The 143,078-nt window shown below is 45.8% G+C and overlaps 3 protein-coding genes across 5 annotated transcripts in view; 2 read left to right on the top strand and 1 right to left on the bottom strand.

The window, feature by feature from the left end:
- Positions 1-820, top strand: part of LOC119694955 (UDP-N-acetylglucosamine transferase subunit ALG13 homolog) — a 2,527-nt gene extending 1,707 nt beyond the window's left edge. For both annotated transcript variants that reach the window (XM_038122655.1, XM_038122656.1), the window contains one exon: positions 676-820. In XM_038122655.1, coding sequence (XP_037978583.1) covers positions 676-787 — 112 coding nt within the window. In that variant the 3' untranslated portion in view covers positions 788-820. The remainder of the gene's footprint in view (positions 1-675) is intronic.
- A 1,673-nt stretch (positions 821-2,493) lies between these two features.
- LOC119694954 (putative bifunctional UDP-N-acetylglucosamine transferase and deubiquitinase ALG13) lies at positions 2,494-23,518 on the top strand. The gene is made up of 22 exons (XM_038122653.1): positions 2,494-2,634; positions 2,964-3,047; positions 3,793-3,843; positions 4,543-4,589; positions 5,520-5,592; positions 6,934-7,015; positions 7,360-7,540; positions 8,241-8,316; positions 9,018-9,126; positions 10,324-10,388; positions 11,266-11,366; positions 11,957-12,084; positions 12,762-12,996; positions 13,860-14,031; positions 15,952-16,084; positions 16,322-16,357; positions 16,492-16,547; positions 17,579-17,750; positions 18,955-19,077; positions 22,068-22,108; positions 22,964-23,147; positions 23,253-23,518. The coding sequence occupies exons 1-22, from the start codon at positions 2,494-2,496 to the stop codon at positions 23,516-23,518; spliced, it is 2,556 nt and encodes an 851-aa protein (XP_037978581.1).
- A 7,436-nt stretch (positions 23,519-30,954) lies between these two features.
- TRPC5 (transient receptor potential cation channel subfamily C member 5) lies at positions 30,955-128,739 on the bottom strand. 2 transcript variants are annotated; one of them, XM_038122967.1, is made up of 12 exons: positions 128,251-128,739; positions 126,838-126,888; positions 99,204-99,602; positions 83,436-83,957; positions 69,353-69,689; positions 66,086-66,225; positions 61,252-61,574; positions 56,341-56,536; positions 40,495-40,701; positions 39,587-39,628; positions 37,819-37,908; positions 30,955-37,130 (listed from the first exon to the last, which is right to left on the bottom strand). In XM_038122967.1, the coding sequence occupies exons 3-12, from the start codon at positions 99,579-99,581 to the stop codon at positions 36,396-36,398; spliced, it is 2,970 nt and encodes a 989-aa protein (XP_037978895.1). In that variant the 5' UTR covers positions 99,582-99,602; positions 126,838-126,888; positions 128,251-128,739; the 3' UTR covers positions 30,955-36,395. The 2 variants fall into 2 exon arrangements, with proteins under 2 accessions (XP_037978895.1, XP_037978894.1); XM_038122966.1 differs by lacking the exon at positions 126,838-126,888.
- Positions 128,740-143,078: the final 14,339 nt, after the last annotated feature.

Raw genomic sequence — 143,078 nt, 5'->3', positions numbered from 1 at the left:
TGATTGACCCCACTCTAAAAATAAAAGATTACTTTTAAACTGAAGGCAGAAAAAATGCAACTCCCATTACTTAGTCTGTATCTTGTTCCTTTGCCTTGCATGCAGAGTTTCATATGTTTCACAAGAGCTTTCTGAACAGACTAGGCCTGGCATTCATTTAAATTGAGCAAGTTTCTTAAACTCATAATCTCATTATTGGTGCTTCTGTCAGCTTTAGAATTATTTCTTTGTGTTGGGCAGTGCCAAGCATTTGAGCCTTATTTGCAGCCTGATAATAGCAAGTAACAGATTGATGTAGCTGTTCTTTCTGGCTCTGTGATCAGGGGAGAACTCTGCCATGTGTTCAAATAGGATGGATTTCCTCCTGTGGTTTATGGAGCAGAGCCTCAGATCTTGTTCAGTCTCCCAGCATTGCAGCCACAGAAGATTAAAAAGTTTAAAAGTTGAGTTTGTCCCTGAAAGCTGACCAAAGTGTGTTCTCAGCAATGCTGCCTACGAGCCAGTGCTGGCTGGGGCCTGCTGCCCTGTGCATCCTCTTCCTTTCCATACACATCCTTATTTAATATTTCCATGCTAAAGAATTACACACGGATGCATAGAAAGAAAACTGTATAAAAAATTTCCTATGGGGTGGCTCTTTCTTCTTTAATTTTTGCTTTTGGTCTGTTTTTACAGCACTCTTGTGGAGACATTGCAGTCGATGGACTTGTCAGCTTTGAAACCTTTTCCTCCCGGACAGCCAGAAAAGTTTGCTTCGTTTTTGGATAAAGTTTTTGGGTTACAATAAACAAAACAGAGAAATAAAAAAGTTGGAGTAAAATGTCTCATCTCCTCCACTTAAGATCTGCAACTGGGCCAAACACTCAAAGAAAATATAATTTAATATTAACTGATATTAAACGGCTTCCAATTTAGTGTCAAACTCATTCAGCTTTACACTTAAAAGAGTACAATGCCGATAAGGAGGGAGTATGAACTGTCTAGTGGCATGGACAGACATATTTCTATCACAAAAGCTGCACTGGGATGTAATTCCACTGATGAGGACAAGCTAAACTGCTTCTTTACAGGCATGGCATATGCATCGTGGTCTCCTGACCTTTTTTGCCAAGTACAGGTGGAAATGAATTGCCTTTGTTGATGTTCCTGTGATGTTCTGCAGATGCCTTCAGCTCTTGGTTCATGTGTTTACAAAAGCACTGAAAAGAGAGCTTAAAAGTGAGCTATTTAAGCCTCAAAAGGGAAAAGTGCATGTGGTGCATCCGGGTGAAAAAAGTCATGAGCTGCAAACCTGCTGCCAAATTGCTCCTTTTGTTTGGGTGATTTACCCACAAAACATAGGACAGGAATGGGCTTGGCAATATAATCGCTCCTTTTGCGTGGTGTTACCCCATCATAACCAGTCACTTAGGACTTCTGCACACCAAATGTTTCCTATTTAGACTACATGTAAGGAGAAATTCTCCCATGTGAGGGTGGTGAGACCCTGGCACAGGTGCCCAGAGAAGCTGTGGCTGCCCCTTGATCCCTGGAAGTGTCCAGGCCAGGTTGGATGGGGTTTGGAGCAACCTGGAATGTTCTAAGGTGTCCCTGCCCATGGCAGAGGGGTTGAAACCGGATGAACTTTAGGGTCCCTGCCAACCCAAGCCATTCCGGGAGTCTTTGATGCTGATCAGAGCTCCCCATTTAGAGTATCGAAGTTGACAATGATTTTACATCGATTTCTTCAAGTAAATATTTTGAAAACCAAAGGGGGTTTAAACTTTAAAATGCTCATGCATGTTCTTAGGCTTCTAATGCTCTAGAACTTGAGAAGTGCATGATTGGTGCTACTTGCCTTTCCCTCAAGGTCATTATGGGGGGGGGGGGGGTGTTGCTTTTGTTGTTTAAAACAAGAAAATTAAACTCCTGAATTGGCCTATCTGATGTCTAAGTACAATTTTCGTGAGGAAGTTAAATGTACATAGAAGCATTCAAATCAAGCACAAAGGTGGAATAAATCAGGCCGCAAGGCTCAGTTTTGCCAATCCCCCAAAGTTTGCCCCAAATACTCGATTAGGAGCCACTAAGATTCTTCACTCCCTTAACGATTTCTATGGAGTTCCTTCAGACCCACTGCTAGCAACTCGCCTGCAGCCCGGGAGCGCAGAGGGAATTCGGGATAACCATGGGAGCGACGTTCGCGCTGGTTCTCCGCAGCCGATGGATGAAGCTGAAGGAGCGAGCTGAGCCAAGGCAGGTGCGGGAGGAGCCGCTTCCCGCGGCTCGGGATGCGCACCCGCGCCGGGCGCTCTAAAACCTGCCCTAAAACAACCTAAAATGGCCCCGGCGGGGCAGCCCCGCGGGATCCGGGGCCGGGCCGGGCCGGGCTGTCCCGTCCCGCAGGTGGGCGCGGTGCCTCATTAGCGGCGCCTCATTAGCGCCGGCCGCGCGCCCGGCGCCTCGCGCCTCGCCCGCGTCTCCGCGCCCGCCTCAGCCGCCCCGGCCGGGAAGATGCACAAAGGCTCCAAGAAGTACTTCGGGCAGAAGTCCTTCAGCGAGGTGGCCATGGACGAGTACCTGGGCAGCCTGGGGCTGTACCGCAAGATGACGGCCAAGGACGCCTCCTGCCTCTTCCGAGCCGTCTCCGAGCAGGTGCGCAGCCGGCCGGGCTGGGGGCAGCCGGGGCGCCTCAGGCCCGGGGCGGGCCGGGGGCGCCCCCAGAGAGCTCCTGGGGACCCGGCCGGGTGCCCAGAGCGAGCAGGCGGCAGCGGGGATGGGTGAGGATGGCTGGGAATGTGTGTGGGGATGGGTGCCACCGGCTCCGGGCGCTTGGGCTCCCCTCAGCTTCAGGTGTCCCCAGGTGCCGCCCAGCCTCTGCACCGCCTCCTGCTGTGGTGGCGTATGTCTGGAGAATTCACGCCTAACGCCAGGCGTAAGTTAAACTCTTGACGTTTTCTCCTTTGTTACCGTTATTTTTCCAGCTGTTTTCATCTCAAATTCATCACGCAGAAGTTAGGAAAGCTTGCGTCTCGTTTATGAGGCAGCACCAGTCGAGGTTTGAATCCGTAAGTACCGTGTGTTCTGCATCTGAGCTGGGTGCGTGCGGCTGGGAAGCGCTGTGGGAGGAGGCCAGTGGTTTAGCACTGGGAACACGATGGTTTGTCACGCTTGATGCTTGAAAGTCAGGAGAAATTACTGCTTCCTTATGTTGAGTTGCAGTTGCACAAGTTTTCTTTGACTTTGGTTCTGAAGTTCCTGTAAACAAGTTACTAAAACCTGAGCAGTGAGTGGGGCAAGTTGTTTGTGTAGTATATTCTCTGTGGAGTGACCACTGTAGAATTTAGTAGGTGGGAGATGTTTAGATTTTTGGAGCAAGAAATAAATATCGAAAGAAGCTGGGAAATTCGGGAATAATTACAAAAAGTCATGGAGTTTAGAGGTGTGCTTTTTTTGTTGGTTTTGTCTGTGGCAATTTGTGTGTGTGCAGTGAGGGCTTGTAGGCCACTGATGTGTTTTTGGGGGGTTGTGTTTTGGGGTTTTTCTGTTTCCCCTGTAATCGCATTTAAGCCCTTCATCTCCTTCATCTAATCTAGGAGGAACTTGAATATTACTTAGACTCATATCCTTAATATTTTTTAGGATCTCTTGGTATTCTCACATTGATACTCCAAATCATTCCTATGTTCTACATGCCTTCCCCCCTCCAAATCAACAGCTGGTAGCTGTTAAGTAGTCTTTAGGTTTAATTTTAACTTTGCTTTCTAACTGCCTACATTTTTATATTTGTTTTCTTCTTTGTTTTGTTAAAAGTATGTGGAAGGCTCGTTTGAGAAATACCTAGAACGACTAGGAGATCCAAAGGTAAGCCTGATTTGAGATTTATTAAGAGATTTATCTTTGAAGCGACTAGAACAGGAAGGCGTTTAGGTGGTTATTTAAAATGTGGTTATTTGAGTTTGTGGGGTTTTTTTAGATAGACCCAAATCTTGGGGAATCAATTACATAAGTAATACTAATGGTTTGTACTGATAAATGTGAATAAAGTGTAAATGTATAAACAATATCAGTTTTAGTAGGGAATTTGTATGGGTACAAAGGAGCAGTCTCTGCAGTCTGGACAGTAAAAGCTTATTCATAACTGTAGCTCTTTAAGAAGAAAAAAGGAAAATATGTGGAGTATACCTTATATAAAATGTCTTGTCAGGCTTTACAATCCCCTGCTTCTTCCTTTACTGTTCAAACTTCTGTTTCTTTATTCTTTAACCAGTAACCTTGGTGAGTGCAGCAGTTTCTGAAACAAATGTAGGTTTAAAAAAAAAGATACCTAAAGTGATTTTGGAGCAGCTCAGTCTTACAAATTGTGGTAATTGTGGCCACCCCATGTAGCAGACTCCTTTTACCTCGCTGTCCCTCAAATCCTTGTATCTCAACTTTCAGAGCATTATTGCTGTAACAAACTGATGATTTTGAACAGGTATTTTAATACTACAGAAATGTAGAATGTAGTTGTTGATGTTTAGATTCTTCTGTTATCTCACATAATCTCCTCATATGGCACAGGAAAGTGCTGGCCAGTTGGAAATAAGTGCTTTATCAATGATGTACAAGTAAGTACCTCTTTCTAAGGTTTGCTTCTTTGCACTTGGTGTGGGGGTTCTGGGCCCAGAACTTTGTGTGTTTGCCACTGAGAAGTGAATGTGTGAAACAGGATGAGAAATGCTTCCCTAAAAAAACTTACTTAACTGCCATGTAAATGGTGCCATCACAGCCCCTGTTCTAATGGGGATTAAGGGCAGGGTCAGTTTCCAGGGATGCTTGTTTGTTATCTTTTTGCTGATATTAAACTTGAATGTCAAGTGTTTGCTTCTAGTGGCTGAAGACTGGAAAGTGGGGAAAACTGAGGAGCTGTGTGCAGTCAAACACTGTGTGGTAGTTACAAGCATGGCTAAAACTCATGTAGTTGTTCTTGAAAGCTCCAGGAGTGAGGAGTACCTGCCCTACCTGGTGTGTGAGCACTGCTATTTATTTCAGAGGTAACACAGAACTGTGCTGGTGCTGCTGTCTTGCTGAAATAAGCTAATTAAGTGATGCCATCTATAAAAAGCAGTCTGGCTCTCTAGTGGTAGGAGATAGAAGCCTCCTTTTGCAGGCTCACTCTGTCCCAGTACTAAAGGATCAACTGAAGTTTGGCAGGAATTACTAGCTCCCAGCACTGAGGTTCTAGTCCTTTTACAGGGTGCCTAAATCACTTAGACTGAATAGTCTCAGAGTCTGAGCACCCTTCTGTAAGTATAAGTACTTGACTTAATCTGTGAGTAAACATCATGGTCTTTCACAGATAATTTTTGTTTTCCCCTCAAGATAGGTTTGCTCATCTGTCTGTTCCTTTATGGTAGCATTCATTTATCAGGGAAAGTGCTTTGCTTGATTTTTTTTCTGTAAACCAACAGCTCTAAACTGCTCCCTGGAAACTTCTTCATGAGATGGTTTACTGAAAGTGTGCTCTTGCAAGTTTTGTTTTCCCTCTGCTTACCTAGGCGAGACTTCATTGTGTACCGGTACCCTGGGAAGTCACCCACACGTGCTACAGACAATGGCTTTGAAGGCAAGGTCAGTAGAAGTGAGGGCAATTTCCTTCTGTTCCCCTGCCAGTCTGTTTCCTTACTTTTCCTGAAGCTGGATGTGTTGTGCAATTTTTTCCCTGAAAAGGGGAAGTTAATGGGAAGGGATGACTGTAACAAATGGATTGATTTTTGTGACCTACAAACTGATCCCAGTTCAGATTGGGAGTTACTGGAGCAGCTTATCTACATCAGAACTCCTGCTGGGAGCAAAAGGAAGGAGCATAAAGGACAAATACTGTGTACTACCTTGCATCTGACCCCTCTGGTGCTTTCTGGAGCTGTGTGGGTGTGGGTGCACAAACGTGTGGCTACTTCAGGCAGGATGCCAGTGAAGCTGCTGCGGTGTGGATTTCAGTGTGGGCTGCTGGATTTGCCAAGGTGGCCAGTCTGCTCTGAACCTGTGCTGCTGCAGCTGTTACTGATCTGTTGATGAGCATTTCTGTCTTCATTACATGTGCTTCATTCTTCATCTACCCAGTTTCCTCTGTAGCTTAATTTAATTCTAAAATGAGCTGAGTTTAAAAATCAAACAGCATGGTCTAAGTGCTCAAGGCTTTCCCACCAGAACTCTCATTAAGTGTTGGCAGCTGTCTGGCATTACTGTTGAGTTTGGGCAGCAGCTCCTTCTGGTGTTGCTGCTCCTCACCGCAAGAGGAGAGCTTGTGTTGGCAGAATCCACAGAGCACCCAGAATTAAGAGTCCTGGCATCTGGGCTCCTTCTGGGAGCTGGTTTTCTGGGAAGCATCCTCGCTGGCAGTGTGCTGACAGCTGCCTCAGGGCTTCTGCCCGTTGCAGTTGGCTGTGGTTGTGTGCCAAGAAGTTTGGTGGCACGTGTTTACATGATGTGTCAATGCATGTGATGCAGAAAGCATCTCTTCTGCTTCTCAAAAGCAAGTTGTTAAGGGCTAGAGAAGTAAATACTCTTCTAATCTTGCAGGCAGAGAAGGATGAAATGTGCCTTTGACACTTGGGATAGGGTGTCTCAGAGTGCTGCATTCAGTGGGTTGTATTTATTTTACCTCCTGAGCAAATGGTGGTCTTGGAAACAAACTCCTGTTTCATGTTCAATACAGCAGGATGTACAGATGGGGTTTTTTCTTTGTATGATACAAAGTTACTTAGAGACTTAACTGAAATTTAGGTATTGAGCTGATGTACAGCTCAAAAAAAGCTCAGCTTTTTCATGTTTCTATTGAGAATATTTACTGTTTTCTTGGTGAGTTGGTGTCAACTGTAGAATGAAAGGATATCATAATTAACTGAATTCATTGTAATTGATGGGATTGCATCATTCCAGCCTTAAAACTTTTTTTTTTTATTTTCCCAGATTTTACTGTGTTGTTCCAGTAATGGCCATTATGACTCTGTGTATACAAAACAATTTCAGGAAAATGCTGCCATTTGCCAGGGTAAACTTGAAATCATTTTTCTGTGGAAGAGAATTGTGCGTTTTCATATGTTTAGAGTCAGGGCTTGTTTCAGTTTTCAGGGGTGGGGAGAAGAGAGATGGAAGCTCACTTCCTGTATATTTTTATGCATAGACTAATTTTTTTAACCTGTTAAGTGGGTTTTGGACTAAATGACTTCCAGAGGTCCCTTATTCCCAACTGAGTTATTTTATGATGCTGTCCTTAACTGAATTTGATGTCACTGCAGCCTTGTAACAGTAGATAATATCTGAAGATCTGCCTGCCTTAAACTGCAGGAGTTCTTATGGATCTCATATTATTGAGCTTTGTGTTGGTTTGTTCAGCTGTATTATATGAGATCCTCTACAAAGATGTGTTTGGCATGGATGAGGAAGAATTAAGGTCTGCAGTTGAGGTGTTTCGAAGTGGATCCAAGAAGAACAGAAACAGTGCTCCTGTAGGAAGTGAGGATGCAAACTTTGGTTGCCTCCATGAAAAAGTGCCCCGAAATCCATCAGAAAAGAGGTAGTATGTTGGGAAGGGGATCTGGTAAGAGGAAAGAAAAAAAAAAACACCTTAAAAACCTTGCAGAGGACAACTTTTCCAAGTTTCTATGAATTTTTATGGAATGTTAACTCTTCTTATGACACAAACACAAAGCTCAAGTGTATTGTGGAAGAGAGTGTGCTTTTCTTGGAGCTGGGAAATGCCACATGATTGACTGTCGTCTGCTGCAGGCTGTGTTATAGTTGTGTGTTACTCTGTAAAATGACAGCTTACTTGTAAGTAAAATTGCTCCTTATTCATTAGAGCTTTCTTCTTATTTTTTTAATGAGAGACTTATTACTCTTCTAAGCCTCCATAGCTCTGAAAGGCTTGAGAACTGCCTCTGGATGCTTGCAGACAGCATTGGTTTGATGGTACCTGGCACAGAGTGTCCTTTTTACTTGAAAGTGCAAGAATTCAGTCAGTGGGATCACCTTCATCCTTTCCTAAAGCAAGCAGTAGCCTTCATTAGGGGTGGGTATTGGAACAAGCAAAGGTCAAGTTCTTAAAGCTTGGAAAAGGCTGGTCCTGCACTGCATTGCACCTTGCTGGTGTTTAAGGCAAATTGTGCCACTTGATGGCACCATGGTGCTTTTTCAGGTTGTCTGAACAGTTGGTGGTGTTAATCCTGGCTAGAGATTGTGTTGTGGCTTTTGTAATCTTATTTTCAATTTTCTAGACTGGACGACTGGGAAGGCAATGATGCTGACAATCCACAGGAAACCAAGTTCAAACAAAGCATTGAAGAACAAAAGGTTTGGCAGTTCGGGGGAAAATCCTTATGGTTTGCTTTTGGGGTTTTTTTCCTGTTGTATGATGTTACCCTTGTTAGGGCTAAATCCTCTTTACCACTTTCTAAAAATGTATTTCTGGTTAGTAGGTGGCCTGTTTCTTCCATCTACTTTTCTTTTGGTTCTGCTCTTGAGTTTCTCTGAAACTGGAAATGGCTCTTACTTTCTGAAATTCTCTACTCCTTCTCTACCTGATTTTTTATTTCCCCCAAAAGATGGAGCTTAGCAGACATTTCCTGATTTGTTTTTCCCAGAATGTGGTTTAAATTAGTTCACTTTTGTCTTGACCATACTATAAATTGCTTCAGAATACTTCTAGAAATTGTACAGAGTTCTCAGATACAAAAACTGAAATGCTCGCTTACTTTTGAAGCTGTGGTTTCATTGCTCTGGTTGGCTTCCTTTGATTCATTCTGAGTACAGAACAATGCCAAGTGTTACTCTTGAGCCTCTTCTGCTTTCCAGAGTCAGTTTGCTCAGCACCTGACTGCCTAGATCTACTTTCACTCTTGAGTTTTAGTTTTTAGGGAAATACAGTGGAAGTGAAAATTTTGGAAAATAGCATCTGTACTTTTTTTAAATGGTGCACAGATGCTGGCAGAATAGAGATTGTGCTGAACACATGAAATGCACTTGTTAATGCTCCATTCCAATTCTGTTTTTAGCCTCCAGAAAATCCTCCAAAGATGCCTGTTCCATATAAAGTGCTAAAGGCACTGGACTCTACCATCTATCGAAATGTGGAGTTTGATGTTTGGCTGGACAGTAGAAAAGGTATCTTTGGAAAGAGAAAAGACAAAAAGCTCTTCCTGTAGTAGGGTTAGCATTAAATTTATGAATCTTGAGTCCTGTCACCTGTTTCTTCACAGCTGAAATGTGAAAGGCACAGGTGAACTTGGCAGAGAGCTGTAGGTAGGACATGTTCTTGGTTTCCTGTCTGGCATTCAAAGTACAAAATACCCTGCTTTTGATACTGTATAATGGTACAAGGTTGCTAAAAATCTGATCTCTGCTACTCATTGACTGTACACAGGAAATGGGAGGATTCAAAGCGGAGCACAGAACTCTATTGCCATTCTGTTGTATTGGAAAGCATTCAAATGTGAGAGTTTTTTGTTACAGCATGTGTGCAAAGACTTCTTTTTAGAGCACGATTTTGGCCTCAGAATTGTATAATAATGAAGATCTCAAATTTAGCATTGAGATCTGTCAGATGAGTTTTTCTCCTGCCTCCCAGCCCTCCTGGGCTTGAACATTCTGCAGAGATTTTGTGGTTCTGGTGGCTTGGGAAAGGTTGGCTGCCTTTTGGCGTTCTCTGTGCCTGATCTGTAAAGCAAGAAGTTACCAAGAAAGAGGAGTTTTAAAGTGATACTTGATGTCTGACCCAAAGTGTTTTGCATGCTGAAGAACTCCAGCATTTCACCATGGCGTAATCAGTAATGAGGATCATTAAAATTCTTGGAACAGAGTGTGGTAACCAATTATCTGTGTAGAATACTGACATGCAGAAAAGCCAGGCAAGGAACAGAGGTAAAAAAAGCTGAAATCTAACAACAAGGAGACTTTAGGCAATGTTAGCTTTTCCTGGATGACATTTCATGTTTGCCAAGTGCCACTGGGACTCTGGCAAGATAAGAGATGTCCAACATTTTTAATTCCAGGATTTATCTTAAATGCAGGATTAGCTCTGTGCCACCACAGAAGCTGCAGTGTTGTAGTGCTGCTTGCTGCATTATCTGGCTGTTGCTGGTCTCATGTGACTTAGCCTGGTTATGGTCTATTGTAAGAACACCTAGAGTTACTCTGCTGTTACTATGGGGAATATTCAGGTATGCACAGGAAGTATTTTACTCAATTGGCCTATAAATTGTAGTTGGCTGCTGTCATGAAGTACTTGTAGGATATGTGAAGAAAGAACAGTTGCTTAAAGGCTTTTCCCCCCCATTTATTTATTTATTCATTTCTTTTTAGAGCTTCAAAAAACTGACTACATGGTGTTTGCTGGGAGACAGTACTATTTAGGAGATAAGTGTCAGGTTAGTACTCAAAGGAGACTCAGTTCTGATAAACTGTTAAAACCACTTTAAATGGACTATGATAAACCATGAAGTCATTTGACTTCATAAAATTTTCTAACGCTTTTCTCATTTTCTTCCCTGTAATGTTCTTTGAAATGTAATTTCTTTCTAAAATCTACCTTTAAACTTGGTAGTCTCATAGGAAAGCAGTTTGGGGATTCAATGTAAACCAGTCATCTGCATTCTCTGAGTGTGGAAGTTTGAGGCAGAGCTCAAAATGCACAGGGGGTGCTTTTGATGTAGTTGTCTTTGGATTTTTGCTTGGCTTAAGCAACAATTGTGGATAGTCTTATCTTTCTCAACAGTGAAGTAGCAAAATATTTTCATAAAATAAAAAGGGAAAAGCTAAAAAGGGAGGAGTAGAATGATGTGGACAGGAGATGCTGAAAGGAAGGTCAATTTTCTTTGTATTCTGATGTCATATGTAGTGAGGGCACATTTTTTTAATCAATCTTTAAGGTAGCTCTAATGATTCACTCAGTGATTTGTTTGTTACTGAGCAGAGCTTTCCTTTTCCTACTTTATCTTCTGTTTTCCTCAAGTTCTTAAGCAGCAGCCTTCCTTGGCACTTATCTGCTGGGCACAGGGGATAAAAATAAGTTAGGGAGCTGGTATCTTGCCTCTCAGTTGCTCACAAGAATGATTTTTTTTTTTTTTAATCCTCCCTGGAGTTAGTACAGCGCTCTTTATTTTGGTTGCTGTTTTGAAGAAGTATTTGAGACTCCTGGGCCAGCGCACTAACATGGGACTGGATGGGAGCAGTCTGTGCTGTGGTTTGTGGACAATATTCTGATGCAGTTTAAGTTTTTTAGAGCTTCACTTGTTCTCTCTCCAGGTGCGTCTGGAACCAGGAGAAAAGTATTACAATGCTCACATCCAGGAAGTTGGACAGGATAGCAACACATTGACTGTATTTGTTGAGGAGCTGGCAGAAAAGTAAGCAGTCTGGTGATGACTTCAAGTTTAAACTCTTTCTGGTTGAGGGCTTTATTTTTTTTTCTAATGACCGAAATCATTATTGTAATGCTTTCTGTGAAATCTTGCTGCTCTTCCGTCACTGGAATGTAAAAGTGATTTTTACAGTTTGGGCTTAATTCACAGAGGGCAAATTGCCCTCTGCTGTTGGGTTTCTCTGGAGTTTTTGTTGTGCCCAAACAACAAAATAATTGGCACTTCTGGTGAATCTAATCAGTTTCTCCCCCTTGCTGTTCAATCATTCACCCTCCTCCAAAGTGGAGGTTGACGACATCCTGCAAAAATTCTTTGTCCCCTGCTTTTAGATGTACCTCTGGAGGCACACTAATGCAGGCAGGAGAGAGAGACTTGACCCAGGAAATAATAGTGTTTAAACTAAAGCTAGCTTGTCATTTCTTATTAAACAAGTAGCAGTAATGTGTGCTTGGTGCCAGAGAAACAGATTATTTATTTTCACAAGCTATTTTCCTCTGTCTTGGTGTTGCTTCAGCTTATGTTGTTGTGCAGAGTGTATCCCTGGGGCACTGCTAACATGGGTGTCCTTCCTGCAGGCACACAGTTCCTTTGGCAAACTTAAAGCCAGTGTCACAAGTGGCTCCTGTCCTTGCTTGGAATATGGCTCACAGCAGAAGAGGAGGAGCTTATCAGAAAGTAACAGGCGGACACTTCTCAGGAATAGGTTTGTACAAGGCATCCAGAAGCATTTCTTCCCTGGGGAAGTAGGGGACTTGCTCATGAGAGTTGTAACTGTACCAGTCTTTGGATATTGGATGTTCTCAATTCACCCTGTGATGTAAAACTTGGCTGCTGTGGGGGTTTGATGGAAAGTTATCTTTCAGACAGGGATGAATTTGACTTTGCAAAAAAGTAAATCTATTGAAATATAGAGCAAATCTGGTATTGCTCAAAGTTGCCCAGAACAAGTTTGCCACTTGAGAACCATCTAAAAGACATATCAGTGAATCAGAGCTTTTCTGACCAGTCATTAGCAGGTCAGATGTGTGGATGGACCAGGGTCCCACTTAAATATGGGTTCAATTTAATTTGGAGGAGGAGTTGTGAGGTTTTTTTACTTTTATAAATAAACACACCCTGCATAGAGAGGTTTTAACACTGAATACTCATTGGATCAGCTGAAGCTGGGAAGGTAGTCCCATGTCAGATGCTTGTATCATGTAGAATTCCGCTTGATTCTTTTAAAGAAGGGTCTGCAGTGTTCATATTTACAGTGCACTTTTTCTGGAATAGGCCACTGGCTTTCTTCTCTATGGGTTCAAATATTAATTCTTTATCATTTGAGGCCATGGCTCAGGTTTAAGGCGTAAATCTCTTTTCTGTCCTCAATGGAAACTGCAGAAATGGATATGAAAACACGGAAGAGGATGCTCAAGAAGGTCCGTGGGAAGGAAGTGTTCATGGCTGTGGCTTACAGCAGGGGCCAGCCAGTGCTGCCCCCCCGGCTGCAGCACAGTGCTCCCTCAGGGCGCTTCCCTCCCATCCACTGCTCCCAGGGCGGTGCAGGCATGGCACCCTACAAACCCTATCACCAGCAGAATCCCCCCAGACAGCACCGAGACTCTGGGATGCCGAGGTAGGAAGCTTTGAAAACATGAGTTGGCCACTTGTTTGCTTGCTGCATACTGGGTAGGAGAGAGTTTGTGCTGTTCAGGTAAAACTACAGCTGAGAGGCACTTCTGTGTGCTATTTTCAGGGTTCCCCAGCCAGAGGAGGAATTGAGAAATCTGGCTCCATGTTCTTAGAAGGCTAACTTACTATTTTATGATATTATATTAAACAATACTATACTAAACTATACTAAAGAGTAGAGAGGATACAGACAGAAGGCTACAAAGAATGATAATGAAAACTTGTGACACTCTCCAGAGTCCTGACACAGCCTGACTGTGATTGGTCACTAAGTTAAAACAATTCACGTGAAACCAATCAAACAGCCACCTGCTGGATAAACAATCCCCAAACACATTCCAAAGCAGCAAAACACTGGAGAAGCAAATGAGATAATTATTGTTCTAATTTTTCTCTGAGGCTTCTCAGCTTCCCGGAAGAAATCCTGACGAAGGGATTTTTTCAGAAAATATGACAGTGACACTTCTGGTAGTTGCATCTTTTCCCCTTTAAACTCAGGGGATCTGCCTGTTTTATAGACATGCTTAGCCCTCAGCTAGCATTCTACCCCAGCCCAGGGAAGGGAGGCTGTCAGAGTTATGACAACTTGTCCTGGTGAGTGACAACAAACCTCTTCCACCAAAAGTTGCTCTACCAGGAATTGGGTACAATGCTATGAATTGCCTGTTTGCAGCAGAGTTGAAAAAGCAGTGAAAAAAAAGCAGTGTGAAAAAGGCTCTGCATAAAGAGCTGAGTTGAAACTGAGCGGCCAAAGGCAGGTGGAAGTGCAGGTGGTGGTGACTGCTCACCTCCTCTCTTGCTCCCCAGCTCGTACAGCCGCAGCCGCCGCCCGCTGCCCTGTGTGAACAAGGAGTGCCAGTACGGCTTTGTGCCAGGGGCTGCCGAGGAGCCCCAGGGGCCAGAGGAAACTGTAACTTTCTGTGAAATTGAAGGAGATGACACTGCTTTTCCTGCTCTGCCTGTGAGTTATGAACAAAGGGTAAGCTGAAGTCGCTCAGAGAGAGAGGAGGAGGGGGAAACTACATGCACGGTGATTCTTTACCTAAATATACAGCAGGTTTTTTTGGTTTTCTTGGAGTAAGATTTAGCAGTGAATGTATTTTTGACAATGGAAGACTGAAATTAGTCTAGTTCCTGTAAAACCTGCTTGAAACCTCAGTTTTTCTAGATACTCCCTTCTTGGTATCCTCAGTAGCAACACTTGTTTTCTTTTAAGCATATTTTCATAAACATAATCAGGTTTCTCCTTTCTATTGCAGTTTGAAAACAAAATCTTTTCCTCCTGTGCATGTCTGTCTAGCTCTAAATATTGTGGGAGAAAGCTTTTCACTTGTTTGCCACACTATAATTTATCATTTGGGGAGCAAGATTCAGAAACTGGATAGTGATAGACTGGGTTTTTTCCTTACGAATTTGTAGTTGTGATGTTTTGGATTAACATGTTGTTCCTGACACAGTTTCTTCTGCTCCTGAAACAGGAAAAAAATTGCAAACCTAGACTTTTCTTGAAGGAGTCTTTTGGTTGAGTTGTAGATAAAGTGGCAAAGTGTATTCTTAAACTTTTTTTTTCTTTATTTGTAGTCTAAACCTAGTCCAAAGTTGGGAGTGCTAAAAAAAAAAATTATACTTAGGTATCTGAATAGGAAACCAGATTCAAAAAAACCACAACCAACCTGGTATGTCTGAATTTTTTTGCTGTGTTGAAGCAGTGAACTATTGTTAGACTCATATTTAAATGAGGGAGAGAGAATATGCTTAGGGCTGTTTCAGCACCAGTCATTTTTTCTTTGCTCTGATGTACTAGATCTGTAATCTTTGCTCTGATTTTTCCTCCAAGAGTGCCAAGGAATAAGGACACATTATCCTGCAATTTCTTTTTTCCAACATGAAATCAATACAGCTCAGTGGCTTTTTCTCCCCCCTTGCTAGACTTGCCTGCAGCTCCTAATGAATAGGTTTTCATGTTCATTCAGTGACTTTGTTATTGTCAATGCCAAAGCTTTTTCTCTGTCTCTTCCTTGTCTTGTTTAGTAAAGGAATGTGACATTTCCTGGGGAAAGATGCATCTCACAGAGGACTCTGCCATGCTGCCAGAGGCCTGGTGGGAGAATCTTCTGACTTACCACCTCTGCTTCAACCTTGGAAATCTTTCAAGCCTCTCTGAGCACTTTATCGATCTCGTAGTCACCAGTGGCTTCTGAGGAGAGCTTTGAGTGTCACCTTAGCCACCACAAGAGTGAATCAACTTCTTCTACTTAAGCATCTCAACCTCATTCCTCCTTCAGAGAACTGATCTTTTAAACTGGGGTGCAGCTAAAGATTGATTTCAGTGCAGCAGCAAAGGGCATGTAAAAAGCTGAAGGAGTGCTGTGGTCACTTGGGGTGTGCTGCTCACTGAAATAGTCAGGGTTGCAAATGTGGATCAGCCTAGTGCAGACACTGCTGTCTATGCCAGCAGCCACCTTCTGGTTCCACTAGTTGTGACTGAAGGTGACTTTTCTCCATGGTGATCGGTGTTTGGATGAGCTGATTTGCTGCTGGTGTGGGGGGAATGCTCTAGAATGAGGAATGCGCTAATGCAGCCTTGGCTGGGATCTGCTCCCTCCTTTGCAGCTTTGTTAGAGCTTGGGATAAAGCTGGCTGAGTTCTGGGAGGGAGCAGCTTGATTGCCTGGCATAGGACAATGGTAAAGCTTCTGAATTGCCTTAAGTATGCAAGGCAGAGCAGAAGGAGAAGGAAAGAAATGTTTGTTGCATTGGAATGGACACAGAGATGATGCTTCTAGTCAGCTTTGGTTGCAGCAAGCTGGGTCTGCCAGCCTGGTTCTGTGTGTCTGTCTATAGAGCGTGGAAAGGTCCTAAATTAGTTCTAAATGTGTGCTTCTGACTTTGCTTTTTAGAGCCACAGTAGCCGTGCTCCCATTGTCCATGGTCCAGGGGCATTTTGGGTAGCAAGGAGAGGTCCAAACTCTGTTCCATCCAACAAGCAGACCCTGAGTGCCTTAGAGGAGGAGGAAGAAGCAAGTGAAAATGGTGAATTCTTAAAGCATTAGTAGGCAAAAAATATTTAAGAGATTGTCAATGTGTTTTTCATTGTCAAAAGTAGGTTCCTTACATCTCCTAAAGGACACAAAGTGAGATGATACTGAAAGCAGGTTATTAATAGATGCACTGAAGTATAATTGCAGTAACTCCAGGTTTAAACTTTTTTGCCTTCCCTTTTTTTTTCCCCCCCCCGAATCAAAACTTCCTGTTCTCTTCCCCTTGTAGGGAAATTTCATGAAGAATATATCTATGTATCTCCAGGTAAGTAAAAGTTTAGTTTTTACTGATAGAACATTTGGTGAATGCAATAACACTCAATTATGAGCTTTTTATATGTTTCTGAAGGATTAAATTTAGTGCAGCTCTTTTCAATTAATTTTGCCTATGTCCTCCAGATCCCAACTGTGAAACTGCAACAGTGTTTAGTTCAGCAGAACCTACAGCAAACTTGGTAAGTTTTACTGACAGACTGTTCAGATTTGAGATCATTGAGGTGTGTGGCATTCATGGAAACTGTCCTTGGATGCATAGTAGGTTAGAGACTTAATAAAAGAAATAAAATCAGCATTCCTTTATATATCCTTTTCCTCCCTGAATGGTGAGGTTTTTATCTGAGTCTGCAAGTACAGTCTGAATTGCACAGGATACCTCAGTGATTTTCCACCTTTCTCTCTGCAAAGAGAGAATGTGTATTTGAGTGCTGTTTACTTTTTCTTCTCTGCTCCAGACAGCACTTGCTTTTATCAGGCCACCCTTTAGGTTATATTCCAGTTAATCTTAGCCCTCCTCTGTGGGACTGGAGAGATCTCATCTGTGATAGAGCTTACCTTGGAATTTAATTTTTTTTTGTTTGAAACTAAATCTTTAGTTACCTGTTGCTCCACAGTGGGTGTGAAAGCAGTCCTGAGCATGCCAGAATAAAACTGTGTTTAATTGAGCAACAAAAGACAACTCTGAGTGTATAGTCCATACATTTAAAAATAAAAAATAGGGGTGTGGTGTGTGTGCCTTGTGGCTTCTTTGCCACTGAAATGGACCATGCTTTGCTTTGGAATCCCTTCAGGAAGAAGGGCCAGTCTCGGTGTCACCTCAAGATGAAGTGGCTTCCTACAGCTATCCCCAGAAGGTAGTGTCTGGTACTCTGAACTGTATCTCACACTTCATTGTGGTGACCCTGCAGAGAGGTAACCACTCTGCCTGGACTGTGACAGTTTCTGGGGACCCCTCACAGCCTCTGGCAGCAGAGAATGCAATTCCCTGCAAATACAAGCGAAACAGAAGATGCCTTGCAGGTGTCTGCAACTCTAAACTGATATTTTCAAGCCAATTTTTACAGAGTTTGGATAGTTAGTGCCTTTACAGCTAGGATTTACAAGATGGATTTATGTGAAGTGAGAATTTTTCAAGTGTGTGGTATCTTTATAGTCTTTGTCAAAGCCAGTTGCAGAGGCAGACTGTTGAATACTCTTGACTCTTTTCCAGGTGTTGGTGAACTCTGCAACAGTTTCCACCTCCACAGATGTTTATACTGCTCCAGCTACAGGTCTCTCTTCAAATTCTGCTGCCTCTACTCCAGCCACTGTCATAACAGCAGCTCCCCCACAAACAGCAGTGCAGCCTGTCATAGTATCTCCCTTTTCTGTGGGGAGGCCAGGTAGAGTGTACAGACTGCAGCTGTGGACTTGGCTTTCCAAGTTTTCAGTTACATTTTCCCCTCCCTTCCTCCCCCCCATCCAAAACAAGTGTTAAAAGGCTTTAAAAAAAGTGTCACTTGCTTTGGTTTAAAATTACATAGCTGTGACTTGGCTGCTGGCTTCTCATTTTGAAGGGGCTGTTGCCCCTGAATTTTTGTGGGAATTGGAGGTCTCTGCTTTGGGTTCCCCCCTTGCCACCTTTAACCATTAATGCCAAGTTGCTAGAAAATTCTTTTCAGAAGGCAGAAGTTGAATGTGACTGCTTTCATCTCCCCTTTCCTACAGCTAATTTTCCTCTTGAGTTGAGGTAGCAAGCCTCTAGAACACTATCACTTCCAGGACAGTCACTGGCTGGAGTGTTCCAGTTTATTTTTGTGGCCCTTAGTTTCCTCTGTGCAAGGAGATCAGGTCTGTGGTAGTCACAGGGTGCACTCTCCACCTTAGGTGCTCTATCTGCTTTGCTCTTAGAAAATGGCACTTATGAAAAAATTGTTTTCCTTCTTACAAAGAGCATTTCTCCTGTCTTCTATAACTTTTCATTTAGCATCTAGAAAATCTCTACCTTCCATTCTGCTCAGTTCTGTCTCACTTTTCTCTTTTCTTATCTTTTTTTTTATTCCTACTCTGCATGAGAGTTTAGTCAGCATGGTTCTCAAAGCTGTCTGCTCTCTGGTGCCAACCTGCTGCTGTGTTAGAGGTGTGGGCTCCCTAAAAGGATATTTAACAGTTGTCTCTCCAGAAGATTTTTGTCCTGATATGTCTCAGACTTTCCCTTGTTTTTGTGGGCTGTCACACTTTTGAGGATTTAAAGTGATTAGTCTGTTCTCTGTTGTTCTCTTACATAACTGTCTGCCCTAGAAGTCCGGCCTGCCTTCTAATATGAAGAAATTATTGAAAAATACTTTTTTTCCTTTAACTGGGATATACAGCTTGCAGATAGAAGTGCAGTTAAGGCTTGAGAGATGGAAACCTTCCTATCTAGTTTTAAAATTTCTTCCGTACACCTTTCAAAGTGATTGCTGAACAGAATTTTGTTAGAGCCTGTATTTAGGGGCACCAAGGTGTCCAAGTGCATGTTGAATTGCATAACTTAACAACTTACTCGTTTGACATACCATGGCAAAGTTGACTTTTTGGGTGACATTTGTTTCCTTCCAATTGTAGCAGTTTCTTCAGTGCCATTCCCAATTTATTCAGCTCCTCTTCCCCCAGTGAGTGAGGTGGGAGAAGCCAGTGCTGTTCTTCCAGCTTACTCTTGTGATCCCAGCGGCAGTGATTTGCCTCGAGGTAATGATGGTGTTTTGTATCTTTACTCTTGCTGCTCTCCAGCACACTTCTGACTTGTGCTCTCCATGGAAGCTTAGCAGAACACCAAGTGAGAATACATAGTGAGAAGAAATGGCTCTCTGCAACTCGCAGGGCATGAGAAATAATATAGATATTTATGCTAAAACATTTTCATTCCCAGTTTGGAACAGAAAGTTTGTATCTGACTCAAATATGCAATTATTGCAGCTCTAGACAGCACCTTAAATAAATGAAAGCCCAGGGAGAGGATGCTTGGCCTGTATCATACTTGTTTGTTGCCAAGTAATCGCTTTTCTGATAACTGATTAAAATAAGGACTGTGTATTTATAAGTTGTGCTGTTGCACAGTTCAGTGGGGTATTTTGTTGTTTTCCTTAATGGCTCCAAGCTGTAATTCTGTGGTATTACAAACCAGGGCTGAAGTGTAGGCTCAGTTTGTTCCTTGGGTGTGTAGCTTTGTCACACACTGCCATCAGCTGGGACAGTGTCTAAGGTCCACGTTGAGCAGTGCAGAGACCAAGCCTGCTGCTTTCACAGTGCTGCTGCTGTGCTCTGCAGTTGCTCTGCTGGCTCTCCTGTGCCCTCAAATCCAAGATTTGTTCATCTTGGCTGTTCTGGTTCCCTTCCCTGCTGTGGTAGCATCGCTCTGATCCCATGCACACATCAGAGCTCCTGCTTTCCAGCTTTAGTTGAATGCCCTTAACTGAGGCTTTCCCCACTTGGGAGAATGGGGTGTGAAGTGTGCTGACAAGAATCTGGAGTGGATGTGGACTAATAACCTCTCCAGACCCTGCCTGGAGCTCTTCAGCTGAGTCAGTCCACATCATATTGGTCTCGTCCTTGGCACAGGCTGTAGGAGTTTTAAAGGTTGCTAGTTAACAATACTGTATGTAGCATTTTTGTTACACTGCTGGAGTATAATCTAGATGGCCTTTAAGTTAAGAACCTCAGCAGGTTTGGAGTAGGGTAGGGTGAAGTATGTGTGTTTGATCTGGAGTTGTGTGCTTTGCTAAAGATACTAAGCCTGGTATAGATGGGGAGCAGGACTTGTCAACAGACTGAAGTCCTGGACCTGGGAGGAAATCCTGCTGTGGGCTCTAGCATTACTTGTATCTGCATTTATTCCAGTTTTCATAGCATCTTGTATCTTGTTTTAATGGCATTTAGGATTTGTCAAGTGTGTTTATTAACACAGTGACCTCAGAAACAGTGTATTCAGTACTGGCCAGAGCTTCCCAACAGCACAGTGAAAACTCTGTCAACAAGATGAGATTTTTATCAGGCATCAATGTGGTCTTTGTTTTCATATCAGAATGGATAACTTTTTATGGCTTAGCTGTTGCTTCATAAGCAGCATGTTTTACTGAAGATGGACTTGATTTCCAGACATCTAAAAGAGGAATCTAAACAAAAACTGGTCTCCTACTGTACTGATGTCTTCTCCATCATTCCACCAATGTTGGTATTTCCAGCGTCAGTTTGTCACTTCAGACTCCCAGCAGTTCCTTTGTACTGTTATTGCTGCTATGGAAGCAGCTGTTTCATTCAGCTCTTATGCTTGCTTTGCATAGATTTGCATAAACAATTGAAGAACAAAATTGGGTTTTTAAAAAGACATCCAACTTCTTCCAGATGTAGATGGAATTTCAGCTAGATACTAAAAGGTTCGCACTTGTGTAAGCCTTTGGGTTATTTTTACTATATCACTGTGGTCAGTGTTTCAGCCAGACCACCAATACCTCCAGGACTAAGTAAGGAAGGATCTGTGAGCGTTTCCTAAAACAGCTGCATGGATTGTTGCCCTGGTAAATGGGCTGAGCAGTAAAAGAATTGAGAATTGGCAGCAGCAACAGAGGAATAAATCCACATGCATTTTAAAATTGTGGTTTGCTTTGCTGATAATTTTGCCTTCCTGCAGCAAACCACAACACGAAGTGCCACAGAGAGCATGGCTGGGGAAATGTGGGAGATGGGTGGGCAAGGAAGCACTGTGGAGCCTGGTCTGGGGCAGGGTGGGTGTTTGTGAAGATGGAATACGGTAGCTCTGGAGGTGTTGTTGAGTTGAACCCCTTAGTGGCTCCTTTTGAGTTGTCTCCCTGCTTTCCCTTGGCTTTAGTACAGCTGGGAGCTCAAAGGCTGTGCTGTGGAATAGGTCACTTGCTCTTCAAAGCAAATCTGTGTTGAAATCCAAGAAATCAGTTTTTCTCATGCACAGTTCCAGAACTCCATCATGGGATTAAACACACACCATCTTTCCATCTTTTTTTTTTTTTTTTTGTCCTTTCAGTAGGTCAGCTTTAAAGGTTTAAAGTTGCTTCACAGCTTTTGGACAGTTGGAAATGTGTTTGTAAGTTCAAAACCCTGTTGCTTTTGGAGAGAGGTTTCAAAGTCCCTTCACACACCTGGGACTGTTTCTCAGCATATCACTTACTTGGCTGGGGACAAATTATTCAGTACAGGAAAGACAGAAGTAAAAGACTCTGCAAGAAGGAAGGGAACTGAGTACCCTTGTGAGGAAGGAATTTATTCCTTATTCCTGCCTCCACTGAGCTTAATATAACAATTGGGGGGCCCCAAAATTTGGTGAGAGCTCTGTGTAAAGTCCTAGTTGCTTAGACAACTTTTTTGATTATTTTGTAAAAAAACTGAGTTATCACTTGAGTAATCAAGATGAATAAACCAAAACTAAAGCTAATGTAGTAATTGAATTAAATAATTAATTGGCCAGACAAATACTCTGCCATTGCACAAACATCTAACTGGATTTAGTTTAAAAGATAAAACTAGTTTAACAACTATTTATATTCAAGATACATTCCTTACCCTTGAAATTTTAAAGAAAAGGTAGTGCTGAAATACTGCTATTTATTAGGTAAGAATAACTTCAAATAAAATGTTCTTAATGTAAGTTGCTTTTGCTTCTTGGTTCATATTCCTTTGCTCTTTAATGTCCTATCCTTTAATTTCAGATACAAAGGTCTTGCGGTATTATTTTAATATGGGATTGCAAGTAAGTGCTTTTAAAATGAGTATAGCAATTGCCTGTAAAAACTGCTGGGTTTCCTGACAAATGTACTGGTGTATTCAAAACTTCTAGTGTCCTAAATGTGCATTTTGTGCACTAGACTATTAATATGGATGGACTTTCTTTGTGGAGATTAAAGCCTGGCTAAGGAAGTGAAGTTCTACCTCAAAATGTGAAGTACACCATATTAATTGTTTTACTGTGGGTTGTGGTGGTTTTTCAGTTTTACTTCTAGTATTTTGGTTTTTGTTTGTTTTTTGGTTTTGTTTTTTGTTTTTTTTTTTTATTTTGATGGTGGATAAATGTTCTTTCTATGAAGAGAAGGGAAGAACCTGAGCCATTCTTAAGAGAATTTGTGTACTTAGATAAGTCATCAAAGACCACTTAGAGATGTGTGGATGGAGTCTCCTAGGGCTTGTGCAGCTGAACTCAGACTGGTTAGCACATTTCTCTGTGTTCTGGAAATCTGCTCTGCTGAAGCATTCTCTGTAGCAGTAGTTAGTGCAGTGTCAGTGCTGCTGCTGAGGGAAGTAAAAAGAGCATCGTGAGCCCCTTCAACTGAAGAAACAGGAAAAATCTCCGAATATGACAAAGTTAATAAGTGGGGATCTTCTTTGTCTGTAAAGACTTAAGACACAACAGCAGTGTGGCTGTTGCTGCAGGTATCTTTCCTGGTAGGCTGTGTTGGTTTGATGGGCTTTTTGTTTGTTTATATGTCATAAAGGGCTAGGGAGGGAAAAAAAAATCACTTTTTCCTAACTTTAGCTCTGAAAGTAGCAGCGATTTGGAGGAGGGCTGGAGAGTGTGTGGCTGTGACCATGTTTTTCCTTTTCCTGCAAGTATTGCCATCAAAGCTGCTGGCCTTCCATGATGTACGTGCAGCCAGTGCTGCCTCCCTCTCCAGTGGAAGTTTACCCAGCGTATGCTGAGCCAGCTCCTGTCCTGGATCAGTCAGTGCCCCAGCTCTTCCCTGATGCTGGGCAAGCTGAGGTCCACCAGGTTCCCTTGGAGGCATCAGCAAATGGTTTGTACTTGAGCAATGCTGCCTTCATACTCATGAAAGCCTGCCTAAGAAGGCCATCAGTGTGGCTGAAGTGTGTGAATGTGCTTTTTGTTCTGTTTTTTTAAGGTAACTTCCAAAACACAGAGCCTCCACCCCTGTCCTATGGGCCGGTGTATTACCCAGTGGTGTCAGACCCCTTCAGCCAGCAGCCTCTGCCTGGCTTTGACTCTGTGGTTCCTGCCTACCGCTACATTGGCACCTGGCATCCAGTCAATCCTCCCCATGGCAATTCCCCACCTGTGCCTAAGGCTGGGAGCTCAGGAGCACCTCCCCAGGTTGGCTACATGGCCTCCCCCAACCCTGCACCTCCTGATGCACCTCAGGGAATGTAAACCTGGGAGCTGGAGGCTCCTCCTTGGCTTCTCGTTTCTTGTTTGCCAGCTCTTGTTAATATTGTTTTGTAAGTGTTATCCTCTCTTAGAGAGTTGAGTCAGTTGCTCAAACTGTGTTCAAATTTCATGTTTCTCTTTAGGTTTATGCTACTGGTAGGGGACAAGATGTTGCTTTAGTTGATTAGGAAAGCATAGGAGAAAAGTACTGTAGTGCAGGGAACAGCTTGGATGTGGGTAGAGGAAGTATGTGAAGAAGCGTGCTGTGGCTAAAGACGTGTATCTCTGAGGGCTTGCACTGAACACTTAAACACCTGGTTCTTGCTGAAGCACTGAACCACTGCCATCACAACTCAGGTAAACACTGGGCACAGGGTCATTAGAGAGGGATAATAATGTTTAAAATAAGTTGACTTTCTCAGATTTTGCAAAACAAAGCTGCTTTGCCTCTAGTGGTCACGTATTTGTAATAGCTGTATTTCTTCTGTCTGACTTCATGGTGCATAGGTTTCATGGCTTTGGAAACTGTAAGAATGTTTTGATCTGTTGTATATTGTTGTATATTTGTAAGATTTGTTTTGTGAAAGCTGTTGCACATACGGTGGTGGCCGTGGTGGTTAAGTTGCACTGACAGCACAAAATAAAAGCATTGAACACCTGAAAATGAGTGGTCATTTATCACTGGCAGGTAATGTTCCTGACAATTAGCTGTCCCACAGCCTGGACTGAAGAAGTGCACTTGTGTGGGACAAGGCTGTTCTAACCTTCTGTGAGAAAGCAGCAAAAGCTTTCAGCATGGAAGTGGAGGCAGAATAATTCCTGGTAATTGCACCTTTTCCCCTCTAAACTCAGGCACAACATGCTTTGCCCTCAAATAGCCTTCTACACAAAATTTAAATCAGCTCTATTGCCCCATTCTACTGTTTGGTGAATTTTTAGAAATAATTTTTCCTTTCTGTATAACCAGGTGGTGGTGAAAAGCGGATTAAGTGCAGAACTGGGAGAGGAAAAAAAAAATTTATTTCCTTTGGTATCCCTTTTTAGTAACCCTGGAAGCAAAACCATAGTAGGAAAAAGTGACTTACTACATTTTTGTCTTAAATGCAGCACTGTTGGTGTTGATAATGTAACTCTGTAGGGGGACAGCTGCAAGCTCAGCTTTTAGTTTGTCTACTGCAATTTCTAATTGCTGTACATTTAATTTGGCAATTTTAATAATGAGTTTTCAAGATGGAGCAGCCAGGTAAAAAGTCAAAGCGAGATGAAAATGACCCCTGAATAGCTAATTTGATTTTGAACTGCTGTGCTGTTTTTAAAACAAAACATTTACACAAAATTGTTTGTGAAATAATGGGTGGCCTTTGTGTTTCTGCCTCTGGAGGAGCACTTGACCTGCACAGATGTTTTTTGGAGAAAATACCATGAGGGTTTTTTTCTCTGAAATAGCTTTCACTAGCCTAACCTCTTAAAGGAACGGGTAAAGCCTGTGATTTATTTTAAGGAATTTAAAGTGGCACTTACCTAAGCACAGTCTCTGTGCTGGAGTCATGGAGTGTGTTTCCAGCTGTCATATCCCAGGCAGTTTCTGTCAAGCACTGAAGAGAATGGAATACCTTCCCCTTTCAGGCTTTAGCTGTGAATTCTGCCTCCTTTCTTCCTCTCACTGAGACAGCCTTTCTGTTTCTGTACACATGGTTATCACAGCACACTGTTGGTATTTTATCTGCTGGTATTAGTCTGTCCCTGGAAGTCAATTTTTTTTTTTCCAATTGGATAAGCTGATAATTCTGCTAGAGTTCTCTCCTGGATTTTTGGTTTTGCTGACCCATCTAGGACCTGGATTATTCACCATTAGCCATGGCTATTTTGGCCTTACTGGCCATTTTGATATACCTGAAAATTACTTTAATTGATATAACAACATGTCGTATGTGGCCAGTTAACTCATTTATGGATTTGATATACAGAGGTACCTCTGACTCATTTCATGTATATTTTGCAGGGCTTTTAAGCCTCAAAATCAGCTTTTTGAACTAGCAGGCAGGGGTTGTGAGGAGCAGGTAGCAGTGTGTGTGTCCTGTCCATGGATAGGAAATGCCAGCTCTTTATTAACAGCAAAAGAGCTCAGAATGGCACAGAAATTTAAGTGATTGCTGGAGTCTTTTATTTCAATTCTGTTTCCCTGAATTGTGTTGCAGTACAACAGCTCTGCAGCACTTTTCTGAAACAGGAAAACAGCTGCCAAAAAAGCCACAGCTCTGCCCAAACAGCAGCTGACCTGCTTTGTGCTTCAGCCCTGTCTTCAGCTGGGGCTTGCCAGCTCTGGCTGCAGCATCCCTGGACTAACAGCATCTCTGGGGCTGGGGCTAATCAGCCTTTTCAGGGGCTGATAATTCACATCAAAATTACACCGAGGGCTGGGGCTTGGTTTGAGAGGGTTGGGATTTTTTTGTTGGGGTTTATGCGTGTTCCAGGATGTGGGCTCAGGGTTTTTTCTTTGGTGGGGAGCCCAGTGTCAGCCTGGTGCTTTTCCAGGCCTCTCTGGCACATGTTTTAGTGTGATTATTTTAGTTTGAGGATTGCTGTTACAGTTTGGTACCAGAACAATGCTGTGGGTTTTTTATGCCCAGCAGAATTGCTGTGAATGGGGATATTGGGATATAGTTTGAAGCCATAACCATATTTTGTCTTTAGTTAGAAGAATGAAAAAATCCATGAGTATTGATTTCTATCTGGAATTATTTTTTTTTCTGCAGATCAATGTTTTTAAATTTTTTTTGCTTTTATTTGACTTCTTGAATTATGTTGCCTAATAGTAATATTTTAAAGTAAAGATTTGATCCTGGAATGTGGGGGTGTTGGGGATTTTTTTTGTTGTTGTTGTTTTTGTTTTGTTTATTTTTTTGTGGATGGCTTTTTAGCCTTGAAAAGGGAGAACATAAGAGTTCAGGCAAATTCTCACTAGTCATGCTTGCCACCTCCTTTCCTTCAGTGTATTTTACAGATGAAAGGCTGAGTCTCAAATTAACACCTAAGGGCTGTGCAGGCTTTGTGAAGTGGCAGCACCATGGAGTGCTGTCCCTCCATGTGAGCCCCAGAGCCAAGCCTCTCGCTGCTGACAGAGGACAGGGCTCCAGCTGTGCCAGGGGAGGCTCAGGCTGCACACCAGGGAGAATTTCTCATGGAAAATGTTCGTTGTTGTTCATTGGAAGGGGCTGCCCAGGGTGGTGTAGAGTCCCCATCCCTGGAGGTGTCCAGAACACCTGGATGTGGCATTCGGTGCTCTGGGCTGGGTGACAAAGTGGGGATCACTCACAGGCTGGGCTCAGTCTTGGAGATCTTTTCCATCCTGAACGGTTCTGTGATTCTTCTGAACCTGCAGGATGGACAAAGCAGTGACCAAGCCCAGGTCCGGTGCTTTGGGGTGTGGCTTCTCTCGTGATGCAGTGTTTGAGTCTGAGGAGCAGGCTCCAGCTGTGTGAGCTGCCGGCCTCCAAAGTGCTGGCTCTGTTATCTCAGCACCCCTCACTGCACAGCCAGCCCCACTCTGGTGCTTGCAGAGGTGTCACCTGTGTCACCCCCAGGGCTGTGCTCAGCCTGTGCCCCAGGGCAGCACCAGTCCTGCACTGCCAGCCACTGCATCTCTCTGATGGGACTGCAATTGCATCTGTGACTGAAGAAATGAGAAATACTGCACAGTGCTGGCTCTGCCTCCAGCAGCACTGGCCACTGGGCTGTCCCCTGCTAATGCTCCTGGTTTCCCCTTGCTCATATAACCAAACCAATCCCTACAGAAAGTTTGTTTTTCTGGCTCAGTTGTTGTTGGATTTTTTTATTTTATTTTATTTCACTCTTAGGTTTCATTTCTCTCAGCAGTACTGCTGGGATACCTTTTCTTATATAAAATTGTACCATCAAAGGCTGCATTATATGTGGAAGATACTCAACATATAAATCCAGACCCAGAATTCCAAGTAACTGCTTTTTTTCATAAGGGAGGAAGATAAAACCCTTGAACCAGGACTTTATAGCTTTGAAATAAGATCAGAAATTAAATTTTGCAGGGCAGGCCTGTATCTAGAAGCTCCTAGTCACTGCAGCTTACCAGATTTCACAGTCAGCTGGGCTGCAGCACATAGGAAACAGCTCAGCCACAGGCTCAGAGCACGTTCCAGGCACTGACTGCAGCCCAGTCCTCCCTCCAGTGGGGTCATCTGCAGCCCCAGAACAGGTGCCTGAGCCCTGACAGGTTGTTTTTATCTCTTAGGCTCTGTTTATGGCAATACTTTTATTACAGATGCTAAATCTTGCCTTCCCTGGAGCAGCTGAGCATTTTGCCACAAGCTTTGGGGTGCCTGTGACCCAAGGTAAGGGTCAGTCTGTGCTGACAGCTGTCATGAGGGTTAGGGAAAATGGACTTTTAAGAGAAAGTGGAATATCCCCTAATGATAAAATTGATGGACCATCCACCTCCCTCTATAATTTCCTTTATGTACTTTTTTTCTATTCCCTACTCTCCCTGTTTTCATTTTCCAATCAATTGCAGACACGTGGCTTCTTACTCTGTTTAAACCAGTACTTTCAAAATATGTCATAGTTGAAAGCAAAATATGTTTTATTCTGATGCTTGGTGATTATGTGAATGTGTGATTTGTATAAATTTTCAGGAAGTGCAAGTAAGAAGAGTGTGCTGAGTCACTCCCTGGCTTTGCAGGGACAAGGAGGGGATGGAAATCCCTGCCAGGTGAAGTTCAGTCCCTGTTTCTGGAATAAGGAGCACAACTGGAGATTCACAGTGCCTTAATTTTCAACTTTTAGCTTTCTGACGTGAATGGGAATGTGCATATCTAACTGCAAAAACTCCTTGTCTATTAAAAAAAAAATGTAGCCTTTTGTTTTTATATGAATATTTAAATTTCTGGAACTGTGGTCCCCTGGATTTTGTACAGCTCTTGCCATGGTCATGTTAGTTTGTGTGTCCATGTTGCCTCCCTTGTGCAGGAATCTTCTGCATTCCAAGGGAAGGGAATTGCTGTGGTTTAATTTGTGGAAACTCTTGTTTCACTGGAAGCTTGACCAAAAGCCTCTGGTCAGAGATGGAAACCTCCTGAAATGTATCTCCAGGACTTTAATGAGATTTGCTGGAGGACAGCCTTCCAGAAGCAAATTATGTTAATGCAGTTATAAGTTGTTGCTTAATGACTCCCTTACACTATTAGCTATATTGCTAATTGTGTGGCCAATGCACTTGTGCTGGTCTGAGGATATCTTTGGGGAGTAAATTAAAATGAAATTACACTTACTTAGACTTTTCTGTGCAGGAGTAATTGCATTCATGTGGTGAATTTTATTTACCAACACTTCTAGTGGGTTGCTATTTTCTGTTGTAGCTAAGATTTAATGAATATTTTTGGGGCTGTTTTGTTGTTTGGTTTTTTTTCCCCAGCCAGGTGTTGTTCAGCTCTTGCTCAAATTTGGGTGATCAGTTTCACTGGAGGTAAGCAGGACTGTGAGATGTAATTTTAAATTGAAATACCAATAAAGTCTCCATAGAATCAGAGCCCTTAAGTGTTCCTCTGACCACTGACAGCCCTTGAGAAGTCTGTGCTGAACTTGTTTTTTAAAAACTCTAAAATGTCCAATCTGTTGCTGTTCATAAATGTTTATTATCAATAGGCAGCTGGAAATGTTACATCTGAAAAGGTAGAAACACCTTGATTTTTCAATAGGCTTACATTTTTGGGAAAAAAATTAAATGCTTTTTATTTTTTTTTTCAGTTTACAGTTAAGCTAAAAATACACATAAAATAAATAATTTCATTTGTTATGTACATAGTTTCATTTTGTACAGGTTATACGAGGGTCTGACATGGAGTCTGCACTATGGGTGGAAGAGATGCAAGTAGAAAAGTACATAAAACTAAGCATCTGTTTTTGCTTTTTGCTCTTGCCCTTGTCTCCAGGGGTGGCTATTACCACTCAACTGGCAGATTCTGAGGTCCCCATTCTGTCTTTGCATACACAAAATTCTTACAACATGTAAAAACCTCTTTTGCCTGGAAAAGGCCTTGGAGTTTTTGAGCAAAACTAAAATAAAGAAGATGGGGAAAAAAGCCTCACTTCTTTTTTTTTTTTTTTTTTTTTTATTCCATGAAATAAAACGGCATTTTAAAATATGCTTGGGTGTGAAGGCTGTTTCTGTGGTTGCTTTTTTTATTAATGAAGATTTAATTTGACAATAAAACTTGATTGCTAAAAAGAACTTTAGAATCAGCCCAGGTCTCCCATATAGAAAATAGAATACTCAAGCATCTGCTATTGTCTTTTGCTTCTCAAAATGCTTAGCCCTGTAGCTCCCAGACCTGCCTTATAAACACCTTCAGTAGTTTTTAAATAACTGTACAATAGCCAGGAAAATAGCTAAGACCCAAAAGTGCCCCCTAGCTGGAAAACAGCTATTTATAGTCAAAAGGCCTCTCGCTCTGCTGGCTAAAGGTTTCACAGTGTTCTGTCAGCTCCTCCTGGGGCACCTCTGAGCCCTGGGCGCAGCATCTCTGCTGCCTCAGGGGTGCTGCTGATGTGGGAATGCTTCCAACGGGATGGAAAAGAAAAGTAATCCCCCAAACGATCCCCAAAACAGGCTGTGCTGAGCGGGGATGGGGACAGGCCACACTGGTGGCCCCAGTGGGTGGGAGTGATGGAGAAGGGCTGTCAGGAGACCCCCTTGGGCAGAGGGTGGGACTGGATCTCCAGGGGTCTCTTCCAGCCCAAAGCAGGATTTTGTATGGGAGGATGAACCAGATCTAAAACTGTGGGTGGTTTGAGCTCTATTGCTGTTCTGCTTGGGGCTTTCGTTTTGCTTTGCACACCTTAAAAAAAAACAGAGCAGGTCAAAGTGTTTCCCTGAAGCACAAAATGCTATCAAAGGTTTGGAAGATGAGGATCAAACACTTTTGCTTTTAAAGTGTACTTGGTTAGATGAAAGGTGTTTTCTTTTTAGAACAATGGTTCTTGGTCATGCATTGCCTCCAGAGCAGTAGTTGGTCTGGGTGGAGGCAGTTACATGAATAGTATAGAAATTACTCTTTTGTAAAAAGGGCCTGAAATGGGGAAAGAAGTGTGAAAATGTAATTTAATCAAATTATAAATGTTTAGGAAATAAGCTGATGTGACTAGCCCAGAGTCTTCTCTATCTTCTCAAAAAAAATCCAGTGAGGAAGTGACTTTATAGCTGTTTCAAGTCACACATTCACTGAAAACTGCAGATTCTGTTGGGGGACAGTTTATTTTAATGCTACTCCAGAGAGTGGATTCATTATCCACCACAGTCTCACTGATTCCAATTAATTTCACCGTGACAATAATGAGAGTGCCTGATGCTTCCAGCACGCCTGGGAAGGTGTGACCAGCCCTGGCCCCTCCCTCAGCTGGGGCTGCTGTGCCAGGGGCCTGGAGGTGCCCCCATCCCAAGAACACCTCCTGGAGGTCTCAGTTAACACCCAACTCTCATAAACTCGAGGCAGCCCTGGTGGCTGGGATGGTTTTGATGGATTTTTGCCATTCTGTGTGTGGAATCGCAGCAGAGGTGGGAGGGGGTTCCTGATCCTTTGGGAATCAGCCTCGGAGGCTGCACAGAACTTTGCCTGCCTGTGGGACAGGGTTGGGCACTGCAGGAGGAGCTGACTGGTTAAAAGAGAGCTGAACCATCACTGAACTCCTCCTGGTTAACTGAAACATGCTTTTCTTTGGGATTTTGGTCCTTTGGAAAGGAAAGGAGTAACACCAAAGCAAAGCTGGGAAGGGAAACGGGACAAACACATCCTGGTATGAGAGCAGTGAGTGCTTGGGTGGTTTCCAGCTGCTAGAAACCCCAGAGGTGATTCAGATCCTTGCTTACACTGCTGCTCACTGTCCAGATATCCCTGTCACTAGCATCCAGGTCCCCAGTGCAGGGACCTGCATGTGCTCCTGTCCCTGGCAGGGAGCTCAGAGTGCCCTTGCCCTGCCAGTCCCCTCTTAAAGCTCCTCTTGCTCAAACCAAAGACCTTTATCTACAGTGAACACTAATTAAACACATTGTACAGAGAAACCTGGGTGAGGAGCTCCTCCCAGGGACGCAGGGGACAGTGTCCAGCTGTCCAGGCTCCTCCAGCAGCCACGGTGTTGGCTACCCTCTGCTGCCTGGGTGGGTGCCCAGAGCTGCTGTCCCCTCTCCTGGGGCAGACCAGGCAGCAGGGCCACCCTGCTCCAGTCACAGCCTCCCTTGTCCTCCTGTGACACCCAGGTGAGCTGCCCTTGCCAGTGATGGGGTGAGAAGAGGTCATCACAGAGGTGACGATGTGAAATTTCCCTATAGCCCTACCCTGGTGTGCTCCAGGGCTGAGCTGCCTGTGGAGCCCCCCTGGGCTTAGAATCCTGTTGTACCAACCAATTTTAACCTCTTTCAAAGGTAAGGGTTTATAGTCATACATTAATATATTTATTTAAATACTCTTAATATTTACAGTGGCTGTTTCTGCTAAAAATCATGTTACATGGGCTGTGGGGAAAGGGGTGGAACACAAATACAGGAAGGTGACATTTGAGGTGAGGCATAAATCACAAAAGCAAAGGTGTCAGAATTTAGGCTTCCAGGGTATGCTGCTCCTGCTCTCTGTCTGCTGCAGAAGTCCCCTAAATTCCCTTCATGGGGAAACCATGCGAGTTTCCTACATGGAAAATTATCATAACAGACATAACAGTTAAATCCTAACCTGAATTAGTTGTAAGAAAATAAGAGTACATACTACTGCTACCAACGTTAACTACGTACTGTATATAGCGCCTTTAAATTGCAAAGTGCTTATCAACAATGAACTAACCCCCCCTGCGAGGTAGGTAAGTATTATTATCCCTATTTTACAGATGGGGAAACTGAGGCATTCGAGAGGCTGAGTGACTTGCCCAAGGTCAAGGGGGAGGCAGAGGCAGAGCAGGGAGTGGAGCTGAGCTCCCTCCTGGCTCTGAACCTGCCCATGCTTCCTCTGAGGGGACACGGGTACAAACACAGGAGTATTTACATATTTACCAGCAAGTGAGCCATGTACAAATGCAGTTATCCAAATAACCTGCACTGATGATTCAGTTAATTTCTTGTTTCTGAAGCAATTTAGGTAATCTCTGACCTGAGTACAAACACCTCCCAGCTCTATTAAATTCTTAACTCTGGGTGTTATTTGTTAACTTTTTAATTGGTGATGATGCCCCATCCCCAGAAGTGTCCAAGGATAGGGCTTGGAGCAACCTGGCCTAATGGAAGCTGTCCCTGCCCATGGCAGGGGGGCTGGAACAAGAACTTTAAGGTCCTTTCCAACCCAAACCACTCCATAATTCCATGACCATTTGCAGGTGTGCTGTTTAACAACGCCAGGTGAAAATGACACTGGGATGGGAGGTGAGAAAAAAATTCAACTTCAAGAGCAAGAAACCTAAGAAAGGGCAAATGGTTGAAAAATTTGTTATTCCTAGCTCCAAACTCCTTGCAGATGTACAAGGGTCCTTCTTGAAGCCCACAGAATAAAGGCCAGGTGTGAACCAGCTGAGCCAAGGAAAGGTTTAACTCCTCACAGGAGAAACTCAAGTGTGCCATCAGCTCCTACCCTGGCCCTTGCAGAGACAGCACAGGGGTCATTCACTGATTTCTCTGCAGGAAAGAACAACTTCCACTAAAACATGCTTTCATTTTTGAGCAATTGAGAGCAGAAAAATACTGCTGCAGTCCCAAATACTGTGCTGCAAGTGAATTAAGCAAAACCTGGGTGGGGACTTTTTTATCAAATGTATTTTTCCGAAGCTACTTCAATTTCGCTCCCCTGAAGCTCCTGTTTTAGCATAATAATAATTCACCAGCTGCTCCAAAGTCTATTGCTATCAACAGGGATGCATAGATGCAATCCAAGAGAATTTTGCCTTTTGGGGGGACCAATTTGAGTTTTTCAAACTCCTGGACACGTGTATTAATCACAGCGAAATCAAATATTTGTGCTGAATTCCAGAGTCAGCTCAGACTCACTCGTAGCTGGGAGCAAGGAAGGATCTCAGTCATGACACAAAGCCCAGGGGAGCCCCAGCCACGAGAGCATCTCCCCCTCCAGCCACGCCCTGGGGGCCTGCAGATCTGCTACCCACTGCCATGTGGCAGCTCCCAGCCCTGCCCTTTCGGGACCAGCAGGGGAACGTGATTCACACAGTCTGCAGGGAAGGGATTTTTGCATTTTTGGGGGCAGCACTGCTGAGTTAATTCCGTCTCTTTGTGCTGTTTGTACCTGGTAACGCATTCGAGTGACACCGTGTGAGCGTCACCAGCAGCTGGGTGCTTGTTCTCACTGAACACTTCAAAGCCTTTCTGCTGTCCAAGGATACAAACCTAGTTTCTGGCCCAATTTCAAGCCCAGCTGATGTAATCTGCATAACTGTACTTGAATTGTTTTCATTCTTCCTCCTTACCCAGGCAATGCCGCACAGACTCGCTGGCCCCACGTCAAGCAGAGTTCCCAGACTGCAGTGTGGGTTAGGTGAGCCATCAAAGGACCCCAATTCACCCCCCTGCAGCAGCTCCTGCTAATGTTTATCTTTGCAGAAACGTGCTCAGTTTGGTTCCCTGACCTGTGGGGCTTTTATTGTGAGCCTTGCCTTGGTGGGTTCTGCCCGTGGCTCTCCCCCATCGAGGGATTTGCTCCTCCAGCCAGGGGTGCCTGATTTCCTGATGGAATGATCAGCAAGCTGCTCCCCCCTTGGGTTTTGCAAGTCTCCTTGTGTACCACCAATGTCAGCTTGCTCAGCCTTCCATGAGGGAAGAGGAAATGCAGTTTTCAAAGACAACTCTAACCCTGCAATTAGTGTGAAAGCCCAAAATCTGTTGATACAAAAATGCCTTTCACTCTGCCTTAACTAACACATCCAGAGGCTTAAATATTTGGGGTTTTACACTGCCTGCTGATAACAAGACTGCTGTCATTATAAGCAAGGAATACAGAAATGGCTTGGAGTCTCTGCTCCTTGCTGCTGATTTATCCCAACACCAGGGCTGTCCTGGAGCCACAGAGGTCTGCACTGAACACTGCCATGGGTTCGGGGTGCTGGCACCTCAGCTCTGCCCCAGCAGCTGCAGCACTCACTTCTCTCTGTGTTCCACTTGCTGGGTGAAGCTGCACGAGTGCCCAAAGGAAAAACCCCACAAGGGGAGTTTTCCCTCACAAGAGGAGGGAGGCAGGGTTAAAACTCAGGCAGCGTGCCCAGCTGCAGGCGCTCCAGCATCTCTCATCCCCCTGACCCTCCGTGCTGCCAGCAGAGCTGCTCGTGCCCCTCGCTGGTGCAGTCTGACCTGCTCCAGGGGCAGGTGCAGGTTTCCCAGCATGATGTTTCTCCAGAGGCAATTCACAACCCAGTTCCCAGGTGAGGTGATTGCTGGCAGGCCCCCTGGGGAAATGCTCCACAGCCCCTCCTGGGAGCAGAGCCTGGCAGGAGAGCAGGAATGAGGGCAGCAATGAACCCATTCCCAAGCTCCTGGCAGGATCTGCTCCCTCCAAGGAAGCAGCTGACCAAGAACAGCTCTGAGTGGTGCTGAGTGCCAGTCATCTGTGCTTCTTAGCAACTCTGCAGAAGAAAGGTCAAGCATCCCATTGTAAAAATTTAAAATAAACCCCCCTAAAAAATCCCTGTTAAAATTCAACCACCTTGCCCTTGATGGGGTTTTTCCCCACCTTTGATGCTCGTTGGGACAGCAACAGTGACAGTGCTAAGCTCTGTCCAGACACCCCCACAGCTGGGGAAAGAAAAGATAATAAAAGAGACCACCTCCTGCCACACTCTTTTTTGTTGCACCTCAGAGAAGGACCTGCAGAGCTGTTCCATGCTGCTGCAGCTCTTGCTTAGGCTGCTTTTCAGACCTGCAGCTCAGGGGCCCAGGGAAGATGCTCTCCCTCAGGAGATAGATTTCCCCGACACCCATCAGAGAGGCAGCAAAAAGTGAATGCAGTATGGAAGCAAAATTAGGAATTGCAAAATAAGGGCAAGGCTTAGAGCTGGGTTTTGGTTCAGCCTATTAGAAACTACTCTGAGGTTTGTATTTCAAGCAGCCAGGGTTGGTTTGGGTTGATTTTTTTTCAGTTCATCTACACAGGAGATGGAGGCAAGGCCAGGTGCTGGCTCCCACTGTCAGCCTAATTGCAAGGTCCTTCTGCTCCCCAAAAGGGAAATTAGGTAAATAAGCAAATATGTTATCAACAAAAACATGTTCCAGGTGGATGATCAAAGGGATCTCATATTCAGCAATAGTATACAATATTAATATAATGGCCTGAAAAAACAAGCACAACCAAAAGAATCAGAAGTCATATTGCTTAAGGGAAACAAAAAAATAAAACCCCAGTTATAGGTCAAAACCCTTTTAAGTAACATTTTCAGTGTGATTCTCAGCCTCCTGCTGAACAGCTGTTTGTGTTGATGAGCAACACCGAGCAGGATGCAGAGCCAATGGTGCTGGACAGCAGCACTGAAACCCAGCTGGGGTGGGATGATGATGGGAGCACTGGAGAAATCCTTTCCTCAGCCACCTGCATGCCTGAAGTCTGTGGGGTTTGGAGACTAAGACTGCATCCAAAGGGATTCCTGTGGTTTATGGCAACCTTATAAATGGTGAAACCATTAGTTTAGTATTAGTGAGTGTAACAAAAGTAAATTAAAAAAGGTGCAGATGGCTATAAAATAGGCTATAACATAAGTAGGTTTACACTTTTTTTTCATCTGTGGACAGAAAGGAAACAGTGATGCTGAACCAGATGAGAGCAAACAATTACCAATACTTGGCTGAGTTTTGCAGTGAGAGTTAAGAGAGCTTTGCTCAGAGCCGAGTGGTAACATGATCCTCCTGCCCGTCTTTCCACTGGTTTATAAACAAGTCACAGGCCTCTCCCCATGAATCAAACACATCCTCTGACGAGTCTATAAGTTTGGAGTTAGAGGAACAAATACTGGAAGCACAGTGAAGGGAACTGGTACAAACCACAGGGCACTCCTTGCTCTGTCCTGTAAGTCTCGTGTTCCCACTGTAGGCCACCTCATTGAGGTTAATTTCACTTTTGGAACAATTCTCTTCCCTCTCTCTGTCCATGGGAGAATATTTAATGTCTTTCCACATGTAGTGTGGCTGGATGATCCCGTCTGAAATGGTGTACATGGGTTCAGAGCTGGGCTCGGGGACGTGGCCGTTCATCTTGGAGAAGAGCAGGCCCAGCCTCTTGAAGGACTCCTTCTTGGAGCTGGAGAGTCTCTGGACTCTGTTCCCGTTCCGCACAAAGGAGCGCTTGCTGATCCCGTTGCTTTTTGGCTTCTCCTCCACCATGTTGATCCCAGACATGGTTTTAATCAGAGCAGATACGTTGAAGTCTTTTTTCTTGTTGGCTACATTGAAAGACACGCTCTTGGTTCTGGGTTTTTCTCCAGCACCATCCTCGTTTGTTTCCTCCTTTTGGGACACCTCTGTGCTGCTGGTGGAGTAACTTCTCCTCTGGGGCTTCCTGTTGCCCAAGAGGTCAAGAACTTCATAGCGAAAACTCGAGATGTCCTGTTTTAATTCCTGGGGCAAGAGGAGACAGGAGTTACTCCCAGCAGCCTTATCTGACATGAAGGAATGACCACATTCCTTCAGGAGAGCTGCTCAGTTGTGCCATGGCTGGTACCAAATCACACAAGAACATCACATCCACGCCCAGTGTCGCACAGAAATTTGTTGGTAGTGCTGAGAACTGGGGACAAGGCTTTTGTTTCCAAAGGCTGGGGACTGGCCCTGTTGATCAACCCCCTCTGCCCACCCCCTGCACACCCCAAAAAGTCAGATAAAAGAGTTACAGAAAAGGGAAAAGTGCTGAAATATGGCAGGAATCCTGTCTGGCTGATAGGCCCAACTTTACATTTGTTGGTGAGTGTTCTCAATATCCACCAACCCCAACCCATTCTTTGGCTCTGTCTGCATTAGGAATGGGAATGCGATGTTGACTCAAATCACATATTTCACTCCTACTCTTTTCCAATGCTTTTGCCTGCATAGCACACTGTATATTAAAATATGGGAGGTGGTCATATAGGAAGGCACCCAATAATAATTGACCTGCCCACAAAACACCACAGGCCCATCAGATACATTCCCAGCTCCAGTCACAATCCTATTTCCACACATCACAAATCACCTTAACAAGTTAGTGCAAACTCTTCAAGTGGCTGTTTGAATTAATAAAACAAATTATTGTTGAGGAATAATAAATTACCTTGAAGTTTTCTTCAGTTAAACCTTCGTTGGTTTTGGAAGTTCTTATCATTGCAGCGACGTATCTTTTCACAAGATTTCTTATAACTTCCTGGAATAGGAAACAGTCCAAGTGATGCAATTGCTAGCTCAGCCCAAACTCTGCTCTTGCTGCGTTTCCCTGAGCTCTTGCCAACAGCAGCTGTCCTGACTCTGCTGGTTAAAAACCACTCGCCACCAGAAACAAAATGCTTCCTTTTAAGCAGAGCAAACCTTGGGAAGGGCTGATGCAGCTTCCATCTTATGGATGCTCACTTTTTAACTAAAGGCAAAGCAGTTGTTTCCTGCTGGGGCTTGTAGACGTGCAAGTCATGGAGAAAAAAAATTCTTGGAGTGCTCTCTCCAAGCAGTTCTTGGATGTGCTCTTAATCTCAGCTGCTGAAAGGTTTTACAATTACCAATCTCATGTGCACACTGCGTACCGTCATGGACTAAATTTGGCATTTGAAGGTGGTTTATCAAGTATTGGAAGCCAAGGAGGCCATGTTAGCAATAAATAATGTGAAAAACAGCCAGAACCCCATGGGTCAATGGACATTCACCTCCAACCACATCTGCAGCTGCCTGAGTGTTCCTTAAGGGCAGAAACTCCTTTAAGGGTGGCTGCACCATGCGTGGGCAGCACTGGAAGGGCCAAATCACACTTTCAGTGACTTCTCCAGGGACTCTCACTCCTCTGTGTCACCTGTCTGCTACACTCCATGCTTTTGGTTGGATGAGCTCCATTTTTCTCTGCTCATGTCCCTCCCTGATGGCTTCACGGAAGCAAAGTGGTGCTTTGAGCTTCACATTTATCTGTGCCAGCTAAAACACACCCAGGCTCTTTGTGCCTGTTGTGTGCAGGGAAGAGACTACTCCAAACCAGCCCTGCATCTCCCCCCTTCACAAACAATTCTGAGTAACACCAAGCTGAAGATGGTGCCTGCAGCGAGGCTTTGCTGGGAGGTTTTTAAGAGATCCCAATGTCGCAGCCATAAGCTGTGCTGTGAAGTCAGAAAGCACCATATGTCAGTTGTCAAAGGTGACTAATTATGTTAACTACCAACTTCTGATAAAAGTGCTCTTCAGAAAGCAGGAGATGTCTTAAGTAAGACAAATTACTAATGGCTTTTGGCAGTGGAGCCTAACATGCCTAACCTAACGTTTTGGATAATTTTTTTCCTTCCAGCGTGCTGGCATAATACATCCCACTGAATTCAAGGGCTGAGGCTGGTGTCTTTAATGAAGTTTCATCCTTTTGTACGTTGAGTTTAATGAGTACTTGATGACAGGCAGGCTGAGAATAAACAAACCAGCAAGATTCAATAAAGGAATCATTCCTCCTTCCCGAGCTGTCCCAAACAAAAGAATATCCCAACCACAGTCTGAGTTAGGGGTGCTTTACAAAAAAGAGCAATAGAGGAACAATTCAGGAGTGTAAAAATGCTGCAGAAATAGTTTTAATCAGGATGTCCTGACAGCCTGATGGCAATGGGGATGTGACCTTGACTTCAGCAGCCACGCTGATACCTGCAAGTTTTCCACTATTCCAGAGGGGCTGAAAGGCAAGGACAGATTTACTGAACCATCCACCTCCAACGAGGAAATGCTTTAATCCATGATAAGCTAAATCCTCTTATAGGACCTACACTTATCAAAATATATTCTGGAAGCAAGCAAGAATTGAAGTATTGGAAAATGAGAAGGAGAAAGAAATAGCAAGGAAAAACTTTATGCGCCCAAAAGTTTACCTGGTAGTGTTGATTCTGAATCAGGTTGTCAGCATGACGTTCCTGGAAAGAGAAAGGCACAGGGGTGTCACCTGTCTGGTCCTGCCTTTAGAGCTCCCCATGGCTCTGAGCAAGTGTCTCAGGTTCAGCTGGGGGTGTGTGTTCTATTTGTCATCTGTCAGAGCTGGGGCAGTTCTCTGCTGTTCATGGGCAGGTTTCTTTATCTCTCCCACAGCCAATCCTCCTTCCAGGAGATCTCTGCTGTCCATGGCCACTGAGTGTCCCTGCAGGGCTGATCAAATTCCATCATCCCATGGGAGATGCTCTGCCCAGGGCAGGAGCCCAGCATTCCTACCTGGATCCAATCTGACCCTGGAACAGCACAGCAGCCTTTGCCCCCTGCATTCCCAGAGGAGCAGCTTTCTGCTCCCTGCATTCCCAGAGGAAGAGCAGGCCCATCTCCAGCAGCCATGGAGCTGCAGAGGAAAACTCCACCCTTGTCCAGGATCCCTGCTCCAGCAGAAGCACAGCTGGCCCTGCAGGAGGGCTGAGCCACCATGGAATGGGACTGTGCCACCACCCTGACCCACAGCGGGGCAGCTCCTGCTCTGACTCTGGCAGTGTTGCTTTTGTTTGTTTGTTTGTTTGTTTGTGCTACTGCATTTCTATTTTAGTTTTCCTTGTAAGGAACTGTTATTCCTATTCCCATATCTGTGCCTGAGAGCCTCTTAATTTCAAAATCATAATAATTTGGAGGGAGGGGATTTACATTCCCCATTTCACAGGAGGCTCCTGCCTTCCTTAGCAGACACCTGGCTTTTCAAACCCAGACACCAAGTGATGACCGAGCAACCCTCTGCTGATCCCTCACGACCCTGAATATCCCCAACATTCTCCAGTAACCAAGCACAAGCCCGTGAGCTCCTTACTGTGAATGTTTTGAGGTTTTCGTGCCTCTTCTGTTCATTGTCAGAGTCATCTCCTGGGCACAGCTGGTTGTGGATCCACTTGCACAGGTACCAGACTGACTTGGGACTGGGGACGATGTTAAAAGGAGGGGGCAGAGTGGCGCCTTCGTCGAAGTAACTCATCCAGAGCTTCGTCCGCGCAAACTTCCACTCGATGTCCGCGTGGTCCTGCGAGAGGAGGGCAGAGACATCAGCAGCTGCAGGCAGGTGTTCCTGGAGCCAGGCTGAGGAGGGGAGGTGTGAGGGATTTCTCCAGCTGCAGGCAGAGCAGTGTCACTCCTTACATCTCCCTCACTGGGGGTGGACATAAAAAAATTGGTGTGAAATGTAGCTGGAGTGAAAAAATACCAACCACTGAGAAACCAGAGGAGAGCAATACCCAGCAAGGAGAATTCCATGTGCTAGAGGCCAGCTTTGTCCTTAAGAGGTTGTGCTTATTAGTTCACCAATGCAAGAAGCAAGAAAACACATTTCTTATTTTGCTCTTTGCTAGCACTTTTATTATCACAAACCACTGTTCCTCATGTCTAAATCCAATGAATTCTCATATTCTTCCCTGGGAAAAAGGTCTTCCATAGTGGTTTTTGATTTGCTTTTTATAGCCTCCATTAATTCTGCTCTTATAAGGAAATGACACATTTTATGTGTGCTGTATTTTACATTTTGCCTCTGCATTATCCTTACAGAAGCCAGGAGACATTTTACTCTTGGGCTGGTGGTTTTTTTTGCATTTATATCATCACCATGATGGCTTGCTGTGCCCTAGTGTTTTTCACCCCAACAAAGTGGAGGTGGGAAGTTAACACCATCATTTCACAGCTGCACAGACAGACATAGGGTCCATAAAGTCCCCAGGAAAGGAATCCTGAGTTATGGAAGAGCCTGACCTTACAGACTTCAGAATAGCTGGGTTTGGGGAGCAAAATTTAGTCAATTTTGAATGCTGGTGGAGCCAACCCAGTAACAGTGCATATTCCCTTCAACACCAGGGCAGAGGCAGCTCCCTGCAGCCACAGATGCTGTAGAGACCCGAAACAGATCTCGTGCTGCTTTGTGCTAGTTTTAAAGTTGAAAAAAATGCCACTGTTTTGTAGGTTCTGCAGAAATTCTGACATTAGACAGAAAAGGGGGGGAAATAATTAGTGCTGAACACAGCTGACACCAGTAGACTGAGCTGAAATGGTGTAGTGTGTGCTGTTACCACTGCAGAGCAGCGCTAAGCTGATGGTTGTGACATTTCAGCCGCTCGGCATTTGCGTGAACGGTGTCTGACACCAGATTAAGCCAGAGCCACGGTGATTCAGGCTAAGAACAGCACAAGGTGGGAGAAAAGGACAATGCAGGACTTTAATTTTCTGAGGAGATTTCAGCGAGGCTGGAACAAGCAGCTTATTGAGCGAGGGGTGCTGGCTGCAGCTCTGGCAGGCAGGCACTGAAGTGTAGGACAGGGAGTTTAATAAAATATTGCTGAACATCTACCCAAAAAATTACTACACTGGCTCTCTGGCCATGCTCCAGCGCCCTGACACGGGTAAAATATGCTCACATTTTGACAGTGAGGTGCAGCTGAACTCCATTTTGGTAATGTATTCAAATTATCTGCAGCCCTGGATTTAGAACTGTCTCAGTGGCCCGGGAGCACATTAATCTCTGCAGATGGTCTGAACCAGCCCAGAACATCATTGTCCCCTGCCAGTTTGCCACAGGGGCTCTTTTCAAGCCATAGGGAAGCTCAGAGGTGCAGCCTGTCATGCCCTTTTTTCCTCAAACACCACCACACCCCATAAACAGGTGAGCTGCAGCATTGCCGTGAAGCATCACAAGTTGATGCTGCTGGAAATGAAGTCCTGGGTAGTAAAAAAAAGCAGTTTGTAACAGTAGGAATAACTGCCACCATTAAAAAAAAAAAGAAAAGGAAAAAAAAAAAAAGGAAAAAAATACTCCTGCTCATTTTTAGTTCATTTGTCTCTGTCTGCCAGCCCACAGGACAACTCCTATGTGTCAACTGCTCCCAGTTCCAGGCAGAGGTGCCTGAGCCCCTTCCAGAAGCAGGGCTGGCTGCTCCCTGCCCACACCTGAAAGCTCCCTCATGCCCATCTTTACACCTGAGCCTTTCCAGGTCTGGGCAGCTCGAGCTGAAACAAGAGGAACGATGGGCACTGCAGGCCAGGTGAGCCCAGAGGGACCAGGGAGGGGGAGAGAAGGGGCCTGAGCTGCACTTTCTGAGCCTCACCTGGATATAGAATCATTTATCATGGAAAAGCCCTCTAAGATCATCAACTCCACCCATTCCCCAAGGCTACCACTAAGCAAGCTCTGGCCCCAAGTGCCACATCCACACTCCTTTTAAATCCCTCTGGGGATGGGGACCACACCACGGCCCTGGGCAGCTGTGCCAGTGCTGGACAAATCTTTAGGAAAAGGAATTTTTCCAGATATCCAAGCTAAACCTCCCCCGCTCTTTACCAGGAAAAGCCCAGTGGCAGCTGCACATTGCTGGTCTGAGCATCAACAGCATTTTGTAGAGGAAGATCTGCATGAGCCCAGGGTTGAATTACACAGCCCTGCTGGGGTTGAGCAGGAACTAAACCTGGCAGCACTGCCTGGGGCAGCTGGGGAGCTCCGGGCAAGGCAGGAACTGAAGGACAGTGCAAAGACTTATTTTGGATAGAGACCGATCTTTGAAGTTCTTTGTCAACACAGGAGTAGGTGTGAATGTGCTGCCTTCCAGCCTGGCATATTCTGTGATATTCTGTGATAAATCCACCCCTCCCCTCTACGAGAGTCCATCAAAGGCCCAGCGTCAGAGTGGGATCAGGAGTGGGGACTTGGCAGCAGTTTCCTTCAGCACATCATCAAAGGGCCCGTCCTGGGCAGATGCAGTTTGGCAGTGGATGCTGGATGCTGCTTGAAGAGGAAGGTAAGGCAAATCTCTACCTTGGGGATTGCAATTTTTTTCTGGGAAAGGAAGGGCAAGGCTTTAAAAGCTTTTCTGCACGAAGCAGAGGGGTTTTTTTACTTTTTGTTCCATCATTTTTAAAAGAGCTGGATGGGACACTTCATCCCTGGAGGTGTCCAAGGCCAGCCTGGGCAGGGCTTGGAGCAGCCTGGTCTCATGGAAGGTGTCCCAGCCCATGGCAGAGGGTTGGAAAAGGTGATCTCAACCCAAACCATTCTGGATTCTGTGACTACACCGGCTTTCCTATGGCTGAGAGCTGTGAAGCTCAGCAAGGCTTTTCCCTTGGGAAGTTTTGAGGCTGGTCTGAACAAATCCCTGCTTGTCTGGGTGTGTCTGTGGATGCTGGCTTCACCCCACCTGTGTTTCTTCTTGTGCTGTCTCAGTCAACAAGTGCACCATAACCTCTCTGAAAAGACAGACCAGACCCTCTGTACAAAGCTCAAAGTATCTTTTCTCCCCTTCTCTGTTCTGCTGCTGCAAATTCCCCAGAGTTTGCAAACGCAGCCTGTCTCAATTATTCACCTTGATGTTTTGTGAACCTGAGCAAATCAGATGAGAGCTCCTGGCAGCAGTTTTGTGTTGGAAATATACAACAACGAGACACTTCAGTTTTACTGACAATGTCTTTGTGTGCCAGGAAACCACCATTTTCTTGGTTAGAGCTCTCCTTAGTGCTGTAAGCAATAAAATCCTCACACAAAGCTACAGCTCCCCAAACTCTCCTCCCTGTGCTGAGCACCAAAAAACCACTTCAGTACCTGTTCTGCTCCCAGTTCAAAGCTGGAGCACCTGGGACTTACAGCCAGGACATCAGTCCCTGCACTGGCTGGGAGTGTGGCCCCACCAGCTGTGCTCCAGGTTTGGGGTGTTCCCCCAGTGACTGCTGGCCCCTGGGCTAGACACACATTTTTGGGAGCTGCCTGAGTCTGAGCAGTGAGAACAGGATCCTCCCAGAGCTGTGCTGCCTCATGCAGTGTTCTTAGATGACAACTCTTTGGTAACATTTATAATAAGCTAAAACCCCACATTTACTAGCTTTGCCAGCGTGACCTTGCTGCTTTAGGAATTTTAATCTAAGTTGGGATTTCAGTGTCCTCTCTTTGAGAGCTTCTGTCTCTCTCGCCCTTGTTCTTGTCACCATTTCCTTTCAAGCACTGCTCAGCCTTTCAGCTATCAAACACTCCACACTTAAGAGGGCCGAGCCCTCAAGCTCAAAGAATACATGAACTCAAAGAAACCAGCACTCAGCTCTGCTGTGAGGAAAAAAACTTGTCTCACTTCCTATCACAATGTGAATGTGTCATCCTGGCCACATAATCCTCTTGCAAATCTCTGCCATTTGAAGTGAGAATTAATCTCCCACAAAGATTTCCCTGTGGGATGGCTGAAGCCATTTCACTGTAGCAGTTGCAAATATTTTCTAATTCAGTCAAAGTGATGTATTCACAGATGTGCCAGATTTTAAATGATTACCTGCTACACTAATTATCCAGGGTAATTCAGACATTAATCTCCATCCTTATCTCTGTGTAGAAGATGCGTTGTTTACAGTTTCTGAGATGTTTCCATAAAGATTTCCATCACCTCTCCTCCTTGGGCCATACAGGTTGGATCATACTTTGCCAATGACAGCAGTGAGTCCTGACCCAGCCCCACAGACCCAGCTGTCTGGGAAGATGCTGTCAGCTTTCTGCATGAGGTGGATACTTCTGCCACAGGCTCCAGGTTCCTCAAGCTCTCCCTGAGTTATTCCAGCTCCCTCGTGCCTGGGAAGCTGGTGCAGGGAATCACTGTGAACTTCTCTTAGCACACAGCAGCTGAAGCTCATCCTGTGGAAAGCCTGTGGCAAATCAAGGCATTGGAGTCCAATCTCCTGGCTCTTAAGTTCTTAACACCCCTGGAAGCCCTGGGGTAGCCCCGAGTTTCGGTTGGTTCAGGGCTGAGATGGATTCTGGCCATCCTGTGGATTTTGCAAGTGTCCCTGCATTCTGGATCAGGCTGCTGCAGAGCTGTGGTTCAAACCCTCAGCTCCCAGGGGCAGGGTTAGATATTAAGATAAATTCCTTTATTGTAAAGGTGGTGAGGCCCTGGCACAGGTGCCCAGAGCAGCTGTGGCTGCCCCTGGATCCCTGGCAGTGCCCAAGGCCAGGCTGGACGGGGCTTGGAGCAGCCCGGGACAGTGGAAGGTGTCCCTGCCATGGCAGGGGGTCAAATAAGATGATCTTGAAGGTCACTTCCAACCCAAATCATTCCATGATTCTATGAAATCTAATGCTGGGGTGATTTGATGCTCAGCAGCCAGGCATGCTGAGATCCTCCAATTTTTCCACTGTCAAACAATGCCAGGATGATCAGCTCCATGATGCTCCAGCTCCTCTGTGCCACGCAGAGGTGCCAAAGGGCTCCTGCCCCTTCCTCTCGGAGTTCCTGGGATGCAAATCCTCCTCACCCCCACTTGGAAGGAATAACCTATAAAGATCTCCAGCATCACTCTGGCTGGCACGAAAAGGGCTGCGTGCGCCTTTCTTGTGTTTTATTACACAACAGGCAGTGGGCTAGGCTGGAAATCAGGCTGCTGCCTGTCAGATGCAGATATAGATGGCTCTGACAATGCCCTGGGGACCAGGCTGTCTGGCTGTGGCTGAGTGCCTCTGAAGGAGGGATGGGAAGCTTTCGAGTTGTGCCAGGAGTGCTGGCAGGAGCTGGAGTGATTTCTGCAGCAGGAGCAGCTCTCTGCTGCTGTCCCACCCAAGGAAGAGCCACCAGCAGCCCCACAGGATTAGGATGTGCCCAAGCTGTGCCTTGCTCTCGGAAGGAAGGAGGAGATGTAACATTTACTGAGTAAGGGAGGCTGGTTGCCCGAGGCACAGGAACTTCAAAGGTGCCTTTTTTGCTGTGTAATTAGCAGTGCTGCAAAGCCTAAGAGAAGTCATTAGACTCTATTCAATACATTTCTCTCTCCACGTGCCTCTTTATTGCTCTGTGCTAAACCCAGAGCAGTAAACTGCACAGAAAATATATCAGGGCTGGCTTTCAAGCAGGCTAGCACAAGAAAGATGCCCTTGTGTGTCCTGAACAGAAAGCAGAAAGAGGGTCAGGAGAAATTTAATCTTTGCAGAACTCCACACAGGCAATTCTTGTGCTGTTTCAAAGCTGTTAATTTTGTAATATGTGTCAAGCAAACTGGAAATAACATCAGCAGAGCTCGGGGGTTTGGTGACAAGCTCAGAGAAGCAAGCAGCAAAATTCCAAGCAGGCTATTTGACGTAAGTGGAGCTTAACATTCTTCCAAAAGAAAGGATGTCAAAGAAAGAAAAAGTCTGTGAGAAAATCAGGAAGCTACAAAGTCAATTAATGCATAGGTAATTCAGCTGCAGCTGGCAAAAAATTGCTTTGAAAGCTGGGGATGACATACTGAGGGGTAAGAACTTAATAGGATCAATCTCCAAAATAATACAAGAAAAATTACTAAAGGAGGACAACCTAGCATTAGGAAAAGCAATTAGAACAGTTAGGGGATGAGACAGTCAGAGAAGAGACGAAAGCACTGAGGAGCACAAGGCAAGTCCTGGGCAGCAGCTGCAGTGGCTCTGAGGAGGAGCCAGCCCTTGGCAGAGGAAAATCAGGGAAAACCCACCTGGAGCAGCCCCTGCAGCAGCAGGCAGGGCAGGTGGGGGGAGAGGGAGAGCAGCTCCCCGGGATGCAGCTCCAAGGGGGACACAGGGGGATTTTGGCTCCAGCACAGAAAAGGAGCAGAGGCAGGTCCTGAGGAAATACTCACAAATAAATACTAGCACTGGGAAACAAGGAAAGTGAATGCTCAGACCAGGATGGAAGTAACTGACTTCAGGCAAGAGCTACCCTTGTCTGGCAAAAGGCAGCAAGGCTCTTAGGTGAGGAAAACAAACAGAGCACAAGGGAGAAAAAAATCTCAAATACAAAGTTTTATATAGCAGATAAACCATCACTGGGACTGTGAGCCTTCAGAATCTGAAAGCTGGGAAAGATCCCATGGCAGAGCCCATGAAAGAACATACTGTAATGGAGGAAGTTAAGAAAAATTTCCTTAATTTTGCAGTGTCCAAGGCCCCCACTTGGGAATGGCCAGTGCAATGTCAACAAGACGCAGCACAGGACCTGCATTTTGTTTTAAGTTGGATAAAGGACTCCATCTCTGGAGCACAGCCAAAGAGGCTCAGGAATTATGGAAACGGGGTTGGTTGCAATGGAAAAGAAAACCACAAGTGGCTTCTGAACACACCAGGTCGGGTAGAGAGCAGGGACATTCCCGCCTGGGTGACAGCCCAGCAGACCTGTCACAGGAGCTGTGGCCCTGGCCATCCCTGCCCAGAACCTTGGATGCTTCTCCCAGCCCCAGGGAATCAGTTTGTTTGTACTTGGAAAATGCATGCTTTAGCATCTCTGCTATTTATAACTTCCATGTGCAGAAGATATTCATAATTAAAATTGTTATTATGGCTTGCAATGCGCTGCATTCCACGATGTATTTAGGTTATATGTACATATATAGATATATATCAAATACTTTTCATCTCCCAGCAGCATCTTGGATGGAAGCAACGATAGCTAATGAGAAGGCCAGGGAATATTATATTGGAGAAAACACAGAGAACTGGGGATTGTGCTGGTTTTATTGCAGTTAAATTATGGGAACTGACACCTTTTTGTTTCTGCAGTCATATTCCAGTTAAGTTCAGTTTTTATTTTAATAGTCAAATAAATCGGAGCAGTGGGAAGGTCATGCAGAGAAACAGTTCTCTAAAAGCCTCAGCAGGAAGATATCACCAAGGCTTTGTTCTTCCTGCCACCTATTCTTTCTCCTCCATCACTGCCTGGTAAGAGCCTCTTTTCATCCTGAAGGTCAGAGAGATAAGGGGCATCTGTGCTGATAACTTAACTACCTCCAGCCAGGTCAAAACCAAGTAACTCTCACGTGTCCTGGAGAACTGGAGGGCTGAGCAGGTACGGATAGCCCAAAGTGCTTGAGTGCTGATGACTCTGTTAGTGCTAAGGCAAAAAATAAACAAACTTAGCCTCATTTTTACTTGCCCTATTTCCAGAAGATTGTCTTTGATTTTTTTCTGCATAGCCAGTCAGGCTGGGATTTGATCTTCAAAGGTCTTTTCTTAACCCAAGCCATTCTAAGAGTCCATAAAGTTCTCATTGCTAAAGGTATCATATCTGCATTACACTTGGAGATACTGCTGGGCTCAAGAAAGTGCCTGTTCCTCTCTGAGTAACCATTCCCAAAGCTTAGGAATCAAACTCAGTTCTCTCTTCTGGCTTCAGGGTGCTCAGTCTGTCAGTCCAGGCCACCTACTGCAGGTGGATGGGAACCCTGGATTCTCTGCTGGACACAGCCAGGCTGATTCCCTGCCACAAACTTGCCCTGGAAGGAAGGAGCACTGCAGAATTCACCACATCTTGGTCTGACCTTGCCTCCTCCAGCTGAGCTGCTGCAGGTGTACTTCAAAGGGGAAGGACAAACCACGGGCAGAGCCCAAAACCCATCCAGTGAGTCACGGTGTCCTGCTGAGGATGGAGCAGAACACTGTGAAACTGGGCTGGAACAGCCTGTGGGGCTTGCAAGGGGCTCTGGAGGTACCAGGCTTCACCTCCCCAAACCCCCTCAGAATTCCCTCATCTGCTCAGAACCAAAGGCAAGGCTGCTGCTCCTCATGTCCCCTCCCTGCTCCTGGCAGGAACACGACTCTGTGCAAGTATTCAGGCACCAAATGCCTCAGTGTTCTGCTCTTTTATGACTGCCCATAAACTGCCTTTCCTCAGCAGAGGAGTGGGGCTGGATTATGTGTTTTACTGAGCCTGTAAAGGTCACAGCACCAGAGGGAGCAGCAGGTGCCCAACACCTCTGGAAGGCAGCCTGCTTACACAGTCACTTAAATGCAGTGCCTGAGCTTAGCTGCCAAAAATTGAGTAATTGCTCAAAAATTAAAAAATCTTGTGTCCTGACCATTTAAATACATCCTTGAGCCAAAGGGAAGGGACAGATTATAAATGTATGAGATTGCTTGAGTCTGTAAGTGAACCTTGAGCTGTGCAGATAGCACTGACTCAGGAGAGAATACTGTTTTCACCTCCAAAAAGCAGGGGTTGTAGCTGAATGGCTACAGGGAACAGGACCAGCAAACAGAAACAGGTTATCAATCACATCCCCATTTAATTAGGAGTAGTTATGTGTATCCTCTTTCACCTATATGATCAGCATCAACTTATTTGCAAGACTGCAGCGTGTTGCAAAAGGAAATCTCTGAAGCACTGGCGTCTAAAAAGTCATATTTCAGAGAATTCTTAGTAATATAGCTGTTTCCACTGTTCAGTACCAGGGGAAAGCTCTTCCCAGATAAATCCCCTTTAGTATTTCACTGCTTTTTCCTCAGTAATATTCTCCAGTTATCTTTCACTTTTTCTCTTTTCTCCTGCCTTTCTAACAAGAGTCCCCTCGATGCAGAAGCACAAGATAATGCTAATTGAGCTTGTCAGGCCTAAATAAAAGATGGGATAATGCAGGGGCTGCAGCCTATGTGGTTCCATCTGGATACTTCAACTTCTATCATGCAGCAAGAGCAAACCTTGCTGTGCTGCTCACACGTAATGGGCAGAGAGTTATTGACCTGTCAGGCAGGGCACTGGGGTGTCAACCACACCAGAAATCCCCAGAGCCCAGCCCTGAAAATTCCAAAAATAAATGCCAGCAAACTCCCTGGAATATCTGAAATCAGCCAGGGCTCATCTACAGACTGCAAGCTCATCTTTTTTTTACTTAGGTGTAACTTTTCTGCCCTGAATAAGCCCCAAGATGGTTTGGCCCCGGTGGTTCTCAGGGACACATAAACTCCTGTGGTTTCAAAGATTAAAAGCAACAGAAAGGCTGAACCTCCTGATTCTGCTGCCAGTACTCACAGGAGAGGCAGGACTGGATCCTAGGATGGAGCACGAGCTCTGTCTGGTCTAAGAACAGAAGATGCAGCATGTGAAGCTGGAGCACATCGAGTGCCTCTATTTAGAGGCTCTGCAAACACCACATGAATATTAACAATGTGATTCAAGTCCATGGGTTACATGTAATTAGGCCAAAGCCAGCAAAAAGACAAACAGTTCTACACCTTCAAATGAATCCTTTAGCTTGCTAACAAAAAGCAATTAAGCTGCCTGCCAGTCTGGAGCGAGGCTCCAGGGCTAATTTCACACACACAGGCTGTATGGGAGCATCCCAGCACACCATTGCTGCATATTTCCCTTCACTTTCCAATAAAAATCTGCTGGGAGTCCCCCCACATCCAGCCACAAGGTCCAGAGAGAGCACTCAGCCTTGGGAATCAATCCCATTGCTCCAGAGGTGGGCTACAGCTCCTCGGGAGGGAACAGGAGTGGGGGTCCAGCATTTCTTCCCACGGATTGCACTCCATGGGAAATGGAACAGAAATCATGGAGTCATGGAATGGGTTGGGAGGGACCTTAAAGCTCATTCCATTCCAACTCTCTGCCAGAGGGACACCTTCCACTGTCCCAGGCTGCTCCAAGCCTTGTCCAGCCTGGCCTGGGACACTTCAGGGGCAGCCCCAGCTGCTCTGGGCACCCTGTGCCAGGGCCTGCCCACCCTCCCAGGGGAGAATTCCTTCCTTATGCCTGATCTAAACCCACGCTCCTTTAGCTCAAGGCCATTCCCCCTTGTCCTGTCTGCCTGTCCAAGTGTCACTGGAGGCACTGACTAAGCGTGGGCGAATTTCCCATTTCAATCCATTATTGCTGATCCACAGATGAGCTTGAGGAGCGCGGTAATTGAGACCTGGGTAATTACAGCTGTGCTGCAGAATAAAGCAAAGGTGTGAGCGTGTCACCTGCACCTCAAACGCTTCTGCATGTGGGCAGTGACCAGCAGATGTGTGTGTTGGTCAGCAGGAGGCTCTGAGGGCCACAAAACTGAGGGACAAAGAGGGGTATTTCACTCAGCTGGCAAACCAAGGAAGAGCCGTTTCATCCTCTTTCCAGAACCTCCTTGTTTCACTGCACCATAAAAAGCTTCAAGAAATATTGATCCCAGCTTGTGCTGGCAAAACAACAAGAGCATAATTTCATTTCCTGCTGTATTACAGAGTTAAAAACCGATGGCTTAATTTCTAAGAAATTCAAATTAATGGCGCTGAAATGGGCCTGGTGAGATGAACACTTTCTGATGCTTTAAAAGAGCTTAGTTCTGAGACCAGATTTAGGAGCTGGCCTTACCTCTCTAGGGGAACACCCACCACCCCAAAATCTGCCACATGCAGGGACTGGGCAGCTGTTGTATTTCAAACTAAGTTTATTGATTCATAAAATTCCTCCTTAGCAAAGCCACCAGGTAATAACTGCACAGGTTGTGCAAGCAGAGGAACATTTTCTGACAGTCCTGAGGGTCACAAATCACAGTGGGGAAGAGAATTTCTGCTGGTGTTGTGAATTAAACTGGGTAGCAATTACTGCCATGGTGCTGAGGGAGTTCAGCTGCTGCAGAAAAGTGGAGGAATCTGTGTGCTTTGCAAAAGAAGAAAAGTTTGAAACTGCCACCTGGGGGAAATCCAAAGTTATCTTGGAAACAATGTAATAGGGAGCTGAAAAATCTTTATGTTTCTCTCTGCCTTAATTTTTAAGCTCTCTAGTCTGCAAACATTGAGAAAATTCCATATCTAATATCCCTATACTTACAGTCAAACTTTTATTTATTTTTAGCTGCACATGCCATTTCTGTTTAGTGTACAGCTTTTGTTTGGCCATGCAAAATATTTATTTTCTTCATTCTCGTCCTTAACTACTTGTGTTAATCCACTCCATTTAATTTCATCCTCTAAAACTGCATCCTGAGGTTGGTACCCATTGCCCTGATTCCTGCAACCCAAACACTGGCAACTAATTTCCAATTTAGACATACACTACTCTCAGAGACACACTTAAATTTATTTTTTTTTTAAAGACTGCAGCCTTTTGCAGGAACAGCTGTCTGAGATGAGCTAGCTTGAAATAACAGATAAACCAACCAACAGGAGAATACAAAATACAATATACAGAACAATTTTGTAACTTCATGCTCGCTGCTGAAGTCATTATTCCAACATCACACACGGACACTGCATCACACACTCGAGGCTGCAACACCTTCACACATGGGACACAGAGGGAATTTTTCTCAGGCTCACTGTGGTGTAAGCAATCCCTGAGGTATTACGCATCTTTGTACTTTTATCCTAGAACATCTGAGGCTGTGAGGGCTCACATCTCTCTTCAATGTGCCAGTGGGTGCAGAGCTGTTGTGCACCATTTTTCACCCTAGCTCACCTGCAGCTCTGCCCAACATCTCACAGCCTGTGGTTTCCATCCTGCACAGCCCTTGCTTGCTGTTCTTCCACTGATATTGCTCCTGCTGCTGCAGAGTCACAACTCTTGGTGCAGTTCCAGTGAGTAATTCTTGCCTGACTCCCCAGAATAATCACAGGTGTGGCCACAAGGAACAGGCTGTCAGAAAATACACCTTAAATCCCTGCAAGTGTACCTGCCCCAGAGGGCACCCCCAGGGCCAAAATGCACCTGCACCCTCGGGAACATCAACTATCCCCCTTATTAAAAAAAAAAAAAGCATCTGGCAGGAGGATTGTATGACTTGATGAGAAACAGCCCATCACACAAAGTGTCCTCATCACCCACTCAGTTACTTTCTGCCACTTACAAATGATGCAGCCACCTGGCCACTCTCACATCGTTCCCTTGTCCTTCCTCTTGTGATTGTGACAAATTCCTCTTCCCATCCTCCGATGGTATTTCTGTCATGTCTGGAAGGTATTGAGATGAGGGAGCTGGCAGTGCATAACATCCCACTGCATCCTGTGCTGCTTGTATAAAACATTCTGATCTTCCCATATTGAAACACACGGGAGGTATGGAAATTTGGGGGATTGCATTTGGATTTTGTTTGCTTTCTTGGTGAAAGATGGTGTCTGCCATAACCAAACTATGGTTTGGCAAAGGAGAAAAATGGGCTGTCTGAAAAATAATCGATACTGAAACCGCTTCAGGGCACTCCTGGAAGTAGGTATTTATTGAAGTCTGAAACAACTGAGGAAAAAGCCAACAAAATTATGGCAGAAAAGTTCTTTCTTCTCTGAGTCAAGAACTACTTGAAGCAGAGGTTTTACTCTTTGCTTGCCTTGCTCTGCCTTGCACAGACACAGGTCCTTTCATGCTGTGTCCCTGCAGTGCCTAATTAAGCACCAAGCCCTGATCCCCAGACTGGGGAGACACAAGGAAGGGGCAAGGAGGAGCAGCCCAGATTCTCCTTTCTCAAACCTCACAGCAGAAACTCACGTGTAAGTACAGGAGAAAAGCTGACCTGAAGAATAACTGCTACAAATGCATTAGGTGTATTTGTCCCTGCAGGAGAGGAGGGAGAAAGCCTGTTTGCATTGCAGCAGTGCCTGGGGCTCATTAACAAACGGGATTAATGAGGATGTCCTCAGCACTCCACGGCAGGGGAGTCAGCAGGCAGAGATGCACTCTCATCTCATCCCCACGTCTGTTTTATTGCTCTGCAGTGATGTTTGTGGCACTGGACTTCCTGCTGATGCAGAAGAAGACCTCCACCCCACCCCAAGGACTCCTTTCCCCTCCCTCCCCCAGAATGCTGTCATTCCATGTGTACCCACTGCAATATAAATACCAGGAGGAGGAAATGCCCAGTCTAGCACCCAGCCTCCTGTCATTCAGCAGGGGGTGAACCTGATTACAAGAGGTTAATTAATGCCCCACATTTGTAAAGCTCAACGTTTATTAACGACTTGTTTTCTTCGGGGCAGAGATTAATTGATGTTTGCCCTGAGAAGACACACGAAGGAAATTTGTCCCTGAGAGGAAGCATGCAGGATTGCAGCTTGCAGACCCCAGCTGCAAGCAGAGATGGGAACTGCACAGCAGAGATGGGAAGTGCCTGCCTCTTGCCTTCCCAGGAAATGTCACTGCTCTCGGTATCACCTGCAGCCAGACACTTTCAGTGACAACAAAGTCTCCTGTAGCATTTCCAGTGTCATTTTCCCAAGCAGGGGCTCATGCTGCTTGCTGAACTCCATGCTTTGCCTCACTTATCTGGAGAGTTCAGTCTTCCAGCCCTGGGTCTGTCAAGGGCAGAGTTTCTGATGGGGCCAGTCCCCAGTGCCAGCTGCTCCAGACACAAAACCACTAACACAGCAGCCCTCTCTGGACCCTTCTCTTCAGTTAATTGTTATGATGGGTCCCTCTAATTCATGTGGGATTGTGTGTAATGTGTCATTGCATCACTCGAATTATTCAGGGGAAAGAATGATGAGTGGTTTGTGGCCCAGTGAATAGCAAATACTGCTATTCTTGTGCCACTCTTAGGCTTGGGCTTTGTCTTAGTGACAAGCCTGTTCGATGACAATAAAGGGAATTGGAGAAAATGGCCAAGGAGAGAATCTTTGTTTTCTGTCCCTCATTCCAGTCTCCCTGGAATGTGAGGAGTAGCAGTGAACAAAGAGAAAGCACTTGAAGCATTGAAACAGACTGATAAATGCCTTTGTGATAAACTGCTTTTCTGCTCATCTGGAAGGTCAGTGGTCCAGTTTTTCTCATACTTTTTACCACGATGAAGATCAGATGTCCAAAAGAATCAGCAATTTGACCAAGTGAATTTAGGAGCCACTTGAATCAGCAGATAATCAACAACAATTGTGGAACCTGTTCAAGAAAACAACTCAATACTCCCCTCTGTGCTTTAGCCAGGAAAGGAACTCACCCACACACATCCCCGGAGACTTGTCCAGGAATTTGGAAATGGAAATAGCAGGAGAACTGCTTCTGGTTCTGTTTTTGCTCTGGTTTATCTTCTAGAATAAAACAAGAGTCACCCAAAACATAGGGGGAAGCTTCTACTCTCTCTGTACTGAGTGACCAGCCAGGGACACAAACAGCTCCCCCCACTCCTGTTTTGTTCCCAGATGCTGCAGCAGTTCAGCACCTCACTGTCCCCAAACTGCCATGTTCGTGGTCAGAATGGAGAACAAGTGCCCACTGGTTTATCTGAAGTACTGTGCACACAAGACTTTGCTTCCTTCCATACTGTTCCTAACCTAAAGAGCCTTAAAATGCAGAGCCACCCTGCTTTAGCTTTCAGTCTGTTGACAAATTTAATCATCAAGGTACAGATTGGCTTTTGGGTACACAGAATGAGATTACAGTGAAGAAAACAGTTCTGAACATTCAAATGAAAGTTCAGTTTGATAAGGGCTCTACAGCCCCGAGCTGCCTCAGCTCAGATCCATCCTGCACTGGGATTACTCAGGAATCTCACATGCTTATACAGCCAGGAGAGTCTGGTATTACAGATGGACATGATCTAATTTCAAGTGGGAAGACTGTGGAAAAAGAAATTGCAGGACTGGGCTCCTGACACGCATGGTTTCACATGAGAAAGCAGAAATAGGATAAAAAAATATACCACAACACCCATCCCCCAGGTTATAACCAAACATCAGGAAGCAGTGGGAAGGTTTCCCTTTATACACCCAAGGTGGTCAGCAAGGTTACTCCACAGGAGGAGACAGGGGCAGATCACAGCCCATGAGCCTTTTCCAGCTAAGAAGCTTTACAAACAGAGCAAAACCTCCTCCACAGGCATGATTCAGACTGGTGAGCAGAAATCCCAACTACCTGCTGGCAGAAACTGAGGGCAGCAGTCTCCAGCAGCCCAGAAGGGACCCACCTGCTGCAAGTCAGAGCAGTGAGGCACACAGGGAGAATTACCAGCAAAAAGAGAAGGGGTAACTCACAGCAATGAGCTGGTAGGAGTTGTTCATCATGGCTATGAGCATGTTCAGCAGCACGACGAGGGAGATGACGTTGTAGGTCCCAAACATCGTGGCCCCAACAAACTCTGTGAACTCGTGTCTGGCTTTCACGTTGGTCACGTAGAGATTCAGCAGCCCAAACACAGACCAGAAGAGTGACTGGAGGGTCTCAAAAAGTCTGCAAAGAAAACAGATTTTTAGCTGGCTACCTGATGCTGGGGGATGGAAAATTATCTTCAGGTAGGGAACACACAGATATTGGGAGACACCAGAGAGCAGGCACTGAGCACAGCCTTTTATCCCTCCCTGGGGACAGCCTGTGCTGAGCCACAGTGACCCACCAGCCAGTGCATGTGAGAGCTGCCCCATCAACAGCATTTGCTGTCTGTCCAAGAGCCCAGTCCACATCCTTGTGAGATGCAGCAAGCACAACTTCCCCAAGGAACCCAAGGCTCTCTTTCCCACTCTGCACATTGCACAGAACAGCCACAATATATTCCATTTAATTAAAATTGCCATGCTGCGATGCTGCTGCTATCTATAAACTCTCCTGTTTAATCAGTGCCTGCATCATTAACATGTCTGCAGGATAAATGCTCAGAGAACCCATCCCCAAGTGCAGCGTGTCTGCAGCAGTTAACAGTGCACAACAACAAGGCACCACGAGGTGGGAGATGGCAGAAATCACAGCCACTTGCACCTTCTGCTCTAATTTGCAGTGCTCTGTTTGCAGTGCACCTGCCCAAAACTCTGCTCTGTTTGGAATACACCTGCCCAAAATGCTGCTGTGTTTGCAGTGCACCTGCCCAAAATGCTGCTGTGTTTGCAGTGCACCTGCCCAAAACTCTGCTGTGTTTGCAGTGCACCTGCCCAAAACTCTGCTGTGTTTGCAGTGCACCTGCCCAAAACTCTGCTCTGTTTGGAATACACCTGCCCAAAATGCTGCTGTGTTTGGAGTGCACCTGCCCAAAACACTGCTCTGTATGGAATACACCTGCTCAAAATGCTGCTGTGTTTGCAGTGCACCTGCCCAAAATGCTGCTGTGTTTGCAGTGCACCTGCCCAAAATGCTGCTCTGTTTGCAGTGCACCTGCCCAAAATGCTGCTCTAAGTGGGGCAGAGTCACTGGCAAAACCCTGCAACCACTGCTCAGTAATGACTCAGATGAAAGAGAGTCATCACATTAATTCAGCTCAAGAGTTTCTCCTCTTTTGAAGGCTTCCTTCCATAGATGAACCAGACCCGACCCCACTGAGCTGATGAGATCATCCCAGGTCTCTCTGCTTCCAGTGACCTTTCGCAGTCACGTCAGATGCGTAATCAGCAATCTAAGTAATTGCTCTGTTTGGGCATCTTTGTTTTGGCTTTCCAAAACACAGCATTTATATCATCCAAAAATGACATTTATATGCCTGTTTAAGAGTTCCCATTTTGGCCTGAGGTTGGCAGATGTTTTCAAATGTGACTACTAGACACATCCATATAAATAATTCAGATGCTTTACTTGACATACCAGGAATCTGGTCTCCCATCATCTCCAGGCATTTGTTCACATGTGTCCGCCATGCCTTATATGAGGATTCTGTTTATACTTTGTGGATGTATCTTATGTTTTTCACTGGCCAAAATCATAAAGATGCTTTAAAGCAAAAAACCTTTCTCCCAAAGCTCTGGCTGTTTGTTAGGCTTATTAAATAACCAAGGTAGTAAAATACAGATTAACCAAAGAATGCCAAGCATTTCTTTAGTAGAAGTGGTGGAGTGCTAGCTGGCTTTTAGAATATTTATTATATATTTACTATTAACAGTAGAACTACTACTTGGGCTGTAGGTACAAGAGAGACAGGGGTTGTAATCATTGAACTGAAATCAGTTCTAGAAGTGATCAGTGCATTGCTCTAGATGCACAATATTACCCAGGTGTGTAATCTGGGCCCAGACTAAAGCAAACATTCACATTTGGGCATGTAGTGCTCCTGACAAAGACACCAAGTGGTTCCTGCAGCTCTGCAGAGCAGTGACAATGCTGTGAGGTGCTGTGTCCTCAGTGTTTAATGACAGGACAGGTCCACAGCCTCTTTTCACAGTCCATGTTTCAGGGGCGCTCACACTACTTTGGAGAAGCAGCTATAAAGAAACAGAATTTTGGAAATGCTGATTGAGAGGCTCTCATGTCCTGCTGAGTCTATTTTGAATCCTAATAAAATAGAAGAATTCTCAAAGCTCCACCACTCTCCATGGTGGCTTGGAAAGAGCAAGTGCCCCCTCTGCCACAGGAACCTGTGCCCAGGGGAATGGCAGTGTCACCCTCCAGAGAGAAGGACACAGCAGGCAGGGAGATGTGACTTCCTCCAGCCCTTCCTCCTCTTCCTCACTCTCCTCTCCCTCCTTCAGTTGCCAGCACCACAGCTGTAAACATATTTTCCAATCATCTGCCTAAGCAGCAGGCACTCTGCTTTCTGAGGGATGGCAAGGCCAAAGCAGAAAACCTTAAATTATTCATTATTTCCCCTCGTTGCTGTCACAAAGGAATATTACTTTTCCATGATCTGTGTGTGCAATGCACAAAATTTCCTCGCCAAGAAAATGTTAAACCCACCCTTTGAGAGTAATAGGAGATAATGTGCCGGTAAATAGGTGTCACACTTGACACAAGCTGCACACACACCAGGGGCGTCCTCCTTGCTCCCCTTGCAGAATTAGAGCTCATTGTGTGAGCCCAGCAATGCTGGTGGGAATCAAAGTGCACCGATTCAGAGCTTTGCAGATTTACTCCTTCATAAGGAATGAGCCATGAGCAAAGTCAGGGTCCCCAGCTCCGGCTGGACTGGCTCCAGCCTCCTTCGCTTCTCCCCCAGAACAATATTTGGATCTGCAGCTGCTCCTTCCCAGCCACTGCCCCATGCTGTGCATCTGCTCCCCAGCCAAATGTCAGCTTGTGCTGGGGGTGTTAATAAAGACCATTTAAACTTTTAAGAACATGTTAAATAAATTTCTTAAGCGAGCCTCAAACAAAAAGTACCTGCAGAGTGTTCTGTCCCCTGCCAGGAGACCTCACTCCTAATGGATCCCCTCCCACTGGGATTTTGTTTTACACAAACCTCTGCCACAAAGGCTGAGCCCCCTCAATTTCCTTTCTGTGCTACATTCCCTTGGCAGGGGGTTTAAATGAATGTTAGGGGGGCAGAAATTGTGGTTTGTATTTAAGCTGATCGACACACTTTCTGCTAAGTGTTTCTTGTATAATTTTTAGCTCCCAAGACATTACACCTTCTTCCAGACTTCAGGATGGTTGGTTGGTTGCTTTGTTGGTTTTTTTTTCCTGCTGGCCCAATGTTCTTTTTCTTCAGTCAAATCCTGCTGTTGCTTTCTCCACTTACCTGACACGATGAAATCTAAAAAAAACAGTGAGCAGTGGTGGCAGGCCCAAACCAGAACTGAACACGTCTGTTCACCACAGCTCCAGAAAAAGGCAGGGTTTGGTACTGCATTTTGTAGGCTTGACCCTTCCTGAGGTAGAATTTACCCCTTAACACACACTGTGCTTGCCAAACTTTCCTCCCTCTGGCTGTTGCATCAATATGGACGCAGATCAAGGAACAAATTTGTTATTTAATTCCTTTGCCAGGGCAGCACGACACATTTCTGGGGCATATGAGGCAACTGAAAGAGAAAAAGGTCTGAAATCTTTAATTCTGTTTCTCATTAGCGCAGTGCAGGTCCCTTCACTTTCCTCAGACACAGATAGGTTTCATGAGAAAATTAATCAAGCCCATGGTGTTCCTGCTCTGCAGTGGGAAATGACACATGTCTAGTCTTCCAGGTCATGCTGCTCTTGAAGGATGGGCTCTATCCCATGGAAATTCTATATTTCTTTTAGGAGAGAGCCCACAGGACAAAGCTGGAACCTCTCCTCTCCCAATCAAGTCATGTGGCCTCAGCCATCATCTGTTTTTGATAACAGTGCAAATACATCCCAAATCCTTTCTTAACCCCAAGCCTTCAGCTGACAGAGGGAGGAGAATAATTGGGCATCATGACAAGTTTTATTTAATTTAGCATAAAGTGGTGGACAACAGTTTTGTTTTGCTTGTTTGCAGGGCGTGGGCCTTTTTCTAGACCGAGCTTTATTTATTTCTCCTGCCATTGTGCGTTAAGTACTGTGCAAGCAGCAAGAACAATCGGGTGGGGGCTGATTATTATAATTATTTCTACTATTAGTAATTAAAACAAATACATCAGCAAGACAATTCATGTCATTTTTCAGCATGTGCTCTCTCTTTCAGCTCTGCCAGCTGTCCTCACAGCAATTTCCATGCCAGCATCTCAGTAAAGTACCAGCATTCCCAGCAAAAAAAAAGGTTCTGCTGGGATTTTAGTCTGCAAGGAAATCAGAGAAGCCTGCAACATCATGTATCCATAAAAATGGTCTAGGTGAGATTGTTGTTGTTGCTGCAGGCACATTATTTATTAATGCCTGTTTTTAACAGGTTTATCTCTTATTTTCTTCATTTTATTCAGGTTTCCCTCCTTTCTTCAGTAATTAGGCAGAACAATGACTGTGGCAAAAGGACACTTCCTTTCTCAAATCTACTGAAATTGTGCATAGTCACAATAAGATTGAAGTTGCAGGATCATGCAGGGAAACTCCTTGGTCCAGAACTAAAAGGTCTCCCAGTGCCAGACCTCAGTGAGAGTCTTTGTGACAGCAGAGCTCAGCACAATGTCTGCCCCACTTAACTCCCACCTTTCCTGCAGAGCCAACCACCTCACCTGGCATCTGCAAATGAATAAATAAAGGCTCTGTCAGTGCAGTGACAGGCAGCAGGCAAAGGCAAGGGAGGCAGGGGACAGGGGAAGCAGCCTCAGAAGCAGAAAGAGAGGATGTCTTACGTGGAGAAGGCATTGTTCTGTTTCTCACATCGGATCCCCTTGCAGTTGTTGGGTTCCTCCGAGGCACTGGTCTCATAATAAAAATAAAGCTGGTTCAGTCCATTGGCAAAAGCCAGAAGCACCAGGCAGTAGATAAAAAGGAATTTGAGGATGTCTAGCAGCATGCGTCCCAGAGAGATCTGCAGGGGTCCCAGGTGTGAGTTGGCTGTAAACAGGGAGATGAGCCGCAGGGAACTCAGGATGTTGGATATTGCAAAGAGGGCTTCTGCAATCAGGGTCGGGTGCCACATCTCCCACTCCTCCCGCGGGCGAGAGCCGTTGTACTGCGAGGAAGGAAGGAAAGAAGAACAAGGGTATAAAAGTGAGATGAGGTGTAATGACTCTGAGGTAACTGCAAAGGTCACACCCACTGATCCAACCCTTCACAGGTAAATCCTAACCAGGTATTGTGGCACAAAAAGGGCTTTTAAGTATCGTTGCAAGGAGCCCCTGACGCTGGGAATAATGTGCTCTGCCTCCATGATTCAGAAGGCTGAATAATTGCGTTATTAAAACTATACTATATTACATACCAGTACTATCTTAAAACTATACTAAAGAGATACTATACTGTACTAAAGATACTAAAGAAAAACCCGTGACTGGCTGAGACAGCCAGGACACAGCTTTGAGTGACTGGCTAATCACTCAAAACAACTTTCACCCATGTCCAATTAATCAAATCACTTTCAGTAAACAATCTCCACAACACATTCCACATGTGCAAAAACAGGAGCAGCGAATAGAGATAAGAATTGTTTTCTCTTCTTTGAGGTTCTCACTGCCTTCTCCAGGAAAAATCCTTGGGAAACTTGTGCCTGCTGCTCTCTGTGAAGAGAGCTTTGGCCACGTTTAACCCTTTACATCCCAGCTGCTGTCAGACTCACAGTGAGGATTCAGGACTGAGGCTGACTTGATGAGGGCAGAGATGAAGGTTTAATGATGTTTTTTTATGAATTCTGCCTACTACATTATGACCCCCCTGATGGTGAGAGATGTGGAACAGGTTTTCTTTAGAAGCTTTGGGTATGTTGGCTGTTCTTAGCCTAAACTGAAAAATTAGGATTTTTAAAAATTCGTTTCACTTTCGAGTTCACAGTCTGTGGGTTCCTTATGTCCATGGCTTCATACACAACCTCCTTCTCTTTCAACATCTAAAGGGGTTCAGATTTTAGCATGTTCCAGATGTAAATTTCCAATTACTTTTGTTCTTCTTCCTCCTAAATATGACCACACATTATGAACTCTGCACATTCCAGGAACAATGGGAAGGAGGGAGAAGGAAGGGAAGGAGGGAGAAGGAAGGGAAGAAGAAAAGCAGTGAATTATTGGATGCTTTCCTTCCCATGTAATCTCAAAAAAAAAAAAAAAAAAAGCAGGCAGCCCAGAACCAAAAGGCTTTTTTCGTATTAATTTTCTTATTAGTTAATTTGTCATGGCAATTTTAGGAGAGTTGCTAAAGCAGAGGTCTTAATTACAGCTGAAACACTGGGTACAGTTGAGTGCATCAATTACAACATTAACTGGGTTTGTAATGTAGCTGTAAAAGCAGAAGCATTTTCTGAGCAAAGTGCGGCCAGATGCGAGCAGGTAGCACAAAAGATTGGTTCTGTAAAATGTAACTGCTCTGGTTCTGTGAAATGTAAAATGTAACTGCTCTGGCTTAACGACAGTGGCACAGAGAATGGAGTCAAAGACATTTAACATCAAGGAATAACTGTCCTTTTAACATTTGTCTCCACTCATTTAGCATGCAAAAAAAGGCAGAACTGCACTCAGGATAACACAGCTAAAACCATAACCAGTGTGTTTAGGGCTCCTAAAATAATTCTGGTACCTTTGAAAAGGAAATGGTACCAATACCACACTGACAGACGAGATTGCAGAGACTTTCTATTTAAATCTGAAGGCCCAATACACAAGCTCCCAGTTTTTTCAAGGGCTCAGCAAAAAGCAGGTTGGTATTTCAAACTATCCCTCTGTATGAAGGAGATGAGACATGATACAAAGGCATTTCAGCATGACCTCGGATTGCTTCTGACATTTCCAAACTGTTCTTTATTACATGAACATCATGGCCTGAGCCTGTTAACTTCATTTGAAGATGGCTCTTAAAATGCCTATGAACACGCAGAGAGGGGAACTTTTTGTGGATATCCAGCGAAGGGGGTGGGTGGGTGGGTGGGACTGGGAAGCAGATTTCCTTCTGGACAGCAGATTTGCTCAGTTATTCCCAATTCTCTTCTGTAGGCTGTCTGGACACAGCAGCCCAGGGCTCTCTGCTAAGGTTTACCACCAGTTGCACATAAATGTATGGGGAAAATACCTTTTTAAAGGTACCCATATTTTTTAAAGGTATTTAATATTTTTTAAATATTGCTTTAAAAAGAGGTGTGGGACCCTCTCATGTGCAATATTTAAAGCAATAAATAAATAAAGCAATATTTAGGTCATTAAGGTCATATTTTCGGTCCTTTATAAACTGATGGTGTCTCCTCGCTCGGCAAATGGAATCTTCAGAGCAGCCTGGCATCACAGGTAACAGAAAACAGCAGATTTCAGAGTTATCTAATGAAGCTGGGTATCTGGGAAGGCTGGAGTAGTTTGGTTTGGTGTCTGTTCAAAAGATGAAACACAGCAGAGATGTATACAGAACAGTACAAATAAATTACACCATGCTGTCACATTTACCCTTCCTCATTACATGATAATTCAATGCAGCAAATGAAAACTGATTAAGAAAGTATTTCTACCCTATAATTAGCCTGACGATTCGACTGGTATCAGACAATATTAGAGCCAGGTCTTGGAACCAGTCAAATCAAGGGAAAAAAAAAAAAGTCTTCACGTAAAAACAAGGATGGAAAGCATTTAGTGTCAGTACGCAATTTATTTTTTCTGCTATTTGGCAGAAAGTTAAATGTCCATGTAATCCTTTGAAGTTCTAAGAAGTGTTAGAATATGGTATATTGGCATATATCCCAGCCTCTTCCAGCTCAGGGCTGTTCTATAAATAACAAATCATGTTGCAAAATGTTTTGAAGCCATTATCAACGTTATAAACCTTCACACTGCAGAGCCCACTGCAGCCCCCGAGTGACACAGGGCAGAGGGAACTTCTGTGACCACATGTTTCATAAGATTTTCTGCACCTCTCAGAATTGTCTGACACTGGCCCTCAACAGGAGCGGACCTGAGATGGGCCAGGTTTAACCCAAGAGGGTTTGACCTGGGCTCAAACAGATCTGTTCCAGCCAACCCTCCTTTGTGTGCTTTTGTGGTTGACCTGCACGTCTGTGTGGCTCTTACAGGGAGCACAACCAGAGCTGCACCTCCTCTGGACCTGTGCTCTGCCCCTGAGCTTCCATCCCAGTGTGTGCACAAACCCGTGCAGCATGCACAGCTCCTCTAGGAATTTGTGTGAGGAAGAACTAGATTGGTAACATTTTAAGTTTTGTCCGTGCATTTTACCATTTCCAGCCTTTTTTTTTTTTTTTTTGTATTGCTTGTAGTTTAAAGACCAACCTTTCAAGTCTGTAATTTCCTCCCTGGTTCTGAATGTTGGGAGAATAAAAGATATAATCTGTTCCTGCTTTGATGCTGTTACAGAGCTGCCTCTTCAGGGAGCAGCAACCAGCTTAAAAGCTTTTCCCTTTGAAAATCTGACTCACCACGACTGCAGCCTTCAGGATTTAACAAAGGCCCGTAGCAGGGCTGTTTGCATGTTGGAGTCAATGGGCTTGGTGAAATTTTCCCCTCTCTCCCCCTCTGCCTGCTGGGCAGGACTAAACAAGGTTGCTCTGGGGAAGGGCTTGTCCTGATTACTGGGAGCTGGGTTGCCAGAAATGGAGACCTTGCAAAGCTGGGAAGAGCAGGAGTAGCCAAGGAGCAGATCCCAGTTACTTGATTTACACCTGAGTAATTTCACTGACTGCAGTGAAGCTGCTGCTGATTCATACCAAGGGAAGAAGTAGGCCAAGCACGAAGCTCCAGCTGAAGCCAAACAGAGCTGTTGCATAAGGAATTTTACTTTTGTGTCTTGTCTTTGAAAAAGGGAGACAGAAGGAAAGTGCTTCAGGCCATCCCCTGGCTTCAAACCCTGTGCATATGCTAATTTGGAGCATCAGAAGTTTATAAATGTGGAAGGTGCTTTTGAGGATGAGCTCTGATGTCGGCTCTCACCACAAATGGAACATGACAGGGAAGAACCTACAGGGTGTTAAAGCCCCAGCTTGCTCCTTTGTCATTTCCCTGCCCACAGGTTACACATTGAAGAGTGAGTTGACCCCTTTATATCAGATTATCAGAGAGAAGCCTCCTAATAACAGTCTTGTTCTTCTCAGTAGACCTGCCACAAACTTTTGGTTTCTAATCTCCAGATCTGTAGGACTACAGATTATAAAGCTTGGCTCTAGAAGTTTTCAGGTAACCCTGTTCTTGTTTTCTTTCTACCATTTTATTTAAAAGCCATGTTTTCACTATGCATTGTTGAAGGAGGTCCAGTGCCAGCACAGAAAACAAAGTGTCTTGGCAACTGAGTAGCTACAAAAGGCACAGAAAGGGGAGAATTTTCTCCCCAGTGCACAATCAATCTATTTAACTTTTAATCAAAGTGTCGGAATGAGCAGGATGTTCATTCTCCAAACAAAATAGCTTTCCAGGTGAATTTTCAAAACTGGACTGCTTGAAAAGCTCCTATTTTCTTTGCTTTGTGATTTTGATTTGAACAGTTTGTACCCTGTGTACCACAGCTCTCACCAGCACATTACAAATTCCCTTTCCCAGGTTACTGTACCTTGACATAGGCAACGATTTTAAGGGAGATAGTTGCAAGATAGAGGGAGTTCATTGCAAAATCCATCAGATTCCACCAGTCATGCACATACTCATTGAATCCACCATCCCACATTTCCTTGATTTCTCCCCAGATGAAACCTGTAGAAAGAAAGGGAGTTCACTGCCATGACAAGGCATTATTTGCCATTAAAACCCTGTGTATATACATATGATGTAACAGCAGACAATTTGAAATTAACAGCTTGGAAAAAATGCCTCATCCCTCCTGCCATCTACAAAGTACAATGCTGCTGATTATGAGACATTTTACAAGTCTGTGGGGAATGCAGGCTGGAGAGAGCTGAAAAAGTCCTTGGTTTCCTAGCCAGGGCTCCAGATATGCACATGAGGAGACTGCCTGAAACACATGTTATTTATAACCAGGACGAGTGAATTGGCTCAGCTGAAATTTGTTCTACGTGAACAAACTTTTCAAGCAGCTGTATTTGGTATAGTTCCTAATAGATCGTCTGCTCTCACAGACACTGTGAGCAATTCATTGCTCTGTTGGACAGCACTGATTTTCCCTGACTTTCTCTTGCAGCACCAGAACCAGCTTCTGCACGCCAGCACAGCTCCTCCCTGACCTGGAAATATCACCCCAAAGAAGGAAGCAGCAGATCCATTCTCTGCTCAGCCACTGCACTGATGCATCTTGCTGTAGAAAAAGCCCACAGGGATTATTTGTGAGGAAAGGTAAGACTCAGCAGGAAGCAGGGCACTGCAGCCTGGCAGTGACTCACCTCATGTCAGAGATGGCTGTGGGGTTTGTGAGCTGTTTGTTCCCAAGGATACGGCCAGAGCCCATCATGTCAACCCTGAAATGCCTTCTGGTGATCATTTTTGGCACTTGCTAATGCTCACTATACCTCCTCGCAGCTGAAAGGGTGAAGGGCAGCTTCTGAAATTCATCACCAGACTGCTAAACCCACCTGACACAGTTCTACTTATAAGTAACTTCTATGTCCTTTCTTGTAGAACTGTGTTAAGTATTTCTGAAAGCCTAACTGCCATCAAAAAGCAAATGGCAGCTCCTTCATGCCCTGGATACTTCTGAAAAATGTCTTTAGAGCCCCAGGTATTTTGAATTACCCACTTGACATTATCCTTGAATGAAAACCGGAAATGTGTGAAGAGGAAACAAAACAAAACAAAACAAAGTACAAGGTGCATTACCAGTATAATTACCCAAACTGCTGCCCCTGCCTAACCACAGGATATTGCAGTGGTCACTGATGTGCTGCTTGCAACTCAACTTTAAGGACCTGGATGCCCAATCTGAAGAGCAGCAAAGTTGCAATGAACTGCTGCACGCCCCCAAATATCAATCTGAGCTGCTCAGCTGCCAGCCAGCAGATCAGTGGCCACACAAGCATAATGTCAGGGCCAGCCAGGTAATCCCATTACAGCTGCCTCCACGTCTCTGCACGCACACAAACCCATAAAATAAAATAAATCAATGGAGAGGAGCCTGTTGAAGAACTCATACACCGTATTTACAGTGAGTTATCCTTGCTGGTTACTATAGCTACAGCAATGCTGTGTGTGCCTGCTCTCTCTCCTTCTATAGTGGAAAATATTTTGTAAGTAATAACCTTTAATCTGGTGAAACTGTTCTAATTTCTCTATTTAATAAACAGTCATACAATATCTCTATTTATCTGAAACAAAGGAACTCAAGAACAGACAGCTGTAAAAAAGGTTTTTTGAAAGGATTGTGCTTTTGAAAGGTTTTTTAAAATGGATTATCCTTCTTTCATCTGCAAATCAATTTTATTGAAATGCCTACCATTTCCCTCAATTTTAACCATGAATTTAAAGATAAAGTGAAGATATGACCTAAGCTCAGAAAAGACATTTAAGCCCCTGAGCTTACTCTGAAGGTTCTACCAACACCTGCATTTGAGTGCATAAATCAGCTTCATCAGATAATGAGGCTGGTGGTGGAGCTGTGCAAGGAGCACAGCACCCTGGGTCACCATCCAAAGTGATTTGTGAACACGTCTGCAACTCTCACTTTCCTTCCTCGTTTTCCATCAGCAGTTTTGGGTTTGGCACAGGAACAGCTGGGTTTGTTCAGCACAGAGCCAGCCTGACCCAGAGCCACCACAGAAACAAGCCAGGGGACACCAGGAGAGGGAAGCCAGCAGGTGTGGGGAAGCAGGAGAAAGGTGTGGAAACCTCTGCCCATGAGCAAAGTGCCTGGTGACATTCCCAGCTCCCAGGGGTGCCACATGCTGGTGGCACAGCGAGGGACGTGGGAGCTGAAGCAGGGGAGGGATCAGGATCCTGATGGAGCTCACAGGCTTCCACTGCTGCTGTGCTGGAGCTCACTTTGGATGGGTAAATAGTTCTCTCTCATCAAAAATACACCCATTTGGCTTCTCAGTTCTTCTCCCACCTCATCCCATTGCAGTGCCTCACCTGAACATCCTCAGCACACAGACACCTCCTCCTCCTCTCCCCAGCTCTGGCTGCCCAAGCCAGACTGGAGTAAGAGCCTCACATGTAACTCCAGACAATCAACACTCCTCCTTCTGCTGCTGCTATCAGAGCACTTGATGCTGATGTGGTCAGTGATTATCAGCAGAGAGTGAGCCTTATCTTCCCTCTCCTGCATTCCTGCAGCTCATCTGGGAGGAATAAGCCAGGCTGGGAGCAGGTCAGGGAGCAGGGAGAGCAGAGCCAGGCTCTGGGCACTGCCTGTCCCTGCACCAGGCACAGGACAGAGCCACCAGCAGCAGCAGGGACACTGTGTGTGACCCAGGAGCTCTTCACAACCTGCTCCTCTCACCTGGCAGGGGGAGGCAGGAGGGAGTGCACCGTGCATCTGCTGTGGGGCACTCGGGTCATGTCCAAAGGCACATCAGATGGCACAGAGCAGCAGAGCAGCCCCGGGCCAGCAGGAGCTGCTGTTCCAGAAGGAGCCCAGCTGCTCGGTGCAGCTTCTGCAGCTGGCTGCCAAATCTCTTCACATCCTGGCCCGGGGATGAGACCCCACACAGTTGCTGTGGGTGCAAGTCAGGCCCTGTAGCTCAGCACTCCTGGGTGTGGGATTTATGGGATTTACCTAGAACTCAGGGCAGGATCAGGTGTGGGATTTATGGGATGTACCTAGAACCCAGGGCAGGATCAGGTTTGGGATTTACAGGATCAGGTTCGGAATGTACCTAGAACCCAGAGCAGGATCGGGTGTGGGATTTGCAGGATTGGCTGTGGGATTTACCTAGAACCCAGGGCAGGATCATCCACTCCACGATGGTGGGAGGTGGCCCCTGCATGTGGAGGTCTGTCCTGACGATGTGCTGCGATGCCAGCAGGAGCATGAACAGGAAGGTCAGGTAGGAGCCAGTGTGGCAGATAAACTTGATAAATGGCTTTTTAATGAACAGTCCCAGCCTGCTCTTGGGTGCAATCAGGTACGCCACGGATAGCACGGGGAACAGCAGTCCAATGGTGACACAGGTCAGGAGTTTCACTGCCCAGTGTTTCCTCCTCCATCCTGGAAAGCCGTCGTACCAAAGCGTTGCTAGTAGCTGCTGGCAGTTTGGCTGAGCAACAAACTGGGGAGGAAGAAACAAAGAAAAATTATTAAATTATTACTGATTGGTATTCCACATGCTTCCCCCTCACTTATGTGTTAGAGCCCCCTCAGATTAATTTTGGGGCTAGCTATGGGCTGAAAAAGCATATTTTGGAGATAAAGGAGAAAAAAGGAGGGAAGTTTCACTCTCCTTTTTCTATGTAGGATTTAAGATTCCTTCTCATGGAAGAAATGTTTTTCTACTTGCAGCATCCTTCTGCAGATCAGCCACTCACCACACACACAGCCTCGTGCCAAAGCAGCACCACGAGAATTACTACAAGCTGTTTCTCTCCCCATGTGTTGGAGCACGTTCCTTTTCACAATGTTTCAGGTTCCGACCGCCTGGAACAAGTCACTGTCAGCATCTTAAAGAAGTGACTCAAGGATGAGGCAGGAGGGAAAAGGTGCAAAGCTCTGAGAGTGTGTGTGAGAGGGAGAACTCTCCCGGAGCAGAGCGTGTGGAGTGCTGCGGGTGTGGGCTGGGCTGGCATGAGACAGCCAACAGCAGCGCGAGGTGTGGCCAGGTGACACCTGGTGGGAAGCAGGACAGCACATCTGGAACCCTGCCTGGCTGCTCAGCAAGGGAGCAGCTGTAAAACGCAAGGGATTAAGCAGAGGCCAAAAGGAATCTAAGTGACACCTGACAGCTCACTTTCACTCTGTAAAAAACAGCATTGTGATGGTGACTTAGTGCATCTCACCCACACCACACCACACATGCTCAGGGTGCAGCTCCTTCAGGCTGCTCTCATCCCAAACAGCCTTTGGGATTTCAAACCAAGCCATGGTATTTCTGCTCGGTGCCAGAAGGCTTCATGTTCCTGATTATACCTGCACAGCCCCATGGTTTTCAAGCCTTTCCAGACCCAGAACTAATCAGAGATGTCTGCAAGACCAAGACAACTCTGTTTTTCTTCAAAAAAATCTTTAGCCCACAGCCAAATCTTTTAAATACGCCACAAAAACTGCCCAGTTTTGGGAGGACTTCTAAGCACAGTTCTCAAGAGTGCTCTAAACAAGCAGAGCACTGTGATTGCCATGTTCAAAATTACTAAACCAAGATCAAACAAAAGGAGAAATTAGTTGCTCATTCTAATGAAGTCATTCACTTCTGTAAGTATTTTTAGATTTTGGTAATATATTTTATATGTCCTAGCAGGCTGTTTACTTCAGAATCAGACCATTTTTGGACTGGGTAGCTCAAATCTATGGAATGACCCAAACTGGCACTGAAAATAAGCTCTCCAATGGAACTATCTGGCATTTATGAAGCTGGATTTTGATGTGTTATTACAACAATAAGCTTCTGATTACTTCTGCATTGGCACATAACTGAAGACACTCTGCTCCAGAGGGCTTGGGAAAATAATATCAGAAGAGTGTGTGATTTGGAATCAACCAGCACACGCAGCAGCTGAAAATGGGCCATAGCTCATGGGGTGATGGTCTCCAGAAAAAGCCAAGACCTGCTGCTTGTAGTGATGAGAAAATATTATTATAAAATTCCATATATGGGGACAATGATCATAGAGTCAGAGAATCCCAGAATGGTTTGGGTTGGAAGGGACCTTAAAGCTCATCTTATTTCCAACCCCTGCCATGGGCAGGGACACCTTCCACTGTCCCAGGTTTCTCCAAGCCCTGTCCAACCTGGTCTGGGACACTTGCAGGGATCCAGGGGCAGCCACAGCTGCTCTGGGCAGGTAAGAGAAACAATTCCAAAGAAACTGGAAAACTGCCAAGCAGTGATTGGTGTTTGGCTGTGTTCTAACTCTGATTTCAGAAGGGTCAGTGCTCAGTGTTTAAAACCTGGAAGAAACAGAAAGTTACACTGCTCTGTTTTCTCAGGATCCCGCTCAGGAGCTGTTACTGGATGTGTTCTGCAGTGACTCACAGGGCAAGAGATGCTGCTGCTTCTCTGAGATGAGGCACAACTTTTTCTTTTTTTTTAATTTTTTTTTGAGGGAGAAAATGTTATAAACACATTTTCTCTTTATCACATATGATAGAAGGCTCTGAGGGGAGAATAAAACTGTTTTTCCCTTGAGTCAAAGTCAAAGTCATTTGAGAAATCAAATGACTGTATGTTCCTCTGGTTGCTGTGCAACTTGCAAGCATCTTAAAAGTGCCTCTTCTCTGCCTAATAGCTCATTTCTAAAATCTGCTTTCTCAGTTGTATCTGATGTTAGTTCTTCAAATGGAGACAAATTCACACATCATGAAAGAGCAGCTTTAAAGAGCAGATTGGCAAAAGGGAATGGAAATGGAAAAAGCCATTAAATTTTCCAATCAAGCTGATCCCAACCTCAATGAAAATTGCCCAAGGGAAATTTAAGCACACCACACAAAGAGACTCCCTAATGTCATAAACCACCAAATGCTGTGTTTATTAAAGGTAAGGCCAAGCACTTACCAAAGTTGACTTTTACTAACTTGTATTAGTCCAACTTATTAATCACAGATTTGAAATCAGTAAGCACTGATGCTTTTATCTCCAGTAGTGCGGTTGGCTGAAAAACAAAATTTCCCGTGTGCAGAAACACTGGAATTCTGAATTATAATGAAGAAGCAAACCAAGCCGCTGGTGTGCTGCCTAAAGAATTTATTGGTTTTTTGGTGAGTTTGCTTCTAGGTGCTATTAACTAAACTAAACCCCCAAATTCATTGACCAGACTAAACCATTGAATGCTCAACTTATTAAAGATTGTCTAGGAGTCATAGTGCTAAATCAATTCACACAAAATACAAAGGTATATTCTTTTAGGTGTGAAGTACCCTGAAGCTCTAATAATATTGTGGAACTTTTCCTATCCTCCATAACTTCAAATTTCTCCATAAAGTTAAGGAAATTTCCACTTTGCAAATAGCAGAGCAGAGAACTAGAAAAGCAACTGGACATCTTCAACACCACTTTTACCAAGGCTTTTCCTGAGCAAAAGTTAATTTTCCACGTAAGTAACCCCAAATGTGTTTTTTCACATTTTTGCAAAGCCTTTCATGTGCCACAGCCTGAAACAGTGTGTGTGTGTGTATCAGAGCCTTTTATCATTTCACATGAATGCACCGTGTGTGTGACAGGATTTGGCATCAGTTAAAGTTTCTGCAGAACAAAAAGCAGGAAAAAACCTGCATTTTGTCCCAGTTTTGTGGATGGGCCAGAGTCACAGGCAGATGCACTGCACCAGAAGCTCTGCTAAGAGAACATATGACTATCAAACACTATTTCTCCAACACTTGACAAATATTTTATCCAAGGACTGCTGCATTATAGCAGCCTCCAGTCTCAAACACAAAGACGTCACCCCACAGACAGGATGGAGAATGTTCTGACAGCTGCATCAGTGAAAAGAAATGTCACCAAGAGGTGGCATTTATGCTCAGTTCAGTGCATGCAGGAACTGAACATCTGATGCTGTGCAGGGTTTGGCTGGGCTAGAGTTAATTTTCCTCACAGCAGCTGGGTTTGGTTTTGTGCTGCAAACAGGGCTGATAACCCAGGGATGTTTGAGCTCTCCCTGAGCAGGGATTGCACACAGCCAGGGCCTGTCCTGCTCCTCACCCTCACCAGTGAGGAGCTGGGGGCACAGCCAGGACAGCTGATCCCAGCTGACCCCAGGGACATCCCAGACCTTCTGGCATCACCCTCAGCACACAAAGCTGGGGGAGAGGGAGGAAGGGGGGACATTCTGGGTTTGTCTTCCCAAGTCACTGTTACAGTGATGGAGCCCTGGGGATGGCTGAGCTCCTGCCTGCCCATGGGACATGGTGAATGAATTCCTGGTTTTGCTTTGCCTGCACACATGGCTTTTGCAGCACCTGTTCAAACTGTCTTTATCTCAGCCCACAGATTTTCTCACTTCTCCCTTCCAGTTCTCTCCCCCATCCCACCGGCAGGAGTGGGCGAGTGGCTCCTGGGGCTGAGCTGCTGGCTGGGGTTAAATCACCACAGAAGCCCCGAAGCCTGTGGTTGTACAAAACACTGCCCAGGGTGGTCCCCACCTGCAGATGCATTTCTGGAGGAGCTAATCCCAAAAACAACCTCCTTGTCTGTTACCTGTTGAGCAAAACCTGTCCCTAGCTGAAGACACAGTTCACAGGGAGGTAACATGCAACTCAGAGTCCCTCCTTGTGAGCACAACACCCCTGCGATACCTGTGAGCAAGGTGCTCAGTCTCCTGGCTTTGGAAAATGGGGATAAATATCTTTTCCTTTCCAAGAAATGAGATCAGCTACTCCAGTCATAGTTGGGAAGCACTCTAGAGATTACTGCAGTACAAAGTCTTTCATATTCTCTTCTTCTCTCAGCCTTGCCAGGGTCTTTGTGTAACATTTGGCTTGCAGGTGGATTGTGCTATTAGGGAATTTCATTTTCAATGTTCATCACGCTCATTGCCACCTAATCCTATACCAAGGGGGATATTTTTAAGGGGGAAAAAAGCAATTGCTAGATGGAGTGTCTTTTCTTAATAACTAATCTTTACTGATATTTTTAAGTCACCTAAATTCCACTTCTCGGGAATTAAATGCTTTCTGCATGCTGTCAAACACAGAAATTATGTTCCACCCTCCTCCCCTCATCTATGGGGAAATCCCTGATCTCTCGCAGTCATAAGTAATTTAGGATCAGACACAGATGGGTTGAGATGTGAATGCCTCAGGGAGCAACTGAAATAGCTCCCTGATAGACATCACAGGGGCTGAGCACAGCATCCCTCTGCCTTTATTCTGATTATCGTGGCTGCTGCCAACAGCCTCTTGTTTGGAGTTTGCTGGAGTTCTTGTCTGTGCTCTTGCTGCGGATGGTGAGGGCGAATCCTCTTCATAGATGAATAACCACTAATTTGGAACTGCAGAGCTCTGTCTTAATCAGCACTACTGAGTTCTTCTATCAGTCAGCTCCAGCAGCTCCCACAGAGGTCACCAGTGAGAGCCAAACACGGCATGGGAGCCATAAAATTACCTTTGGTTCCTGCCTGACACTCCTTTCAAAGGTCAGACCTCACCAACATCCCTGTAGCCCAGAGCATCTCAGACCTGCAAGGCTACTGGGCAACACTGCATGGTGCTGCCCTCCACAATTAAAGCTGTTCAGGCTTTGGAAAGGCAGATTTTCCCAGAAGAGAGCTAGATTTTGCAGCGTCTGACGCAGCAGCACATCTTAGAGAGGTCTGTGACAAATGCAGATTTCCTGTGAATCCCTGTCTCCCATGAGAAGGAGAAATGTCATTGCCATTCTCCACTCAAGCAGCACCACACACTTCCAGGGTCACACCAACCCCTCTGCCTCCATTTTTACCAAGAACAAGACCTTCTGAGGAAGAATGGAAATGTGGTGGTTGCAGCAGGCTGATTGCTCTTCAGGGAAATTCCAGTGGGCAATAGTCAAAGAGCCTCATTTCTAAATTAGCCCAAGACAGGAGAGAGAAACTCTGTGTGGCCTAATTTGATGCCTGCAGCAGAGAGCCAGCGAGCCCTGTGAGACCACATATTCCAGAGGAGAAATGCCAGCCTCCTCAAGTTTGCAGTGTTGCAAACAGTGAGATGAATAAGAAAACCCTCTTTTGTAGCACATTTCTTTTTAAAGTTCAACCTTGTTAATGACTGCAAAGTTATTTACATTCTGCTGCCGAAGTGTGAGCTGCAGAGGGTAAACACCTAATGGCTGTTCATCCTGTTAATTAAGTACTTTCTGCAAGAGGGAAAAAAAAAAAGTAGAAATGAGACAAAGTAGTTGGGGGGGCTGTGTAATGTGGGGGAAAGCGACTAAAAGGGACTGCACAACTCAACATTCCTCATCAGACACTTCCAAGACATAACAGTTTTTTTGCAGGATGAATATCCTATCAAAACCACAGCTGTGAGTAGCAGCAGTGAAGCACTGATGAAAATCCAAATGGCAGCATTCCTGCCACGAAGGAGATCACCCAGCTGAGCTGGACCAGCCCTTCAAGAAAACCAGGTGCTACCCAAACTGCTCAAACCCTCAGCTGGTGAATAAAACAAACTCCAGATCCTCCACAGACAAACATATGGCCTCAAATTAGATAGGAATTTGGTTTAATCTGTTCTTAAAATATTTTAAATTATGATGACACATGAATCTCAACTAAAGGTCTCCTATCCATAATAGATCTCTCTGGTGGTAGCAGACATGAACTCAGCTTAAATGGCAGCAATTGGAAATTCAGCAGTGAGGTGAATGCTGACAAAAGGAAAGGGTGAATAACCTCTAAAATCCTGCCACTGTTCCATCAAAATTCATGGGTTTAACACCTTCAAGTTGGATTGGCTTCAATATTTAAATTAAAAGGTCCCACATATCCCAGGACAAAGACAGATGCTTGCAAATCCTGGATACCAACCCATGGAAGAAGCAATTATAAAGTCTTTAAGCCTGAAATTAAACCACCTCTACCCTGAGTGCTTAAATGCGTGTTTAGCTGTAGGTTTGTATTTATGGCCTGAGTCAGCAGGATTTAGGTGCATTAATTCTGCTCTGAACCAAGGCAAGGTGCTGAAGGCTGCTCCTGGAGCAGACACCCCAGCAGAACAGGTTCCTCTGGGAACAAGAGCCCAACAGAACCACAACTTTCCAGTATTTATTCAAGCAGGCAGCTACATTTAATAAATAAATTCCCGAGGGATGTATCCCAGCAAACATCCCAGGACCCAGCTCTCTTACAAAGGTGCAGGAGGTCTGGGCTGGGTTTCCAAAGGCAGAGTGCTGAAGTGCTGAATGGGAGCAATACAGCCCACAAGGAGTTAACTCCCAACACACACCTGAACCCCAAGAGCTGGACAGAGGATATCAGACACAGAAGCACTAGAAAAACACTGAAAATTGTTTAGAGACAAATCTGTCAGCATTTCCTGAGTGCTCTTTCAGGCAGCACTTCAGGGGTTACAGATTTTGGCAGTGAATACTGGGAGCTCTCAGGGGCTAGAGCAGAAGTGGGGAAGGTATTGACTTTTAAGTAAAAGGCTGGGCTCATTCTCCAGTGAATTACTAACATTTACATTAAATGAGTGATAAGTAAAGCAAATATGGAAATTTTAAAAGCCATTTACGAGTATTTTAAAACACATACCTACTTCACCCGATTAGTGTTAATAAAAAGTCCCAAAATTAGTTTTCCTTTGCTTCCTTTCTGACCAGAGACACATTTACACTGAAACTGTGTAATTTTGGATTCCTTTTCCTTCCTGCCTTACCTCCTCCTGAAGGAGTAAATTTATTCCAATATCCACAAAAGAGCAGAGTAGCACACTACAAACACTTCTCACCTCCTTGGGAACCCCCAAAGGTTGCCCCTGCTCCTGGGCTGTACCACCCTGGCAGAATGCACACTTTGCTGAGGGAAGTTTGCTCAGCCAGATGGGGTTTGGAGAGAATAAGAACAAAAACTGAAGTCACAGCTTTTAAATGTCACTCTGCTCAAGAGCTTAGTTTGGGGGGTGTCATGACAAACCTGTCTATCCATCTTGCTTCTCCTGGAGCCACCTGACTGAGAACAGTCACCACTGAGATGGTGATAGACCTGATTTGTACATGAGGTGAGAGGAGTGTGCAATGTAAGCTCTTTTCTGAAAGGAGCTTCATAACTGACTTCTCTAAGCCAATCTAAGAGGAGTGAAGTTGAAATTCTCAGAAATCAGGAAAATAACAATGATCACTTCTAAATCCAAATGAAAGTATCCATGCCCACAGTTTTTCCCCAAAGTTTATTACTTCAAAGTGTCACTCAAAGCATGAAATAACATGATTTACTCTTCTCCACTGACATAAAGCTGACTCTAAGTACACTTCAGCCCTTCAGATGTGGGCATACTGAACACTTGGCTGTTATCACACACCAGGCATCACTTGTCCTCTCCAGTTCCTGCTGTCTATAGAAAGCCCATCAATCATGTCCTATACTTTGGCTTTGGCTTCCCAAGCCTCTTCTCTGGCTGGCAAGGAGACTGATGGGAAACATGAAGTTTAGGGAACTGTCAAACTCACTAAATCACTCTTGAACACTGTTAAAACAGTGGCGACCTCTTTAGCTTTCAACATATTTCCCAACTTTGTCCAGGAGATCATTAAGTAAGAGGCACAAGACACCAAAAATGACTTAAAGAATGATCCTGGCATTTTCTGCCCACTACACATCACCATAATGCAATCCAAGTCCTTGTCCTTGACCTACATACCAATCTTAGGGTGCTTTTTCAAATTGGTGCATGACAAGATTAGTCAGAGATGATTTTGCTGTCAAAAGACAGTGTTCTGAAGCTCTGTTCTGTGACAGCTGCAATATGTGGCTAACCTTCATCAAGCGAGAACATTTCGGTGTTACGTGAAGGATGTACCAAATAATGCTGCTCCCTCCAATAAACATTCCAGCCCACTTTGTCAAACCACTGAACCATCAGCCCTCTGAATATTATTTCTTCTTCCAAGTTCGGAGAGGAGTTAAGATTTAAGCGCCACTTGTCCTGATTTTTGTAACACGACGATGCAGCCGTACAGGTTAAATTCCTGTGACAGTTTCCCAAACTGAACAAAGAGATCTGGCAACAGCACAAGCCCATAGAGGAGGGGCTCTGAGTCATGCACCACCAGTGATCAGCAGGGATGGCTCTTTTAAGGGTGCAAATATAGACAAACCTCCCCACCTGCCACCCCAAATTCTGCCTCTAAGGCTGCTGATAACAGCTCAGTTAGTGCCACGTTCACAGGAGCTTTTCCAAGGTGGTCAAGTGCTGCTGGGATGGAGCTTGAGAGAAAACAGCTTCATTTAGCACAGGCCACTGCTCACACACCAGATGGGAAGACTGCTGCAGACAACAATGAGCAAATGAAAGGATGGCTGCTGGAAAAGGGAAGGTCACATTTGGACACTCAGTGCTTTTGAAATCCCTAAACTTCGGTTCAGGTTTGTGGCACAGGACAGACCACGCCATCCTCACCATGGAACACACTAAGAAATATGAGTGCTCCAGATCACCAGAAACCAAGAAAAGCTTCCACAGGGAGCAGCTCTGCTTCCCTCACCTAGTCCTAATAAAGATCTTTTCACAACCTGATTTCCTTCTAGAAATCTGGAAGTAAAAGCCTCTTTATTACTCTTCTGAGCTGTGCAGGCTCAAGCAAGACTTTTCATTGTGCCTTTAAAGAGCACAATACAAATATTCAGCCCTCTATCATTATTCCTCCAGGCAGTATGGCAAGAAAACAGACAAACCCACAGGAGAATAACTGAGCTTTGCCTGCAAGGAAAGAAAGATCTGTGGCCATCCATCAAGATACCTGAATGGCTTTCAAATCGGGTAAACAAGGTGCAGACGAGGAGCTTTGATTTTCACAGACCTCACACTTCATTCTTCATGCATCTCTGATATTTTTATAAGCTCTTTTTATACACTAAGTGAAGTGCCCTCAGAAATTTCCCAGGTTTATGCATGCTCCCTGGAGAGGGATGCTGTGCTTCTGACTGCAGCCACACAGCTGACAAGAGTCAAGACACAGCGGAAAAATATGCGGCATGGCAGGAATGATTATTCATTCACTTCAGAACTGCATCTCAGGAGGTGCTTGTCTATGTAAATGTCCTGGGAAAAAAAATAAAAAAAGGACTGAAGCTGTTGAAGCTTCATCCTGAAGAGAAAAACGGCAAAGAGGACTGGTTTTGAATTGGAAAAGCAAACAGCTCTGCTTCTGTCCTTTCCTGCCATTGATCAGGGCACAGTGAGGAAGAGATATGGAGGTTAAGGGTTTTTGAGAAGGAATTTCTCCATGCACTCCTTTGATCTAATTCTGTGGAAGTGCTAAGCAATAGAGTCATAGATAAAATAATGGGTTTTTTTCTGAGTCCCTTGCATTGTGCAGACCTCTTACAGATACATAAACTAAACCTGCCCAGCTATTTGCCAGCAGCAGAAAAACACATTAAAACCCCCACTACTGTGATGTTTCACTTCATTTTGGAGATGGGAATGACCTGTGATGAAGAGCAGAGAGCAGGAACAAGCTGAATGTGTATAGCTGTTCTTGTGGCTCAGCAGAATATTAAATATGAGCAGAAATCTGCCCTTTTAGACCTGACTCACTACTACACTATGGATGTTTTATCTTATTGGCAAAGGAAAAAAAAACTTAAAAGACATCAAAATTTTCTTTGCCTGCTGCCTCTGCTCTGATTCCCTAAACCAGCCACATACCCTGAATACACACCTGTGTTTTACAAGACTGGCAAGATCCTAAGAGATGACTTTTCCTTATCTTTTCTTATAAATGCAAACAAATTAACAAATGCTGAGCTAATTTGGTGCCAGGAGAGCACAGTGAAGACTGATCCTCAACAGCTGAGCTGTGCCTTTTCCTATTAGGTCCTCAGTACCCTTTCTCCTTCCAAAATTAGTCATGAATAAAAGAACTAGAAAAGGAATAATATGAAGATAAATGCCACACACTACAGAGCGTTTATGAAAGGCTGCTGGTCTCTTAGACCTTAATTACTGTGATCCTTGGAAAATAATTTCTTTAACAGTGGACTGAGAGAACTGATGTGTCCATGCTGGGTCTAACTCATCGTGTTCCACAGCATTTAGTGCTGTCCTCATTTTTTTCCCCAGATTTTGTGACTGACATGCAAACAGATACCACAACTATTAAGTCCTTCCCGTCCCCAAGAGAAATTACCACAGTAAGTTGAAACTGAGTACACAGCTATGACAAGTACACTTCACATGACAATGGAGAGGGAGCTTGAGAACATTGCACAGCATGTTTTTACCATTTACTGCCATAAAATAGACTACAAAGCTACCTTAGGGCACATTTTAATCTTTCCTGTGTAACTGATTTTTTTTCCCCCCTTCTGTGTAAACAGTCATTTACCTTCTAGGATTTACAGGCTTATTAAAAACAAACAGGAAAAGCAACAACTTTATTCTCCATTGTTCTGGCCCTCCTCCAAAGAAGAACGGTCTTCTTCCTCATGAGCAACGCGTTTCTCAGTTTAAAAAATATCTAGCACGTGTCATGTTTGGGAGTAATCAAAATTTCTACCTTCCCAGGGGTTTTGGGGGGAAAAACCCACAACAAAACATAATGGGAGATATTTCCAGCCTTTGTAAAGAGAAACCCCATGATCTCTTCACCCATCTCCCCTTAACAGCTTCTCTGAGAAGAATCTTGAAGTTGACTTTATCTGCCTGATTAGGCTGAAATGAAACCATTCCATATTTTGGGGAGAAATTTTCAGGTTCATTTCACTCAAAAAGAAAAAAAGCTGCAGGAAATTTGTCTGAAATCAATATGAAATTACACATTCTTTGTGCTGAATATAGAGAACTAAAAACTGCAGTAACAATTGACACCCCAGAAAATACCCAAAGTCCACGCAGGATTCTTCTCTTAGGCAACCAGAGATTTGACTTTCATCTTTGTCAATGTTAAGGTGTAAAAAGCTTCTCCATCCAATCCAATCCAATCCAATCCAATCCAATCCAATCCAATCCAATCCAATCCAATCCCATTTAACGTTAAGGCATAAAAAGCTTCAGCAGAACAAGATGATCTACTCTTAAAAGTCTGCTGTTTTTCTCTGCAGAACCTTATTCCATGAAAACCAAACTCGCTTCTATTTTCCTTCCTGTCCCCACAAAAATCTTCTCAGTCTGATACTCTTCAGTCGGGATTAAAAAACATTTCTCAGTGTCTCCCTGGCAAAGGTCCCTACTCGTTTTATCAGAAGCTGGCAAGGATGTTTGTATCTTGCTTGATGTTTTGTGTTGTGCTAATTACCATGATAAGATAGCCTAATTATTATGGTAAGAAAACCCCAGCCACCCTGCAGGATGCTTCGGGGTTTTGTGAATAACCAGGGTGGGATGGTAGGGATCAGCAGCTGCTTTCCCAACCTCATTCATTCTGCCCCTGCCCACCAGTATTCCACCTGAAAACAGCACTGACTTTAGTTGGCAACGCAGAGTGTATTTGCTATCATTTTTAGGCTGGAACTGTCATGAATATGTCACAAAACATGGAATTTGTCCATATGCTTGGAATTCAGTCAAATACGCCTAAAAAAAAAAAAAAGATAAAAACTGTCAAGAAAGCAGGCAATGATTAAAAAATTTAAAATAAAAAAAGCTCCAGGACTGTTCAGCACCATGTTTCAAACACAGTGAGCTGCTTGCAGCTTCTGAGTGTGAACACAAGACAAGAGCAGGCACAGATTCACACCTGGATGTCACCAGTGACACAGAGGGACCAGCAGTGACCTGCTCACAGCAGTGCTGGGGTGGCCTGGAGCCTGGGCCTGCCAGGCCAGCACAAAACCAGAAGTAGAATCTCTGCTCCTTCTTAGATCCAATGAACACTGACCTGATTACCTGGGTTGCCCTTCTCCAGAGTAACTCTTCACTACTTGTCCACGTCCCTAAAGCACTTGTGGTGCTACCCAACCCCACCACAGTGCAAAAAACAACCTGGCATGACACCAGCGAGCTGACAGTCCCCTAGAGCAGCCCAGCAAGAGCAGGGAGTTGCCAAGTGCTGGATCCCAGGAAGTTTGAGGCTTTAGCTCCAGCACATTGCATCGAGGGGCTGGCACTGGGGGGCACAACATGAAAGGAAATCTGCATCTTTCACCTCTCAACCCTTCAGGGAGGTGAGATGGATCACACCACGCTGGGTCAGTGCTGGATGTGGGAAGACAGTGAAAAGAGGAATGTGGCAGGATCTTCTGCCACTCAGGTGACCCTCCTGACACAGAAGAATGTAATGCACACTGAAATTCAGTTCCTCAACAAAGCAACTGAATTCCTCCTTCAGATAACCTGGAACATCGTGGGCCAACAGCAATATATCATCTCCTAAATTCTGTCTGGATTTGGAAAGAGAAAGGAAATCCAGAGCCAACTAATGAAACTGCTGTCAGCATTCTCCTGGGGTTTGTGGCTTTTATTGAATCAACTTATAAATCTGTGGATCTGAAGGCTTCTGATCCTTTAGCTCTGTGCCCTTCAGCTGAAGTATGGCTTCCCTCTCTGGAATTTGGGGCAGGATTCTGAATTTCTGGGAATTGCTTCTCAGCTCCTAAAACAGGGATGGGTTGAGGACTGAGGATCAAGAGGTGTCACAGGAGTGAAGAAACAGTTGCACCACATGAGTGTTTTCCCCAGACTCCTGGTAACTTGGAGACCTGGGACTCTGGGAGTGCTCCCAACCTCTCCTGCTCTCTTTAGCTGCTGTCCCTTTTGAGTTAGAGCTGAATGGGTGCCTGGAAGTGCTTGGTGGCTGCAGGAAGTGAATTGTGTGCTGTATTATTTCAGGCACTCCATGAGGGAGCCAGTCTTCAGGAGCCAGGCAACCCCTTCAAGCTTTGGGTTCCTGTACAAAAGCACCCAGTGGGAAAAGCTTTCAGAGCGAGCAGACCTGGGAATGTCTGAAGGCTGTTCTTTGCAGGGGCAAAATGAGGTGGGATTCAAGTAACTCTGAGACAGAAATGATTGGTGCTGTAGAAGCCACAGCCCCCTGCAGCAAGCCCCAGTCCTGATACCCTCAATTGTTATCAGATTCATGCTGTCACCAAGGTGCCCTGAGCCTCCTGGTTTGTGACCAATCCCTGTGCACATCAAAAAATCCCACCTGAGAGCCAGCACTGAACAAACCCACAGCAACTCGAGAAATGAATTCTTTTACCCAATACCTTCACATTTAGGTGACTCTTACCTCTTTCTGGTGATACTTTATTGCTACCTTTAGCTTTGCCAAATCGTGACACTTTTGGGGATCCAGCTCTTCGCTCTGATCATCCCTGTGATTGAGAATGATCTCCAGCTCCCGGGAGCTCCGTGCTTGGTCCAAAAGGTCCTTAGCAAAACGCTTGCACTGCTGTGACAGCTCTTCATACTCAGCCTTGAACTCATTTTCCACCTTGCTCAGCTCCTTCAGCTCCCAGCCCAGCCGGAAGGCGGTCAGGATGGGATCCTCGCTCGATAAGGCAATCAACGAAGGGCTGGCTAAGGCTTTGTAGATGTTCAGCCTTGACCTGGAGTGCCTCAGGCTGTCCACCTCGGAGCTGGAGACACATTCCACACAGTTGCACCTGATCTGGTGTGGCCGTGGGATTGTCACCCGTCTTTGGACAAGCAGTTTGATGATCTCGTAGTTGTTGGTGTGAGCCGCCAGCATGATGGGGGTGATATCCGGAGTGAACTCCGAAAACTGGGTGTCCATCATCAGGGTTGGAACCTGCAAGGAGGGATAAACCACAAGGGGAAAAGTCACATCTCACGAGGAGCAGCAGAATTTAGAAGTCCCTCATTCATACTTTGGGAGTGATGTCACAACAAAAGGGGTTTTATGACACCCTCTGTGCTGTAAAGTAAATGCTGTTGTGGGCAGGCTTACCCACACACTGCTAGTCTGGCAAAACCATTTTCCCCCCAAATCCTGCAAATCTGCCTCCTGACCACTCCTTCCCAGGCTGGTGTAAAAGTCAGTCCCATCCCCATCCAAATGCTTTATATGTGAATCTGGTCTGAAATGGGTATTGGCTCATAGATCAAATGGAAAAAAAAAAAAAAAAAAAAAAAAAAAAAAGGAGGGGGAAAAAAAGGAAGAAAAAACGCCCCGGTAATTACACAAAAAGAAAGAAAAGTCTAGAAAGAGTGAACACTGAATAGATTTCCAAAACTACCATTATTTGCACTATATATCTGCATCAGCAGGCCAAGAACCTGCCTGAAGCAGGTCCTGCACACACCAAACCCTGGTCTGCAGTTGGGCAAAACTCTTCTTCACTTTTGCCTACTGTTTTTATTTGAAAATATTTTTCAGTGTAAGGATACATTACTTAACTGCCCTCAGAATAGATTTGTAGGTTTTTTTTAAAACGGATTCAAAAAAAAAATTAAATGTAAAATTAATGAGCCATAGTCCACTACAAATAAGCCACTCCAGGGTGTGCATTATCCAGCTACTGCTGCACTTCTCAAAAGTGAGCTTAATGCACACCCTGTTGTGTCTTATTACTATATGCAGAGTGTAAAATTAGATGGGAATGCTGTTACATGCAAGCACCCAGTGTGTTTCCATTTGCAGGCAGGCAGCTCTCTTTGTGGTGTGTTGATCAGTACCCAACACTGCTGTCCCCGTGCCCACCACTCCGGCCCTGGCACATCCTGCTGCTCCAGGGGGGCACAGCTGAGTTGGAGAACAGGGGGTCTGCTCCCTTTGCAAATATCAAAGATGTCTTGGAGAAACTGCTGCCAAGGAGTCCTAATGGCAGGAAACGTTCCTCAGCCTGCCTAAATCCAAGAGCAAAGCAGTGATGGAGGAGTGTGAGGCAAGAAATCCCTCTGCAGGACACACCTAAGGCTGGTGATGAGACCTCCAGCCTTGGAATCTCACTTTCCTGGGAGTTCAGAGCCTGTAGAGCACTAAAGAGCCAGAGCTGATCAATAAATCCTTACATGTAGAGGTGTGACAGGGACTGTTCACAGCACACAACACGCTCCCAAAGGTGCTCACCACACAGAGGTGCAGGGTCAGTCACAGGAGCCTGCAGGCATTTTGGGGAACAAATCTGCTGCCCTGGATGTGGCACATGAGGAGTTAAATCCCTGGCAACCTGCAGGCACGCAGGTGTGGAGAGGCTTTGCTAAGCAGGCTGGTGCCCACAGAGGCAGGAGGGAGAGAAAACAGTCCAGAGGATTTGCTGTGGGTCATGGAGGGCTTGGTGGCTCTTAGCAAGGTTGGATAAATGTATTCTAAGATATCCAGTAACAAATGGCTGAAAGCAGCTCTCTGTGTAAGGTCTTGCTCTCTCTTCCTTTCCTTTTGCTTAGCTTGTTTAGGTAGTTTCTTAAATGTCAAGAGAAAGGTGTAGGGTTTTCTTTTTTTCTCTTTCTTAGAAGCTTTTTTTTAAGACCTGATGCTTGACTATAGCTGCATTTATCTTTCTTCTGCCCTTTTTCAATCAGTGACTGGCTGCTGTATTCAGAGTCTGTGCCTCAAAGGAAGAATGCTTTTCCTCCTCTATCACTTCTATTACTGTCAAGTTTAATCTTGTTTTTCTATATGGAAGTTATTGTACCCAGGGCTGCGAGAAGGATTTTCAGCTTTACACAGATGAGGAATTCATGTTGCTCAGAATATGAAATGGGCACTGGAGGAGAAGGTAGTGATGTTACAGGTGGGGATAGTGCTAATCCTGTCTGCTCCAGAGGCTGTCTAAATATGGATCTGGGGCACTCAGAATGGTTTTCCCAAGGTTTGGGATGGAATGAAGTGATTTCTCATCCCTTGTTCTGGCTGGGATCACAAGCCCTCACCCCCAAAACAGAGCACTGCCTCGTGAGGACTGGAGCAGTGGTAGGGAAGGTGTGTTCTCCCGGGCACCTCACAGTGCTTTAAATTAAGGGATAAAGAGGGAAATGGTGGTGCAGGGACACAGAGGCTCCAAGGAGCAGATCAGTGCAAAGGTCCAGTCACAGGAGCTGGAGTTATTTCTGAGCAGCAAAGCAAACCAGCACAACACAGAACAGGGACAGTGTGACCAGGGGCTGCTGCAGCCTCTTTTCTGTGTCTGCTGACCCAAAGGCCATGGACTGGCCCAAAATTGCCTGTCCTGTGATAAATATTTTTGTTGTCTCCTCACACAGTGTTTTTTGATAACCTGCATCATAAACTATCTATTTTGAAGCTGTGGCTATGCAAAGCCTTTGCTTAAGGGCTGTGTTCTGTCACTGGAGGGGCAGTGGAGATTACAACAGCACCGATGTTCCTCCTGAGATGCTCTGCCCAACTGATTTCATGTTTAGATCAGCTTCTCCTGTGTCTTGGGTTAACCTGCAGTGATGGAAGCAGAAGAGGAATAATTTATTCTACCCCAATTTATTCTGCTGAGCTCTTCCAGGGTTACTTTCATTAAGTGACCTGAAAAACAAAATTCTTTTCCATTAACCTCATCACCTGAGACCAGCTGTTTACCCCAATCCTTCAGAACCTTAGTGCCACCACCTGCACAGGAGCAAACACCTTGTCTGTATTTCATCTTGGTTCTTTTCATTTGAAAAATTAATGCTTCTGTTGACAACAAGTGACTGAATGCTTGTTATCATCTGCCTAGATTTAATCCTCATAAGGTGGCCTGCTTACCCCTGTACCACTGCTGCTCTGAAAGATGCTGCAGCGAGTGAAAAATCCCCTTTATTTGAAAAGGAGGGTGAAGAAACAAGCTTAATTCATTAAAGGAGAAGGATTAGCTCACATGAAAGCGCTGTTCAGTACAGCTAAGCTCTCCTCTGAATGGTAAAAAATAAAGTTTTCCAGTAAAATAGTGCACAGCTGGAAAGGAGCTCTGGATAGAGAGAGAGCAGGAATCTCTGCTCTTAGTCAGGAGTACAGTGTAAGAGGAATTAAACTACAGAAGGGAAAAAAAAAAAGAAAGAAAGAAGCTGGCCCTGAAGATCTGGTGGCCTTGTTGTAGGTCTTTTAGGAGTTCTACTTTGAATTTGATCTAGTTTGGTATCTGTCCCTGGAGCAGCTCCTCTGGTTTAGTGTTGTGTAAAAGCAACCCAGCCTCAAGTGCTCCAAGACTGCTCAGCAATGTGAACCACACTGCAATAAATGGGAAAACTAAGGAGATGCAGCTCAAAAACATTCTCCTCAGCCAAACTAACAGACGAATGGAAATGTACCTTTTGCCTTTTATGGATAATAATATTTTGTCTGTAAATAACTCACAGTGCTTTTACCTCTAACATTTGGAATCGCCCTGTTTTCAAGAAATCTGAATTTCATAAACTATCATCTCCCCTGCATCAGTGCAATAAATTGTAAGTATAACCATGATAAACTGTAAATACATTAATCTGCACTGTTTTCAGCTTGTGTAACTTTTTGACTCAGCTGTGTTTTATAGAAGATTTTCTGATTGCCAATACAAACTTGTGCAAGCCTCACTGGAAAGCTACAAATATAGTACAGCTTTCTTGTAAGCTCCCTTTAGGCACTGGAAGCAACCTTATGTGGGATCCTGGGAAGGTGGTACTCGGCTGTATAAATTTCAGCATTCATTTTAGGTGATTCAGTGGTGTCTGGTATCAGAGTGGTGCCAGTATTTATATTAATAGGGAGTTTGTGGATTTTTTTTCTCTCAAGAGCAATTCATTGACTGAAATGAAGTAATTTGGTTAATGAAATGTAATGAACAACACAAAGTGCTATCTAAAAAAGTCATACAGTTTAAGGGCTTTTGTACTGGTTGTTCACAATCTTTGTAACTTTGGCATATGGCACACATTGTCGATGTACTTATGGGCAAACTCTGCTGTTACTGAAGTGTTCCACTGGTTCCAGTACAGCTGTCACAGAATATCCAGCTGAAGAAAAGGCTCTTCCAGTCTAAAATCTCCTCAGTGACTTACAAATGTGCCTGTAAAGCCAAATAAAATCTCTGCTCCTCAGACTGATACTGCAAAACAGTGAAAATTAGTGCCTTTTAGTGCCTTGTAGCAAGCCAAATGCTGATACAAGGTTACCAGATGGTGCACATTAACACTAAAATAGGTACCTCTGAATTTAAAAAAGCATGCTATAGAATCACAGAACTGCTAATAACTGTTAATTAATGTAATGCTTGAAAGAATGTGAAAAAGTAGATCTGTAATATCTGTATAACCAAATATTCTTCTCTACAACCAGTAAACAGAAGTAAAATACAGATAGACCTGCTCTAGATTCTTCCAGTTTTAATTTGGCTTCTTATCCATGTGTTTAAAAATGGAGGTAGGCCCAAGGGATTCGTTCTCAGAGCTGAACTGAAACCCAGAGCACTTGACAGTGGCAGAACTGCATCAGAGCCTGTGTTCAGCCATGTGTGCAGGAATGCAGCACAGCCAGAAAGACTGTCAAAAGATGTCACCATTTGTGGCTGATGCTACATAATAACTTCTACTGGGGGTTAAAAAAAGAGAGATTTGGAGAGGAGCCTTCGGGAGGAAAGGATTTGGCAAATATGCATTTTAATGGCCAGTGGTGAGTTCCTGCAGCCAGAGCCCCCTCTGTGTGTGTGTCTGTCTGTGCCTCTCTCTGTGTCTGTGTGTCTCTCTCTCTGTGTCTCTCTCCTGAGCCCTCTCCTCTCCCTGCATGTGCAGGAGATGAGATGAGGCACTCGATGATGATGGAAGGAAGGAAGTCAGTCACTGTGTCTGACTCTGCGAGTCACAGAGGGACACTGACAAGAGTTACCTCGTGTTTGAACCTCTTGTGCTGAGCTGGAGAGGAACCTGAGCTCACTTTGCCCCGAATTCCTGTGCCCTGATGCACTTCAGAGCCACTGACTCCAGCAGGGAGATGGGCTGGGAGTGCCCAGCCCTGCCCAGAGAGGTGCTGTGCCACGAGGAGCTGCAGCCTCTCCTGGCCATGGCTTCTCCTCTGTCCAGGAATGTTTTACAAGCCTGTTGTAGTCCTAATTTATCACATATTTGATCCTAATTTATCACATATGATGTGATGTTTTCTCCAGGGAACCGTGGCTCCATCATACCCCTGGCATGGTCTGGGGCTCACTGAGCGGGGACACTTCTCCAGGCAGAACAAACATGGCACAAAAGTTCAGGGCTGTCACAAATCCAGACAATAATGAAGCTGCTGAAGTGGCCCAAGTGACATGGGGACCTGGCTCACAGCCTGTTATGGGTCTACCAAAAAATGCAATATTCTGGATCTTCCCAAAATGCAGAGATTCCCTGGCTGCTTGCTGGAGCTTTTTCCTGAGACTATGACACCAACAGAGGTGTAAATCCAGAATTACTGACATGGGAGTGAACTGAATGATCTCCTCAAGACTGGGCAGGCATACTAGGTGGCTTATTCCTGATGGTCGGGTTTTTTTTCCTCCTCACTTGGAAACACAAAATGCTGTTTGTTTGGGCTTTTTCCACACTTCTTCATTACCATATTATGAGTTACTCTGTGATAGGAGCAGCTGTTCTGAGTAAAAGTTATTAGGATTTATTCTTTATTTTTAATGCTGTTTTTAAGCTTTGAAACTTATTTTATTAAAGAGCTTGCTTAATCCAGTCCTATAAATTTCTTAACTACTCTAAGGACCTTGCAATTTGCTGCATCTGAGATATTTTTTCATTTTATGGATAAACTTTCCCTGACCCCAAACACAACTGAAACAAAGACAGCCCACAGTTATCTGGAAATTTGCAGGCTCTGTCTTCAAGGTAATTTTATTTTATTATGGTTACTATTTTTCTAATATTTTTCAGGCTTTATTCTGGGAGGGAGAGCTGTCCAGCTTTTTGATTCATTTTTCTTGGTCTCTGTATTACCTATTCTTAGTGGTAACAAGGACAAGATGTGCTAATATAGGTTAATAATCATGCTATCTACAGCCTTTTAGATCATCTTTGTACATAAAACATCCCTTCTTCCAGTAATTTATCACTCTGCATGGATGAGAGATGTTTCATTAAGTTTAGGTGAGGTAATATGTTGCAGACAGGGCTTGAACAGGGAGGGCTTTTTCCTTGGGTTGCATTCATATTCAATCACATTCCTTTAGAAAAAAAATTAAATCAGATTGGATCATGAGCCAGTGTCAGGGAGAGGGGTGAGTTACTACATCTGGCACCAGCCCAGCGCTGCCTGATGCTGCACCAAACACATGCTGATGCTCACTGACCACGAGGTTCATTATTTCCCATTCTGACTACTAAGCTGTGCTTTTGGGGACGCCTCAGGTTTCGGCTTTTATGTTTTTCAGATTCTGTGCTGCTTTAGGGTGTGGGTCTGGGTTAATATCAGGGGATGGTGAGCTCTCTGCACAGAGCAGGGAGACAAAACAATTCCTGCTCTAGCTGGGCACCAAGGACAAATGATCCAAATCTCAGCCCAAGAGCACAAACAGCGTGGGCTGAGGAGAGAAAAACAAGCAGGATGGGACTTCATGAGCTAAAGCTGGAATGGGACAATGAACTGCAAGGTGCAAATGGAGCAGAACTGATCAAAGTGAGAGACCCCGTGACCGGTCGTGCATTTTGGGACCATTTTGGTTCATCTTGGGTGCGGCCCTGGCTAGGCTCTTGTGCTGCCCAAGGTGCATCCATTGAGGCCTTTGAATAAATCCCTGCTTTATTCTTTAACTCTGTCCAGCCTCTGTTCCAGGTCAGCCTTCACAAGGCATCACTGGCACTGTTGTTTTACCAAACAAGAAGATGCTGTGGCTTCTGAAAAGACCCCAGAGTTTGCAACAGCAAGGAAATGACAACCTAGACAGGTGGCAGGGGCTTGCACAAGAGAGAAAAAAAGATCTGTGTGGTTGTGATCTTCCTTTATTCCCACCCAGGCAGTGACTCCCTCTGATATTCCCAGGGCTAAGAAGTCGAAAGCCTCCAGGTAATGCTGTGCCCCTGATGCTGCAGAGCCTGGCACTGCCTCATCATCTCCAGCCTGAGGAGTACTTGGAGCACACCAGCCCTCTCTCACTGCCATGAACTAAACACCAACAATTCACACGGCCCTGAGCCTCTCAGCAGTTTTCCAACATCCTCCCAAGGCAATGACAGAGCAAAGACCTTGGATCACAGAGTTCCCTGGCTGCAGCAATTCAGAGACAAGAAATATTGCTCCCAGTCAATGCCTCCTTGATATTCCACCACCACTGCCACCAAAGTGCTGCCCCACCAGACTGTATTTTGCCATGGGATAGCAAAATACTGCTCCTACAGGGATAAACAAGCTATAAATCTGACTTTGCCAGCCCAGTACAGCTCTATTCAACAGCCAGGTAAGGCTGAGGGACTCATGCTAAGCTGCCCTGCAGTTCTTCACAGATCTTTATAGATCCCAGAGCTTTGTTTTGCAGGAGCCTGTAATTTGTTCCATTCACTTTTCCCACAGAGAGAAGTTTCCCTTGAAAAAAATGTGTTATAACTATTGCACCAGGAAGAGTCTCCCACAAATCTCTACCAGGGAATCTAAACAGCCATGTCTAACTTCTGGGTTTGGGGTTTCAGACAGGGTTTCAGAGGCAAGCACGTGTTGGGTGATGTCAGGGGATGCTGTAATGGGGGCTTAGGAGCAAAGGGAGGTGGGTGCAGTAGGCACATCCATGGATGCTGGGTAGATAATATGGTTTTTTGAAACTAAGCTCCTTAATCAAGAGATCTACAGACAGCCCAGAAATTCACTTGTGTAGCATCACAAACAGCATTTTTTTTGCCCTATAGTAGTTCATCCAGCCAGCTGAATCCTGAGAACCCATCACACCTAACTGAAAAATCACTTTACAGTGTGCCCAAAGCAGGCAAGTGCTCAGAATCCTACAGATCAGTAAAAACAATTCTCTGGGAAGCATCTTGGATAATTCCTAACTTCTCACCTGTCTATATGTTCATTTACAAGCAGGGCATGTTTGTGCACGCTGTGATGCAGTTCTTGGCTTGACCCCCACCAGCATCATAGGAAATAATAACAGACTTTATGTGGACCCAGGAGAAGGAGCCAGTGCCTTATTTCCACTGTCAGAAATCTGGTATCTGACACTGCCTTCATCTTGATGCTACTTACTGAGTCCAGGAGATGTTTCACCCAGTTCTTTTTCACCTAGATTTAAGATTATCTAGGGACTGAGGCAATGGGGAGGGAGGAAAGAATTTCCCAGTTAAATGTAATCATTAGCTGAAGTGATCTTTGATTCCTCGGTTGTTTAGTTTAATTAGATGGAATTCATTTTGAAGGCAGCCGCCAGTGTCAAAGGCATGTTAACTATAACTGTGAATTATTACTGCATCAATAAAAATAATGAAAAGCTTGGGTGCTAATGGAGCCATTAGGCTTTGAAGCTGCTTCTCTGTTTTCAGACATGATCCTTCTTCCTTATTGTTCCTTTCAAATATTCCCACACTGAGAACTTGTGGCCATATTTTTCTTCACTGGTTCTATTCTTCAGAACCTCCTCTTACTCAGGAGTGTTTCTAACCAGGTCCAGCCTTTCCTTTTCACTTTGGACCCCTCCTGTTAATGTGGAAATGACTGGTTTGAGTCACATCCATCAGCCTGCTCCCCTATGTGTTCCAGTGCTCCACAGCCACCATTCAGAACTGCCACAGAATTCCTTCATACAGATGCCTGCTCCTACTGTCCTCTTTGCAATTGCCTGCATAATCCAGATTTTATATGGTGAGATTTTTGAGAACTGAACTGTTTCTTTTGACTTAAATGGTCCCATCAGTGGTAGCACAGTGCTGGCAATGAGCTTGTACCAGCAAGTCCCAAATCAAGGGCTGTCAGTGGTAAGGGCCAAACTTTCTGCACACAGGACAAAAACCCTGTATGAGTAGGGAAATTAGGCTACATCACATTGTCTCAAGCCAGTCACTAGATTTTGGCAAGAATAAAATGGTTTAATGCAACCTTTATTTTCTGTTTCACAAAAGGCTGTCTCTACGCTGTTCATCTGTGGGATCTGAACAAAGATTAAGGTGGATTTTCACTCATCAGCTCACCTAAAAGAGGATTTTTGAGGTCAAATTTTAGGTTCACTAACACTATCCAGTGCAGCAATCTTCTACCAATCTGATGATTAGCAACTAAGACTGAAACCTTGCCTTTTATTCTCTATAGTTTCCTCTACACAGCCATACTCTTCCAGAGGCTGTACCTGCAAACTCCTTCTTTTGGAATACATATGGACAACATTGAGTCAGAAGGCCTTTGGACATTCAAAACAAACCAAATCTCAACCATAAACCCTAAGATCCCTTTTTCTTTTTATTCTCATTATTGAGGAATTGCATTTGGAGTCCCATCTGTGAACCAGCTTAATTTGGAGCCATCTGCCACGAGAGCAAATTGCTAAGTTTGCCAGATACCAGAGAGATGCTGGTACCCTCCTTATGTAAACAGCTGATGTCAGCTCTGATTGTTGTGAAGAAAACAGCCACGGTGGAGGTGCTCAGGGACGTGGAGTAATTCAGATGACTGATTACAGCTCCTTAAAGAAGAAAGGAGGGCTCAGCAGGCAGCAGAGACCGTGTCTGGTGTGCTGCAAGCACAGCCCCGGCAGGAGGGCAGAGAGGCAGGCGAGATGTGAGAGCTGTGACGCACCTTCAGGGGGCTGCTGCCACCACTCCACACAATTCACACAAGCAGCTCCAAAAAATGGGCCCCTGAACGCCTCATCTGGAAAATTTGTACTGATTTCAACAGGTTTCCAAGTGTCAGGAAATACAGCTATTACTGGTAAATTGAGGGTGAATCAAATGCAGGGGGAAATGAGAGTTTTCAGATATGAATTTCCTGCTCTTTGCTGGCGAAGGTTAGGTGCAGCCTCCAGCTTGGCTGAAAGCAAAACTCACTGTATTGATGCTTGTATAGTAAAAATAACCATCTGATAGCACTTTCAGGGGAAAAAAAAAAAACAAACCAGCAAAACTCAAAAAGATCAAATATGTTGAGAGACAGAAGATTTTACAGGGAAAGAGAATCATACAATAGGCTTCACATATACGTTCCCTTGCTTGTACAGTAGTTCTGAATTAAGGAAAAACCCAATAATTTAAAGTTCCCTGTTAATTTCAACCCCATAAGATGCCAGCCAGATCTCTGGTTTTGCTGTGTGCCTACTGCCTTGTTTTGCCATTGCATTTACTGGACCTGTCCCATGCACAGACAACTTTGCATTTTAACATTTCCACCCCCAAAGAGAAAAGTCGATACTGCATCGAAGTTGATACTGCATCTGCAGGTGCTCAGTTTTGCTATTTCAAACCGACCCCTGCTCTTTCTGTTGGTTATTCAGTGGTTTGTTGTCTTATTTAAATAACATGACACTCATCACTGAGGATGGATTGCCGTGCCAAGTACACGTATATTCCTCCTCTGCCACCATGCAGTACAACATCAGCCTCTGCACTGCCCAGAAAATCAAACAATAACTATCACAGCACCAGACTAGGCTCACTTTTGTTTCCTGAAAAATGCATGTTTGCTGACTACAAACCTCTGCAGGAAAAGCGACACTTGCACACCCTCCAGGCTCCAGGAATATTAGTTTGTTTTGTTGTTCCTCTTAATATTCATGAATAGGTTGCTTGATTTCCAAATGCCTGCCCAGAGTTTGGGAAAAAACAAGATATGCTATGGTTTAAGTGACCAGCTGTGTGACTGGTCAAAGAGATCTATGGTTTATAAAGAGCTGTGAGGACTAATTGGAGTAAATTATGTAACCCTTGGAAATTACAAGTTATCCTGTAAAAATCACAAAATTAGGAAAGCTCTTTGGTTACTGAAGAGGAGGATGGGTCGTTCAAGCCTGGGCTTTACTCTCTGCTGGGAGTGAAGCACATCAGAACATCTCTATGCTCTTCCCATGGCTTCACCATGATGACTTTCCCACTGATCCAAACATCTCCCACAGGCAACAGCATCTTTCAGAACAGCTGCAAGTTCATTAGCATTATCCTGCCTGTAACTGGTGAAACCCCCTCCCCAGCTCCACCAGCAGATTCACAGCTCAGTACCCAAAACCACGGCTCTAAGTTCACAGAATTCACACAGAATTCACAGAATCACTGGGTTGGAAGAGACCTTAAGATCAAGTCCAGCCCAGCCCCAACACCTCAACTAAACCCTGGCACCCAGTGCCACATCCAGGCTTTGTTAAACACACCCAGGGATGGTGACGGCACCACCTCCCCGGGCAGAACATTCCAGAACTTTATCACCCTTTCTGTAAAAAACTTTTCCCAATATCCAACCTGTATTTCCCTTGGTGCAGCTCGAGGCTGTGTGCTCTGGTTCTGTCAGTGCTGCCTGGAGAAAGAGCCCAGCCCCAGCTGAGCACAGGCACCTTCCAGGAGCTGGGGAGAGTGACGAGGGCAGCCCTGAGTCTCCTTTTCTCCAGGCTGAGCACCCCCAGCTCCCTCAGTGGTTCCTCTCAGGGTTTGTGTCCCCAGCCCCTCTCCAGCCTCGTTGCCTCCTCTGGACGCGCTCGAGCGTCCCAAGGTCCTTCCCAAACTGAGGGACAGAGCTGGGCACAGCACTCGAGGTGTGACCCCACAGTGCCAAGGACAGGGGCACAATGACCTCCCTGCTCCTGCTGGGCACACCGTTCCTTGTTGTCTGGACTGGGCAGCACAGATTTGAGGAGAAATGCCAAGATCTTAAAATAGCCCACAAACCTCGCTTGGAGATAAACCTAAAAAGAAGCACATCTACTCGAGCACATCACAGCTAATCTCTGCCGTGCTCTGCAGCATCCTCTGGAGCGAGGTGGCTCTCCAGGCTCCCCATGTAAACAGAGCAATTTGCTCCTGCGCCGAGCCCCGGCTGCAGCGCGGGTTGTTATAGTTACTGCCTGTGACTTACCCCTGCCATTGTCACGGCATTCGCAGTAAACGGCGCTTAAACAGCAGGCTAGCAAAGGTTTGCAGAATAATGACTCATAAAAATTCACTTAATAACAGGATCCCAGCCTCTGCGCCGCCCAACCCCTTCATCCATTCCCCCCCCCGGGCCTTACATCATCAATGAGACCCCGATTCTCTTACATAAGGAGCACAGCAAAGGTCACTATGTGTGTTTGAAAGGGTTTTAACTTCTGCTCCCTGAAAAGGTCATCCTACAGCTGGAAAAGTAGGGCTCTTTCCCTCGGGCAGCTCTCAGAGCCGGGTCTGGAGCTCTCCTCTTGGAGACTCAGTGGCTGCTGAGTGAACCTGCCTTTGCAGGTCCAGCCTGCGAGCTTTCCACCTTGTTTTGGGTGTCTCTTTTCCTAACCACATCCCAGCCACTGCAACTCCCCAAGAGGCTGGAATGAGGCAGCTGTGAGAGTTGCTGTCAGGATTGTGGCACGGTGATAAGGCTGAAGATACACACCCGTGAAATGGATTATGCTGAATGATGCTGCTCAGCTGCTTTTGAGATGCAAAGACAACAATTAACAGGGCTGACGTGAACAGACGCAAATAGGAACAGCTCTTCATGCCCAGAGAGACACCAGGCTCGGGGAGAGAGGCAAATAACCTGCTCAGAGGCAGGCAGCAGTGAAAGGGAGCCAGCAGGTTCTCCCAGAGCAGGTTCAGGTGAATGAACATTCAATACGGAGCAATCAGAGAGAGGATGCTGCTCCTGCACCTCTGCCCAGAGTGCAGAGGAGACAACCAGTCCCTGATGGCAAACAGGCTGCCACACACAAGCCAAGAAGCTGTCCCTACACAGGCTTGTGCAGGCAAACGGAACCCTCTGTACATTTAATTAATAGATTATACTAAACCTAATATCTAAGAAGTGCGGTGATACCATCTTACAAATTTCACAGCCAGACAAAAACCTTCCTATGAGGTGCGATTTTTTTGTTACTACTGGAACAAAAAAGCAACGTTTCTACATGTTTTAGAACATCTCAGTAGCTGATGAGGACAAAGCTGTGCTAATCTGCTTTATCAGGTGCTTTTTGTGAAAGCAATTAGGTGTAGGGTTCCCAAAGGACCTTCTGAGAAAGGGTCCAGCAAGGACAATTAATGAATAAATATTGATACTGCTGTGGAATTAGCATCAGGGGGTGTTCAGAAACCCCTCCTGTAACAGCTTTGGGATTTGACAAAATAACCAACCTTGGCCCAGCTTGTCCTGTCACTACACGCAAAATAAATGTTCATCACCACCACTGCATGAGTGAAAGAGTTGAAAGGGAAGCCCAGGACTGCAGCTCTGTACCAGCAAACTCTTCCTACAGTCTCCAGAAGAGCTTGAACCCCAGGCAGGGAAGTTAATCCGAATTTGTTCATAGAATCTTGCACCAAGCCAGTGCTAGTTTAAAATACACTGACGAAATCGGCTCTTGCAACCAACCTTGTAAATAAAGCTGAAACTGGCACTGCATCTTTTCTCCCCCACACATGCTCTCCTCCAAGTTGTAAACCCTGCAGCAGATACAATTCTAGCTACAGAAGGAGAGCTGGCACAGAGATAAGGAAAAATGGAACAGGCCTACTATGAAATGGATCACTGAACTGGAGACACTGGAGCTGAATTTCAGCTGTAATATATCAACCTCATTTCACGGACCTCTGTCTCTGCCCAGTTAAGCCAGCAGGGCTGGGGATTTGAGTGGACACAAGTTTTGGTATCCAAGGGATGTTACAGAAATCCACATGAATCCCATCACTTGCTTTGCATGGCATTTCAGGAGAAACTTGTCATTAGCCTGCTATAATCAGTGGTAATTCCTCATGCTGCTGAAAAAAACTTTTCTGTTCTGCTTTCTGTCCCGTTGAGCTGCAGGATGCTCAAATTTCTAGAAGACCAAGGAAAAAATGGCTCATTCTTAATGGATGGTCTGTATTTTGCTACTTACATTTTTTCAGACTAAAACTCAGTACCAACAGTTCAATTTTTAGGTCAGATAGAGGAGTTTCATTATCTCTCTAGTTTTTAAACCACACATTAGAATCACATTGCTACAAGCACGCACAATGCTACCATTTCTAAATAATAAGCTGAGCACTCTTGAATTCTGTCAGGGTTGATCCTTATTGTTTGCTTGGCTACATGAAATTACTATTTAAAAACTATTTGCATTGTGTGAAAAATGCATGTGTGAAAAACCTATGCATTGAAAACGTTTTCTTCCATGACTGACTGGTATCAATCTTTCACATACAGAGGGATGTGTTCCCTTCAGAAGGAGGTTTGATATATAAGGATTATTCCAGTTTTGGACATTCCTTTCTAAGCAGTGAATACGCAAAAATTATCAGTGGTCAGCAAAGTCCATAAATTATTCTAGTTATTGGCAGTAGTGCTTACAAATGAAAAGAAGAAAACCAGAAAAAAAACCAGTTGGTGACAATAGGTGACATTTGAAGTGACAGGATTCAGATTTGGTGGTTTTTCCACAAGATCCTTATGTAACTCAGGGATGGCTTTGCAGCTCAGGAGCGTTCCTACAAGTCACTGCTGTAAGTTATGTCCTGCCTCAGCATTTCTGCCCTGGAGCTCTCTGGAGAGGGAGACCAAGATGATCTGTCTGCACTACAGCAAAGGACTGAAGCCCAGCAGACTGTTTGCTTGCTTGCAGCTGTAAATAAGCTTGTGTGCTTTCAGGATTTACTTATGAAAAGCAATTCCACTTAATATCAGCACAACAGCGTGGCAATAGTTCATATTTACAGATTGTAATATAATTTCAGAGAGCCACAAATTCCTTTAGAAAGGGCTCATCTATAAATCAACCTATAAATCAGTGTGTCCACAAACACTGTGGGGCTGGAAAGAACACTGAGTGAAAGAGAAAAACAACTGAGTGTTTAAGTCAGGCAGAACATGTTTGCTCAGGCTGGAGATCACCATCCAAACAGGACTGCCCAGGTCTGCTCTGGGCATTTAAAGCTGTGGACCAACATCAAGGACTTTGAGCAGCAGCACTTTCCTGAGGCAGGATAACGGCTCAAAACCGAAGGGGAACACTCAACCAACCTGTTTTTCACCACTGGGCTTCCTGTAATTGAGCAGCAGCTCCACAGCTCCCACCACCTCCTTCCGTATGGCGTAGAGCAGAGCATCCCCCACGTAGACGCTGTGGCTCAGCAGCAGCTCCATGATCTCCAGGTTCTCATTCTCTATGGCTATTAGGAGGGCACTGCGACCCAGAGGATCCATGCAGTTAATGTTGATGTTGTAGTAGATCTCTGCCTCCTGCAAGGCATGTTTCACGCTGGCATAGTCCCCCTTCTCCACAGCACTGAGGTAGGCTTTCTCTTCCGACGAGAGCTCTGCCTCCGCTCGCACGATCTGGAGTGGGATCCGGTCTCGGTACGGGGAGAAGTTGACCTTTTTGTAGTATAGCTGGGCCATGGTTCATAGTGACCAGGCAACCTGTGAGGGGGGAGAACCATGCATCAGTGACAGCACAGCCCCACAGGGGACAAACTTCCAAAGGGCCATCATGGGAAACGCTCCCCATCCCCTTTTAAGATGTTGTATTTGTAACACACCCAGAGCAACCCCACCTTAAAGGGCTACCTGAAAGCATAAAGGTGGCACCACCACTCACAATGACAGAAACTCAGTGTAATTTTTCATCTTGTTTAAGCATTATGCCATTGATGTCTTTGTCTGGTAGAAGCATGATCTTGATGTTTATGGGTAATCTATCACTTGCAAATAGGTGGATTTCTCATCTTTGCTTTATTTCCCACTCAAAGTTCCTTCTATTTCCTCCTTTTCCACTGCTAAGCAAGGTCCTCAGCATCTCTGAACTGTCAGTGATGGGAGCTGTTGATTTACACCCTCCTCTTTACAGTAATAGATTATTTTAAACATTTTTGTTGCTGCTTCTCTGCTTCTGTCTCTTAAAACAGTCTTTTATTTTTCCTTAGTGTTTACTCTTTGACTAGGTCATGGTTTTATTTTTAAAGCTTGCATGTTTTTAAACATTTTTTCTCACTCTCCTCATTTATAAATAGGACCTAAAGACAGGCTGATGTAGAAAGCTCCCACCCTTGCTCTCCAAAGGCAGTGATGTTGTTTTGTGGTCTAGGAAAAAGAGAAGTAAATCCTGCCTAGGAAAAGGTGCAGCAAACTGAATGAACTAAGGTTCCTTCCCACGCCTCAAAGATGGCAGCAGGAGTCACAGGAGATACGGGCTGGGTATTCACAGGTAAGGAAAAAAGGAACCAGGCTTGTCTAGCTCTGCTTGCCATTGACAAATGACACCAGGCCAGCACCAGGGGCCACCAACAGCTATAACTAATTGGGTGACTTATTCCAGCTCCTTGCTCAACAGCTTCCTGCAGCCAATTAGCTGGAGTTTTAGTCCATTGTAGCGCCCTATCCTGGGGAAAAGGAGGTGCTGATGAAAGATGAGGAGGAGGAGGCTGCGGTGGCTGCAGAGCGGACCCGCGGCTCCGCAGGCACCACCCCAGGCTGCATTTCTGCCTTTCCAGAGTGGGTGGATCTGAGCTCCAGCCCAGCTGACACTGCAGAACAGTGGGTGGCTGTAGCAGACAGCAAAGCTGCATCTGAGAACTTCCTGGGGAGCCAGGGATCTGTACCAGCCGCTTTGGCACCTCGGGGAATGTGCTCGCCCAGGATCCCGCTCTCCTCCAAGTGCCAGAGAAGTTTGTGTTTGTTACATGCCCAGAGATGCTGGCACAGTGCTCCCATGTGTCTCTCTGCACAGGCAGAACCACAGAATCCAGCGGTTCAACCTCAAGACACACACAAAGGCACTGGAGGCAAAAGGACCCATAATCTGATTAGAAACCATAAATATATTGGCTGATTTTCTACAGGAACATTGTGCCACTAAAGCTTTTAGAACTAAGGAAGAATCTCAGTGACTCAGAAGCTTCAATAAACTGCATGTAGAACTGACTACTCTGACTTTGAAAAGCACCAAGGATCACAGGTTATTTTCAAATTTTGGTTTTGAAAGCATTATTCCTCTGGGATCCAGCTAATTCCCACTGAAACGCTGACAGGAGACAGAAGGATGCAGCACAGGTCTGGTAACAACTAAGGGTCAAAGAGATCTTTGGGAAAGTAAGGAGAAATCCAAATGGGAAGGGAAATGTGTCCTTGTGTGACAGTCTGGCTGATGGGAGCAGGGAACACCAACCAATGGGACTGGTGCCAGAGGACAGTAGTCACTGTGTAAAGGTCTCCTGGGGGAATCTGTTGGCTCCAAAAAACATGAGGGATTCTGGCAACAAGTGCTGCTGCTAAAGTGAAATTGGATATTTTTCATTGCTCTTTAGTTTAATTGGACATTCTGTAGATGGTGAGTAACATTTGCAATGAGTTATAACAAATGTCACCTTATGAAGCATCATGCCAGCATTGGATCCCTTTCCTTCCCAACAGTTTTGTAGAAAGAAAAGAAAGCTTCAAATATCTTAATTCCTCAGGGAGATCTCATCTCCCAGTAGAACCCCAGCCCAAAGAAAGCTAATAATGTTAATACCTCAAGCACATAGGAAGCTGCAATGAAACCAAACAGGAAAGACTCACAAAATTAATGATCTTCCTCATGCCAACACCTGCATAGCCTGACAAACACATGCTGCTGACTGGGTTTGGAAATAACAGCAGGCAGGATTAAAAGAAAATAATAAAAATGTCTGCCTGGAGTTCATGGAAGATTTCAGCAAAACCTTTATCTGTTGAGGTGCCCCTTAGCCAGAAATCCAGCACAATTTACAGACCCCATGTCTTTGTCAATCAAAATTATTTAACAAAGCATCAGCCACACCTGTGGATGGAACGAATGAGCACAAGACCCCTGCTCCAGCTGTCCCCTCTCAGCAGCACCAGGCTCCCAGGGCAGCACCTCCTGGTGCGCCACACAATTCTGGTAGGCCCTAAACACTTGTGTTTCCCAGACTGGTCCTGTCTCCTCCTTAACAGTCCAAAATTACAAAAATATTGATGCAATCCAGGTAAGAGAAGGGGGAGGCAATGCACAGGTGCTGCCTAGGGAGAAGCAGCAGTGACAGTCCTGAAAGGGAGCAAAAATAGAAACACAGTCACACCAAAATTTTGGAAACACTGCAGAGAACCTGAAAACACGTGTTTTCCATAGGAATTCTCCTCACTTTCTGCTACTTGGGTTACTATTTGGGGCAAGGAAAATTCTTCCAGCCTATGCCTGAGTGCAGATGCCTCAGACAATATGCAGTGACTGGCTAAAGCAGCACACTACACTGTACCTGCACTACACCTGCACTACACCTGCACTACAAACAGGTGGAGAGAAACAGGAGAACCATAACGAGAAAAAAAATAACAAACTACTCAAGATACAGGCAGAGGACTTAGCACTCAGTTTGGACTCTATCACCTCTCTCCAGCAGAAATGCCCTTCTCCCTGAATTATTAGTCCAAGTCTCCAAGCCTTTTCAGCCTGGCACAAGAAATCAGAGTTTCAGCCCCTGAAAAGCAGCCATACCTGGCACGAACAGCTGGCCTGGTACAGGGAAGGAAAGTTTCTGGCCTTTTGCCACTAAAAATTTCATGAGCTGTCGCTACCAAAAGCTTTTAGGGTCTGTTAGGAGTTGAGCCATCCCTCAGTTCCCACTTGACACACACCACACGCTCCCACACTGCCCTGTCTCAGGGGAGTCAGGGTGACCTGGATGAAATGGGATGAGCAGAACTGGAGGGGAGGCAGCCAGAGCCAGTTTACAGCCCTGTATCACCAGGCTCATTATAAAACAGGACCTTCCTGGATTTTATTTGCTTTGATCATCATCATGAAGCTGATTCAGAGGTGGAAAAGCACCGTTGCTCCTGATGGCTGAGCTGCCTCTGTTACAGAGGCACAGAGACTCTGGGGGTATCGAATTTAGCTGCCAGCTGACATCTGACAGCCTGAGGAACTGATCAAACACCGATTCTGGACACGAGACCAACAGCAAACAGTCACCTCTGCCACTTGCTGGGACTCTGCACCACACCTGAGAGCAGCCAGCAAAGCCCCCCACCCGGCAGGCTGCTCAGAGCGTGGCTGGGTGTTCCCTCACACCAACAACACACATTCCACGTGTGAAATGCCACTGCACCGTCTCTCAGACCTGAGCAGGGTTTATGTGCTGCAAAAGCCACTTGCATTTTCCAGTTGTATCAGCCCCATCAAAGAACTGGTCCCCTGCAACACATCTTGCTCCACTGCTTCCCCCCGTCCTTCTTGCCAAGGCTGTTTTCTTCCTCTCAGTGTTTAAGGGAGAGCATTTTCCTCATTTTGCAATTCTAATCTGGACTCTGGGTCTGGAAATCACGGCCCATAACAGTGAAAATGGCCTGCCTTCCATTGTGCTCACACACTGCCTGCTCAGTACTATTGATCCATTTAAAAAAGGTAAAAAAGGTTATAAACCTGAGCTATTAAATAGTCCAGAAGGGCCACTTAGGTAAATAATATTACATGTAGTTAATGGACCAATTGAATCTGTGATTGGATCCTTCTTTTAAGTGCTCTAGATCTTATTTACTAACAATGCCTGGCTGAGCACAGTATGAGGAAATAAAAATGACTTTGTAACGTTCTGCAATTCCCCTCCTTCTGCAAAGATACCCCCTTGTTCCAGAAAATTGCTTTTTCCATGGAGTTCAGTGGGAACCAGATTACAACCCTAAGTCTCACTGCCTCTCATGGCATCTCTCACCAACAGAAGCAGAAATTTTTCCTGATGCCTTTAAATGCAAAGAGAGCCATGACTGAATAAATGTATGACCTCAGATGTGTTTTAAAATTATAAAATTGCAGTGACCTTCTGGTTCTATGGCTGTGTAAATTCCTTTTAGCTAAAGCCCCATGATCTCAGAAGGTTTATATCCAGCTCATAAGTTACATAAAATATATATCATTGACTGGAGTAAGTGCTGTCCAAAACTTGCAGGGCCACAGCACAACACAAAAATGAGAAAGCGACAGCTAATAAAATTGGGGATGAGTAATCCACTTTCACTGCCCAACATGAGAGAAAGGAAGAGCACTAATAGCACATGTGATAATAATGCAAGGCTGCAGTGGTCCATGATTCACAGTGGAGATATGTCCTTAGAAGACGCAGAGAAAAATCCCCTATGAAGTGTTTTTCACTCATCATCACTCCAGGCCGAGGTACGAACACACCAGTTCCCTGGGTACAGCACAGAACCTCCTAACCCAGCAGTGTTCATAAAGAAAGACAACCTCAAACTTCAGAGTACAAAGTTTACAGCCACCAGAAGAAAATTCTTTGCCAGTAACGCAAAATGTCACAATTTGACTCAAGTCCCAACTGCAAATCTCAACTTCCTGGGGAGGGTGACAATTATCAAAGATATGTATGTTTGATTTGGAAAGGACAACTCTTTGGTAGAAGTCTCTTCCGCTGCATAATCAATTGATGAGTCATGAGCAGCCGCATATGGGGATATATATACGTGGTTTTATATGTCTGTATGAGATATATATATATATATATGTATATATGTATATATATATGTATGTATATATATAATATAAGCTCCTTGCTGGAAGCTTCAGCTTCATGTCCACTTGCAAGGCACTGAGGATTCACCTGGCTCATTCTGTTCAGAGATGAGCAAGAAGCTCCCTTTGCACCACGATGTTCTCCTCTTCATCTCCTCTGCCAGGCGGAGCATAATTCATGGACGGAGAATTTGGGCTGCAGACAGCCAGGCCTGACCAGAAATCTCAAATGCTTCGGGCTCCCTCAAGCCTCCTGCATGTCCAGGGATAGGTTCTGTGTGTTTTGATCCAGCCCAGGGATGGGATGCAGGTGGACATTTGCCCAGCGCTGGCCCACGGGCGAGTTTCACACGGCATTGATGGGGTGTTAACGATGCTAAAATTTCAGCTGAGCTCCTCAGCCACGCTGGGCTGGGAACGGGGAGAGCAGTCCTGCAATTAAAACCAGCTGCAAACCAGATTTCCCTGCAGCACAGCCGGAGGAGTTATCCCCGCACCTGGGAGAAGGAAGCAGAGGTGCAGGAGCTGCAAAGCAAGACTCAACTTTGGGAAGGATGACAGAAAAAGCCTCTGGTGTAGAGTCAAATGCAAAGCTCCTCTTTGGGATACAGCAGGAGGGGGAAGTACTGACCCAGCCATAGAATATTTCAGTATTGCCTCAACAGAAATCAGTCTGGGCTACTGAAATGATTAAAATTACTTCCTAGTGATGGAATGGCTGCAGAACATGCTTTTAGCTACTATTATAATAAAGCATTTACTGTCTGCAATTCTCCCACTTCTTTCCACAGAGCCATCACACAGGTGGTAATAAATAAAAATGTACCATTGTGAGAAGATTAAAAAAAAATGAGCCCTGGAATATATTCATAGTACATATCTTTACAAATGCAGGCAGACCAGAAATTTCATTTTGTCTGTCTGACGTCACTGCTCTGTCCCCTACTCGTTTGAGATGGGCTATGTATTCATTTTCCACAAAAAAAGATGTCAACTGAACTGAGAAATACTGTCAAGCACGCTGCCCTGTTGTCTTATCTGCTAATGCAGCACTAATGTAGCATGGCATCATTATCATCTCCAGCCTCTGTGTCCACTGCTTCTGTGCCTGCTGCTTGTAATCTCTGCCTGCTGCAGCTATTGAACAAGAGACTGGGGTTTTTGGTTTTTTTTGGTTTTTTTGGTTTTTTTTTTTTTTTTTTTTTTGGTTTTGTTTTTTTTTTTTTGCTTGCTCCCACTCTGGCTCATCATTCCTGCAATCAGCAGGATAATCTGGGAGCATCCTATCAGGGAGAGCAGTGAGGAGTGTCAGACCTGCCTCAGCCCAGCTGGAAGTGCAAGTGAAGCACCAAGGTGGGAGGGAAAAGTCCAGATGATGGCACAGTGGCCAGAGAGGGCAGTGGCAGCAAGCTCTGAACTACCAACAGCAACAGTCTGGGCTCCTTTTCTCATCTGGCAACGAGTGGATTTATCAGTGGCTATCAGTTCCCATTTCTGAACAAGCTCTGCTGGGCTGTTTTCACTGGCACCCCTGTAAAAAAAGAGTCAGACCCAGCACATGGAGCATCCATCACCTGCAGGCCCTGCCCTGAGCCCCCAGGGTTCCTGTGCTGCAGCAACTCTACCTCTGGCTCCATTTTGGGTTTGTTCCCAATTCTGGCATTCAAACCTGACTGGAGGCTCTTGGAAGGAAGAGGCAAACTCGTGCTCAATTCTCAAATGAATGTTTCCCAGTTGCAAAAAAAGGGCTTTTTAAGACAATACCACATTTGCCTGCAGCACCTTTTAGATATGAAAAAAATGCAAAACACATGAATTCTCTTTCCCAAGTTAAATTCTAAACCATGGTAAATACAGAGGGATTAAAAGCCAAATTCATTGCATCTGTAGAACACTGGGGGCAGGAAGACAAGGAATCTGTGCCCCATGGAGAGCAAGCACATCACTTTCACAGTGTCTGAATAAATGGGGCCAAACAGAGAGCACTGGGTGGGCAAGGAGCTCACCCTGCTCCCATGAGGGTGCTGTGCCTGGCAGTCACTGTGTGCCTGCAACAGGAACAAACTTCAATGCATTTCCCTGTTCTAAAACCTTCCCGGGAGAAAAAAACATATTCTTTTTAGGGGCTTCCAGACAGAGGAAGAAAAATCTGAAAAATCCAAATATCTGAAGTAGTTAGAGCAGGTGACTGAATTAAATACAGCACAGCTTGGAGTGGGGAGATTCCATCTCCTTCAGCACTGCACACAATGCAGCTCACAGTCCCGTTCCCATGCAGCTTCCAGCTGGATCCTGTGTAGTTCAGGCACACCTCACCACCAAATCCCACAGTCTGAGCCACCCAGATGGCTGTAGAGCTGAGAAAGAGAAACATTTCCACGAGAAAAAGGTCTCTCTGAATGGATTTTCAAAGGATGGAGACCGAGCATTACAACTGCAGGGCAGCCACAGCCAAAAACAGTCATGGTTTTGCACAAGTCAGCCCTGGTCATCACATCCTTCACAGTCCCTGGACAAAACAACTGCCTTGGCTTCATGGGGAGGTGGAAATGCCATCCAGAAAAGAGAAATCTTCATAGAAAGCAGGTGTGAGCGAGCTCCTCCTGACAGTGATGATAAACAGAATTAGTCTGCAGAAAAAATAAAGAAGCAAAGCCAAATCCTAGTTCATTAAGATGGCTCAGGAAAGAGCCTAGAACTGCAGACTGGACAGTTTTTGAAGACCCACAGAAAGGCTGCAGGCAGTAAAAAAATATTCATTTTAAGTGGAAAAATGTTGCTCTCAAGAGTACTAAGCAGGCAAATCCAAAAGACTCCAAAAATGCTGCACAGACATAAAGCAGCTTGGGAGGGGAATAGCAGTGTAACACTGCTTCTAAGTGGAGGAATGCATAGAATCAGGTTCTTGCTTCCATGAATGCCCGAAAAGGTTCCTGAATAACAACTGCAGTATAAAACTTGCTTATCCAACCTCCAGATCATTCCAATAAAGTCAGAGATTTGGGTCAGAGACTTGTAGGGGTAACCACGTTATTCCTTAATCTTTGCCACACTTCCATTGTGCCCTTTGGCTACCAATATTAACACCCTGATCTTCTAAACCACAGACCTGAAAGTCCTTTTAAAACGACAGCATGCATCTTCATGTTGTATGGGCTGGAAATCTGCAGCAGAACAGAAGCTGTTTGTTTCATCCTTGTGGCAGCAAGTGGTACCTGGGCCAGATACCCCATAAATACAGATACACATATATATTATATACCTAGAGCTTAACAGGTGTACCAGCTCTTTGGTGCCTGTTGAGACAAGCTCAGTGCCAGAGCAATCTGGAGTGCAGTTGTTAAGTCCCATAAAAGTGATGATAAAAACTAGAAATGTGCCATATTACCAGGGAAAAACTTTATTTTAAGTATCTCAGAGGGCTACTCTGTCACACATTGAAAAATCTGCAGGACAGTATCTTGGCAATCAGTTCTTGCTCTTCCTAAGGGGAACTTCTCACATGGGCACAGGATGCCTTCCCCCCCTCCCAAGGCTTGTCTGCAGTATACCTTAATGTCACTGCTTTTTTCTTTCCATATTTCCCTTTATCAAGATACTTTTCTAAAATTTTCTCCCATTTTCTTCTGGATTTAATTTTACAGTTTGCTGCCCTGTTCAGTTAAGTGTTGATTCAAGACACCTCAGCTTTCAAGAGACACCTGAGGTGAGGCTCATCAGTTTCTTTTCAGGAGAATTTTATTTTATGTGCTCTGGGGTTCAGGCTCAGCTACAGTATAACTGCAGGGGGTTCATGTTCAAATTGAGCTGCATTCCTTTGGCTGCAGGAGTGGGCCTAGGCAAAGGAAATGCACAAATCCATAAATAAGGCTTGGCACGATTCCCCTGCTCTACTTAATGCCGACATTTACAAGCTCTGTTTTCCCAAACCCCTCGCTTCCAAATCCCTGCACCTGCTAATTTGTTAATTCTGTTTTCACTGAGTTTAGACTTATGTATTCTTAATTATGCTAATGAAGAATAAACTACTTAAAATATTAACGTTTTGCAAACCTTAAAAAGAAAACAGTTAACAAATACCTTGCCCCTGGGGTCTGCCTTAACTGTTGGATTCACAGACCAGTCCAAGGCATTACTTTTTCTCTTGAGGAGAAGTCCTGTCCTCCCTTTCTCCTTTCTCCTCCCTCCCAGGTCTCCTGCTACAGCCTCACTTTCTCCTTTTCAGTCTGACCTCCGTTGGGAGGTTGAGCTCACAGTTAAATGAAAATCACCCCCAAGGTGGTCATTACCTCAGATGTCTCCACCAGTTTTCTTTTTCTCTAGTTGGTGTTGATCTCTCCCCTCCAAGGCTCTGTAAAGGCTCCTTGCCCTGCTCCCTGTCAGCCATCCTCACAAGCAGTGTCTGGAACCTGCTGGGAGGTCCTGGGGTGCCACAGAGCTCTGTCCCCTCCTGTCCTCCGTGCATCCCTCAGGTACCTCTGCCAGGCAGCAGAGCTGCAGTTCTGGCAGAGGAATGAGGCAGGAGACAAGGTGTGCTCCCTGCAAGGCAGGAGCTGAGCTCTCCTCATGTGTCAGACAATACCCTCCTCTGACCCAGACATGGGGCAAATGAAAGGTGTTTTAAACACTTTTACTCTGTTTTCAGTCTCAGGAGGAGGGTGAGACAATACAGATGTTGTAACTGACGCCATCACAATCAGAAGCCAACTATTTCCTAATTCCAACACACTCTCAGTGTTTCTTGGCCTATCAGCTTTTGCCACACCATACTGCAAATACCTTAAAGCCAATTATCTAAAATTACTCCTTGTGGGTTCTAATACAATACATCATCCATAGTTCTACTCCTCCCAAGTACCTAGTCTCATTTACAAGGCCATCCTTCGAAACTTTTTTCTAGCTCCATTTCTCTCTCAACAATGTCTGTCCTATCCCATGGCATTTCTAAGTCAGCATTTCTTATCTCAAAGTTTGCATGTGGATGCACACTCTGTGGGCCTTCTGTCAGGCCCCGAGAACTCTCTACAGATCCATTTCCCACATTCATGCACCCACAATTCCACCAAATTCTCCTTTGCTCTCCCTGAACACTGCTTTGCACACCTGGTTTATGCTTTCCTGGCTTCTACCTAAACCTAAGGTCAGATCGTGGCAGCCATGCACCAAAATTGTGATTTACTGCACATAAAAGGGATGGTGAGCACTGAACCCGGGAAGAGGAAAGCTGACTAATTGCTTCATTTCCCCAAACAAGGACTACCTGCAGAACGTCCCTGGCTGCTTGGGGTTTCTTCCTATCTGTGCACTCCTGATAAAAGCTGTGCTTTTTATGCTGCCAGTCTTTCCTGAATGTCTGCGTGGAGCTGCTAAATCGCAGATTACAACGTGTAGGATATCGTTCTCACCATCTCCCTGACAAGGCAGCATTGTTTCTTACAGGACAGATGGCTCACAAGATACTGATCTCTGCCAAGGGAGCAGCACTGCACTGTCTGCAAAGTGCCTCTAAAGTGACTCTGGAAGCAACTGTTTTGGCATGGAGATTGAGATTGAGGATAAACCACCCCAAGGAGCAGGCCATGTGAGCAGCATCACTCTCAGCAGGGTATCACGGAGCTGTTTCACCCCAGGAGAGCAGCTTTCCCCAGGGTTGTGTGCTCCCCTAACTGCTCACAGTCTGCACGACTAGACTAGATTACAGTCATGCCATGCTTGTCACTTCCCTGGGAGTCTAGCCACACTTGCTAGGGTTTATTTTCAGCCCTCAGCTTTGGGAGTTCAATAATTATATGAGAATGTGTTCTTCTGGGGAAAAAAAAAAAAAAAAGTTTCTAGCCTCTGGGGTGTGAAGTAAAGAGTGTGAGTCACAGAGTGAACTTCATTGATGCAGAAACCAGACAGAAAGTGTCCCAAATTCTCTGGGTTTGAAAATCTCCTAACTTTAAGCCAAAGTTTGCAGATTTGAGACATGGGACAGAGAGGGGAGAAATGGGCCTTGGAGCCCGTGGACTTGGCAGAACAACAATCACAGAGTCACAGAACATCCTGAGCCGGAAGGGACCCACAAGGATCAACCAGTCCAACTCCTGGCCCTGCACAGACACCCCAAAAATCCCACCCTGTGCACCCTTGAGAGCACTGTCCAAGCACTCCTTGAGCTCTGTCAGGCTCGGGGCCATGACCATTTCCTGGGAGCTGCTTAATTTGGAGAAGCCAGATCTTCTCTGCAGGCCCCTGCACCTCCTCTCAAGTCCCTTCCTGGCTGGAAAAAGCCCCATCATGATCCTTGCAGCAAGGGATGTGTCTGTGCTCTGCTCGGCTAGCAGGTCCGGGTGACAGTGGCACTTGGTGCAGTGCCTCAAGCCCACACACTTCAGGGACTGCCTGCTCTGCTATTTATAGAGCTAAAGGGTGTTATCACTCAGCCAGCACAGTGCAGAAGCATCACTGGTGTTCTCCATGGAGGCAGTTTTGTGACTCCATTAAATAATTCCAGCTAGATATCATCCACCTTGTTCACTTGGAGTGACAGAGGATCCCTTTGACTCAATCCAATAAAGCAGCCACCAATTTAACACCACTTTTGGCAGAGGAGAAATGCATTTCTGTACAGGCCTACTTAACAGCCAAGGCCTGCTGAAGCTCCTCTGCTGCAAGACACCTCTGTTACTGCCACGCTGAGCTTAAAATCAGCTGAGAAAATATGCTGCACACTGGAGAACTTCACTTAAGCACAGTCATAAGTGTGGCTACAGACAGAAATGCAAACAAAGTGGATCACCAGACAGGCCCTCCTGCAAACCCCTGCCCACTGACACATCTGGTTAGGGAGCCCTGACAAATGGGAAGCACCATCAGCCCCATTTTCTAAGTAAAGCAAAGTAGGAGACACTTCCAACTTCTGAGAGAGTATCCAAGGCAGTAAAGAGCCTCATTCCACTCCACACCTCAAGCACTGACTGACAGCTGAACCCCTTGTAGAATTCTGCAGTGCAGAGTGAGACCTCCCTGCTGATGTTTTCCCTCAAACCAGGCACTGGAGCAGCAGAGGTGCAGTGATGAGGCACTGCTGGTCTCCTCTGACAAGCACTGTTCTTTCAAATCCTCATTTTCTTTTGGTTTCCTCTTGCTTCTTCATCTGAAATCTCCCATTCTCTATGGCTCTGAAGGGTCTGAAAACTCAGGTACCGGATGCTTAGACAGCTACAGGAGTTAGCAGACAGCCTGGAAAGGATCAAAGGGTTTGAACAGTCCCATCTATCTCAGTGAGAGTTTTAATCCTGGGGCACGACCACTGCTGGTGACAATTCCAATCCTTATACAGCAGAGGAGATGGAAAGTTACCAGTTTGCATTACCTTCCTTTTTAGCATCCTTATTATCCTTTTCACTCCACGCCTGGGTGGTGTTTGAAGACACCTCCACCTATTTTGCCCCACCTAAATAGAGCTACATAAATAAAACTTGTGCAAGAAGTGAGCTGTGATTAAGGTGTTCGCTGAAACACAGGAAACAGGCAGAGAATTTAAGGAACTGCTGGAGGGACCACTGCAGATGTCAGACATCACTTGGGCATGGTCTCACCTGGCATGTGTTTCTTTTCCAGCCTTTGCTTGCTCAGGCTGACCCCACTCCTGGACTCTGAACCACCTCCTGCTGTGAACACAGCGTTCAGAATGCAATCCTCCCCTCCCAGGGCTGTTTCCAGAGCTGGTTCAGCTCTCAGCACTGACCGGGGGCAGGCGTGCAGGCTGAGATCCCCCTGCACAGCCACCTGAGCCTTTCTGCACTCCTCCCCAGCTCCCAGCAAGGCTGGGGAAAGCAGCCAGAACCACACCAGCCCAGCTCCCCACAGATCATCAGGTCCATGGCAAAACAAGCAGAATTAATGTGCAGGAAAGAGATTAGTGCCCAGCTCTGCCCTGACTTTGGTTTCTGACACCAGTGAAGTGAATGGCCTGGTGTTCCACCAGAATGGGGTCTGTCAGGAAGCACACCCCACCACATGAGGCAAAATAATCTGTGGGTGGCACCCCTGAGGTGCCTGAGAGCTTCTCTGAGGCTGAAAAGCAATCAGGACTCTCACTGGGACTCCCAGCAGCAGCATCTGATCCATCCCACAGTCCCATCCCAGGGACTGGGGATTGTTCCACTGCCTTTCTGGGCCAGCAGCTTTTCATACCTGCACTTCTGTTTGCTCCTCTCATCTGGTTTCAGCATGTGTGGCACCACTGGTGCCTGCAAGCAAGCACAACCTGCTCTTGGTTGCTGTGACAGGAACCTGTTCTTTTCCTAGAATTCATTTTTTTGCTTCTTCCTATTTCCAATAAATTTCACTGCACAGCTCTCCTCTTCAATGTCAGCACTCTTCTTTCCAGATACAGAAAAGCACATAAAGTGTCTGATTAAAAAACAGATACAAAGGGCTAAACCCAGCTTATATAACAAGCAAGTGGCAGAGATAATGAATGAAGACCTGGGGATTTTTTCCCTTACTCTTTCGATGGACCTTGGCATAATGAGCATGTACAGCTCCATCATTTCAAGCTCTATGGTTAGTTTTACACATTTCCTTGTTCATGTAATTAGCTGTTAGCATTCTTGAACATTGTCCATTAAATTTTATTACCCACAATCTAGTTTTCATAGAAGAACAGCAAAAATTACTGCAGAAATAATATCCATGGAAGACATGTTACATGCATCATCACAAGGGAAAATTGGGACGTTCCTCAAATCCTGAGCTGTTCCTAGACAGACTGCATGATTGATTAAAATACTGAGTCTGATCTTGCTTCTGTGACAAACCTAAAATTAATTCTTTGACTCTTTAGGATTACCCTGCATTCCTGCTAGCTTAATTACATACAGGACTTAATTTGGATTCACCAAAAGTATTCAGGTTCACCATTTCCTCAAAACCTAATTTTTCAGGTCTCTTTCTGTAACTGTACTAAAGGAATGGGTTTGCATTTAGTAGCTAGTTACCTCTATATGCATGAAAAAAACCAAACCAGAACTAATTTTTTTCCTCTGATGAACAAAGGCCAAATTCTTCTCAATGCACTGAGGTTATATTCCCCAGGTCCTGTATTTTGAAGTGCCATGAGGGACCTGGTTTTTGCTCAGTGTTACAGTACTTGCAGTCTGTTTAAATTTCCTCAACTTCTTCACCCTGCTTCTCTGAGATTTCCATCCCCTGCTCATGAATTACCTTTGCCAGCTCAGCTCTCTAGTGGGAAGCCAGATTCAGCACCAACTTTCCTGTCATCTCCAGCACTCCAAGGAGCCCTTGCATTGTTTTCTTAGCTGGATCTTGCTGCCAGTGACGACATCTTTTCAATTCTGTCTTAAATGCATTAGGCCAAATTTTCTGTTTGCTTTCTTCAGCTACCTTTGGTCCAGGTCTGATTCCTTCCTCCCTGTCTTAGGCTGAAAGATTTAGCTGGGGGTGTGTGTTCTATTTGTCATCTGTCAGAGCTGGGGCAGTTATCCTCTGTTCATGGGGCAGTTTTCTTTATCTCTCCTACAACCCATCCTCCTTCCAGGAGATCTCTGCTGTCCATGGCCACTGAGTGTCCCTGCATGGCTGATCAAATTCCATCATCCCATGGGAGATGCTCTGCCCAGGGCAGGAGCCCAGCATTCCCACCTGGATACAATCTGAGCTTTGGGAACAGCACAGCAGCCTTTGCCCTCTGCATTCCCACAGGAGCAGCTTTCTTCTGCCCTGCATTCCCAGAGGAAGAGCAGGCCCATCTCCAGCAGCCCTGGAGCTGCAGAGGAGAACTCCAGCCTTGTCCAGGATCCCTGCTCCAGCAGAAGCACAGCTGCCCTGCAGGAGGCTGAGCCACCATGGAATGGGACTGTGCCACCACCCTGACCCACAGCGGGGCAGTTCCTGCTCTGACTCTAGCAGGGGGGTTTATTTGCTTGTTTGTACTATTGCATTTGTATTTTTTGTTTTCCTATTAAACTGTTGTTCCTATTCCCATATCTTTGCCTGAGAGCCCCTTAATTTCAAAATTATAACAATTTGGAGGGAGGGGGTTTATATTTTCCATTTCAAGGGAAGCTCCTGCCTTCCTTAGCAGACACCTGGCTTTTCAAACCAAGACACTCCCAGAACTGCACCTCAGGTCTACCTTTCCTGATTTCTGATCAAAACATGGAGGAGTGGATTTTACCAGCTGCAAGCACCTCCGGGGAGCACAAACACTGCTCTCCTGGGCAGCCCCTGCAGCCAGGCCCTGCAGAACGGAGCCAACAGCCACGTTTTCTCCACAGGCAAGCATGGAAAACAACAGACACCACCCATGCCCTGATTTGAGGTAGTGCTTAGTCAGCTGTTCACCTATTTGGCTCTATCTATGTGAGCACAAGTATTTTCTTTCTCCCCACAGTGAGCCAGGGATGCTCCTGCCACTGCTCATCCCACAGATCCCAGGGCAAGGAACTCATCTTTTGTCAGCAAGAGGGGGTGCTCCAGCTGGAGAGAGAACTGGTGCAGCTCTTAAATGTCTCAGTTCAATCCTGGTGCACTGAGGAATTTCTCCTAGAAGACATACTCAGAGTGTCCTGCAATTAACTCTTTCCATGCCAGCCTAGTAAGGGTCCCCTATGTGCTGGAACCCTGGCTGCTGAGAGTTTCAGACTTTCTGTGCTGCCAGGCACTGACCCCCAAGAGAACACTGCATTGACCTGAGGCCGTGGAGAAGGCTTCCAAAATGGAATGGCAGCACTGGGATTGTGGGTGTGGAGTTTGAAGAGAAGTGTGCAATATCACATGGTGGAAAACTTAGAGTTTAAGGGTTTAGAATATAGTCATATGTATAAAGCAAGATGGAGGTTTTAGGGCAGAGGCTGGTTGTTCTTCTCCTTCTTCTCCATGGGTTTGGGTGGTTTGGTGTAGTTGGATAAAAAAACTCCACATTGCAGGGCATGGGTGGTTGGTTACTGGGTTAAAAGTAAAAATAATTTAGGTGTCATTTCTTATTTGGACAGTTTATCCTTAAAAAGCCTTGCAGAGAGAGAGATGGGACTCCGTTTTTAGTTTGTTAGAGTGAAGTGCTGCAGAACTCAGAGTTTGTGAGACTGTAACAGAGATAAGAACTGATAAACATCTGAGTCCCAACCAAAATAAAGATCTCATGCATTTAATCCCAACCTTGGCAAAAGAGAAGCAAAGATTCTGCACACCTATGGACGAATCCAAGCATTTTGTGTTTGTTAGTAAACTGTTCCTTGAATGGACAAATTTGCTTTTTTTCCCCACTGGTTTCCCCTGGATTTCCATGATGAAGAGGAGGAGGGCCAGAAGCCATATGGGCCCTACCCATATGATCATGGTGACTACAGCTCTTCCCTCTGTCCTGCTTTTGCTCCCAGCTTTATCTTAAAATAATTAAAGGTGCTGCTTGCTGCTGACCCGACTGCCCCTGGCAACTGCTGTGCATCCCACCCTGCAGCAGTCACTGCTGTATTTGCCCCCTCAGTCCTGCCTCCCCTGCCATGGGAGGATGGCACTGCAGTCCTTGTCCCATCCCCAAGGCCAGGCCTTGAGGCTCCAAGAGCATTTATTCACAGCGTACAATTTGGAGGGATTCCAAGTTGCAGATGCTTCTCTACCTCAAGTCTTCATTTCTCCTCCTGATTCTCTCGATTTTACTTCATCCCTGAGGTGTCTCAGAACAGTCCACCCTCGCTCAGTCATGGATGATTTATTTTCCTTAGTCAAATCTTTTGCTAAGGGTATATTCTGCACCTCAGAACTGATTTTGGTGGGATTTTTTTTTTTTTTTAATATGAGGATTATTAGCCAGTTTCCCTTTATTTGTACTTTGAGTTTTCTGTGGTGCTTTTAATGACAGCAGCACTCGAACTCACTCTGAATGTGCTGGGTCAGGTGAAGCAAACAGTACCCACTTATAAGTGAGATGTTCTCTGAAGCCAAAAAACCTGCTCAGCAAATCATCCTGCCAGTCCCAAACCCCTGCTGACTTAGCCAAGAAGCCACGGATCACCTTCCAGGGGAGCTACAGGATGAGGGGCCTGGGTGAAAGAAGCTGGACTCCTCCAAGAATTCCCTGTATTTCAGGAGAGCTCCTGAGGCTCCTTGCAAACCCTTAGCAGGGTAGTCTGGGCTGTCACACTGTGACTGACAACAAATGTCAGTTGGCTGACATTTCAGGTGGGAAAAAAATCAAATGCTACCCGTATGTTTCCCAAATTTCTTTCTGGACTTCAGCTTTCTACAAGAGAAAATGAAGGGCAGCGACAGCTCCAGGGATGCTGCCCTTGTGCCAAAGATCCCACAGTCTGATCTGCTCACAAACACACACCAACACTGCTACAAGAGTGAGGGGGAAACTGCCTCAAAGAGTTCAGCATCACTCAAGAATGTGCTTTCCTTAAAGCCTGGAAAAGGCGACACCACTTGAACAGACACACAGCCCACCCCTCCCTGGGTGAAAACCCCACTTGCCCACTCTGGTTCGTGCCCAGCACCAAGCAGGGAGCCATGCAGCTCCCAGATCGGTCCTGGCTGGTTCAGAGCAGCACTGACACCTCTGTGGCAGTGCAGCAGCAGGTCTGCACTTGCAGAAGCTGATAAATGCAAACTCAAGGTGACTCCACTTCATGGATTGCATTAGCATCAGCTGCAAATCCTCAGGGCACAGCCTGAGCAAGCAACATCAGCAACTGCAGCCCGGCAAGCGACACAAGCACAGGGAAATGCTCCCTGCTCACACACGGAGTGCAGGACAACATCTCAGGGAGTGTCTGCAGCCTGCTGGGCTCAGGGCAGAGGCACTGAGCACAGGCAAGGCAGGAGGGATGAATATTGCCTGTTAGAGACACCTCCTACATGATATTATTACTTTCCATTAAATTGAACAAAAATACCCAGGTTCTGGAAACACTGTCTCATTGTAACACCTGCATGATTGGATGAATAAATCTGTTTTAATTAACTGCCTTTTTTATAGCAGGCTGTAACAAAATATTGTGAGAAAGTGAGAGGCTGATAGTTGGCTTTGAGATTTCAAATAACCCCCTCCTAATTAAATCTGTATATATTTATATGTCATCTTGGAGCACAACAGCACTTAGACCATTCTTTTAACTTCCTTTCCTATTTCCTTTTCTAGTGTTAGTTATTAATGTGCTATGCTCTTCCTTCACTTTGCTTCAGCCAGAGCAGAGCCAAATTGTTTCAAATGCATTTTGTGCACTCTGAATTTCACTCTGCCTAAGCAGATCCACTTGTCTTGCAGACTCCGGTGACACAACTCCTAATTGCACAGCTAAAACTGAAAAGAGAAGTCACTATCCTGTACTCCCTCCTGCTTCTTTGCACTCGTGATGCCATTGACTCAACTCTCCAAACTAAAACTCTCCTACAGCTCAGCAGGGAAGGTGTTGCAAAGCTTTGGGAGCACATCAAAGCATCTCTGTGCACTGCTGTCCATTTCATGTCCCACCAATCTGGTCTGTCACATACTGCCACTGAACTTCACTTCTTAGCCCCAAAGCCTGCTAAGCTTTGAGTTAAGTCTATTGTCACTCTCACTTTTGGGCTCTAGCTGCCCTCCTGAGCACCCAAAAATAGGAAAAGAGAACCATGAGGAGTATGTCTCTATCCATGCATCAGCAGTGCTGTGCTGGGCTTGGGTGTGTGCTGCCTTAGGGGGAGCTTTAGAACCCAATAAAGCACAAACATGGACCAAAACAGGACCATCTCCTGGTGCCTTGTACATGTCTGTGCAGAAACAGGGTGTGGGCTAGCAGGAAACACTGAGTGGGCTCTGCAAAGACTGTTCTGACATTACCCTGGAGGGTGAAGATGCTCAGGTTGTGGAACATTCCTGGGCCACAACAAACACAAACAGGATTCTCTCTTGCCACAATCACACACTTATGGGTTTTAATACTTCCTCTGAACTAAAGCTGTGCTTTTCTGCCCCACAAGGTCTCCTCAGCTGCCCAGACATGAAAGGCACTGTCAGCAGTGCTACAAACACATCCTGGCTGGTCCAATGCCAGCAGATGACTGGGTTTCCACCAGGAACAGCCCATCACTTTGCAGCATCCATCAGTTCTCAGGGATTCAAGCACTCATGCAAAGTGCAGTCACGCTCCAAACATCTACAAAAACGAAGATGCTCCAACCAAAAATTCTGATATTCAAACACCCTTTGTGTCTCCAGCATCTCCACTGTACTGAGGGGATCCCTGTGGGATAGGAAAATCCTGCAGTCAGAGGAGGCTGTTTTCAGACTTCATTTTTCAGGTGCAGGATGTTCTCTTCAGCAGCAGCTCTTGATAATGATAATTGATCTACATGGATTAAACAAAAGTGTTGGATGAAAAAACATTAGATTGGGCCTCTGGTTCCAAACCAAGGTAAAGAAAGAATTTAAATGAGGCACGAGCAGGTCTACTTATGTGTTGGTTAATTTGGAAACAAACCAGTACTTCTGAGCAGCATCAGTTATCCATGATACTTATAAATGATCTTCCCTATAAAAGACTTCATTTGCGCTGCAGAACTGCCCATACTTTTCACTTTTCATATCTGAAGTCTCAATTCTTTATGACTTGATTCCCCATTTAGTACTCACAAAGGCATATTCTGTGTGCGGAGATTATAAACGATGAATAAAATGGGAATCCATGCATCACAAAATCCACACAGCGGGATGGTGCCCCTCATGTATCCACATTTTTTAGCAGCACACTGTTCGTTTGCTTCTGAGCTAATAAACTGAACTCTGTGACAGCTTTGTGTGGCACAGCCTCGAGGAAGGAAGAACCCTGGCTTGGGCTTCTCAATCTTGCTGCTGTGTTTCTCCTTCCTTGCCTGTAAAATGGGTGGAAATGCTGCTAATCTATCCTAACTCCACGCTAAGAGGCTCAATCCATAAAGCCGATTTAAGCTGCAATATGGGCACAGTAATAATGCCATTAACATACTTCAGATTTTCCGGAGGTGAACAAGAACTGAAAGCCTAATTTTATTTCTTTTTTTCAACTCTGCATCCTCTTCACAATGCTTCAATATTTAAGCACAGGAACATGCTCTGGACCAGGACTCAGTGCTGTGTGGATGTGCTCTCTGCATGCCCCAGCTGTTCCCACTCAAGCCTGGTGATCCCTTGGAAAGGGAGGAAAACCCACCCTTAATGTGTGTAACAGCTCTCACCTTGCCTGTGTGACCAGAGGGCATTTGAAAAGGCTCTCAGGATCAAGCATCAGTGTCTGGATCACACAGAACCACATCCTGTGGCTGCCCAAAATCTCCTACAGGCATCATGGAAAATGAGAGTCCAATCTATGAGCTGGCAAAGCATGTTTGGCCAAAGATCCAGGAACACCAGAGCCATTTGTAGAACCTGGATCAGGGTTTGAAATGGCCATTAGCAAGAAAAAAACCCCCGTGTAACAGTGTTCTTGCTGTGAATAACCTGACAGCAGAGATCGGACAGGTGTTTGTGGTTATATCCTGGTTTAAATGTTGGAACAATCAGGCACTGCATCCTCTCACAGCCTCAGTGCTCCAAGTTTGGCAGTTAAAGGACTTCAGCCAAGCAGAATAACCAGATTTAAAGGACTCTGAGAGGGGCTCTGCAGTAGGACTGCAGGAATCACTCTTCTGTGACTCTCAGCAGCTCCTCAGCTCCCTCCACCTCAGCCTGTCACAGCACAAAAAACCACACAGCTTTTACTCCCCATCTGTAACTCTGTGCTTCCAGAGGGCTGAGCCTGAACTCCTGCCCAAACTTCTGGGCTAAGCCAGCCCACATTCTAGGAGGGACAGAAGGATGCTTCTGAAGAGGTCACTGGCACAAGTCAGATGTCCCTGCTCCACACACACCTCTGCTCACCAAGGGGAAGCTCTGTATGCAGAAGCAGCAAAAAACGGCTCTGATGCTGAAAAAGCAAACTCACAGAACAGTCCTGAGCTGGCCTACTCAGCACAGGTCAGTGACACAGGAGAGGAACCTTGTTTTCAGCTGGTTTTTGCAGGAGAGAAAGATTAATCCCAAAATGTGCGGGAGGGTCACGGCAGCAACATCACTCTTTCATTACACCCCAAATGCTTCACCAGAATTTTGGTGCTATCACACAGTGGGCCCTAAGAAAGAATGAAAACAAACCCTTCAGAGGACAGTGAGAACATCTGAAATAAAACATTGTTCTTCATGCCCAGATCTAAATCTTGCTCAAGTCAGTGGGAATTTTTTCATTTCCCATGGCTGCTCCTGTGCTCACAGAAGGGCCCTTCAGTTTTCACCAATTCAACCCATAGCCAGGACTGGTGAGAGAGAAGAGGCTGATTAGAGCCACAGTTCCCTTTAGTCTGGCAAGAACTGGAAATTCTGAGAATTTAACTCAGCCTTGGACTGGGAATGTCCCTGAGCAGGGACCAGGCAGAGCTAATAACTCTGACAAATCTGATCTTTATTCCCTACAGAAAGACCAGTGTTGGTGGCATGAATCCCAGCCTTTCCTTGTCTTTCCCCAGCTCTCTGCTGAGAGAATTAACTACCAGGCTCTTGGATTCTCTAGATGCTCCTCTTTGCATAAATAATTAAAAACTTTGGGAGCTTGGTGGCTGTTATGCTTGAAGACTGGAGCGACATCCCAGGAATCTGAAAGATTTTTGTAGGATGAAACCACCTATTTTAAGTTTTGCTCCATTCATGAGTACATTCAAATCTTTGTCAAAATCAGAGGAAAACCCAGAAAGATCTGTTCATCTTTGTGTCCCCTGACCCACTCCATAGGTGTACGGCCAGTGCAGATGAACTATTTTTGACTGGAGATCGTCCAGAAGCCCTTGTATGTAAAACACTTCTAAAACACCTCTCTTCCTTTCATCCACTGCAGCATGCTGCATTTCTTTTCAGCCAAGCCACTCTTCATCCTGTCTTTTCCCAAACTATTTCAGTCAGCCAGGGGTTCATGTGGCTCCTGTGGACAGCAGTGGGTTTATTTTTGGGAGGGGTGCCTACCCTTCCCGATTCCATTTTGTGCCAGTAGCTGAAGTGATGGCTTGTTGACTGCTGATATTCATACTCCTGTCTTTGACAGGCAAGGCTCCCACTCACCAGCTGCTCAGCCTGTTTGATTAGGTTACAGCCAGGGTGCAGGGAAAGCTGCAGGAGATAATGTGGAAGCAGGGCTGCTCCGGGTGTGCGCAGGCGCGGCTTTGCAGGACCACCACGAACCTCTGCCAGCTCCCACGGGGATCCCAGCACTGAGCTCCTGGGCACCCTGCAGCTGGGGAAGAAGTCAGCAGAGCTAGGAGGGCACCACTCCAAACCTGGCATCAGCTCAAGATCCACAGAAAGCCAGAGACAAATGTCAGAACATTTGCCCCAACACCCCAGAAACACGGAGCTCCACACTTAAACAAAGATGCGCATTTTAAGGCAGAAGTTTAGACCTTGGTTTAGACCTAAAATCGAAAAGCCTGGAGCCCTTTTCCCAGCTACACAGCATCTCCCTGCCCTGGTCTGGGTTCAGCTTTTGTCCCTTAAATCCATGGGACAGAGGAGGGACTCGGGGTCTGTCTGGAACAGGGACGTGGCACCTCTTTCCTCCTGTGCATCCAAGCTGGCCATGGGGGACCAGCCAGGAGCTCAGAGGAGCTGCTCTCCCTGCCGAGGAAGCGGGAGGCTGCTGGAGCACAGGGTTGTGTCTGGGCAGCCCTGGTCCCTTCAGCAGCCCCTGTGGAGTCACTGGGCCCAGTCAGCTCCAGTATGGTCCTCATGGACTCCCTCAACAGTAAAGTTCATCTTTGTTTTCTTGCTGAAGAAATGAGATACTGCAGCAGAAGAAAACTTTTAAGATTCTTCAGAGGCTCAGTCTGCTTTTCCCAGACGAGGATCCCGTGATGGCATTACACAGGGCAGAAAGATCTGAGAAGAGGCTTTTCACTATAGCCCCTGCAGGGACTTTGCATCTTTTTGTTCAAACATTCTCTGTGCTCTCCTGCCCTCTTCCATAGATCACATCTTGCTTCCTTTGTCCACATAACCTCTTCTTTTCAGTTAGAAAATCCCTCTCTTGCAGCAGATGCTTCTCCTTGAATCAGCTTTCCCAGCAGCTCCTCAGGGACCCCCCTCACAGCCCCCTGTCCATTCAGTCACTGACCACATCCCTGCCTCCAACCCGACCTCACAGGAGAAGTGGGTGACAAGGCACTGCCATCCTAGCAATCCTTATTCCTCTTGTTCCTATTGTGAACAACTTTAGGGCGTTAGGACAATATAAACCTGGAGGTCTTTCCACCTGGAAATTTTCGAATACCCCAATACACATAATACAGAGATTTCCATTAACTGCAGCTCCAGGCTAGGTAAGAGATCAGCACCTCCATTTCGTAATGCAGCACAAACCAGAATGAACAGGACACAAAGAGCGAATGAGCGACAGGAATTATTTCATCTTGTTGTCCCAGCCAGAGCCCTGAGCCCCAAATGGCTTCATCCTCTCACTGCTTTTGTCAGTAAGGCTTCACACAATGAAATTCTTGCAGCTTCCTATGTTAATCCATTAATACCTGTGAGAGCATGCTGAAATCTCTACCCTGGTTATCATTCTGGAACCAAAATGCCCAATAAACACTATTCCATAGGCTCTATCCTTCCCTCTCTATTTTACTGAGCAGAAAGTGAACTGCTGTTTTAGCAAGCTGTGCATGTCAGAGCTGGGAGAACAGAGGAATGGATTAAATCCATGCTCCTTCTATCCCAGGATGCCATCTCTGGTGATGGGCAGCAGTCTGGGTGCCCTTCTGAGCTGTCCCTGAACCTGGGAATTCCAGGGAGCCAGAGGTTACACCCAGACCTTCATCCTTCCTGTCCTCTCTCTGTGTGTTGTGAACTCGCCTCATGTTTTTCAACCTGCTTATGCTTTTGGCCTCCACAGTATCCTGTGGTAATGAGCATTACAATTTAATTAGCAGACATGATAGGGAACCTATCTGACTCTATTCAGGTGTTAAGCCAGTCTTTCCCAAAGAGTGAATCAGATTGCTCTCTAAGGATGAAAAAAGGGATGCAGGACACGTGAGAGGGGCCAGGAAATTGCTTCAGTTCTCACTGGAACATGTTCACTGCACGTGAAGAGGGAGAGAGAGGGAGAGAAGGGAGAAGGGAATAAGGACAAAGCAGCTTCCTGGCTTGAATCCAGAGACTGAGCTGAGAATAAATAATAATATGTGTCTAACGAGCGAGCAGAAACACCCATCATTCCCATCAGCAGAAACCATCCTGCTGCCTAAGTCAAGTCCCCTATCATGGCCACTGTGACCAACACCATATAAAATCTGATGTGCTCTAAAGAAATAAAAAATTGAGAACATGAGGACCCAAGTATGCCTGCTACTCATAGGCAGAGAGAAACACCCCTTGTCTCTCCAGTTCCTCTCCTTCCAGCCACCACCTCACAGAAAACACTGCAAGGATGCCATGCCTCCAGCCACACTTCACGTAGGGACCACTCACTGCTTTGCAAGGCAACAAATCTCAGGAAGAGCACAACTTTTATGTTGAAGAGCTCCACACAACAACACAGCAGCCTCTTTACCGTGATGATAAAAGCAGCCAGAACATGAGGCAGGTTATCCAGCAGGGAGGCAGAGCTGCAGGAAACTGATCCTCATGCAGCAGCAGGAGGGGACCAGCCCCAGCTCTCCTCATTTCAACTCTGGATGCCAGCACATTTCTTGCTTCCCCAAGAGGGAGCTTAACCTAACTTACCCTGAAAACACACTGAAGCGGAATCGCTCAGAGAGCTGAAAGGAATAACAACCCTGCCCCAGCTTTCCAGTCACTGCAGCTACCTCACAGAGGGACAGCTCCATCCTCCCTGGAGTCCTAACTGCACTGGGCCTGGCCATCCAAGAGGAGCTGGCTGGCAAGATGCTCTGTTGCAGTGATTTGTGCTTACTGGTCATCTCCCTTGGCAGGAAAATCAACTGAGAGCAGCCTTTGCCTTGCTCTGATTCAGTGCTTGTCCAACTAGGAAACCCACAGCTGTTTAAAAGCCACTGACCCGCTCTGGTACTTTTCAATCTGAACCACACACTGGGTCTGCAGTTATTCATACCAATTCCACATTGCTCACCAGGATTTCCTGCTCAGAAACTTTCAGGAATCATTTGCTAGCTTGTGCTATTTTTTTCCCCCCAAACTGGACATTGTAGAGACACACAGCCATCCCTGGCAGCACCCTGTCTCTCTGGGACAGGCAGCACACCGGGTTCCCAGCTCTCAGCCTCTGAAAAGTGCCAAATGCAGGTGCTGAGATGAACCTGCCCACCTTTGTACCAGGCTGTCAGCCCAAGCAACTGCAGAACTCTGCTCTGTGCAAAGCCTGCATTTAGGCACTCACTCCACACAGGTGCCTCTCATTTCCAGAGATAAAACACCGTGGCAACTCCAGACCTCAGTTTTTTTGATGGTTGCACCCTGCACCCTGTGCTGAACTTGGTGATCCTCGCACCTTGACATGACTTTATAAATGTCTCATCTTGCAGGTTGGCTTTTTTCTTCTCTTCTCATGTTTTCCTTTCTCTGTCTCTAGCAAGAAATGATTTACATGTTTGTTTACTCTGAGCTACATTCATCTGAGTCATTCAGCAACCCTCTACCCACAATCACATTACAGCAAATTTGGAACTGGAGTCTCAGGGAGTGAATATTATTATGCTGTTGTCAAGATGAGAGTGGGGGGCCATATTCTGCCACTGGGTTTCAGGAAAAACTGACTTTTGCAAGCATGTCATAATCCAATAGCCTCACAATCCCCTGTGTTCTGCACCTCCTCTTAAAGAAGGAGAGAATAAATTACTCTATATTTACACCAGTTACAGTGTAACAATTAGTAGGATTTGGCTCATTTGGTACAAATCATACTACTGTACTTGTAGGAATAATCTATTCTGTTTCAAACTAATTTTAGCCACCCTTGACTGCTCTTCCATCTGTTGTAGAAAGAAAAATTATTTGCACATAGCTATTGTGAATTTTCTTCTCCAAGGTATGTTTTCAAGAACTACATCTCTCAAAAAACAACATAATCATATTCTTAGCAAGACTCATAGCTCAGCTGACAGTACCTTGTCTATTAAATCCACAACATGAAAAGACCTCAGAATTGACATTCTAAGGATTTTTTTAAGGTTGCCTGAAATAAATCTTTGCAGAAAGGAAGCTGATCAAAGAATTTTGAGCTTTGCATTACCTTTAACGCAATCCTAGAAGCTATTCAGAGATTCTACCAAAGCAGGAAGGGTTTATCAAAAGTAACAACACCTTTTAAAAAACATATTACAAAACCAATGAGGTTTCAATACACTACAGTAAGAGCGAAGCACATTAAAACAGAAATCATTCTCTCAGAAGGCCAGTAATAAAAATAGGGAATTCTATTAATGTTCTATGCACTTGCAAGATATATTAAGACTGATCAGAGGTTAATCTCTAGCTCAAGTCCTTTTCCATCCAGTTTCTCTTCCCTGCTTTACAAAAATAAAAAAACAACCAAGCCAAAAACCAACACCTCAACCTTTTTCTTTACTTTTAATTGCAGAAATGTACCCTGTAGCAGTATCTGAGGTACAGTTCTTGCCTAGGAAGTCTTGCACCTAGCTGACAATGTATTGATCCCAGCTGTACCTGAGAATAAAAGTGCAACCAGAGGAACGGCAAAGCCCCACCACAGAGAGCAGTGGGCTCACAGAGGGCCAGGGGGACGTGGTCAGGGGAAGCACCTTCATGTCTTCATCCACTAAAGGGTCTGGGGCTGAAGCATTTCTTCAGCTGATAATTACTGCCAAGTTACATGCAGGGAAACTGGGAGTGAATACTCATGGCCGGAACAAAGAGTGACACATCTGATAACACCTAAATGGGGGGTGCTTTTCTGCCTTTTCTCGAGAAACAACACTAGATTTCTCTAGGAGGGAGTATTAGTCAAAATGTCAGTTCCTTTAGTCTGCTTTGAAGCTCCCTGAACAGGCATTTGGCGACAAGTTCCAATGAACTGCCTAAAGATACCGCTTTAACTTCTGAAAAGCATTTTTAAAGCAGCAATACAGTAATTTGCATTTACACAGTACCTGCCTGGCTGAAAAGTGTTCTCAAGGGCTTCTGAGGAGCTTCACGGAGCCCTGGGAAGCAGTGACACACGACATCATTCAGGAGAAGGCAATCAACACCGAAGAAGCCTGAGAGCCTTGCCCAGGATCAGGGAGAATGTCCTCAGAACAGAAAAACCCTGCTCAGCTCTCCCGTGGGGACAGGCACACACACAGAGGCACCACAAAGACAACGCTGTTCCCAAATATCCTTCCTCTCAGCTTTGATGCCGGTGGTCCCTTCACACCCGGGAGATTCTGTGCTCCTTGATCAGCTCTCACATTCTGCACAGGGCACTGCATTACATAAGCTCGCTTGCACGGAGACGCACCGGGCACAAAACTTGGGGTTTGCATCTGACCCGCAGAAGGACCAAATATTTTTTTACAATACACTGGAAAAGTTAAGAAGAAGCGGTCAAACAGACTGGGAATTCAAAGTGATGCTGCTCGAGGATGCACGACGTCGTAGGTGACTGTTCAACCATGTTACCTTAGAGCATGGAGAATTTAATGGGAGACTCGCACATTACCATATTCATAACCATGACTAACAAATCTGTTGTCAATGCCACCAAAAATATCACACAAGCAGAATGTTTTTATACCAAAGAGACCACTGAAGTCACTGCTCCATAGTAAACAAATGAACTTATGAAGAGTCTTGATAATCAGCTCTTTTTTCTTTTTTTTTGTTCCCTGCAGAATTCGATACACTATGAACTGCGAGATGCCTGGTAGTTCAAAGAGGGGTCGATAAAAAAAGCGTTTTTCTTCTGCAAGCATCACAGCAGAGAACACCCCTCCGGTATCACTGTCACCTTTCCCATGCTGAGGGCACGTGGGTCACTCAGATGACTCACAGCCAGGTCAAGGGCTGCCCGAAGGAATAACAATTTAAACCGGCATTTAACCCGCTCTGCGAGGGTGCAGGTGCTCGGTGCGTGCTGTCATTTAGGGCAAGGGCAGACAAAATCCAGCACCGTCCTTCGGGATGCGACTTGCTGCCGGCAACTCTCGTAGGGGAGCGCGGCCACGCATCCCGTCCAGTCCCGCATCCCGCCCGGTCCTGCATCCCTCCCAGCCCCGCATCCCGCCCGGTCCCGCATCCCGCCCGGTCCTGCATCCCTCCCAGTCCCGCATCCCGCCCGGTCCCGCATCCCGCCCGGTCCCGCATCCCTCCCAGTCCCGCATCCCGCCCGGCCCCGCCGCCGGTAACTTCAGCGGGAGCAGCGCTCCCCGCCGGGGCAGGCGGGTGCCGGTGGCTCCGGGGGATGCGGGCACGGAGCGGCCCCGATCACCCGCGCCTGGCGCTCGAGGGCTCGGGGCTCCAAGTTCCGAGAGCGACCGCGGAGCTCTCGGCCCCCCGCCCGGTGCCGCCCCGTCCCCGCTCACCTCCGCGCCGCTCCGTCAGGCGGTACCCGCCGGGGTGCCCGCGGGCCCGGGGCTCATCCGCGATCCGCCGGGCGCCCCCATTCCGCTGCCCGCTGCCCGGCCGGTCCCTACGCCGCCGCCCGCGGCCCCGCGGCTCCGCGCCGCCGGCGGGCAGGGCAGGGCGGCCGCCGCATCGCGCTCCGCGCCCCGGCGGCGGCGGCGGGCAGGGCTGCGAGCCGCCTCCCCAAAAACCCCGCCGGGAGCTCCCCGCGCTGCTCCCGCCGCCTCCGCCCGTCCCTCGGCGGCAGCCGGGCCCCGGGCGAGCCGAGCGCAGCGGAGCCGAGCGGAGCCGAGCCGAGCGGCCGGGCACACGCCGCGCCCCCCGCACCCGCTCACGGGCACACGCCGCCCCTCGGCAGGAGACACCCGCCCCGAACACGCACACAGCCACACACACCCCGCACAGCGACACACAGACACACACAGCGACACACAGACACACACCCCGCACAGCGACACACAGACACACACAGCGACACACAGACACACACCCCGCACACCCTACACAGACACACACCCCGCACACCCTACACACAGACACACACAGCGACACACAGACACGCACCCCGCACACCCTACACAGACACACACCCCGCACAGCGACACACAGACACACACAGCGACACACACAGACACACACCCCGCACACCCTACACACAGACACACACAGCTACACACAGACACACACCCGCACACCCTACACACAGACACACACCCTGCACAGCGACACGCAGACACACACACGCACACCCTACACACAGACACACACCCTGCACAGCGACACACAGACACACATCCCACACACCCTACACACACAGACACACACCCTGCACAGCGACACACAGACACACACCCCGCACACCCTACACACCCTACACACAGATGCACACCCTACACACCCTACACACCCTACACACACACACACCCCGCACACCCTACACACAGACACACACCCCGCACCCCACACAGACACACACCCGCACACCCTACACACAGACACACACCCTGCACAGCGACACGCAGACACACACCCCGCACACCCTACACACCCTACACACAGATGCACACCCTACACACCCTACACACCCTACACACACACACACCCCGCACACCCTACACACAGACACACACCCTACACACCCTACACACCCTACACACAGACGCACACCCTGCACAGCGACACACAGACACACACCCCGCAGACAGAGACACACACCCCACACACCCTACACAGCGACACGCGCCGTGCACACAGCGACACGCTCATCCCACACACCCTACACACAGACACACACACCCTACACAGCGACACACACCCTGCACACAGATACACATCCCACACACCGACACACACTACACACACCCCAAAACAGCCCCGCACACTTACACAACCCCCCAATGCACACCCCACTCAAGCGCGGGCACAGCCACACCTCACACATTCATCCACATCCCTCCTGCATTCACACCCTCACATGGGTACAGCCGCCCCTCACACACACACACACCTTCACACACACACCACATGTTTGGGGTGGGGATGGAGTGAATTCCTCCCCCAGGATGTGGCGCAGGGCCGTGGATTGGGTTCAGTGTGAGGATGGTGATGCTCACACCCCAGTGTTGTAGCTGTGGCTGAGCAGGGCTCACCCCAAGCCAAGGCTGTGCAGTGGGCAGGTGCACAGGAGCCAGGACAGCCAGCCTGAGCGGGCCGAGGAGATACCACAGTGTCCTGCCCATTATGAGAACTGGGGGAGCTGGCCAGGGTCACTGTCACTGCTGGGGGACAGGCTGGACATCTGTCAGCAAGTGGTCTGTGTCTGCATTGTGTGTGCATCACTTGTCCTTCTTAGAGCTTATTCCTGTCCCTCTTTTGTCACCTCCCTTTTCATTACAGTTGGATGATGACAATGATGATGATGTATTTTATTTCAGTTATTGAGCTGGTTTTATTTCAACCCACAGCTTTTGCCTTCTTTCCAATCTTCCACCCCATCCCATTTGTGGAGTGTGTATAAGTGAATGGTCTGCATTGTACTTTGTTACTGGCTGGCTTAAACCCCAACACCCACACACCCACACACATCCACCCACCCACTCATGGTTCTCTCACACCCCTCAGAGCCCTCACCAGCCTGGTCCTGTCACAGGGAGGGTGAATCATGAGTGTCCCAGAGCCAGAAATACCTCCCAGCACAGCACTGGGTGACGCCTTGGACAGGGACCAGCTCTCAATCTGAGCTCTGCAGCCATCTCAGGGCTCTGAGCCCACATCTCCTCCTCATTTCCCAGCCCCTTTGTCCCATGATGTCAAAGTCTGACTACTGATCAAGGCTCCTAACTCCTTTAAACTCAGAGTGAACCCAGTGAATTCCAGCTTTCACCTTTTCCCTGGCCAGGATAGCTTGCTATGGCCAGACGAAGGAACTTTTCCTCCTTTCCCACTGACCCCCCCAGCCTACACTGGGGTTCACTTCTCCCCTTTCTGCCCCTGAAGCTGAATGCAGGAGAGAGGAACTGCCCTCTGAAAGGAACCAGCCAGGAGAGAGGTCCCACTGATCCTGCCTCCAGTGTCACACTGTGACATTCCCACAGCCACATCCATATGGGCAGGACCACACCCACGTGGGAGTTCTGTCCCCTGGTCCCCTGTCCTCAGTATTTTATGGTGCAGGTGTGGTTCTGTCATGGGCACATCACAGCATTAAATCCTTTTCCTTTGCAAGCTCCATAACTGTTACAATGAGCCTTTCTTGCACTTCACGCTGCAAGTCTTGATGCTCAAGAAGAGCCTGTAATTTGCCTTATAGACCCATCAAACCCATGTCCTGCCCTTTTAATGATCAAAGTCATTGCCAAGCTCCCCTAAATTTTGCTGTGATGTTGTTAAAAGATGAATAATACACACTCACGCTCTGAATTTGCTGTACCTCACTCATGCTTCCTTTGAGGAAAGAGTTTGCTGGCTACAGCCTGTGCACAGGGACCACTTTGTGTGTGACAGAGATGCAGCCACCTATGAGGAGAAATGCAACCACAGCTTTAATGGGGCACCAAAGCATGACACAGACAATGCCAGGCTCCATGGCTCAAAGTTCCAGAGCCTACCAGCAGCCCTGTCAGGGAGCCACCACCTAAATCTGTCCCAGCACTGGGACAAACTCTTCTTCCCCTGCAAACAGCACTGGAGTCCTCTCAATATTTCATGGTGCAAATGTTGAGCTGCCCTCCCTGTCCTCTGAGGTTCTGAGCAGCGCTGAGTAAATAATTCACAGCAAATCATTTATTCAAAACTCCTGCCTGTGTTTTGTGTCAGTCCAAGAACACAAAATTATGTTCTCTCTGTTCAGGTTGAGTCAAGCTGTGTTTTAGGGTTTGGGTTGGAGTTGCAAGGGCTGGGGCACGTGGGGGGCTGCTGCAGGGGCTTGGTTTGAAAAGCCAGGTGCCTGCTAAGGAAGGCAGGAGCCTCCCCTGATCTGAAAAGTGTAAACGCCCTCCCTCCGAATTGTTATGATTTTGAAATTAAGGGGCTCTCAGGCAAAGATATGGGAATAGGAATAACAGTTCTTTATTAGGGAAGAAAATAAAAATTAAATAAACAATACAATAATACAAACCAACAGTGCCAGAGTCAGAGCAGGAGCTGCCCCGCTGTGGGTCAGGGTGGTGGCACAGTCCCATTCCATGGTGGCTCAGCCCTCCTGCAGGCCCAGCTGTGCTTCTGCTGGAGCAGGGATTCTGGACAAGGGTGGAATCTTCCTCTGAAGCTCCAGGGCTGCTGGAGATGGGCCTGCTCTTCCTCTGGGAATGCAGGGGAGCAGAAAGCTGCTCCTCTGGGAATGCAGTGGGCAAAGGCTGCTGTGCTGTTCCCAAAGCTCAGATTGTATCCAGGTAGGAATGCTGGGCTCCTGCCCTGGGCAGAGCATCTCCCATGGGATGATGGAATTTGATCAACCATGCAGGGACACTCAGTGGCCATGGACAGCAGAGATCTCCTGGAGGGAGGATTGGCTGTGGGAGAGATAAAGAAAACTGCCCCATGAACAGCAGGGAACTGCCCCAGCTCTGACAGATGGGAAACAGAAGAAACATTACCGTGCCATCTAGGACAAGGGGTTTCACTGCGCTGTCCCTACGTGTGCACGCTGAGTGGGTGCAGTTGGCTTTGTAAATGACATCCATTTGTCCCTGTTCCAGTGGGATGAGCTGAATTTACTGCCAAGGAACAGCCTTGAGCCCAAGGAGAAAGTCCATTTAGCAGCCAAGATTAGGTTCAGATTACAGACAGAGAACAGTTCTAGTGAGACAAAAAATTAAAGCAAAAGCCTCTGGTTATTGTGTAGAGAAAACGAAGGGGGGTTTCTCCAGCCTTTCTTTCTGAGCGGAGTTAGCAGGGGAAGAGGGCAAAGCTGCAGCAGGGAAATTTCCCTCAAAATACAATGCAAAAGACCCCCAAAAAACCCACAAAAAGCAGTCATTTTTGAAACACCATACGAACCCAAACTCCATTCTCAGAGGCTATATATGTGTATCCCATTTGGGAATTCATGCCTCTGGAGCCACCTGAGCTCAGTTAACCACCAAGGACCAGATTTCCACGTACACCAAGCTCTGGCAGTGCCTGGTGGCACTGGTGTCAGTCAGAATCAGGCCCAGTGGGGCATGACGACCCATTTTGTGTCACAAAAGCTGTCTGGTGCCTGTAATCTCAAGAACAGTAACAAGTAAAATGGACAAAATTATTTATTTCCCATTTCTTTGTCAGAAAGTGGACAGTTGCTGAGCCCTAAAAATGGAAAGGGGAGGAGTCAGCTATCCTCAGAAATAAAGCCTCTGGAAAAATGTCTTTTATCTCGCTGAAAAAAATGTGTTTTCCTTCATTGTGCAGAAAGGCAGATTTTGCATATTTTAATTAGATCAGTTGAAAACTTGGGGAAAAGAGAAAAAAGAGAACCTGCTTTGCTGTCAAGCTCCTTAGTGAAAAAAAGTTCTGAAAGTTCAGGAACTTGGAGAGAACTTCAAATCTCCATGGCTAAAAATAATCCATCCCTTAAGAAAATACCATCGCTTTTTTTTTTTTTTTTTTTCTTTTTTTTTTTCTTTTTTTTAAACATCGCTGCCTTAGATGACTCCAGGTCATCCAAACATGGAAATTAAAGTAGGAAACTGGAAATCTTTTTCTTCTCAACTTTCTGGTTCTTTTCAGAACCTTTTTGCTGCTAACTGGGCAGAAGGTAATCCCTGCAGGGCTGCCATTCCACTTGGATTTGCAAGAAGTGGTGCAGCTTGATGAAATCCAGCTTGACAAGATGTTTGGAGCTACAGCTGGTGGTGCAGACATGGGCAGGAGATTTCTACACCTCCTCTTCAGTAGTTTTAATTTTTCTCTGGAATTATTAGCATTATTTTAGATTCTGGTTTTTTTGCTCCACTGAGCACACACTGAGCAAACACCCCAGGCTCTGCTGGTGGCACAGGGGACAGCTTGGCCCATGACAGTGGCAGAGCCTCGTTCACGTCAGGGGAAGATCAGGCTCCAGGACTTACACCTGCTGCTCCCACTGAACTGAACAGGAAAATGAGTTTAATTCCTGTTGTCACAACGTTCCTTCCATCCTTCAATGGATCACAGAGTCATGGAATCAGCAAGGCTGGAGAAGATCTCTAAGATCATCGAGTCCACCATTAAACCAGCACCATGTTCACCACTAGACCATGTCCCTGAGTGCCACATCCACACACCTCGAGAACTCTTCCAGGGATGGTGCACTTCCCTGGGCAGCCTGTTCCAGTGCTTGACCACCCTTTTGCTGAAGGAATTTTTCATAATTCACGAATCACTGGGTTGGAAGAGCCCTTCAAGACCATCAAGTCCAACCCAGCCCCAGCACCTCAACTAAACCCTGGCACCCAGTGCCACATCCAGGCTTGTTTTAAACACACCCAGGGATGGTGACTCCACATTCCAGAACTTTATCGCACCTTCTATAAAAACCTTTTCCCAATATCCAACCTGTATTTCCCTTGGTGCAGCTTGAGACTGTGTCCTCTGGTTCTGTCAGTGCTGCCTGGAGAAAGGCAATAATAATGATAATATCCAATCTAAACCTCTCCTGATGCAACTTTAGGCCGTTTCCTCTTATCCTGTCATTTGTTAATTTGGAGCAGAGCCCAACACCCCCGGCTGTCCCGTCCTGTCAGGGAATTGTGCAGAGCCACAAGGTTCCCCCCGATTCCCTTTTTTCCAGGCTGAGCCCCTTTCCCAGCTCCCTCAGCTGCTTTTCATGGGACTGACTCTCCAGACCCTTCCCCAGCTCTGTTGCCCTTCTCTTGACTCTGTCCAGCACCATTCTGTCAGCAGAGAACTGATTTTGTCACCACGACATTCTCAGCCGTGTCTGTACATTTTTTTTCCCCCTGCTCCTGGTGCTCTAGCCCTGTTGCCCCAGGGATTTGTCTCCCTTTCCTTGTCAGGTCCTTTTTCTCTTTTGCTAACAGCATCCACATCTCTGCCTCCCTCCTTCAGATGGACACACCCCAGGCTGGCTGGCTGCCCACACCAAGCCGGGTGTTTCCTGGCAGGGCTGACACTGAGCTGCAGCATCTCACAAGTGCTGGGGCCAGGAGGGGACCGGTGACCTCGAGCAGCAGGCACAGGGCTCCTCCTTAATAGACCCCTGCCCATTCCTGCCCTTTGCCCCTGTGTGCACACACAGAGGGTGATGTGTCTGCTCCTGTGCCCGTGGTTCCTGCATGGAGCTCTGCAGCACACACTGATCCCTCCGGGGATGCCTGCACCCAGTGGGAGTGCTCAGAAATGTCCCAGCAATTCCCCCACAGACACACACCTGGGTTTGGTACATGCTGGAATTGTCAGAAAAGGAAGCAAAGACCTTGACCTGGCAATGAATCTCCTGGGAAGAGCAGGGTGTAATGGCACACAGTGCCAGCGAACTGCACAGGGCTTGGCAGCCAGGAGCACTCAGCAATGTGAGAGTATTTGGATGAGACCAAAAGAGTTTAATTCCTTTCTTCCCACAGTTCACCTCTAATTTTAGCCTTTAGGACAAATCCCTTTGAAGTGTCGCCTTTATGCTCTCTTGCCCTGGATATCTGCCTTCAAACCTGGCCTTTTCCTTCGTGTGAAATATTAACTCTTTTTAAAAGAGAATTTTGGGTACTAGAAAGAAATTCTTTAACTGTGAGGGTGGTGAGGCACTGGCAGAGGTTTCCCAGAGCATCTATGGCTGCCCCTGGCTGCCCCTAGATCCTGAGCAGGGTCCCAGGCCAGGCTGGACAGGGCTTGGAGCAGCCTGGGACAGTGGAAGGTGTCCCTGCCATGGCAGGGGTGGCACTGGATGGGCTTTAAGGTCTCTTCCAACCCGCACCATTCCATGGTTCTGTGATTCTATCTATAATTACTCTGGAGCTGGGCATGGTTACTTTGTATTAAGTGACTGGGACTATTTTACATTCCATCACTGCCTGATATTATTTTTGCTATGTTTAGTCCTTGGTTCACAGACTTCCTTTCCCCAGCAGCTCCGAGCCACCCTGCATTTCAAGAAAACCACTGAAATTTCTGGATAGAACTGGAAACTCAGTGGCAAAGTCATTGCTTTCACCCTGTGCCAGCTGGGCAAAAGCAAATGCTGCCAAAGGCACATCTGAGAGGGCAACAAGAAGGGTTTGCTCTCAGCTATGCCTGCAGAGCTGCAGAGTTTTTATTTCCCCCAGCATCATATTCCCCATCCCCAGCCCCAGGTGAACCCAGGGGAGACACCAGAGGCAGAACAGGAGTGGGGATTTGGGGTGCAAACTGCTTGAAATGCCAAGAAGGAAGGAGATCCCTTCTGTACTGGATAGTCTGTGCCCAGTGCTGTAGAAAGAGGGGGGTCATTGCAAATTCCAGTTGGCTTCAGATGCTCAGCACTGCCAAAGCAAAGGTATTTTTGAAGGGGATCTGCTGTGGGGGGTGACTGCCAGGTGATGTGCATTGGAGAGCTCAGCCAGAACTTCCCAGACAGTACCTGAAAATGCTGTGGAACCACATAGCTCTATACTGTGCCTGGCCCAATATAATTTATATATATATATATATATATATATCAGATAGATGCAGCCTACACTCATCTGTATTCAATTAGGATTTGCATATTGGGGACATCACATCAAATCCTGTGCCCTGTCCTTCTCAGGGCTCTGTTCTGGCTGAGCTAGAGAGAAAAAAAGGAAGAAAATCACATTGTGGATGCAAGAGGAAAAAACATCCTGGAGAAAATCTCCCAATCTCTGCTGGCAATCAGCTTCTGTGCTGGAGCAGAAGGGATTAGATCCCTCAGAGAAAGATAAACTTCTTCTATCTGACTTGGTGGAGAAAACTCTCACTTTACAGATAAATCTCCCTGTGTGCCATCTTCAGGGCTGTTTATCCTCTATGCATCTCCCAGGCTAATTACAGGCTGAGGCTTTCTTTGTGTGCAGTGTCCTGCAGTTTTGAGCATTGTGCTCTTGGGATTTATGTGTCACGAAAATCAGGGACTCAAGAGTAGTCTGCAAATGCAGAATATGCAATAAATGCCTCATGAGTGTCCATCCTTCTTTCTGTGAATCTGTTTCACCTCCCCAAACTGAATCATTGCCATCTCAGCAAGGATACCTATTTTAATTCAGGATTTTGTCTTTTCATCTCTTCAACCCTCAAGTCTCTCCTACTGAAGCAGCATCATGGTTGTCCAGGTCCCACCAGTAAGCCTGGTGTGCCCCTGCAGTTCTCACCCACAGCCAGACTCTGATATAATTTATGCATTGAACCTGAGCAAAATATTGATTTCAGTGGTGTTTCTCATGATTTACATTTGTGTAACAAAATTGTTTCTGCTACAAATATCCATTTTCTCTCCAATTTAATGGAAATATGATTCTGGGAATAATTCTGCTTGGCTTTTAAAACTGGCTGCACTGGGGACTGAGTTTACCAAGTAAAAAACTCATGACTTTGCATAGTCCAGACTACAAATTATTCTTTGGCAATAGGAACCTCTTACTTTCCTGTGGCAAACTTTTCCAAAAGGAGTCCATTCAGTCATGTTGTCACACCTTACACAGTTATTAATGAGCTCAGGGATGGAGACACAGTAGAGAGGTAATACACTAATGATCCTTTATTGATTTAATTACAAACCTGCAGGTGTCATGGGATTTAAAATTGCATTTCAGGACAACAAGAACTATTTTTGTAAGGAATCAGCATCTATCTGCAACTTCAAACCATGGTGTCCAAACAGGCCCTTTAGTAGGAGCCTTTAAAGTAATTTCCTTTGCTTATGCAAAGCCTCTACTACTTTGCTCTTAGTATTTCTACCCATTATATTTTACTGCCTTCTTTCCTTTTTATGACCCCATTTTTATTTACAGTACAGCCCTTAATTTAGTAGTGCTGACACAGTTACATTTGCAGCAGTAGCTTAATTACCATATATTCATGAATAGGGTGGTTAGGGATAGTAGCTACAAAAGATGACAGATTCATTTGCATTATTATCATTAGCATGCTGCACAAACGAGTTTATGTTTGGGAAGGAACTGTTTAATGGGGCTATATTGGTTCCATAAGAACCCAAGTCTGGAGGAGAAGAGTGAGCTGCCACTAGAACCACACTGGCCTGGAACCTCTGCAAATTGCTCTATGATCATGCTGACAGATGGTATCCAATGCCATTTTCCTACTCAGCAGAAAATGGAAAAATATAATAAAGACACGACAGAGATTAGAGTCTTTATCAATGAGACTTGAAATCTAGTGCACCATATGCTTGGTATAAAAAGAAACATTCATCTGAAAAAATTAAAGCAGAGCATGGGCTGAATTTATCTATTACTCTTTGTAGACTCCGTGGTTAGGTTTTAATCCCTGATTTTAACCATAAGTGTAACTGCAGTGAGTGATAACATGGTGCTCCAACATCCTCCTTGCTCTCTAGCAGCAAATCCTTCCCTCACTGCTCTCAAAATGAGAGCAGTGCTCTCTGTCTGTGCTGAGGTGACTTTGTCAGCAGGAAATGGGCTGGAGCTCCCAGACCTGCTCCCCACCCCATTTGTTGGTGGCAGATCTGAGCCAGTGCCCGGGGCAGAGGGATCTGAGCCAGCAGAGCCTGACCCTTCCTCTGGCAAAGGCCAGGAGATGCATCCTCACACATCCACAGCCAAGGCTGGTGTTTCTGCCAGGATTTTTGTGGCTGCTCTTTGCTGGGTGTTCCTTAGTGGCAACAGATGCTGAATGCTTGAAATGTGGGCTCACAAACTCTGTAGATAAATTCATCCCTTCAGTACCACGCAAGGGTGGCCACCATTCCTGGTCAAATGCCAAAGGCCACTTCAGGTGTATGGGAAATTCTGGACCACCTCTGACTGCATGTGATCATCCCTGGGCACAGGTTCACTGCACAAAGACAGCTGCAGAGCTCCGATCACTGGCATATTACAGAGTCACAGAATCACAGAATTTCTAGGTTGGAAGAGACCTTTAAGATCATCGAGTCCAACCCATGTTCAAACACCTCAACTAGATCATGGCACCAAGTGCCACATCCAGGCTTTTTTTAAACACATCCAGGGATGGTGACTCCACCACCTCCCTGGGCAGATGATTCCAGTATTTGCCCACTCTTTCTGTGAAAAACTTCCTCCCTAATTCCAGCCTGTATCTCCCTTGGCCCAGCCTGAGACTGTGTCCTCTTGTTCTGTCTGTTGTTGCCCGGAGAAAGAGACTGACCCCAGCTCAGCACAGCCACCCTTCAGAAAGCTGAAGAGAGTGATAAGGTCACCTCTGAGTCTCCTTTTCTCCAGGCTGAACAACCCCAGCTCCCTCAGTGGTTCTTCATACGATATTCAGGTGAGTGCAGGGAAGTGCTGAGTACAGGATACTCAGTGAGTACAGGAAAGTGCTGAGTACAGGATACTCAGGTGAGTGCCTGATGCTTGGCACAGGAAAAGTCCCACAGGAGTTGCTGCACTTGCTGAAAATCAGGTGTTTACTGAAGTGCAAACCCTAATCTGGAGCAGGGGTCAGGTCTGAGGGAGCAAGGAAGCCAAAATGCTGCTGTGGGTGTCCCTTGAGGATGTGAACTCTGTTTATGCCATGAGATAAAAGAGGCTGAGAAGGCTGATGACACAGACAGCAATGATGACTCTGCTCCCACTGGGGCAGATTTCCCAGCCTTAGTGATGAATTTGCAACACACAAAACTGGTGATTTGGAAATGTAACCATTTTCCACCTCTTAGCCCTACCTGTTATCTTGTTCTCTGGGGTAGATGCTGGTCTGAACAGCAGCTTCTTTCAACCACACTCACCTGAGAGAACAGGAATTTGTTTGGAACAGGTAGAGAGGCCATTCAGCCCATTTTCATTCTCTTCTGACACTCCAGAATAAGACAAGAGAAGAGATATGTTCAGTTTTCTTATTCATCCAGATGAGATTGCTGAGACAGCAGGGCCATAAAACCCAAAAATTTTACCTGGCTGAGTGCCAGGAAAGCTTCATCACAAACAATGCCTATAAAGACACAGTACAGCTTGTGTGGAAAACTGGTGTGGGGGAAGATTTTTTGGTTAAAAACTGAGCTCATCTCTGTTAAGGAGCACTGAGGTGCTGGGTCTGTGCCTTTCCAAAGATCACTCATGAGTCACCAGTCAAGAGGGGCACCTCCAAGGCCTCAGTCCTGCTCACACCTGGTTTCCATGGCATCATACTCAGGATATCAGTGCCTCATCTACGTCAGGGGTCTTACCAGTTTAACCCAAATTCCCTTGTTCTTTTTGTCCCTAAATCAGAGCTTAGAGACCCTAAATCCCGTAATTTCTTGCTGGTTTAGGCCCCCATTGGTTATGTGCAGCAGGAGTGAGGGAGGCTGTGGATAACCCCTTCCCTCAGGAGTTGGCATTGTCCGTGCTGGATCGTGCTGGAGGTCACTCTAGCAGCCAGGAGAGACTGCAAAGGGACAAGCAGACAGCAACACTTTCCTAGGAAATGCTCCCAGACCCTCACATGCAGCCCTGGCACCTCCCAGCCCAGAGATTCTGTCCTGCTATTTGAGATCCCTCAATGATGTTTTCTTCTGTAACGTTCCCCCACTTGATTTGAGCTTTGTAATCTCCTAGCTCCCACAGCATCCTGTGACAAGGAGTTCCAATACTAATTCATATATTCTCTTAAAAACTCTTTTTAAAACTGATTTTCTGCTAGTTGTCTTCCATTCCTGGAGTTTTGATTGACTCCCCACAGGCAATCCCATGACCCTGGATGTTCCTGGCTTTAGGATGTGTCAGCAGGACGTGCTTGTCAGGGTTGCAGAAGAGTTCCATTGGAGTAAGGCTTGGTCTCTGTGTTCCCAAGCAGCAAACCCCCACTATATTACTCAGCAGTATATTCATGCTATAAATACACTTTTTTTTTCGCATTAATTCATCCTTATTTACCACAGCAGATAACAGAACTCTGGGCTCAGATCCACACAGCAATAAAAAATGACAGAAATTTCTCCCAGATTATAAAGATTTGTCATGTTGTCACTGCGTTTATTTTCTCCATCTATTTCTCTCCTTTCTGTGCATTGCTTTATGCTCTGCAGGGCCCTCAGGGGAGGCAAAGAGGGTATTGTTTTGAAAAATATAAGGGTTTTTTGATTAAAGGATACAAAATTAATTTGCTTCACAGAGCCTGGAAGCATATTATTTGACAACTGTACTTCACTGAACAAACACAGCACACATGGCCAAATTCATCATGTTGATCACCAGACCCTGGCCATTTGTTTTCCAGACTGGGGTGTCTCTTTTGCAATTAGAGAATGTGAGTTTGGTAAAACACATGGAAACAGGGGTTGTTTTGTTCACTAGCTTGCACAAGGTTGGAGGAATGATGTGGCTTCAGCTCCAACTTGTAGTTGAAACGGAGACAATACAAAGAAACACACTCCATTTTCAGAAGGTTTCAAACTGGTTTTATTATAGTCTGCATGCTTTTTATGCATTCTCACAAATCTCATCAGTTTACACTTTACTCATTGGTCACGAGAGAGAAACAAAGTGCTCATTGGAACAGGCAGCTGCAGGTTTCTCTTATTTGTCCTTCTGAATTATCATCTTCACAGCGTGTTCTTTGAGGGTCCATGCTTCAATCCACCTGGTGGCCAGTGTCACCCACTCATCCTACTTCAGCTGTGGAACCACACATCCTGTTCCTTCCTATAGACTCCAGATAAGACTCAGCACAACGAGCAAAAACCCCACGAGGGCCACTCTCAGTCAGAACACACATGTCCCTTCATTCATGCTATTAATTCCACTGAGCCAGTCCACCTTCCAGTACTCAAATCTTTAACCCATATTTCTTTCTTGGTTTCTATGTCAACGACCTCGGTAGAAAATTCTTTCAGGGGTCAACATGGATCCTCTTATGAAACTTCTCTCTGGCTCGCAGAAGTTGCTGTAAAACCTCTTCCACACCCACTGAACTGGGAGGAGTGTTGGAGCACAGCACTGACCACGCTGGGGATGCTGCACGCCACAAAGGCCAGTGCTGGAGACTGAACCATCCCCACTGGTAACCCCAAATTAGGTTCATTAGCAGGGTTTAGGTTAGGGTTATGTCCTAACTAACCAGCAGAGCTAGAAGGGTCACAGTGGTTCTCTCTGTAAGGTAGACTTTTTCCCATTTAAAGGATTGGGAATTGAGGTCCAGTCACATCTGAATGCACCAGAGCACCATCACTGCCCTCATGCTGGGGCCAGTTACCAGGCACTGCTCTCTGAGCTTATTTTGGATATGTGATGCTCTCATATGTGTGCTCTCAGAGCACAGCCAGTCCTTGGGCAGACACTGTTACCAACTGGGAAACAAAGCTGAAGACAATTTGCTTTTTTGGGTATTTATACACCAGAAAATGGGGGAGAGAAATCTGTGTGGCTGCCCTGGGAAGGCACATCCGTACTGTGCTGTCCCTGTGGATGCAGCTCCATTGGGACATCCCCTCGATGCACAACAGTCCCATTGCCTGCAAGCCTCTGTTTTACTCTGTGTTTTTGAGTGCAACAAGGAAGAGCCCAAAATTACTCACACAGGCAGAAATGTCACTATGGAAACAAGGAGACAGTTTAGCCTAGTTTGGCCAGTATTGACAGAGCTGCTCTAATAACCCAGAAGATGGTGTGACCCTGGCTGTCTGCAAAGAGCTCCTGAGGAGCACAAATCCTTAAATCTTCTAAAATGTCTCTACATTGGGCCTAACAGACATCATCAGCTCTTTCCTATTCTCACAGTGCCTTCCCATATCTAAAGGACTTTGGGAGTGCACAGATGGGATGGGACCTGAGCAAACCTTGTGAAGACCCTCTTTTCCCATCCCAGCCTTTCCACTGGATCAGATGTGTCTCTCCATCGGCGCGTGTTTAGAAATCACATCATGTTTACATGCACAGAGCAGTTCTTTGTTTTCTGCAGCCCCGGCCTGGGCTCAGGATGGAGAGTGTCCCATGGCCCCTGTAAGGACAAAACACACCCTGGTGGAGCAGCAGCAGTGCCTCCTGCCACAGCAAACACATCTTGTGTGTACAGCACAACCAGATCTGTCAACCCAAGTGAAAATAATGTTATAAAAACAAGTTGGATGAAATCCTGCTGCTTGTGAGCCCTGGAGAGACTGCACGTCCCCATCTCCCTTCTCCACGTGATTTATTGGCCTCCATTTGCCTCAGTCCATGCAGAGAGCTGTCAGGAAGCTGCTGCT

The sequence above is a fragment of the Motacilla alba genome, chromosome 4A (assembly GCF_015832195.1).
Source record: "Motacilla alba alba isolate MOTALB_02 chromosome 4A, Motacilla_alba_V1.0_pri, whole genome shotgun sequence".
Classification (NCBI taxonomy): domain Eukaryota; kingdom Metazoa; phylum Chordata; class Aves; order Passeriformes; family Motacillidae; genus Motacilla; species Motacilla alba.
The sequence above is the reverse complement of the archived record's forward strand: the minus strand, read 5'-3'. Positions and strand labels throughout refer to the sequence as shown.

Bases quoted from the DNA above. Each gene is read 5' to 3' on its own strand.
- TRPC5 (XM_038122967.1), bottom strand. From the start codon at position 99,581: ATGGCCCAGCTATACTACAAAAAGGTCAACTTCTCCCCGTACCGAGAC. The intron at 39,629-40,494 runs GTAAGGAGCTCA...TTCTCTTTCCAG, and splicing joins AAAACCTCAAAACATTCACA to GAACGTCATGCTGACAACCT. The intron at 37,909-39,586 runs GTAAACTTTTGG...TTCCTATTCCAG, and splicing joins TTCAGAATCAACACTACCAG to GAAGTTATAAGAAATCTTGT.
- LOC119694954 (XM_038122653.1), top strand. From the start codon at position 2,494: ATGCACAAAGGCTCCAAGAAGTACTTCGGGCAGAAGTCCTTCAGCGAG. The intron at 4,590-5,519 runs GTAAGTACCTCT...CTGCTTACCTAG, and splicing joins GCTTTATCAATGATGTACAA to GCGAGACTTCATTGTGTACC. The intron at 9,127-10,323 runs GTATCTTTGGAA...ATTTCTTTTTAG, and splicing joins TTGGCTGGACAGTAGAAAAG to AGCTTCAAAAAACTGACTAC.